Source organism: Schistocerca piceifrons, chromosome 8, assembly GCF_021461385.2.
Source record: "Schistocerca piceifrons isolate TAMUIC-IGC-003096 chromosome 8, iqSchPice1.1, whole genome shotgun sequence".
In the NCBI taxonomy this organism is placed as follows: domain Eukaryota; kingdom Metazoa; phylum Arthropoda; class Insecta; order Orthoptera; family Acrididae; genus Schistocerca; species Schistocerca piceifrons.
In genome coordinates this window covers 255,173,853-255,318,031 of record NC_060145.1, presented here as the reverse complement: position 1 = coordinate 255,318,031, position 144,179 = coordinate 255,173,853, and the positions used below count along the sequence as shown (strand labels likewise).

Here is a 144,179-nt window from a genome sequence, read left to right as displayed (position 1 = left end):
AAAGTTTATATTTTGCTGTTCAGTTACTTCTAATATAAGTACGCAGGGATTCTTCTGCTTGAATGTTGCAGTGCTCGAAGCATCCGAGTAAGAGCAGGGACGTAGACTATCTCCATTGGAGAAGGGAGAGTGCTATCCAAATTGAGAGCAAAATGTATCAATGGTAAACATGGAGCAGCAGTGCCGGTTTACCTGAAGAAGTGCAAATATATCTGCCTTCAAGACAGCCAACAATGAAGAGTGAATAAATAGAAACTGCTGATTTCGAAAATAGTGATACGATCTAACAGTTTTTTTCATACTGCCTTGTAGAATACTGCGTGTATAAAAATGTCAATTCCTATTCATAAAGTATCTTACACAGGAATTATACTCTATAAAAGAAAAGTGTTCTGGCCCTGTGTCTAATTTGCAGCATTGCTTAAGAATTAGTGCTTTGCAGACTTTGAACACTTCGTTATTTTAAAGTGCATGTTAAGTAAAAATGTATTTATTACAATGAACTGTTCCTGTTTCAGCGTGACAAACAGGTTGTTTGTTACATTATAGATACACTATGTAATCAAATGTATCCGGACACCTGGCTGAATATGACTTACAAGTTCGTGGAGCCCTCCTTCGGTAATGCTGGAATTCAGTATGGCGTTGGCCTACCCTTAGCCTTGATGACAGCTACCACCCTCGCAGGCATAAGTTCAATCAGGTGCTGGAAGGTTTCTTGGGGAATGGCAGCCCATTATTCGCCGAGTGATGCACTGAGGAGAGGTATCGAAGTCGGTCGGTGAGACATGGCAGGAAGTCGGCGTTCCAAAACATCCCAAAGGTTTCCTATAGGATTCAGGTCAGGACTCTGTGCAGGCCAGTCCATTACAGAGATGTGGCAGCACAATGCACCTAATATAAAAAGTATGTTTTTGGGTTTGTCCGGATACTTTTGATCACATAGTGTATGTTATTCATACTGTATGCAGTTTGCCCACAAAATGAGTCATTGTCGTTTTCATTTTGTTAAGGCAATACAGGTGTCAAAATTTGATCGTCCAATGCGGATATCTCAACTATTTACTCAAACTGTAACAACCTATTTTTTGCAAGAAATGATATTCTAAAAAGTGTTGAAGATGATTAAATTCATTTGTTTCCACAGTGTGACTGCACAAAGTGTCAAACGATCAGTGCTGTAAGTCAAAGTTAACCATGATTTGCTTTATGAAAATGTAAAACGATTTTTATGATAAAATTTATATACTGGGTGATCAAAAAGTCAGTATAGATTTGAAAACTGAATAAACCACGGAGCTATGTAGATAGAGAGGTAAAAATTGACACACATGCTTGGAATGACACGGGGTTTTATTAGAACCAAAAAATAAAGTTCACAAAATGTCCGACAGATGACGCTGGACAGCAAAACGTCAGTGACTGCGCATGACAATCGTGTATAAAAGGAGCTGTAATGAGAGAGAGAATCAGATGCGCCAGCAGTCGCAGCATGTTGACATTACCTGAAAAGGCGCTTTTAGTGAAGCTGTATTATCAGAATGGGGAATGTGCTAGTTCAGCGTAACGATCCTATCGCCATAGGAAGGGGATTCGAACGGGTAAAGCTCCGTTGACAAATGCAGCTGTAGCGAGAATGATGTTGTATAGATGATAGACCCCGTAGTGGCCGACCGAGCACAAGGCATGCTGCTGAGACAGTTCAGGAAGAAATGGAGATTGTAGGGGGTTCGTCTATGCACGGGGAAGTCAGCGCTGGTGCAGTCACACGTCGCACCGGCATTCCATACACTACTGTTTGGTTGGCACTGAGGCGTACCCTCCGACGCTATCCGTACAAAATTCATCGGCATCATGAACTGTTACCTGGCGATTTAGTGAAGCAGAGGGCATTTGCGGTGCGGGCGTTTCAAAAGATGGCGGAAGATGACGATTGGTTGAGTAACGTGTTGTGGACCGACGAAGCTCATTTCACGCTCCGAGGGTCTGTCAACGCCCACAACTGCAGAATTTGGGCTACCGAAAATTCTAGAACTGTCGTGGAAACTCCATTGCACGACGAGAAAGTCACGGTATGGGTTGGATTTACCACACATACCGTTATCGGATCTTTTTTCTTCGAGGAAATGCGTGATTCTGGTTTTGTAACTGCTACCGTGACGGGTGAGAGGTACGCCGATATGTTACGCAATCGCATCATCCCCAGCCTGGCTGATAAACACCTGCTGGAACGTACGATGTTTATGCAGGATGGCGCTCCACCCCATATTGCTAGACACGTGAAAGATCTCTTGCGTGCGTCGTTTGGTGATGATCGTGTGCTCAGCCGCCACTTTCGTCATGCTTGGCCTCCCAGGACCCCAGACCTCAGTCCGTGCGATTATTGGTTTTGGGGTTACCTGAAGTCGCAAGTGTATCGTGATCGACCGACATCTCTAGGGATGCTGAAAGACAACATCCGACACCGATGCCTCACCATAACTCCGTACATGCTTTACAGTGCTGTTCACAACATTATTCCTCGACTACAGCTACTGTTGAGGAATGTTGGTGGACGTATTAAGCATTTCCTGTAAAGAACATTATCTTTGCCTTGTCTTACTTTGTTATGCTAATTGTTGCTATTCTGATCCGATGAAGCACCATCTGTCGGACATTTCTTGAACTTTTGTATTTTTTTTTGGTTCTAATAAAACCCCACCCCATGTCATTCCAAGCATGTGTGTCAATTTGTACTTCTCTATCTGTATTATTCCGTGATTTATTCAGTTTTCAAATTTATACTGAATTTTTGATCACCCAGTATGCAGTATTTTTTGTTTTGTGTTTTTTCCATTCATTCACTCTGTAACATATTGTAATGTTATGTTCTTGCTTCATTAAAGTAAGCGTTACAGAGAGCCAGATCTAGAGAGAGAGAAAGGAAATTATTGTGGTGCGCAAGTCAAAGAGTTGAATTATACTGTTTATCATGACGACATAGAAATATCGTATGCAATTTTTTGATGTTGTGTGAACACTTGTGGCATGAAATTCAATGACAAGTCAGTATAGTGTTTATAGAGATGGAACATTAAATAGTGTGTGTGTATTGTTAATGACTGCCTCATTTTAGTGACCACTGAAATCATACTCTGTTACTGCCTGGAGAAGGGAGAGGGGGGGGGGGGGAGAAGAACACATTGTACAAATTATGGCTCTTTTTGAATCCGAAGCATTGTTGCTCTCCTACTATCGATACGTTATGTAGTTATGTTATCATTACACTGCAGGCTATTTGTGGAAAACCGCTTTGACTGTATTGCTTACAGACATAATACTTCCTTTCAATGACTTCATACAGACACAAAATTTTTAAGGCTTTCGTGGCCACTTGCTGACAAACTGCCTGTTGGCTTCTGTTTCGGGATCTTCGGCCGACATTCGTCTGATGATTCGTCCACCAGCAATGGGGGGTGAAACCTTGAAGTTGCCAGCTACTCGTGCTGGCGAAACATCAGAAAAATCATCAGCCGAACGTTGGCCGGAGAACCCAAGACAAGAGCTAACAGGCAGTTTGTCACTTCGTACAGAGTTTATATAACCTTCAATCGGTCGTAAGTCGAAACAGACGAAAACTCTCCACAACCATAGATTATGGTAAAGGTCATAGTCGTGACCTTTAGATGCCTGGGAACGATAAAAATAAAGCCTGAGCTCCCATTCAATCGTGGACTAAATCCAGTTTGCAGTTTTCATCGATGTTGTGAGATGAATTTTAGACTGTAGGTAATTCCAGGTTTCTTGTCCCAAAGTTCACTTCTGTCATGCTTCAGTAATAATAGGCAATTTAAATATTGAAAATACAAAACATGTTTTGATATAACAGTATATATTATATAAACAACTCATTAAAAAATCTGTCAGTAACAATTGAGATGGGATACGTTCATGCACTGTTGGCAACCGACATATGGATGGCATTCAAACAAAGTTTAAGTACTGTAAGCCTACAGGACCTGCCATAACACCAATTCTCTCTGATGTATCTTTCCCCACCAGATAAAGGGATGTGAAACCACAAAACGATGCATAAACATTTTCATAATAATAAGTACAAGTTCCCTGAAGGCTAGTGCTATTTAAATTTATATTAGCGTTAATCTGTTTGAATGAATATTAATATAATAACAACCATACTTGAGCCCACAATTATTTCCATTACGCAGCCAGCCATCTTAGAAAAATAAAATAATGTTTTTCTTTATGATTGTTAAAATTACAGAATTTATTTGTAAAGTGTTTCACCTTATGGGAATTTTCGTGCTGATTACAAAAATGGACTTAGAATTTATGAGTCCGTAAGAATTTAATATTATTATGTACATTATGTGGTTAAAAGTATCCAGACAACCCCAAAAACATACGTTTTTCATATTACGTGTGTTGTGCTGCCACCTACTGCCAGGTACTCCATATCAGCTACCTCAGCTGTCATCAGACATCGTGAGAGAACAGAATGGGACGCTCCGTGGAACTCACGGACTTCGAACGTGGTCAAGGTGATTGGATACACTTGTGTCATACGTCAGTACGCGAGATTTCCACACGCCTAAACAACCATAGGTCCACTGTTTCCGATGTGATAGTGAAGTGGAAACGTGAAGGCACATGTAGAGCACAAAAGCGTACAGGCCGCCTCGTCTGCTGACTGACAGAGACCGCCAACAGTTGAAGAGCGTCGCAATGTGTAATAGGCAGACATCTATCCAGACCATCACACAGGAACTCCAAACTACATCAGGATCCACTACAAGTACTATGACAGTTAGGCGGGAGGTGAGAAAACTTGGATTTCATGGTCGAGCGGCTGCTTATAAGCCACACATCACGCCGGTAAATGCGGAACGACGCCTCGCTTGGTGTAAGGAGCGTAAACATTGGACGATTGTAACAGTGGAAAAACGTTGAATGGAGTGACGAAACGCGGCACACAATGTGGTAATCCGATGGCAGCGTGTGAGCATGGCGAATACCCGGTGAACGTCATCTGCCAGCGTGTGTAGTGCCAACAGTAAAATTCGGAGGTGGTGGTGTTTTGGTGTGGTCCTGTTTTTCATGGAGGGGGCTTGCATCCCGTGTTGTTCTGCATGGCACTAATACAGCACAGGCCTACTTGATGTTTTAAGCACCTTCTTACTTCCCACTGCTGAAGAGCAACACGATCCAGCACCTGTTCATAACGCACGGCCTGTGACGGAGTGGCTACACGACAATAACGTCCGTGTAATGGACTGGCCTGCACAGAGTCCTGACCTGAATCCTATAGGAAACCTTTGGGATGTTTTGGAACGCCGACATCATGCCAGGCCTCACCGACCGACATCGATACCTCTCCTCAGTGCAGCACTCCGTGAAGAATAGACTGCCATTCCCGAAGAAACCTTCCAACACCTGACTGAACGTATGCCTGCGAGAGTGGAAGCTGTCATCAAGGCTAAGGGTGGATCAACACCATATTGATCTCCTGCATTACCGATGGAGAGCGCCACGAACTTGTATGTCATTTTCAGCCAGGTGTCCGGATACTTTTGATCAGATCGTGTATATTTTAGTAATAGTAAATCAACTGATAGGTTTGGATCACAGTTGTATGTGTGAAACATAATCTCTTGTACTCCAGTAGCAGTTCAATAAATGCTACTTTTCAAAACAGTATTACGTCACTTAAATTCTAATTTTTCGTAAAAAACTTCTTTTGTTGATACATGATACAGTTTTGGAACTAACTAATGAGACTCTACGAAACCTATTATCCTATTATGGTACTTGGTCCGTATACATCCTTAATTCATGGTAGCTAAATATGAGGTAATGATAAGATTGATTTTAACATTGGACGTATGACTTTCTTATTGGAATCTAAAAGCACAATATCACAAGTTTTGTGTGAACCTTTGGAATCGGCAAGTTATCAGCAACGTAGTGTTCTGAAATCATTAAGTCTTGTGTACATAATGACGAAATTTGGTTGACATTAACTTTTTACATGGCTTAAGGCTTTGTTACTGTTTGTAACGATCGAGTTTGGTTCGACAGTCGAGTGTGGAATTACATCACACACAGTACCGGATAACAATTTGAAAGGGCTCCGTGATTTCGAAACGCGGCGCTTGTGCCGCGATTGTAACTTCTTGGGCCGTCGATTATTTCTCGGCCGGTAGCTGGACAGCAGCCAGTACTCGCCCTCCGTTGGCGGGCATGCAACTTTTACGCCTCCTGTCCAGCGCAGTTCCCGACGCACGAAGTCGACTGCCGGGTTTTCAAAACTTGGCCGAAGCTTCCATCTCGCGACGGCAGTCTGAATTATTGATGTGGAGCGCCGGTGTCGCCACTAGATGGCACCGTCGTTGGTGACAGCGTCAGCCCGTGTGGCGACACACTGCTTAACAGAGAGGGAAATGCTCACGTTTCCTCACTCTTCTCCCTCTCGCGTAGCATACAATCAAGGCATATATTTCTTATATTTTCCAGAAGAAATTGAGAATACTATATCATATTAATTTATTGAGAAGAATACACGAGCTATCCAGCTTAGTACACGAACAAGAACAATCTCAAAATAGATTTGGTACGTAGCTTGGAGGATACTCAGATTAAATATTCATTCTGAGTTTTCATGCGAGAGCTTTTTCAAGAAAAAAAGAAGGAAACATTCTCTTGGTTATTGTAGACCTCCACAACATAGTTCTGTCAGTTCCACACTTCGTGTCATAGCAGATGTAAGAGGAATCGACGACAAAAGATTGCGAGGCAGTGGAGGAACCTTCCATGTAATTCCTGTAGATGACCAAAGGGACTTTACAGATTGCGGTAACGATCGGATTGGAGCAGTGGCGAAGGTAATCGACTTATAGTCAGGACGACTATCAGATCTCTTAACTGGACGTCCCGAATCGACTTTCTGTAATTTCCCTATGTCGTATACACTGTAATAGAATATTACGAAATACTTCGAAGAAAACGGTCTATTGACAAATAAGCAGTAAGCATTCAGGAAGTTTCGTTCTTGTGAGACACAACTGACTCTTTATTCACAAGAAATAATGAGTACTATCGACAGGGCATCTCAAATTGATTTCCTATTTCTGATTTCCATAAGGCTATTACACTGTTGCTCTCAAGCGTATTCTAATCAAACTGCCTTTGGGAGCACAATCTCAGTTGTGCCACTGCATTCGTGATTTCCTGTCAGAGAAGTCACCGTTCGTAGGAGCTGAGAGGTCATGCAGTGGAACAGAAGAGATATCTGGGGCTTCTGTTGGGGTCCCTGTTATTAATTAATATGCACGACCGAGGAGACTATCTGAGCAGCTTTCTTATTGTTACATTGTTTGCAAATTTTAACGTCATTTCTGTCTGCTAATTAGATCTAAACTAACTGCAAAATGATTTAGACAAGATATCTGTATGGCGCGAAAAGTGGCAGTTAAATATGAACAATAAATGTGTTAAGTCCTCCACATGAGCCCTAAAAAAAGTCGTCAAATTTCGGTTACACGATACATCAGACAAATTTAAAGGTTGTAGATCCAACTAAATATCTAGGGAGTACAGTTATGAACAACTGAAATTGGAAAGAACACAAATGTTGTGAGGAAGTCGAACGAAATACTGCATTTTATTGGCAGAACACGTAGAAGATGCAGCAAATCTGTAGAGATTGTAATGTTCCCCTTTAGATAACCGGCTTTTGCGAAAATATGACTGACCGTCTTCGCTTGTGCTTTACAGAAACAAAAATTCCCCAAGGCTATCGTTTCCGAAGATAAATATAACACCTATTAGTGAGGGAGAGGATTATAAAAAATGATCTCGGAGGACAACTTATTCCGGCTATTCTACTTTCAGTTAAATTTAGTTCGGTCATCAAAATTAGTGCAATCATTCACGTATTGTTCCAACGAAAAGGGGTACCACGGGACTTGGGACACAAAACAATGAACCTTACTAATACTTCTAGAATAAATGAAAAAACGGTCGTCATCCCAGTTGGGCTCTGTCAGTTAACTAACTAATTAAAACAGGGAACAACAAGGGTAAGGAATAATTTAAATACGTGCGGCAACATAAGGCTACACACACGTTCGTAGTAACAAAACACGTCACGAAATAATAATGAGAAAGAATTTCAGTTATTAGTACACTCGTTATTAAACTCAGTTAAATTAATCTGGAATAAATAAAACTCACACTGACTAACTGGAGCCTGCCTATTGTTATGCTAAACAGTTATGTAACCTTACACTAGCGTTTACTTACTTTTGCTAACTGCCGCGCGGGATTAGCCGAGCGGTCTGGGGCGCTGTAGCCTTTAAATCGGCCGCGGTCCGTTAGTATACGTCAGACCCGCGTGTCGCCACTATCAGTGATTGCAGACCGAGCGCCGCCACACGGCAGGTGTAATCTAGAGAGATACCCTAGCACTCGCCCCAGTTGTACAGCCGAGTTTGCTAACGATGCTTCACTGTCCACATACGCTCTCGTTTGCCGAGACGACAGTTTAGCGTAGCCTTCAGCTACGTCATTTGCTACGACCTAGCAAGGCGCCATATTCTGTTACTATTCAGAACAGATAATATTGTGAATCATGTACCGTCAAGAGCGACGTTCATCATTAATGGATTAAAGTTAAGTATCAAACGAATTACGTCCGCTTTCTGAACTCTAATTCCTTGTCATGTTCCAGACCTCACGTCAATATAGTTCTTCCCTCCTCACGCCAACCTGCGTGAAGTAAAACGCGTGCATTTCGGCCTTCTCTAGTAACACGGTGTTGGCTCTTCTGCCAACCAAACAATAACTTCCAACCAAATTCCGCGCCGGCCGGAGTGGCCGTGCGTTTCTAGGCGCTACAGTCTGGAACCGGGCGACCGCTACGGTCGCAGGTTCGAATCCTGCCTCGGGCATGGATGTGTGTGATGTCCTTAGGTTAGTTAGGTTTAATTAGTTCTAAGTTCTACGCGACTGATGACCTCAGTAGGTAAGTCGCATAGTGCTCGGAGCCATTTGAAACATTTTTTTTTTTTAACCAAACTTCCGCATGACACATCTGTAAGGCTGTGGTATATACTCTTTGGTTTTATAGATCATCTGTGATTCTTGTCAGTGATATGGAGGTCAATTAGTTGGAGCCGCGCGGGATTAGCCGAGCGGTTCATGCGCTGCAGTCATGGACTGTGCGGCTGGTCCCGGCGGAGGTTCGAGTCCTCCCTAGGGCATGGGTGTGTATGTTTGTCCTTAGGATGATTTAGGTTAAGTAGTGTGTAAGCTCCCCCCATGAACCATGGACCTTGCCGTTGGTGGGGAGGCTTGCGTGCCTCAGCGATACAGATGGCCGTACCGTAGATGCAACCACAACGGAGGGGTATCTGTTGAGAGACCAGACAAACATGTGGTTCCTGAAGAGGGGCAACAGCCTTTTCAGTACTTGCAGGGGCAACAGTCTGGATGATTGACTGATCTGGCCTTGTAACATTAACCAAAACGGCCTTGCTGTGCTGGTACTGCGAACGGCTGAAAGCAAGGGGAAACTACAGCCGTAATTTTTCCCAAGGACATGCAGCTTTATTGTATGATTAAATGATGATGGCGTCCTCTTGGGTAAAATATCCCGGAGGTAAAATAGTCCCCCATTCGGATCTCCGGGCGGGGACTACTCAAGAGGACGTCGTTATCAGGAGAAAGAAAACTGGCATTCTACGGATCGGAGCGTGGAATGTCAGATCCCTTAATCGGGCAGGTAGGTTAGAAAATTTAAAAAGGGAAATGGATAGGTTAAAGTTAGATATAGTGGGAATTAGTGAAGTTCGGTGGCAGGAGGAACAAGACTTTTGGTCAGGTGATTACAGGGTTATAAATACAAAATCAAATAGGGGTAATGCAGGAGTAGGTTTAATAATGAATAAATAAATAGGAGTGCGGGTTAGCTACTACAAACAGCATTGTGGACGCATTATTGTGGCCAAGATAGACACAAAGCCCATGCTTACTACAGTAGTACAAGTTTATATGCCAACTAGCTCTGCAGATGATGAAGGAATTGATGAAATGTATGACGAGATAAAAGAAATTATTCAGGTAGTGAAGGGAGACGAAAATTTAATAGTCATGGGTGACTGGAATTCGTCAGTAGGAAAAGAGAGAGAAGGAAACATAGTAGGTGAATATGGATTGGGGGGAAGAAATGAAAGAGGAAGCCGCTTTGTTGAATTTTGCACAGGGCATAACTTAATCATAGCTAACACTTGGTTCAAGAATCATGAAAGAAGGTTGCATGCCTGGATGAATCCTGGAGATACTAAAAGGTATCATATAGATTATATAATGGTAAGACAGAGATTTAGGAACCAGGTTTTAAATTGTAACACATTTCCAGGGGCAGATGTGGATTCTGACCACAATCTATTGGTTATGAACTGCAGATTGAAACTGAAGAAACTGCAAAAAGGTGGGAATTTAAGGAGATGGAAACTGGATAAACTGAAAGATCCAGAGGTTGTAGAGAGTTTCAGGGAGAGCATAAGGGAACAATTGACAGGAATGGAGGAAAGAAATACAGTAGAAGAAGAATGGGTAGCTCTGAGGGATGAAGTAGTGAAGGCAGCAGACGATCAAGTAGGTAAAAAGGCGAGGGCTAAAAGAAATCCTTGGGTAACAGAAGAAATATTGAATTTAATTGATGAAAGGAGAAAATATAAAAATGCAGTAAATGAAACAGGCAAAAAGGAATGCAAACGTCTCAAAAATGAGATCGACAGGAAGTGCAAAAGGGCTAAGCAGGGATGGCTAGAGGACAAATGTAAGGATGTAGAGGCTTGTCTCACTAGGGGTAAGATAGATACTGCCTACAGGAAAATTAAAGAGACCTTTGGAGAGAAGAGAACCACTTGTATGAATATCAAGAGCTCAGATGGCAACCCAGTTCTAAGCAAAGAAGGGAAAGCAGAAAGGTGGAAGCAGTATATAGAGGGCCTATACAAGGGCGATGTACTTGAGGACAATATTATGGAAATGGAAGAGAATATAGATGAAGATGAAATGGGAGATACGATACTGCGTGAAGAGTTTGACAGAGCACTGAAAGACCTGAGTCGAAACAAGGCCCGGGAGTAGACAACATTCCATTAGAACTACTGACGGCCTTGGGAGAGCCAGTCCTGACAAAACTCTACCATCTGGTGAGGAAGATGTATGAGACCGGCGAAATACCCTTTTGAAGTCTAAGAAGAATATAATAATTCCAATCCCAAAGAAAGCAGGCGTTGAGAGATGTGAAAATTACCGAACTATCAGTTTAATAAGTCACAGCTGCAAAATACTAACGCGAATTCTTTACAGACGAATGGAAATACTGGTAGAAGCGGACCTCGGGGAAGATCAGTTTGGATTCCGTAGAAATGTTGGAACACGTGAGGCAATACTGACCCTACGACTTATCTTAGAAACTAGATTAAGGAAAGGCAAACCTACGTTTCTAGCATTTGTAGACTTAGAGAAAGCTTTTGACAACGTTAACTGGAATACTCTCTTTCAAATTCTGAAGGTGGCAGGGGTAAAATACAGGGAGCGAAAGGCTATTTACAATTTGTACAGAAACCAGATGGCAGTTATAAGAGTCGAGGGGGATGACAGGGAAGCAGTGGTTGGGAAAGGAGTGAGACAGGGTTGTAGCCTCTCCCCGATGTTATTCAATCTGTATATTGAGCAAGTAGTAAAGGAAACAAAACAAAAATTCGGAGTAGGTATTAAAATTCATGGAGAAGAAGTAAAAACTTTGAGGTTCGCCGATGACATTGTGATTCTGTCAGAGACAGCAAAGGAGCAGTTGAACGGAATGGACAGTGTCTTGAAAGGAGGATATAAGATGAACATCAATAAAAGCAAAACGAGGATAATGGAATGTAGTCAAATTAAATCGGGCGATGCTGAGGGGATTAGATTAGGAAATGAGACACTTAAAGTAGTAAAGGAGTTTTGGTTTTTAGGGAGTAAAATAACTGATGATGGTCGAAGTAGAGAGGATATAAAATGTAGACTGGCAATGGCAAGGAAATCGTTTCTGAAGAAGAGAAATTTGTTAACATCGAGTATAGATTTAAGTGTCAGGAAGTCATTTCTGAAAGTATTTGTATGGAGTGTAGCCATGTATGGAAGTGAAACATGAACGATAACCAGTTTGGACAAGAAGAGAATAGAAGCTTTCGAAATGTGGTGCTACAGAAGAATGCTGAAGATAAGGTGGGTAGATCACGTAACTAATGAGAAGGTATTGAATAGGATTGGGGAGAAGAGAAGTTTGTGGCACAACTTGACTAGAAGAAGGGATCGGTTGGTAGGACATGTTTTGAGGCATCAAGGGATCACAAATTTAGCATTGGAGGGCAGCGTGGAGGGTAAAAATCGTAGAGGGAGACCAAGAGATCAATACACTAAGCAGATTCAGAAGGATGTAGGTTGCAGTAGGTACTGGGAGATGAAGAAGCTTGCACAGGATAGAGTAGCATGGAGAGCTGCATCAAACCAGTCTCAGGACTGAAGACCGCAACAACAACAACAACAGTGCGTAAGCTTAGGGACTGATGACCTTAGCAGTTAAGTGCCATAAGATTTCACACACATTTGGACATTTTTTGAATTAGTTGAATGGCGGAAAAGGCGTTGATGGACAAAACAGACTCACACAGTAGATGATAGACACCCTTCAGGTGTAATATGGGGAGGCTATCAGACAGAACCAATCGAGTGTACGTGAAATGAAAAGTGTAGTATGGGCTATATATTTCCACATGCTGTCAACAGATGAAGAGCGCATTCATTAAGTGTGCCATGTTAACGGGTGTAAATATCTACAGGTTTAGAGGGTTAACATCCCTACATTCACAAGGACAGGCTTCCAAATTGTATCTTGAATGTTATCAAGCCCACTTGCACGCTTCTCGCTGATCCTGAACTTCTAAAAAAGTGTGTCCATGCCAAAATCCAGAATACAAATGAGGCTATGCAGTTACTCATATGGAAACAAAACCCTAAAGCCACTTCTTTATCTGCTACAGTTGTCAGAACTGCAACTTTTGATGCAGTTCTTGTATTAAACGATAGGAGCGTAGGAAAGATGGAGTTATTAAAGAGAATTGACTTTAAGACAGGAAATTTCACTCAAGACACCTTGAGAAAAATCGATTTACAGCGTCTCTCTGCAGCTGAAAAGTCACTTGCAGACCTGGTAAGGGTAAGAAAGCAGAAAACAAGAAATCCGAAGAGAAGCCTTGAAGGAAACAGGACCAAAGAGTACAAAGCTTGGGTCTTCTGAAGATATGACATAAGAAAAAAGTCAGGTTGAACTTTAAACTGCAGTTCCTGAAAATTACGTTTTTTAAAGTTTGTATATTTTTTCTCATAATCTGTGAAGGCTAGTATTATGAAATTTTGTATACTTATTTCTATAAACCAGATAAATATTGTCTCAAGAGTAAATTTTGAAATCTGGAATAGGCCGGTAGTTTATTAAATGCAGGAGGTTACAACATGGAGGGGGCGGGCGTTTGTGGAGAGGAGTGGACGGTTTTTTAGGTTAGAGGGTCTCTGGGAAACAAAAACAGGGTTCAGTCTGAAAGGGCTCAGGTCGAACGCAGAAAGAACGTAGATCTAGGAACCAACAGTATAACAGTTGTAAACTATCGTAACTGTGCCGGGAGGTCACCAGAGCTCCAAGCACTAATAGTAAGCGCTGATGCTCAAATCATTATAGGCACTGAAAGCTGGCTAAAGGCAGACATAAGTTCAATCATAATTTTTGCGAAGGACGGAACGGTGTTCAGAAACGATTGGCTAAATACATTTGGCATCGGCGTGTTTGTTACTATTGGAAGTAGTTTATCTTCTAGCGAAATAGAAGTAGACACTTCCTGTGAGGTATTACGGGTAAGGTCATTCTCGGCAGCTGGAAAAAATAACTGCATCCTATTACCGACCTCCCAACTCAGACGATAAATTGCTGAAAGGTCCTTAGAAAACTTGAGTTTAATTTCAAACACGTATCTGACTCACACGGTTATAGTTGGTGGTGACTTCAATTAAGCCTCGATATGTTGGCGAAAATGTTCAAATCCGGAGGTACACATAAAACATCATCCGTAATTTTGTGAAACGCATTCTCTGGATGTTATTTCGAGCAATTAGTTCATGAGCCCACTCGACAAGTAAACGGTTGTGAAAACGCACTTGACCTCTCAAAACATATAATTCTGTGATAATGATGATCAACAAAACGGATAAATGGATTAGTGAACACAGGCTGAATACCGTAACTCAGAAATCGACCAAAAACAAACGAAAAATATAACTATTCAAAAAAGCAGATAATAATTACTTTGTCCCTTCCTGAGAGACAATCTCCACTCCTCTCAAATTAACAATGTAATTGTAAAGTATATGTAGCTTGAATTCAGAGAAATAGTATCGGCAGCACTTGAGAGATTTATACCAATTAAATTAACAAACGACGGAGCTGATCCCCCACGGTATACAAAACAGGCCAGAACACTGTTGTAGAAACAACGAAAAAAGCGTTCCAAATCCCAAAGATTAGCAATCTTTTAAAGAATCTCAAAATATAGCGCAGACTTCAGTGCGATACGCTTATAATAGTTTCCACAACGAAACTTTGTCCCCTAAACTGACAGAAAATCCAAAGAGATTCTGGTCGTATGCACAGTATGCAGCGGCGAGACACAACCAATGTCTTCTCTGCGTGGTAGCAATGGAAATGCTATAGGTAACAATGCTGTTACTAAATTCTTTCGCCTAAGAAGACGAAGTAAATATTCCAAAATTCGGATCAAGAACAGCTGCTAACGTGAGTAACTTGGAACCAGATATCCTCGGAGTAGTGAACAACTTATATCACTTAATAAAAGCAAGTCTTCCGGTCCAGACTGTATACCAGCTAAGTTCCTTTCAGAGTATGCTGATGCAATAGTCCCATATTTAACAATAGTATACAAATGCCCGCTCGACGAAAGATCCGTACCCAAAGAATGGAGCCGGCCGTGGTGGCCGTCCGGTTCTAGGCACTTCAGTCCGGAACCGCGTGACTGCTAGGTTCGCAGGTTCGAATCCTGCCTCGGGCATGGATGTGTGTGATATCCTTAGGTTAGTTAGGTTTAAGTAGTTCTAAGTTCTAGGGGACTGCTGACCTCAGATGTTAAGTCCCATAGTGCTCAGAGCCATTTGAACCAAAGATTGGAAAGTTGAACAGGCCACACCAGTATTCAGCAAAGGAAATAGGAGTACTCTGTAATTTACAGGCCCAGATCATTAACACTGGTATGTAGTAGGAATTTGGAACATATATTGTGTTCGAACATAATGAATTACCACGAAAAGAACAGTTTGTTGACACGTAGTCAACACGGATTCAGAAAACATCGTCCTTATGAAAAGCAACTAGCTCTTTCCTCATGCGAAGTTTTCGGTGATATCGACAAGGGATTTCAGATCGATTCCGTATTTCCAGATTTCCAGAAGGCTATTGTCACCGTACCTCACAAGCGGCTTGCAGTCAAATTGCGTGCTTATGGAATGTCGCAGTTATGCGACTGGATTTGTAATTTCCTGTCACTGAGGTCACAGCTCGTAGTAAGTGACGATAAGTCATCAAGTAAAACAGAAGGGATTTCTGCCGTTCCCCAAGGTAGTGTTATGGGCCCTCTGCTGTTTATTATCTATATAAACGATTTAAGAGACAATCTGAGCAGCCATTTTAGGTTGTTTGGAGTCGTTTATCGTCTAGTAAAGTCATCAGAAGATCAAAACCAATTGCAAAACGATTTAGAAAATGTATCTGTATGGTGCAAAAATAGGCAATTGATCCTGATAATGAAAAGTGTGAGGTTATCTACATGAGTGCTAAAAGGTATCTATTAAACTTCGCTTGCACGATAGGTCAACCAAATCTAAAGGCTGTAAATTCAAGTAAATACCTAGGAATTACAATTAAGAACAACTTAAATCGGAAAATACGTATTGAAAATGTTGTGGGGAAGGCAACCAATACTGGGTTTTATTGGCAGAGCACTTCAAAGACGCAACGTATCTACTAAAAAGACTGCCTACACTACACTTGTAAGTCCTCTTTAGGAGTACTGCTGTGCGGTGTGCGATCCTTACCAGACAGGATTAAAGCAGTACAAAGAGAAAGTTTAAAGAAGGACAGCACGTTTTATATTATCGAGAAGTAGGGGAGAGAGTGTCACGGACATGATATAGGATTTGAGGTGGACATCATTAAAACAAAGGCTTTTCTCGTTGCGGAGGGTTCTTCTCACGAAATTTCAGCAACCAACTTTCTCCACCGAATGCGAAAATATTTTGTTGACGCTGAGCTACACAGGAAAAAACGTTCGTCATAATAAAATAATGGAAGTCAGAGCTCGCACGCTGTTCGAGAGTGGAATAATTGGAAATTACGGTGAAATTGATTCGATGAACCCTCTGCTAAATCTGATTTGTGGAGTAGCCATGTAGACGTAGATGTAGACCCAAAAGGTTTAAGCCACCCTGTAGTTGCTGTGTGGAAGAAAGTCAGGTCATAACAGCATTTACTTCGGTAGCAGGGCGTTGTCTTCCTGCCTCGTTTGTATGTTTGTTGCCAAGTGCATTTGGTGAATACAGCCCTTCCTCAATAGCTATCAGTATTATCTCTGTGTCCCAGCAACAGATGTTTTGCTCATTCTTATCATTTCCGATACATATCAAGTGTTGGACCATCATAACCGAAGGTAATTTCGCTTCTGGCTGCAACTACTGAACATGGACATTTGGACGCTATTTCGTAGTCACTTGACACATTATCTGCCACTACCCTCCACCACGCCCATTTGATTTGACGGCATGAAACATGGCAGAGAGTTGTGCACTTTTTTAAAAAAAAAAAAAAAATCTTGATTCAAATCATTGTAATTTTGCAATTTAACCTACTACCTAAGTAGATTAGTAGGTCATATTTCTAACTGTTAACAATTGGCAATCTGTAGCTTTTACTTTCTAACACTACAGGTTAATACTACAATGCCTTCACCACTATGGGAACTATTCTACTGTTATTTGTTATGCATGTTGTTATGATGATTAAATTGCATTTTCTTCTACTGTTAGACTTGGATACTACTTTTAATATGTTACTATGACTACTCTACCTGCAGCGTTACAGGTGTGCCAGTAGAAACAAACCTAATTTTGCTGGCCTTTCCCACTGAGCTAATCCCAGTGGGAGTGCCCCTGACACTGGGCTGGCTGATGACTTTTTCGCTGCAGTTCTATACTAATCTAATTATCCTATTTCTGATCCTATAACTAAATCTATCTCTATATCTACTGTCATGATCGATGCGTTCTCAAGTCCGGTGACGATGTACTAACCCCCCCCCCCCCCTACTTAGTCCTAAAACATGGCGGATTCCAGCCATGAGGCGCCTGGCCAAGTCCATGTCCTGGCGGAACTGGGAAGGTGTACGGAGTCTAAGTCTGGTGTTGTTTATTCTTTTAATTGTTTCTTAGGTATTCTCTGAGGACTTTACTTGAGATCGCATCTGCTAGTTTATTCAGGACATTAAATGTGTCCTCTTGCCTGATCAGGTGGTGCGTGTCGTTTTGGGTAGTTGTTCCCGACGTTGTTGTGCAACATCGTCGAAGAGGGGGCACTCGTACACGACATGGTCTCGAGTGCCCTGCACTGCTCCACAGTCACACGCTGGTGTAGCCCTCTTCCCAAACCGACACAGATATGTCGGGTAGGGTCCATGTCCGGAAAGGAAGTGCAGCAAGCCTCTAGTTGGTTTGATGTATGTGAGCTTTAAGCGTTCCTCTATGTTTGGAAGCAGCTCATGTGTTCTACGCCCTGTCTCATCGTTATCCCAAATATCCTGCCATAATTCAGTCCCCCTTCTTTAAATGCTTGGTTTATCTCCTACGTATACCCCCATAATTTCTTCTATTTTTGCTCTCCTGTCCTTCTTTATCCAGTACCAGGTGGCCTGTTCCCTTATTTTTATGTCAAGTGGACATAGCCCCATTAGCACTAAAAGTGCCCCTCCCGGAGTTGTTCTGTATGCTCCTACTGAACGTAGGAGCATATTCCGCTGCACTCTTCGTACGGCCATGGCAGGCATGACCCTCGTGAGCCTGTGTGCCCAGACCGTTGACCCGTATCCTACAATAGATGTCAGAATGTTATTATGGCACAAATGATTAGGTCAGGTGGGAGTAGGAATCTTTTATGTCCATTTCCGATTAAATTGTTTAGCACTGTTAGTGATCTCTGTATTACTGTGTCAATATGTGATGCATAGTTCCACCTCTCGTCGACGATTACACCTAGATATCGGGCTTCACAGCGCCTGAGAACCGGCAAGCCGTTAATTCTGACAGTAGGGTTTCTTAGTAGCTGACCTTTGAGTAATAGGTAAGTGGACTTGTTAGGTGCGATAGTCATTTTTGTTTTGTGACACCATGTGGTCAACACAGCTATCGCTCCCTCTACCTTTGTCTCTAAGTCTTCTCGGCTACGGCCGCCGACCAGCAGGAGGAGGTCGTCTGCGTAGGTTATGACCTCTAGCACATCTTCACTGCTCTTTAGATCGTCTAACAGTGGCTCCATATTTATGTCCCAAAAGAGAGGCCCCAGGACGGAACCCTGAGGACACCCTTTGGTTATTTTCTTGTTGACTTTGCCGCTAGGGGCCGATAGCCAAACCTCCCATTCTGCAGAATAGCTCCTGAGACATCCTTACAGCGGCCCTGGGCACTCCTTCTCCCGCAGGCAGGAGAAGAGTGAAGGCCACCACAGGTTGTCAAAGGCGCCAATGATGTCCGCCATGATGCCGACAATGTACTTGTGCGGGGCAGAGTCACAGACATCCGCAGCCAGGCCGATTGCGTCAGACGCCGACCGCCCCGACCGAAAACCGAATTGTCTGTCACTCATCCCGCACAGGACTCGGTGGGACTCGGTGTGCTGCCAGTCTGTCTGCTAGCAACCTCTCACTTTGCTTCACTGCCGTCCCGGTGATGCTTCCGTATGGCATTCGCTCTCTCTGGTGCGATTCCATGTATTAGACTGTGACAGTAGTGTGGCGGTGCAGACGTCTATCGATGTCTTCAGTAATCCTGGGATTCCGAGTATCTTGCAGACAAACGGCATACGAGGAGAATCACAAAGAATATAGGTAAATATAAATATCACAGCTCGGTTGTTTGCTGATATCTCAAGCCTACCGACTTAGAAACCTAAAAACCAGAGACACTATTATGAAAATGTTAGTGCCATTTGAACTCCTTAATCTGTAGAATATTAGTTAATAAACATCGTTTAGGAGCAGTGATATGTGTGTTTAACAGCGTCACCTAAAGGGTTAATGGAGCTGTAGCCATCCAAGCGGACTGACGTGCCCCTGGTCTGTCTCCATGTGGCTGCCACCCCCCCCCCTCCTCCCCCCCCCCCACCCCCATCCCCGCCACCGTCTGCCAGCGGCCACACAATGCGCTGCACATTTAGCGCCGCTGCCCTGCGTAATTTCGCCACTAATTACATTCGAATGAATCTGCAAGAGAAATAAATTTGGGCCGGCCACGTCCGCCGTGTGTTTCAATTAATGAGAACATTGCCGTCTGGCCGCATCTCTCCGTCACACCGTCACAAACCCAGAGTACCATATGTCCGTTGTGGGAGGCGCCGCGTTTAAAACACCAACACACAGTCCTGATCCATGTCTGCGGCTCCCTATCGGAGGATTCCCCTGAGGCCACAAACAACTTAATACACTTGTATGAAACATTCTCGGTATGCGTTCCGCCTCAAATACCAATAGTTTTTGCCGAGCGAGATGGCGCAGAGGTTAGATCAGGGGCCGGCCGAGCGGTTCTAGGCGCTTCCGTCTGGAACCGCGCGACCACTACGGTCGCAGGTTCGAATCCTGCCTCGGGCATGGATGTGTGCGATGTCCTTAGGTTAGTTAGGTTTAAGTAGTTCTAAGTTCTAGGGGACTGATGACCTCAGATGTTAAGCCCCATAGTGCTCAGAGCCATTTTTTTAGATCGGGGTCCGGCCATATAGATGTAGACTCTCCGTGATTTTCCTAAATCAGTCCAGGCAAATGCCAGGACGGTTCCTTTGAAAGGGTGCGGCAGAGTTCCTCCACCATCCTTGAAACACCCCAAGCTTGTGCTCCGTGTGCAGTGACTTCGTTGTCGACGGGACCTTAAACCCTAATTTCCTTCCTTCTTTCGCCTGTTTTGTTACATTTTATATCTTTCATTCGTAACTCGTTAGACCAAAGCGAGTTGTTGCAGGATTTCCTCCCCCCCCCCCCTCTCTCTCTCTCTCCCTTTTTCTGTAGGGCGAAAGGTTGATACACACGAAAGTCTTCTTCTTTCTTGGATTCTTGTAATTTTCTTCAAGCAGTTTCACTATCATTATATGCCTGCTAACAGCTGTCATTCCATCATGTGTATTTCTTTTCCTTTTAATCCCAGCTATTTCTTTCTCAGCCTCTACCAACTGTCGTTTTAACACGTTTTTCTCGTCTCGCTTTTCTTGTCTAGTTGTTCGGTATAGATTTTGCAACTGATTTTAAACTAATTTCCCGATGAGTTAGAGACTTTGAACTTTCAGCATGGCTCAGAACTAACTGAGAATACAATATTGATTCGTTCTCTTGTCCGATTTGTGGCGGAGAGTACATTGTTTACCGCTATTATTTCCCGCTGAGCTAGAGACTTGAAAGTTTAAGCATAAGTCAGTACTGGGCGATAATGCAATATTAAAGCTCTTTCTTGTCTGCTGTGTAGCGGAGGGCATTTGGCTTATCTCTTATTATTTCCCAGTGAGGCAGAGACTTGAAGATTTCAACGTAGGTTAAAACTCAGTGCCAATACAATATTAACCTGCTTTCTTGTCTGTTGTATGACGGAGGGCACTTTGTGTACCATTGCAATTTCCCCCGTTTCCTTTTGCACTTTCGCATGTTTCGTGGTAAGAATGGTTGCTCGTAAGTCCCCACGCAAGCTCGAGTCTCTCTAATTTTTACATTCGAGGTCTTTTCGTGAGATAATCGGAGGAGGAAATAACGTATTAGCTGAATCAGTGGACGATAAACTTAAAGAAAGGTGAAATTTATCACATGTCTCTGTTGTAATCTCTTAAAAATGTTTGAAATTGATCTAAAAATTTAACGTACGCCAGATAAAAAAGCAGAAAATAGTTATTTGAATAAAAACATTTTGCTACGACACGTTTTGAAAACGGACTAAAAGATATAAAATAGCTCCTCCAAGCCCCATATAGATTCCTAACCCCATACACACAGTCTTGAAAATTTGTGCTCGTGAATATTTAACAGTTACGAAAGTACTTGTAGAACTGAAAAAGAAAAACGTGGGGCCCATGCAAAACATAATTAATACATGAATTGTTCGCCTCCTTACTATTATCTACTGCATGCACCTAACGTGTTTCATTTTAAATTCTAGAAGTTCATAGCTATTAAAAATTCATAAGCACAAATTTTCTGGACTATCCGTATGCAGTTAGGAATATGTATGGAGCTAGGGTAAATATTTTTACTCTTTTCAATCCGTTACAAAATGTGTTGCATTAAAAAGTTGTTCATTTAAATAATTATAACAATATGGGTGACTAAAGATCGAAATAGCCCTCTGAATTCGTTTTCTTTTTCTTTTGGTTTCTGGTTCTCGGATCAGCACGTAGTTGTTGTGTTGCACTTATTGTTAAGAAGAGTGGGCCTAAATGTCGTTAGTGAAACGTAATCAGATTTTACACTTATTCACTTTTTGAGTCTGACATTCATTATTTCTAGATTGTGACTCTGTGATGTAGTGACATGGTCTCTTTGTATTCTTCTAGAACTATGGCGGATGATCGCCAGACTCTTTACTTCCTGGGAAGGCGCCGAAAGCGCGTGGATCTTAAAAGAGGTTTTCCATTGTTATTATTCCTTTCCACGTGCGGCCAACAATATCTCTATACTTACTTACATATATTTCTGAAAGAACAGACACTGTTGACGATCCACAGACGTACGAAAAACTTCGAAATTAATTCGCTGATTGCGAATTCATTGATATCAGCTGCGTCAGGTATACATCTTGGTTCGGGTCCCTGTTCGGCACAAATTTTCTTATGTCACTATCAGGTAGCTACATCTAATACAGCTGATGTCAAGGAATTCCCTGTCAGTGAATGAATTTCGAAAACATATTGCTGTATTTCCTTCGCGTCCATTTTGTGGATTAAAATCACCCAGTACGAAAGTCGTTTTGGGTTTTCGCAGTTCTGTTAGCCACCATATTCCTGAATTAGTTTACATTTACAGAGCCCTGCTTTTTATCAGTTCTTGGCACATGCGCATTAATAAAATTATGGGTTTTGATTTCCACTGTGCATTTTAGCGTGTCTGTTACTTAAGGAGTTCAACGTTTGCCTTAAGAATTTTGCTGTTGATAGCAGAGAATGTCCTGAGACCTGGAGCCATGTTCGTCACTTGCTTCTGAGCTTTGCTCTTAATGAGACGATATACACTTAATTCAAAACTTTCGTCACCCGTTAAGAGAGTTTCTTCCAATGCTGTTGCCAGATTTTTATTTTCGTGGATAGCTTATGTGAGTTGTTTCCTCTTGCCTTTTTCGAAAAAAGTTTTGCGCCACCACGGTTCCCAGAACTCCTGAAGATAGACTTTGACTTGGATATTGTATCACAGACACAGTCCCTTTGACTGTTTAGAGATTTCACTAAACCCGCCCAAAGAAGTAAACAACCATGCCTGAGCAGCGCTTATTAGACGGAGGGGGTACTACAGACGATCATTTCCGATCATTCCACCAGGAAGGAGGTACACGGCTCGTGTTGTCTCCAGTTCAAGCATGCCTAGACGGCCAATACCAGGTTCGATCGCGTCCGCATTGTTACTTTGTACCAGGAAGAGCTCTCAACAAGGGAAGTGTCCAGGCGTCTCGGAGTGAACCAAAGCGATGTTGTTCGGATATGGAGGAGATACAGAGAGACAGGAACTGTCGATGACATGCCTCGCACAGGCCACCAGAGGACTACTACTGCAGTGGATGACCGCTACCTACGGATTATGGCTCGGAGGAACCCTGACAGGAACGCCACCAAGTTCAATAATGCTTTTCGTGCAGCCACAGGAGATCGTGTTACAATTCAAACTGTGCGCAATAGGCTGCACGTCCATGGTGAGGTCCATCTGTGCAACCACGACACCAAGCAGCGCGGTACAGATGCCGAATGGACCTCTCAGGATTGGCATCACGTTCTCTTCACCGATGAGTGTCGCATATGCCTTCAGCCAGACAATAGTCGGAGACGTGTTTGGAGGTAACGCGGTCAGGCTGAACACTTTGCTGTTTTGGGGTGTCATTATGTGAGGCCGACGTACGCCACTGGTGGTCATGGAAGTCGCCGTAACCGCTGTATAATATGTGAATGCCATCATCCGACCGATAATGCAACAATATCGGCAGCATGTTGGCGAGGCATTCGTCTTCATGGACGACAATTTGCGCCCCCATCGCGCTCATCTTGTGAATGACTTCCTTCAGGATAACGACATCGCTCGACTAGAGTGGCCAGCATGTTCTCCAGACATGAACCCTATCGAGCATGCCTGAGAGAAATTGAAAAGGGATGTTTATGGACGACGTGACCCACCAACCACTCTGTAGGACCTACGCCGAATCGACGTTGAGGAGTGGAATAATCTGGACCAACAGTGCCTTGATGAATTTGTGGACAGTACGCCACAACGAATACAGGCATGCATCAATGCAAGAGGACGTGCTATTGGGTATTAGAGGGACCGGTGTGTACAGCAATCTGCTGTACATAACGAGAACCAGCTATGCGTATGCGACCTGTATCACGACAACGTTACTCATTAGAAGAATTTCAGAATCGCATTTCTTGACGCTTGCTGGTCTGGAACAACACAGCATGGGGTCAAGGACAAACTTGTTCCCCTATCAGATTTTTAAAACTCACAGTTGGCAACTTTAACTCAATTCTTGAATGCATGCTGCAATAAAATCAGCATCTAACAGAACTATACAACACATCTGCATTAATACAGATATATATTTCAGAACTTCCCAGATCATTACCTATATCATTACTAACAGGACACTAGAAAGCTAACATAAATGCTTTTCATGATGTTTTACAACTTCTAGAAATTGAGGAATGTAATAATTCATACAGAAACAGAAACTTTTCACGCAATAACACCAGTTATCATGACGGACGTAATAGAAGACAGTCACAATCATTTCATGACAACAGAGACAATCGGTATGCGAGTAACAGACAGTATCAACATCATTATCAGCGAAACGAGTATTTTAACAGATCACCACAGAAACATTATCGACAATATTTGAGCGTTTTCCGAACCAACCAGCAACCATACAATATAGAGGTAACATGAACAATACTTCACATCAACTGTCTTGGTCACACTCATACTCTCAGCCTAATAATTATGGCAACCGTTATGTACAGAGAAATCTGAACGCTCATAGTCAGCAGCCATGCCAACAAAATCATTATGATCACAGGCAACAAAACTCAAATTGCAGAGAAAATGACATATGGAAACAGGAGAAATGACAACTCAAGAAGGGACTATTTCAGGACTCAACAGAACTTTTCATTGAATGAGTCAGTCAGTCGCTTCCATCCATGGCAACATATTTCCAATAATTCGGAACCACAACGATCAGTACAAACAGTGGAAGTTTCGTTTCCCAACACACAGAGACTCAGCAGCAGGGGACAACAATGACTAGAGGCCCGGAATCCAGAGGATGATCACGACGAGTCAATACAACCCATTCTGAAGACACTACCGAAAATATTAGCTGTTTAGCAGATAGGGATAGGCTGTTACGTGAAAATTAAGAACCACAGAAACATTTATCGTTCAGTTATCAGTATTCGGATAGGAGGATACACTTTAAACATGGTTCTAAACTCTGGTTCTATCATCACAGTACTCAGTGATTGGTTTACAAACATAATTCCGATGAAGCTTGTCCAACTTTACCCTCACAAAGAAGTAAAGTAAAAGGGCTGCTTCAGCAAAAGAAGCTGATGTCAAAACGAAAACACATTAGGAATTTACAGTACAGTACGTTTTTTTGCAAAATTTTTGACTCTTCCTGTGCTTACAACACAAGCAGTTCTTGGTATGGACTTCATGAAGAGAGATAAAGTCGTTCTTGATTCCAACGATTCATGAATCTTGCTTCGTAACAATGATACGCAGATCAAATTACACTTCGAGCAAAGCTGTTCAATGCAAGAGAAAAATGTCAACAGATCACATATTTTAACTTCAAATAAAAGTATGAACTGGTATGTGTCTCACTACACTGATATAGATGGAGATGACGAATCGAACTTAGATATATCTCAGGCAATACAGGTTAAAGTAGATAGCTGTAGCAGCATCAGACCGAGGTAAGCAACAGCTACAACAGATTGTATAGTGTAATGCTCACGATTTTTACAACGTTCCTGGAACTAATCATCTTTCGAGAGGAAACTCATAATGCATTTTTAGCCAGGCCCTATACTATTCGTTTCATTTACAGAGGAAAGTTTAAACAGCAAATTGAACCTATAGTCCAGGAAGCTATCATTGAGACAGCAGGTAGCTCTTAACTATAGCCCGCTACACACTGTGCCAAATAAAGGTTGCTCTCTGAGACCTTTCTTGATTCAAGACAAATTAACGAAATTATTCTACCACAAAAAGACGAACATCAAACGTTGGATTAATTACTTCAGAAATTTCATGCTGTTACCGTATTTTCTACTCTTGACGTGAAATACAGCTTTTGGCAGATTGAATTACACCCGAATGTCATAAATACACATCCTTTCTTACGCTTTGGAATTTACTATCGATTTTGCACACTACCTCTCGGTTTAAATATTTCATCGGCAGCTTTTGTCAAAGGTTTAAATTCCACTCGCCTGAAAGATTTAAAGAGCAGAATCATACTCTATGTCAATGCCATACTTATTACAGAGAAAACTTAATATCAACAAAACAGCTCTCTGTACTCTTCGCGCGAAACCGTTTCAGATCATGGAATCACTGTCAACTTAAGTAAACCCAAACTTGCTAAATCTTCTATTAAGTTTTTAGGACATATTATTTCAGCTTCTGGAATCCAACCTGATTCAGAAAAACTTCAGGTCATTTTTTATGTTGAATTTCGAACAACGAACAGGAAGTCAAAAATATCTTAGACCTCATAAATTTCTTTCATCGTTTCATTCATTACAAGGCTCTTGACATTCTGTGATTATGTCAGTCGAATGGTAAAAGCACAAAATGGACTTGGGAGAAATGGGCGCAGAGAGAATTTAATACACTGAAACAAGCTTTACTTGGTGCACCTTTACTTCCCCATCCTGACTTTTCTCATGACTTCTGTATAACTACTGATAGTTCCAAGGCAGCTCTCGGTGTGTACACAGTTAAGGAAATTGTAGAAAATAGTGTAATAGTTCAAGAACTATTGTATTTGCTAGTCGCGTTCTATCCCCTTCAGAACGTAATTATTCTATCACTGAACTAGATGCGTTAGTAATTTTTTGGACATTTAGTAAGTTTCCACATTTTTCTTAGGAAAACACGCTAAAGTTTGCACAGATCACCGCGCTTTGCAATTTCTGATGACTGCCAAACTTTCCCATTATCGCTTTTTGAGATGGGTATTGTATCTGATTTGAAGAATTTAGCTTCACTCCTGGAACAGAGAACATTTCAGCTGACGCTTTTACGCGATCTCTTGTAGGAACACTGACCGTTTCATCTACTGATTTTTCTCAATCCAAGTTTAGTTTACTGTCTATACAACAAGTAGCATTTGAAAACTACGTTTCTTCAGCTTTGTTCTATATTGCCAAAGAACAAAACAGGGATCCGATATGTAGAAACATCAGCCAGCAGTGATGTGACCAAAACAACTCTACAACTAGACGCAGTTATCTAGTAAGGAACAATAATTTGTTTAAATGACTGAACTCCGACAGCACTAAGGATTTAATGAACATAAGGATTTGATGAATATGTGGTACGTTCATCTAAGCTATACATACTGTGGACCAAGAAAATGTTTTCACATACTTCAACAGTCTTCTTATTCCTTCACTATGGAAAAACGAATTCGTCATGCTCTGGCTAAATGTAAACTTCGTCAGAACGCTAAAACAACCACTACCTCACATTTTGCTCAACTATTTCCAATCATTCCAGTAAAATTATGTCATTTAGCAACTCTGGATCTATATAGACCTGTTACAACTAGTAAGTAAGGATTTTCTTAAGTTCTTGTCGGTGTAGAGTTTATATACAAATTTTTCTTCGTTCACGTCATTACGTAAAGCGACCGCCAGAACTGTTTCAGCAGCATTTGTCAAGAGTTTCTTAAGAAAAATGGGACATGGTGAAAAGGTATTCTCTGATAGTGGACTACAATTTCGATACAGTCTTTGGATTCGTACACTGAATAATAGAAAAATTAAACCCATCTTTATTTCTCAGTACCACGCATCTTCTAACCCAGCTGAAAGAATTATGAAAGAAATACAAAACACACTGAATGAAGTATACTGACTTTTTACGGAGGTCGTAAATTCTTTATCAAACGGCTGTACTTTACTTTCTCGACATTTAGAGCTCAAAATAAACAACCACCAGTCAGAATTAGAGAAATTGTACCCTTTCCCGAATCACAACATTAAGACACGATAAAATTATTGACACTGCTCTTGCAAACAGCAGCAGAGAAAAGGAAACAACTTCAGAAAATAAAACGCATTGACAAAAATTTCAAGGTAGGTCAAAAATTGTTAGTCCAGTCATGGTGACACAGAGCTAAAAAGTATCGGAAATTCTTTTAGATTGACAATGGCCCATTCCACATTCAACAGATTTCCCACCCCAACACTGTTGAGATGAAACATTACAGACCAGACGATTTTGTGCATTACACCTCGTTTCCAATATTAAGCACTTTATTAAATAATTTTCATACATCTTTTACACTATCCAGTGAACATTTGTTAGCAAAATTTTGATGTGACTACCATGAGGGTTTCCTATGGTAAATTGGGTATTTGTACATATTCAGATGCTTAGTCGCATATTATTTCATCCTATGTATGCATATTTTATTGTCAGCTTGTATGGAGGAAGTGAAAGGTTTTTGTCACATGTTAGATTACACAATATGTTTATGTGTGTGTCTAGGTATTATTCCATGTCATTTTGTCTTGTTAGGTGTAATTTGAAAGAGCTTAAGTGTAGAGCTTGGTTTTTTATAGAATGAAGATGGAGCAAATCTTTTTTTTTTTTTTTTGGTGTGTTACCTCATGTTCTTCTGTTAATGTAATTTGCTCTGCTGTTAAAGATATTCATTCCTGTGTCATTGATCATAAAAAAAAATTTCAACTGTATATGTAACACACATTGTGGAAAATCGACAAAGTAATGAGGAAACAACAAATTTGCATAACATGGTAACATCAATTATAATATAAGGTTGACACTTGAAGGTAACATCACATACGTGATAAACAAATTAAATATTTCATACAGGCAGAGATAGTGTTATACTGAGCAATTTGATGGACACTGGCATTGAGACAGACTCATGTGCTTTAAATTCTATGAGCAGAGAGTCATAAGACGCCTTAGGCATGTGTATGGTATAAGATGGATGATATTGAGATTATTTATGATTTTCTTTTTTTCCTTTTGTAGTGAACGTGATGGCTTTGTGATTGTTGGAAGATATGCTGATTTTATCATTATGAGGATTTATGAGATATGTTGTTAAAGAATTATGTTTTATATGCCAAGTGATTAGAGACTTAGTTAGGGACTATGTGCTGATTTTCTTGTAGTGCAAACTTTGAACTATTATACTTTAGAGATTTTTATCTGATGTATTGAATTACTTATGAACTAAGACAGAATGTTGTGGGGATTATATGCTGTTTGATCTGCCATACTGTGATGTGAGTTGTTATGGTCTTTTCAGTACATTCTGGTTATTGAGATTTGTGGTGGATAACAATTATCTTCATGTTCCCTATTTTAGAATTGTTTTGCTCTTCCTTGTTCTAACTTCTTTTCCAGTCAACAGGTAAATGACCCTTTATTTAACCATGATCAGTGTACATAAGCATAACAGGTCAACCATATTTAGTAGCAATGCGGTGTGTAAGACGTTCTTCTTATTAAAACTTCACAGCTTTTCTTGTATGTGGCACATGTTAAGCGTGTTGTTCTTTGATAATTGTTAGTAGGCACATGCATAGAATAAGCAATTTTGGCCACATTTTGGTCACTTCTTTGGCCATATGTTTCAATACAAATTGTTTCCTTTACCAGTTACAATGGCAATTTTGTGCATAAACCCCTACCCCCCTCCCCCTTTCATCCACTTTCCTTGTTAGTGGCTGCTGCACTCGATAATTCCGTAGAAGGTATTATTCTGATTTATAATTATTGTAGATGTGTTTCATATAAGTAGTCTTACATACATGAACACTGATTTAATGTATCATGAAGTTTATGCATTTCTTTTTTAACTTAATTTTTGACACATATTTGTTCATTAATGCTATAATTTTTCTATTCACAGTTAATATCTAGTAAAGAAGCAATATTTTCTTCATGACTCCTTACTTAGATTTCTTTCTTCCACTGATGTGAATAACTTCATTTGTATTTTACTGTGCAATATTTATAGTATTCTATGATTAGCATTAAGATTTTCAACTTTAGCTCTGTACTGTGGACTGGTCTTGACTGCTTCCACTAAACTTATACTTTTGTGCAAACTTACCTTAACTGTTAGTGTAACACACTTCTTTCACTTTTTACATTATCTTACGTATTTTATCTTTTATAACAATATTTATTTCCTGTATTATATTCTGACTGAATACATTCTTGGGATTCTTCATGCGTCGACATCTGCACTGTGACCTGATTACCCAATAAAAGTACATTTTCACAACAAAGATAGGTTAGCTCTCTTCGGTTGGATTTTTGACAAGTTTACTATCAAGTATCAGATATTTGATGAACTCAAATTACGTTCCTGCCTTGGTCTGGAACTTTGCAGCTTGCAGTACGGTTGCGAGACACAATGGCTTTGAATTGCCATTGGAGAATTTATGGACTGGTACTACATCCTTTAAGTATATTCTTAGCCTATTCACACATGAACTCATCTACACTTCTACATGATTTTAACACTGTACTGTGTACGCTCATGTTGTCACCAATTTTCTTTGAATGTTGATGGCAACACCTTCTACGCAATGCTATACATGTTCGACATTTCAGTGAACTGCTGTCTTCATCCTTGTGAAGAAACAAAATTATCTCAGCTATCTCGAAGACTACATGCAGTGTGAATCCATCAGTCATTTTTTATCTATACAAAATACACTCCTGGAAATGGAAAAAAGAACACATTGACACCGGTGTGTCAGACCCACCATACTTGCTCCGGACACTGCGAGAGGGCTGTACAAGCAATGATCACACGCACGGCACAGCGGACACACCAGGAACCGCGGTGTTGGCCGTCGAATGGCGCTAGCTGCGCAGCATTTGTGCACCGCCGCCGTCAGTGTCAGCCAGTTTGCCGTGGCATACGGAGCTCCATCGCAGTCCTTAACACTGGTAGCATGCCTCGACAGCGTGCACGTGAACCGTATGTGTAGTTGACGGACTTTGAGCGAGGGCGTATAGTGGGCATGCAGGAGGCCGGGTGGATGTACCGCCGAATTGCTCAACACGTGGGGCGTGAGGTCTCCACAGTACATCGATGTTGTCGCCAGTGGTCGGCGGAAGGTGCACGTGCCCGTCGACCTGGGACCGGACCGCAGCGAAGCACGGATGCACGCCAAGACCGTAGGATCCTACGCAGTGCCGTAGGGGACCGCACCGCCACTTCCCAGCAAATTAGGGACACTGTTGCTCCAGGGGTATCGGCGAGGACCATTCGCAACCGTCTCCATGAAGCTGGGCTACGGTCCCGCACAGCGTTAGGCCGTCTTCCGCTCACGCCCCAACATCGTGCAGCCCGCCTCCAGTGGTGTCGCGACAGGCGTGAATGGAGGGACGAATGGAGACGTGTCGTCTTCAGCGATGAGAGTCGCTTCTGCCTTGGTGCCAATGATGGTCGTATGCGTGTTTGGCGCCGTGCAGGTGAGCGCCACAATCAGGACTGCATACGACCGAGGCACACAGGGCGAACACCCGGCATCATGGTGTGGGGAGCGATCTCCTACACTGGCCGTACACCACTGGTGATCGTCGAGGGGACACTGAATAGTGCACGGTACATCCAAACCGTCATCGAACCCATCGTTCTACCATTCCTAGACCGGCAAGGGAACTTGCTGTTCCAACAGGACAACGCACGTCCGCATGTATCCCGTGCCACCCAACGTGCTCTAGAAGGTGTAAGTCAACTACCCTGGCCAGCAAGATCTCCGGATCTGTCCCCCATTGAGCATGTTTGGGACTGGATGAAGCGTCGTCTCACGCGGTCTGCACGTCCAGCACGACCGCTGGTCCAACTGAGGCGCCAGGTGGAATTGGCATGGCAAGCCGTTCCACAGGACTACATCCAGCATCTCTACGATCGTCTCCATGGGAGAATAGCAGCCTGCATTGCTGCGAAAGGTGGATATACACTGTACTAGTGCCGACATTGTGCATGCTCTGTTGCCTGTGTTTATGTGCCTGTGGTTCTGTCAGTGTGATCATGTGATGTATCTGACCCCAGGAATGTGTCAATAAAGTTTCCCCTTCCTGGGACAATGAATTCACGGTGTTCTTATTTCAATTTCCAGGAGTGTACTAACACAGAGCAAGGGGATGATTATGACAAATTGTACAGAACTATTATATCTTTTGAATATTATACTGAATTATCTCTCTTTCTTTCTTTTACCTAGTGCACACCGATGTTTATTACTCTGTTAGTGTGTTTGTGCAGGGCGATTTAATGCATTTGCCGTTACTGTAGAAAAGTTACTTTTTACGCTCATCATGTTGTTATTCCATTGTTTCAACTTATGTACTTCCTCTGTTTTACACTTAGCTAGAGAATTTTGCAGACTAATCTTTGTCAGTCACAAATCTCATTTTGCAAAATTCTGGCTGGAGAGGCCGAGGGATAATGAAAGGTGACTGAATACAATTTTGTAGATAGTTTTTGGATGTCTTAGGACGCACATGTATTTTTGTATCGATTAGTTATGACCACCTAGCCTCATCCGAGACACATGACACTGTGCTATCCAGAGACTAGTTAGGTCACCTTTGCTCTGCGAGGACGCATGGGTGTTAAATGTTGCTTCGAAGAGAAGAGAGCGGGAGTTGTAGTGGCATGTCGTGGCAGTGAGCTTGTACATGAAGGACGCAGAACATGATGCTCTTGGGAATAATTCTATTGATCTGATGGAAAACATTAATATTGTAAAAGAAGTATTATCATTACGCACTGAATGAGATGGATTCCTAACATGGATACTATGGTTTTATGTAATTGTAATTTATACTTAAATATTTTATAATTGCTTGCCGGTCTAGGAATGGTAGAACGATGGGTTCGATGACGGTTTGGATGTACCGTGCACTATTCAGTGTCCCCTCGACGATCACCAGTGGTGTACGGCCAGTGTAGGAGATCGCTCCCCACACATGATGCCGGGTGTTGGCCCTGTGTGCCTCGGTCGTATGCAGTCCTGATTGTGGCGCTCACCTGCACGGCGCCAAACACGCATACGACCATCATTGGCACCAAGGCAGAAGCGACTCTCATCGCTGAAGACGACACGTCTCCATTCGTCCCTCCATTCACGCCTGTCGCGAGACCACTGGAGGCGGGCTGCACGATGTTGGGGCGTGAGCGGAAGACGGCCTAACGGTGTGCGGGACCGTAGCCCAGCTCCATGGAGACGGTTGCGAATGGTCCTCGCCGATACCCCAGGAGCAACAGTGTCCCTAATTTGCTGGGAAGTGGCGGTGCGGTCCCCTACGGCACTGCGTAGGATCCTACGGTCTTGGCGTGCATCCGTGCGTCGCTGCGGTCCGGTCCCAGGTCGACGGGCACGTGCACCTTCCGCCGACCACTGGCGACAACATCGATGTACTGTGGAGACCTCACGCCCCACGTGTTGAGCAATTCGGCGGTACGTCCACCCGGCCTCCTGCATGCCCACTATACGCCCTCGCTCAAAGTCCGTCAACTGCACATACGGTTCACGTGCACGCTGTCGTGGCATGCTACCAGTGTTAAAGACTGCGATGGAGCTCCGTATGCCACGGCAAACTGGCTGACACTGACGGCGGCGGTGCACAAATGCTGCGCAGCTAGCGCCATTCGACGGCCAACACCGCGGTTCCTGGTGTGTCCGCTGTGCCGTGCGTGTGATCATTGCTTGTACAGCCCTCTCGCAGTGTCCGGAGCAAGTATGGTGGGTCTGACACACCGGTGTCAATGTGTTCTTTTTTCCATTTCCAGGAGTGTATCTTCCAAAGCCCTCTTAAATCGTGATTCTAATGAAGAGACAAGCCTTCCCTATCTTTGTTGGGAAAATGGTGTGATATCAAGGAGCACATCGATCGTCGAGTGGTTTTGTGCGTATACCTTGAGTGCTATACTGGACCAGTTTTCCGGGATGGAAGTCAGAGGGTTAGATAAAGCAATCAGCCGAATGCTACACCTTTACATCCAAACCCATGTCCATGATCCGGTGAATGGAGGGTTCATATATATCAAGCTTCCTGCGGAAATAGGTGATAAGAAGGCATGTATTAATATGAAAAATAAAACCGATAAGGCTTGCCTTGTATGGCCAATCCTTGCTAGCCAGAGAAATATTAGACAGAATCCAGAGCGCATAGCTCGATACGGTAGATAACTTGACGTGCGTAAGTGTTAAAGCTTTGATGGTATTGACTCCTTCGTCAAGATCTAGGCCACACATAAATTCGAGGCGCAGAATATCGGAATGTCGGTTCATGTTAATGGCCTGGAGAAACGCAAGTCAGATGAGCGGAACAAGTAGGATAAACACATCAGTCGGCGGACTCCACCATTTCCCAAAATTTGCCGGTTAACCTAACATGCATGTGAACATGCTGCTTTTTTCAGATGAGGAAAATAAGAAGCAAGACAGTTATCAATGCTGCTGGATCAGGGACATGTCCCAACACACTTTCTCCCAAATTGGAAAACACAGTGGTAAACAGCAATATTTGCCTAATGTGTCTGTGGCTTGCGCAGTATTCGTGGCTTGATTATGTGTTGTGCTAGTTCAGCAAGATCACCAATAAACCTGTTACCTATTATCAACGTAACAAGGCGTTTGATCTCAACTTTGCTTTTCCCGGCTAATAATCGTCACTTTGCTAAAGAAATGTCCACCTGATATTTGTGTAGCAATGTTGTCTGTAAAGGAGTGTAAATGGCACTAAATTGCAGATCGTTTATCAAATTTAATACTACTGTTATATGAGGTGGAAGCACTTCTCTATAGCAAAATGAACAGTTTGTCACAGAATACTACACACGCACAAAACTGACATATTTTTCCTGTTAAATATTTCATGAAAGTAGTGCGAAATAATCAGACTTCATACATCAGCAGATAATTTATGTAACGTAACGTGCTATCTGCACTTTATTTAATGATTCAATCTAAGTTGAATTTGCCTTTTCAAAGTAGGTTCTGGGCCACCAAATCACAATTATTATAGTTGTTATTTATAACCAACAACATTTGTGTCCGATAAAAATTTCTATTCAAAACTGCCGCTGCAATATTTTACTAAGATGGCGGCTGACATGAGACAATCACTTATCGCTTCTCACTTCATATCCCATTTTACCACAAACAAATAATATATATTAAATCATTTTGCTTTAGCCTCATTATGCATTAAGATTTGAAAATATTCTCAATGAAAATAGCTTATTACTTTTCTACCATTTACTAATAAACTGCGCTGTAAATCGCCAACGCTAATGGATGCGCTCCTTAGTAGCTGAGCGGTAAAATTAACACTCACATAGGATGAGAATTACAATGGATTAAACTTTGAAATAAATAAAAATCATTCCACATCCAAAGAAACTCTATTTTGCGAATATTAATTAACAACACATTACAGTTTCTTACAGACCTCAGTGTTACATCAATAGCGTCCAGTCAGTACAATGGTTGGAGGAAGAAGCCTCATTGGTCTACAGTTATCACAGATAACCAAAGATGATTTGCACTGTCTATTTTCCATGAACATTGTCTGAGATATTATTGACATATAAAATTAAATTATTACACAAATAATAATTATTATTATTTTTTAGTGTCGATGAAGTCCTTTTGACTGATAACATGATAATGTTCGATCAAATTTCGCACACAATTCTGTCGTGAAAATTATTCTAAGTAAAATATAGTCGTGGATATTAAATTGCCCCTTGGGCTGAGAAAAAAAATAGTTTATATATATATATATATATATATATATATATATATATATATATATATATATATATATATATGTGTGTGTGTGTGTGTGTATATGTATATATATATATTGTATTGAATTATTTATTCTTTATAAGACCACCATATCCACGTTGCTTATTGTTCACTTTCACATGATTAACATATTGTTCTTATTATGCCAATGTCCAGATATAATGTTGACTAACACATGACACAAGTAGTGTTGGCGTTATTGTGTAAATGACCTCAGTAACTGTATAATCTTGGAAAATGCGGCGGAGACTTCCCGTATTAACTTATCCCCCCACCCCCCTCCCCATTTGGGTTCACTGGACTCGGAAAATCGGGAATAAAACCATCCAAGGGGCTTCAAGAAAATACAGTTACCTGCTCTTTTTTGTCAGACTTGACATGAATATAACATATAATATTTGATCACTTGAAGTTATATTTCTGTTTAGTCGCATCTGAGGTCAAGAGAGTCTTTTACGGTGGTTTAACATGAAAATTAAAAGTTCATGCAATTCAAGTAAGAAATGTCATATAGTTAATGATTCCCCGACGACGCCACGTAGCCGACCCCGCGTCGAGCCGCTGGATCGCAGGCAGGTAGATACTGCTGATGGAACGGCCCCGACCACGTGGATGGACCGTCGGCTGCCGTCGGCGGTATCCTGGTGTGGTTCTGCTGCTGTCTGGCGGTATTACTCCAACAGGTCTTGCTTCTCTTTTTCTATGTCCCTCTCGTGCAAGATGGGTACATGAAATGTCGAAACAAGTGTATCAGTAACAAGATAATAATTATATTTATCCTGTGAAAGAAATTTTAGTCTCAAATTCACTTTCATGCACACGAATTCAGTTTGTTTTTTGGATGATGTGCTACATCTTGACCATGTTTATTTGAATGTAATGATTCATAGTCAACTTCAATGAAGTATGCATATTGTAACGTCTAGAGAAACAAAAACAATATATTATGTAGTAGTTAGAGAATTAGATCTATCATATTGTGTCATTGCATAAAATTATGTATTTTTTTTTATTATTTATTTCTGAAAACGTCTGCGTCGGCGAGTAATAAAACCGACACAGAAGATAAATGTTAAACAGAGATTAAAAAAGGAACTAGTATATAATACGTGTTGAATATGAATGTCTTTGTCGTCTTAATTTGGAAGTTGTGCGAGTAAGATCTCCTGTTGTTGTCGTAGAGAACGCCAATGTAGCATTTTTTTGTCGAGACTAAGCAATGTACGCCATTACGTGTGAATTCACAAAGGTCTGTAATCACTGAGATATTTAAAGGTTTTAATAGAGTTGTTTAAATGAAAACTTGTATTATTTATTGTTAAGCTTGCTTGCATATTATCCCATCCTGTTGAGACATTTTTTCAGTTATATAAATATTATCTGTGGTGCTGAGCTGCGTGGAGAACGAAGAGCCGCTGCCGCGGCGTATTTAAACGACTTACAATATAGTCGAGCATACCGCAAGGAAGCGGTAAAATAATAGTAAAATAACATTATTTCTTTTAGCTCCCAGACTGGCAGCGAAGATCAGCAGATTTTATGATGTGTTGCAGATTGACGCGGGCTGCTGATAGGATATAATTTACAGTGCAAATAATTTAATGTACCTTCAGAATCTGATAGGAATCTTGCTGTGCTCTGTTCTGATCTGGCAAACTTTATAGTGACAACGTATTTTTTAATGAGAGTCTCATGTTCTTGGGCTAGTCGTGGTATGAAATAGCATTTTAACGAGAAATAAAATCCACTGCGAACTTGTGTTTTTGAACGATCACACGAACTGTAACATCAGTGTTCATAACAAAGTAATTTCAACTTTTAATCACTATGAAGTAGGGAAGATATATTGATTCTTAGCGTGAGTTGCAGTTACGAAAAATCGTTCCTTAAATTGTAGGCCAGATACAGAACAATAAGACTTCCATATATACATTTTATTCCGCTAAAAGGTAATGATGATAAAGAAAAGCAAAGCACAGCATTGCTAAAAGTATTTCACGTAACTCTTTTCGTAAATGTGTTGTTACAAAGAGAATAAATAAACCAAAGAGCAACAATTTTACAATCCACGAGAGAGTTGTACGTGAAACTGTCGCCCAAAAACGCGGGGCTCGAATTTGCAGTGGCCACAAATATAAAATGTTATGTATTTTTCTTTCAGTGTTGATTGTTATGTATGTGTAGATATATATATGTATTTAGTGATAAATGTATGTATGTATATCATGATCAATGCTATGTATTAATGAATGTGTAAACACTCTTTCATGACAAAACGTACTACTGCAAACGAGTCTGAGAAGACGATCCTGATAGTACTGAGAAGCTGTAACGACTACGTAATCCGGGGGCAGCCGAACCCCGAGATAAGATAAACTAAAGGGGTCAACAGAAGCGTCCGATCTTACCCGTCGGCTTTGACCCGTGACGTAAGCGTGTTGTGGTGTGTGACGTCATTACGGCGCGGAGTTTGATTTGCGATTGTGGCGTGTTTGTAGATGTCTTGTTTTTGTTTGTCGTGCTCTCTGGTGGTGTGTTCATGGTTTTCGTTTGTTTCGTTTGTTTCGTGTGGTGGGGTCAGTTTTCTGTTGCTCAGGTGTTGGATTTGAAGCGGAATTTCTATTAGTGAGTTAATGGTTAATTTAATGCTCATTGCTGTACGTCGGGTGAGTTTGTTATTGAGTGTATTTGGTTGTGGTTTTTTGTTCAGGAATGGATATGAAAGACCGCCTTAACAGTGTTCGGTTGAGGGCGATGATGGGGGAGACGGCTTTAGAGCTGATTAAATTTCTTCAGCTATTTGGCTTAATTGCCGAGGTCGTGAAGTGCGGTGTGTGCCGTGAACCTATGAAATTGGTTAAAGTTCCGGACTCTCGGACCAGGGACGGATACATGTGGTGTTGCCGGAAAGATGGCGTATGGCGTTCTGTAAGGCGTGGTACCTGGTTCGAGAAGTCTAGATTGGCCATGCGTGAGATTGTGCTTATTACGTATTATTTTTGTTATAGTTGCGGGCAGAGTTTTTGCGCGTTTGAGACTGGTGTGAGTGAGAGGACTGTTTTAGACTGGTATTCCTTTTGTCGTGAGGTGTGTTCCGAATTTATTAAGTACAGGGGTAAGTTGGGTGGGCATGGGGTGCTTGTGGAGGTGGATGAGTCGCAGTTTGGTAAAAGGAAGTATGGGAGGGGGAAGTCTGTGGCTGGTCTTTGGGTGTGGGGGGCTGTTGTTCAGGGGGGTGGGGGTACTGAATGTGTTTTTAGGGTTGTGGAGGGGAGGTCGAAGCCTGAATTAGTGGGGTTAATTGAGGAGTATGTAGAGCCGGGGTCCACAGTAGTTTCAGATGCGTTTTCTTCATATAGGGGGTTGGGTGAGAGGGGATTTAATCATTTAGTAGTGAACCACAGTCTAGAGTTTAAGAATTATGATACTGGGGCTTGCACTAACACAATTGAGGGGATGTGGGGAGCGGTCAAGTCAGTTCTTGGGAGAGGGAAGAGGCGCTCTTCCAACCTTCAGTCTCATTTAGATGAGTACTGTTGGCGGAAGAGTGTCCCAGAGGGCTATTGCATTCTTCGGGTTTTTTTAAGGGCTGTGGGTAAAATGTATAGACCGAAAGTGGTTAGTTAGGGTGGGCTGGGTAGGTGGGTGGGTGGTTTATTTTGTTGTATAGTGTTTGTGTGTTGTATTTTGGAGTTGTGGGGGAGGGGGTTGACGTTTGGGTGGGTTGGGTTTTTATTTTAGTTCAGTATTTTTTCGTTGGTGTGTGTGTGTGTGTGTTTTTGTATGTGTGTGTGTGTGTGTGTGTGTGTGTGTGTGTGCGTGCGTGCGTGTGTGCATTTGTGTGTGATTGTGGTGGTCAATCTAGTTTGTGGAGCTGGAACTTTTTTGAGGTAAGTTCCGTTTTTTTTTTTTTGTTATTTATGTATGTTTTGTGTATTGGGTATAGGTTGGAAACATCCGATCTCACGCGTCGGCTTTGACCCGTGACGTAAGGGACCTACACATTGATCTGTAGCGTAGCCCTGAATACGAGGTTAGGTTGGGAGTTTTTTTTTGGAATGCGGCCGCGGCAGCGGCCGCCTATGATTCGAAAATATTGATTTGACACTAATGAACATGTATACGTAATATGAAGCAATTTGATGAACATATTGATCTGTAGCGTAGCCCACTTGAGGTTAGGTTGGGAGTTTTTTTTTTTGGAATGCGGCCGCGGCAGCGGCCGCCTATGATTCGAAAATATTGATTTGACACTAATGAACATGTATACGTAATATGAAGCAATTTGATGAACATATTGATCTGTAGCGTAGCCCACTTGAGGTTAGGTTGGGAGTTTTTTTTTGGAATGCGGCCGCGGCAGCGGCCGCCTATGATTCGAAAATATTGATTTGACACTAATGAAGCCTGTGGGGGGATGGGGGGGGCACTGCAGACTCCCCCCACCGCATAACGACACATGATGATCAAATTTTGAAAAAAAATGAAAAATTTTTTCCGTACCTGCTAAACTGCATAAGTGCCGATGTATGTAGGTGTAAGGGAAGCTTTCGTTTCTTAGTTTTCTATTGGGGGATGTGATCGGTAGGTTCTGTTGAGCTATATAGGTTAAGGGAAGTGTCCGATTATGGATAGGAATGTGTTTTTTGGTATTTGGTCAGTTTTGTGATGTTGATTTATTTCGTTGTTTTGCGTGGTTTTGAATGGCGGTCGGTGGCTACATTTCTGTATATTTAGTTTCTCCGCACCCAAAAACCCCTAATTTCCCACGCTTGTCCCGTTACAGTCATTAGGCTTTTTGTGAAACTTGTGTATTTCAGTGTTTACAATACGTATGCGATGTTTTTATATCCGCCATATTGGAATTGTTTATAGTCGTTTCCGCGGTATTTGTGACGTCATGGGTCAAAGCCGACGGGTAAGATCGGACGCTTCTGTATTTCCAACTAAAGGTAAGACTACAGTGTAGTTGTCCTGTTTGTAGAAGTCGAGCTCCAGTGAAGTGATCTCATTCCGCTAGTGGTGTGCATATTGTGCGTAGTTTGATGTTAGTGTTTGTGACAGGACAAAGTTGATGGTAGATAGTAATTTTTAGTGTGCAGTTAGTGTAGATAAATTAACGTATTTTGTGTGCAAGGGGCAAAACTGTCAGACTTTGTGGTTTAGTAAGCAATTTATGAATATGGTTAAGTTGCATAGGCAACGTCCGAGCAATATGGATACTGAGGAACAACAATTAGTTAGTGCAGGAAATGTGGAACTGGGTACCTCAAGTAGTACTAGTACTCTCTTTGAGGATATAACATGTGAGAATGTGGGGGCAGGGGCACAGGAAGTGGTGCCACCGCCCATTAGTCCTCAAGGGGATGTAGAGAAAGAAGTTGTACCACCACCAGAAAAGCAGGAACCAGAGAGTGGTAATCTGCCTGGTGGGTATTCGCTTCAGGCTATATTAGAGCGCGTGCTGAATTACCAGGCAGAATTTGCGCAACAGCAAGTCGAGCGAGACCGCCAGCAAGCTGAGCGAGATCGTAGGCTAGCAGAAAATTTACTTGCCCAGCAAGCTGAGCGAGATCGCCAGTTAACAGAAAGTTTCCTTGCCCAGCAAGCTGAGCGAGATCGCCGGCAAGCTGAGCGGGACCAGCAACTTGTGCAATCGTTAGAAAACATGAAAAAAGAGTTTGCAGATATGAAACAGAATTATGAGTCGATACCTAAGGCCGTGCAGGAGCTGACTGAACAGGTCAACAACCTGCAAGTAGCAAACACTAGCAGGGTAGACGAAATAGGTGTATTAGCCAATCGAGTAGAAAAGCTAGAAATAGATTCCACGCAGCTTGTAGAGCAGAAGTGGAACGAACAAGCAACTAAAATTGAAACAGAATTCAACTCATGGCTAGAAGTGAAGGAGTGTGAGATTGACAAGAACATTAATTCCAAAGTACAAGCAGCCATAGCAAATAGAGGCTCCGAATCGTTCAGTACCGCAGTGAATAGTCAGGTACAGAACGACGTGCAAACCATCAAACAAATACTCAGTGAGGATATTCCGCAGTGGCAAGTGAATATGAACAAACGGGTATCCGACCTGGAGAAGGGTTTAGCACAAAGCAGAAAACATTTGGAACAGGAACCTCTGTCGCCAACAGCCCATGGTTTTGGCAACGCACAAACTTATACGCGATACAACAATGGGGAATCTGTAGTCGATAATGCGAAGAGCTGTAGCTTTGGTTCGGAGCACACAGCATATGTCCAACGAGCAAAACCATGTAGTTCAAAAATATTAGTGGAAGAAAGTTTAATCAAAAATAGACAATTTCAAACGTTTACTACTGAACGGAAATCAGTACACCCAGTAGTATTCATAAAAAGCTTTAAAAATATCTTGCCCAGTGTGTGGAACGAAACACAGAAAATTCAATACGTAATGTCGTACATTCAAGGTGATGCAGCGTTGTGGGCTACAGAAGTAGCAGACAGCTGCATGACATATGAACAGTTCGAAAGGGCATTTCTATCGAAATATTGGTCGCCTTGTATACAAGAGCGGCTAAGAAAAGAAGTATATAATCCCGAACCGTACTCACCTCGTCTGGGGAATTTGAGACGGTATTTTGAAAAATATATAAACAAAACACGCTACTGGGACGAGCCTATATCACCAAGAGACATAATAAGACTACTAAAATCACATTTACCCATTCATATCAAAGAGAAATTAATACACGTACCAGAAAGCGATATGGAAAACTTCCTGTCTGTTCTAGATTCTATAGACTTGATACAGGAAGACGCAAAATCAGCGTGTGATCACTCGCGGAATAATGGGTCAGGATGTAAACATGACAGAAATAGTAGTGCACAAACCCACAACCATGGAAATGGTGGGGGTGGTAACAAGCGGCAAGAACATCCGCAAAATGGTAGTAATGGTAGAGGCCAGAACGGGTATGGACAAACAACTTATAACAAAAGGTGTCGATTTGACGACCGGTACGAATCTGGAATGTCAGGGACCAACCGCTGGAAAAATGCGCGAGGTCAGTGGCAGAGCAATTATAGTGATAGTAATCGAAATGGGCAGCAAAATCAGCGAAGAAGCCCAGAGCGACAGGGTAATGACCGGTATGACAACAATAGACCACCGCCGCAAAACGCGCCTATTGCGCAGCCGTGGCGGCCGACAAATCAGAGTGTGCATATAGTGGAGGTCGCGGACAATAGCCTTCCAAGTACTTCACAAGTAACTAATTCAACAAACTAGAATCGGCCTCGATATGCTCTCCATCGATGGCCGAGGGATGGAGTGAGAGCAACACGAGTGATAATAATATACCTGGGATACGTATGCTGCGATACAACGATGGTGTCAGTATGGATAAAGATCTACTGAACGAACCACACGAATGTAAGAAAGATAATAACGAAAATGTGCAAGCTATTATCGAAGCGAAAATCAATGATGTTGCAGTGAATATAATCATCGACACAGGTGCCTCAGTAAGTGTAATGAGTATGGAGTTATTTAAGGCACTGGGAGAAGGACATAGCATTCCGACTTTCCCGGTTAATAATTGTAAGGTGTCTGGAGCCATTGGTGCACAGAGCCAATCAGTTAAGTACCAGGTGCAGGTGGAGATTTGTAAGGAGGGCGAAGCCATAGTGAGCTCGTTCCTCGTTGTTAAAGGATTGAAGGTGGCCTGCATTCTGGTAGTAGATTTTCTCCGTGAGAGGGACGCATTGATCGACCTCTCCTTGGGGAAATTAAGCATAGTTAATAGGGGTAGGAGGATTGAGTTATCTATGATGAAATCGAAGGAGGTACTTGTGCCGTGTTGTAATCGAATCAATATCAAGGGTAGGAACCCTTGGGTACTACACCTTGATGATTTGTCACATGCAGCAGACCTCTATTACCCGAATTTAGAGGATCGAAATTTTGAAACAAATGTTGAGGCATTTCAAACCAAAGTGCAGGAATCTGAAGGTTTAAGCGGTAAACAAAAGCAACAGTTGACGCAGCTGCTATCGGAATACACTATGGTATTTACCGACCGACCAGGAATAGTCAAAGGGTACCACTATCACATAGAGGTGATGCCCCACAAAACATACTGTCGCGCAACTTACTCCATCCCTTGGTCAAGGAGGGAATTAGTAGCTAAAGAGATTCGGAAGATGTTAGAGTGGGATATCATTGAGCCCTCCTTCTCTCCATACAGTAGTCCTCTTGTAGCAGTGGCGAAAGCCAATGGAAAAATCAGGCTAGTGTTAGATGCGAGGGACATTAACAAAATTATCATACCTATCCGGACTCGCCCTGAGAATTTAGATGAGCAGATACAAAAATTTCATGGAGCACAGTACTTGACCTCGGTCGATCTGAAAAGTTCATATTGGCAAATTCCCCTTACACCGGAATCCAGGAAGTACACAGCTTTCATATTCGGAGGGCGGAGTTACCAATTCAAGGTACTTCCCTTCGGATTGAATGTGAGTGCTGGAGTGTTTATTACTGCACTAGACACGGTACTGGGTCCAGACTTATTAGAAAAAATCACTGTATATGTTGATGATCTGGTAATCGCTACTGCTACTTGGGACGAACATATGGAATTGTTGCGTAGAGTACTAGAGAGATTTAAGCAAGCAGGTGTGACAGCAAACCTAGAAAAGTCAAAATTTGGACGAAATAAAATTAAATTTTTAGGCCATCTTATTACACCACTTGGTATACGCCCAGACAACAAAAAACTAGAGGCGATCCGAGAATTTCCAAGCCCCCGCACTAAGAGGCAATTGAAAGCGTTCCTTGGGCTCACGTCTTTTTTCAGAAGGTTCGTGCCCAATCAGTTGTTAAATGACGCGTCGCTACTAAATCTGCTACGAAAAAGTGTGCAGTGGGTTTGGACTGACAAATGTCAACAAGCTTTTGAAGCGATTAAAACCGCCCTACTGAATGCAAATATTTTGCAGCACCCAGATCTGTCAAAAGATTTTTGTCTTGCGACGGATTCATGTTCCTATGGCCTGGGAGCGTGCTTATTTCAGTGGGAGGAAGGAAACGACCCGACAACAATAAAGATTATCGGCTTCGCCAGTAGGACTTTAACTAGCTGCGAGAGAGCCTACTCGGCAACCGAACTGGAAGCACTTGCAGTAGTCTGGGCTGTGAAAAAGGTTAATTATTATTTACAAGGGAAGGAGATTAAAGTGTATAGTGACCACCAGGCGTTAAGTTTTTTGATGTCATGCAAACTATTCCATACCAGACTGAGGAGATGGATGCTTGTCTTACAAGAATACCGGATAAAGATTATGTACATAAAAGGCCAAGATAACGTAATAGCGGATGCTCTGTCGCGACTGCCGGTAGGATTACCGGATTTAGCAGAAATGTTAGAGCAATCCGCGGAGTATAAAGTGCTGTTAGTGCGTGACAATACTTACATGAAGGATTTTTTATATATATGTAAAAACATGTGCGGATTACAAAGGGCAGATCCGATGTGGAAAAAAATCATTAATAATATTGAAGAGGGTGTTAACAATAGAGAGGAGCAAGGTTTTAAAATAGTGAACCATATTTTGTATCATAAACTTAATACGAAAGAAGACTGCTGGGCGGTATGTATACCTAACCAGTCGGTAAAAGTTATGATATGGCACACGCACTTGGCATGGGGCCATGTAGGGATTGGAAAGTGTGCAGAGATCATGGCGAGATACTGCTACTTTCCCCGTATGAAACACCAGATTCAGGCAACAGTTAGAACTTGCGTGATATGTCAAAAAGCAAAATATTATAATAGATCCACTAAGTTTGAATTACATCCCATAGTTCCACTCAGGCCGCTTCAAATAGTATCTGTGGATATAGCCGGTCCCTATCCCATGGCCAGAGGAGGTATGAAATATATACTGGCCATGTACGATATTTTTTCCAAATACTTGGCAATTTATTGCATAAAATCAGCTACTGCCAAAACCATGGTCAGGCGGATCAGTCAAGAATACTTGCCTCAAGTGGGAAAACCCGAAGCCATAACGACTGATAATGCTTCTTATTTCACGGGTCGAACTTGGAAAAATTACCTACGGGAACAAAATGTACAGCATATTCTGGTATCCCGGTTCCATCCCGAAGCCAGTCTAGTTGAAAGAGTATTCAGAGAATTGAATAAGTTCCTTAGAATCTACATAGGGAACCGACATACAAAATGGCCAGGGCTAGTACCGAAATTTGTAGAAATACACAATTTAACACCCCATTCAAGTACAGGCTATCCACCGGTAGAGATATTGAATGGATTTAATGAGACACCGAATGAATGGCTCACGCCTTTGCCGAGACTACCAGTCAAGGCAGAAACAAGGGAGGAAAAGATGAAAAAGATATGGAACAGACTAACCAGCTGTGCGGCAAAGAGGAAAAGGAAGTACGACCGAGGTGTAACTAACGAACAGAAATATAATGTAGGAGATCTAGTACTTATTCGTAACCACGCTAAATCCTCAGCCACCTTAAAACAGAATAGTAAGTGGCAATTGCTATATTCAGGGCCTTTTGAAGTAATAAGCGTGCCACACGAATGTAGCTATTTGTTAGCACATCCCCATACGGGGAAGATCAAAGGATTGTATCCACGTAAAGATGTGAAGTTATTTATTCAGTGACATATCACATATAAAGAGTAATAGTTGTAAGAAGATTTTAATTGTGTTTTAGAATATAAGTATGTTAGTATTAAGAAAGAAATTTGTGTGTAATGAAACTTGGAGGAAGTGGATTCAGAAAGTAGGCAATAGCTTACACAGGAAAGATTTTGTTTACAGACAATTAGAGCCATTTAAAAATTATAGGCTCATTAAGCAACGAACAATCTTCTTGTTGATAAAGTGAGGATTAATTTCTTGAATCATTATACAAAGGATTAATTTCTTGAACCATTTTCTATGTGTAGTATGTAAGTGCAATTAATGATGCAATCTAATATAGTAAGGTAATTGTTGTAATTGTATTAGGATAAGGAACCCTGAGAGAGAGAGTCTTGACTAGCCAAACATGGACTCTGTAATATGCAACAATTATGTGATGTTTGCTGCCAGTAGTGATATGAGAACGACACTGGAGCATAAGCTAATCAAAAAACAAGCCCGTTCCGTGGAAAATCCGCTTTGTATATAACAATGCTTCAATTGAAGCCTGTGTACTTGGTACACGCCCTTGAATATTCATTACGCGATACGCGAATTAAGTCAACCAATGTGGAACCTACACTGTAGTCATATAGGAAAAATCATTAAAAATAATGCTAGTGCTAAATGAAGTATTTATTGATCAATATGCCCAAGTCAAGCTGTCATGCACATGGTAAAATCTGTTTGATAGATGGGTGATAACCAGGCAAGCTACACTGATAAGAAAATTAAAAAATTTTACAAAAGGGCTATATACGCCTAGTAACAATATGAAAAGTGTGTTGTGATAAGGTAAAAACAAATAGACGCCATGTAGATGAGAGTGAGTATGCGAAGAACAGTTAAAAGGTATTAAAAAATAAACTGTGTGCATAAACAATGGAGGAAAGGACTGAATATTGTGTGTAGCAGGGACAGAAAATGACTGTTGTATCTGCACCCATATATACGTCGATAAGTCTAGTGTTGAGTGACAGACTGTCCTAGTGCAGTGCTCAACGAACAATAGACAGTGTATAAAAACAGTAGTTATTGATCCGTTCGGAGTCGAGTTAAACGAACATCGCTCGACGGGGACATTTAGTATGTGTGTTACGAAACATTTTCACGTGTTGAAAGACGCTCTGGCAGCGTACCAACTGTGGAGTGAGTGAAAATGTGTAGTACAATGTGCGTGTGACGAACCTTGAATACCAGTGTCACAATGCCACAAGAAACCTGTTATCACGCCAAACCATCCTGTGCATACCAGTGAAGCGACGGCTTACTGAACAATAAACGCTTTTAACAAGTTGCATCTTCTTCCACAGCTAGTAATCTGTGTGCTTAAAGACAGTACACCGTTGTGGAATGCTTGTTTCATGCGCTACAACGGGGAGCCATGCGGAGAAGCCGAGACGAGTGCCGTGCCGCCAGCCAGCCGGTCGCGGTAAACCACTGCCACTCGCCGACATCGGCGAATGGTTCGCCGCGGTTCGCGACTGCTTGGGCGCCACGTCAGCACGACGTCGCTGTTACTGAGAGCCGGTCGTCGAACCCAGCGGCCGTCGGCACGCGGCGTTCCAGACGACGCTACTCGACAATTGCTTCGCGCCGCCAGCTCCGTACAACATTGTTGTCATTCAAATGAACTATCAAATATGTGTTTAATGCACTAACATGAATAGGGTTTAGTGGACACGAAATGACGTGACAAATATTTGTTTTTTTTTTCTTGAGTTATTCAATACGGACTCAAAATATTCATTGGTTCAGTGATATATAGATATAATATGTTTTCGTCATGTTAATGAAGTATACTCGCATGAATGCTAGACATTTTAAACCAATTGTCGCGAGTAAGTGCAAGGACGATTCATGATACTACTGTAAAAATGTGTAATAAGTGACTTTCATTACAATCCAAAACACAAATATTATATGGGTAACAAAGAGACTAAAAGTTTAACATGCTCTCACAAATAGCCTTTGTTATATGTGAACATTGGATAGAATCTGAACTTTTTGTGATCAAACTGGGTATTAAAACAAACCAGACGAGATGACCATGGCTCCGGCGCAGTTTTCCCAGGTTTTCTGATCGCACGTAGCCCGAATGGGGGAGCCAAATAAATGTAATGACCCTGGGACTAGGTTGACGGTCACCTCGCAAAGTGTAAGAACAGTAGAAAAAGTGTAATTAAACCTACAGTGTAAAAGAACTAAGAAGTGTAAGGTGAATGTTCCAACCAAGGTAACAGACAATAACCAAACAGACGTTAGTGGCAGCATATTGCCGAACATTTCCAACGTTAGTCAATTGCTGCCAGGGGGCATTGTAACGTCTAGAGAAACAAAAACAATATATTATGTAGTAGTTAGAGAATTAGATCTATCATATTGTGTCATTGCATAAAATTATGTATTTTTTTTATTATTTATTTCTGAAAACGTCTGCGTCGGCGAGTAATAAAACCGACACAGAAGATAAATGTTAAACAGAGATTAAAAAAGGAACTAGTATATAATACATGTTGAATATGAATGTCTTTGTCGTCTTAATTTGGAAGTTGTGCGAGTAAGATCTCCTGTTGTTGTCGTAGAGAACGCCAATGTAGCATTTTTTTGTCGAGACTAAGCAATGTACGCCATTACGTGTGAATTCACAAAGGTCTGTAATCACTGAGATATTTAAAGGTTTTAATAGAGTTGTTTAAATGAAAACTTGTATTATTTATTGTTAAGCTTGCTTGCATATTATCCCATCCTGTTGAGACATTTTTTCAGTTATATAAATATTATCTGTGGTGCTGAGCTGCGTGGAGAACGAAGAGCCGCTGCCGCGGCGTATTTAAACGACTTACAATATAGTCGAGCATACCGCAAGGAAGCGGTAAAATAATAGTAAAATAATATTATTTCTTTTAGCTCCCAGACTGGCAGCGAAGATCAGCAGATTTTATGATGTGTTGCAGATTGACGCGGGCTGCTGATAGGATATAATTTACAGTGCAAATAATTTAATATACCTTCAGAATCTGATAGGAATCTTGCTGTGCTCTGTTCTGATCTGGCAAACTTTATAGTGACAACGTATTTTTTAATGAGAGTCTCATGTTCTTGGGCTAGTCGTGGTATGAAATAGCATTTTAACGAGAAATAAAATCCACTGCGAACTTGTGTTTTTGAACGATCACACGAACTGTAACATCAGTGTTCATAACAAAGTAATTTCAACTTTTAATCACTATGAAGTAGGGAAGATATATTGATTCTTAGCGTGAGTTGCAGTTACGAAAAATCGTTCCTTAAATTGTAGGCCAGATACAGAACAATAAGACTTCCATATATACATTTTATTCCGCTAAAAGGTAATGATGATAAAGAAAAGCAAAGCACAGCATTGCTAAAAGTATTTCACGTAGCTCTTTTCGTAAATGTGTTGTTACAAAGAGAATAAATAAACCAAAGAGCAACAATTTTACAATCCGCGAGAGAGTTGTACGTGAAAATATATACGACACTGCACCGTTTTTTCATTCTGGTGCCCGTCGTGTGCTTTGTTTATCTCCTGCGGTAAGCACACATTTCCGCGCGGCTGGCTGTACAGTTTGTCTCATAACATTTGGCACGCGAAGATGACTCGTAACACTTTTATGTGAGGTCTGCAGTTTGATTTTAATACTGTTAACAGTTTTCCAACGTCCATGTCGTTGCTGCCAACATTAACACTGTATGAGAGTTCATATGTTCTATAATCACAGTTATAATCAATGTTCATCACTTCTTAAAAGAAAACACAGTTTTTCACGCGTCCAATAGACTTTCATAGTTCTTGTGAAACACGCTGCACTGTCCTGATTGCTGCTAGTGTTTCTCAAACTACACAACAGACAATCCTCTATGTAAATGGTACTTCACAAAATGAATTTTTGTTAATGTGCACATTGTTTCATATTGCAATAACATGATATCACATATCATACACTGTCATATAAAATAAGAGACAAGATGACTGCTATAATATTCTACATTTTTGTGACCATTTGCTTATCATTGAACTATGTAGATACCAGTTCATTTCCATGTTTGATGACATAATTTTATTTGTGTTCATTTGTATTCATTCATTCATATTTTTGTTAGGATTGTTACCAGATCATGGGACAGACGTCGATGTTCGGTTCATCTAACAAGCGGAAAGCTCATAAGAGCAAACGGCAAATATAACCACTTAAAGAAAAATGTCCACAAAACGGTACATCATCGGAAAACGTTCCATGAATAGTGAATGCGGATAGTGACAGCCACGCAACTCACACCTGAGTAACACTCTCTACGTGTGTGCGCTTACATAAGTGAGGTTCATAGAAACATTCTTGATTAATTTACTCTCGTACATGAATAAATATACTATCTAACAATATACATTTTATATTGGGAAATTCTTTATCCTACATAGAAAAGAAAAAAAATATATTTATTGAGATAGGGTCATTTTTCTTTGTCCAGGAGACCAAGTATGAAGCTCTACAATAGGTATTATGGGGATATACTTTCATATCACAAACATAATCTTTGACGATACCTGTTCGATCAATAAATACTTCTGATATTTGGATAACAGTTTTATTAATTGTCCAGCCTGTGAAGAGTCAATGCAAGTTGCTTCTTTCACCTTCTCCTCTATAGTTGCACCGATGTCACTCATGATATTGGGTGCATCATTATTTCGGTTAATATGACACTTCTGTGGGTTATCATATTCTAACACCAACAATTTTTGTTTGGTGACAGATAGATTTAATTCTCTTGTCAACGGAAGGCTCGCACAGAACTCCCGATTGAGCTTCAACGTTATTGGTTGCTACCAGTACTGAAGTACACATGTTTCCCGGGCGAGATCAATTACAGCCTCTCTGTCCCGTAAAAATTCAAGGCCCAGTAACATCGGTATCGATAAGTTTTCCGTTATAGGATCGTGCATATAACGCTATCATTTCCCAAGGAAACTTTAACCTTGTCTGGTTCCTTATAATTTGTGCCTTCTTTCCTAGCGTCCCTATAACTTTGCAATTCGTAACAGGCAAAATCGGCAGTCTTTTTTATTTGCGTTACTTTCTTAAAAAATACACTGATACACTCGCACCTGTGTCGAGGAGGATGATTGCTACACTATTGGTGGTTCCAGTGACACTTGCCTAATATTTTCTTTTTCTTCCCTATGAGGGACGGCAGATTCTTGATAGAATTCGTCCTCTAATTTTATTCCATCCTGATACCTAATCATATTAATTCTGTTCGGAATAGACCTATTGCCCAGATTTTATAGTCTGGTCTCCTGACGAAGGCCTGCATGGACCGAATCTGGTTTGTCGGATTCTTTGTTGCTTGTTTCGTATCCGGTGATACTTCCACAATTCTCATCTTCTCGGTATTAGTAGATGAAGATGGTCTGTTTGGATCCCACGACTGTGAAAACGGACTGTTTGGTACAGGTACAGTCTGTATATAATTTACAGGCTGCCCTTGGTTTGCAAAATTGTAGTGGGGTTGCCAATAACACGGCCCTGGCGGCCGCTGCCATACTGATTGTCATTACGCATATTTTTCGGCCTTTCTTTGTATGGGCTTCCCGATTTGCTATTGCTTCTCTTTTTTTTATTATTTTGATGGTTATTATTTGCATTTTCATTCGGATACTGTCTCTGATTATCATTCGCATGTTGATAATCTCGGCTTCCTTGATGATAATAATTACTGGGATTATCCTGTTTCAGGTGATAATTATCTTTTCCATTGTAATTGTTATTACCATTAAATTTATTTTTATTCTTCTTCGGACTATTTTCGCCCCTAGTACCGTTGTTCCCATTCCAAGAGCTTTTTCCTCTGGAATAGTTGGTATTGGAATTCCCTGTATCTGAACCTTTTCGTACATCTTCCTGGTCCAGGTCTAGTGAGTCTATTACGCACAGAAATTCTGTAAGATTAGTGTCCATAGCATTGAACAGCTTTTTCCTTATGTTAATCCGTAAGCTTGCTTTTAATACTCTCAATAGATAGTGATCAGCGCGTCCCAATACCGAGTCATATTGATGTATTTTTCAAAGTATTTTCGTAGAGATCCCATCTTCGGATTATATACTTCTGCATTGGAAACAATTTTTCTAAGTCCTTCTTGCATCGAAGCTGACCAAAACTGATCAAGAAATGCCCTCTCAAAATCACTGAATGTTTGGCAAGTCTCCGCAACATTTAATGCCCAATGCGATTTCACATCCAAAGTAACTCTAATTTGCAAATATTAATTAACAACACATTACAGTTTCTTACAGACCTCAGTGTTATATCAATCGCTTACAGTCAGTACAATGGTTTGAAGAAGAAGCCTCATTGGTCTACAGTTATCACAGATAACCAAAGATGATTTGTATTGTCTATTTTCCATGAACATTGTCTGAGATATTATTGACACATAAAATTACATTATTACACAAATAATAATTATTTATTATTATTTTTAGTGTCGATGAAGTCCTATTGATTGATAACACGATAATGTTCGATCAGATCTCACAGACAATTCTGCCGTGAAAATTATTCTAAGTAAAATATAGTCGGGGTATTACATGTCTCAATGTAGTTTCCTCAGACAGGTTGTTAACAATTTATCTAGTACATTGCTGTTCCAATGATATGGTAAGTGAAATTCATAAAGTGTAAGAATGATCACGATCAGGAGTGATGCCCGTTTGTGGCGTAAGGCAACTTTGAATGGCTACTCGCTCTTATAACCAGCTGCGAAGGTGACCCTACAGCCCCACGTACTACCTTCACAGAAAAACCCGTACCATATGTGCCAGCATACCAAGTAGCATCATCCTATGATTTGAGTCTTAACAGATACAAATCTTACGTCGGGGACAATCCTACTGTTTGGCTTCTCACTGACAATGAGCTTGAAAAACATTCACGAGAGGTTGATAAGCTTCACACTGACAACATTCGCATGACCAATTCGAAGGAGAATGAAGATTTCTACAATAACGTGGTTGACTGCCATATTTGTGGACAGCCTTTAGACAGAAAAGCGCAAACATCTAGTAGGATCCACCGTCATCTTACGGTGGAGTTTCGTGACGCCGCCCATAACGCATGCAACTGGGAGTATCAATTACCCCGACACATATCCGTCTTTTTTCATAATTTAGCGGGCATAACGCTCACTTTCTTGTTGAGCACTTGGCTAATTTCGGTATGAAGAAGGATTAGGTCAGTTTCCTGCCTGAGAGTGTCACGAAATGCATTTAAGTCTCCAAACGAATGACTCCAAGAATTATGTTTCGCTTTCTCGAATCGCTGCGTTTTGTGCAGGTGCCACTCCAGAATCTTGTTGAAACTCTGTCTCAGTAGGATATGCACACCACCCGAGCTGCAATTCCCGATGAGAAACAGTTTCAACTTGTGACTATGAAGGTTTTTTTTCGTACGAGTAACTGGATAGTATGGCTAAACGCAACGAAACCAGGCTACCCAACGTAACAGCATTCTCCAGCAACCTCACAGGCGATGCCGTATCGGATGTAGAGCATGAGTGTGTTGTAAATTTCTGCCAGGAATTCAACGTCTCCATTTTTTGAGGGTAGGCCTGTGAACAGCTTTACACGGACACAGAAGTGCACTTGTTCACGCCTGCTTTCGATAAAATACGGTGCCTATGGATGACCAAATATTCTCTGGATCCCCCCTTTTACTACGCGGCACTGGATTGTTCTGGGGCACTATACCCAAGAAAATGAAGCGCAGCTTTGAACTACTATTTGATGCTGACAAGCTTCTTTTCTTTGATGGAGGATCAGTGGAGGACTTTCTCAATGTTTCCTATGGAAAGGCAAATAACCCGCGTATGGTTGAGAGGTTCAGTGCATCCCTTGATTCGAGATACATCATGTACTCAGATGTCAATAATCTATAGGGGCATGCCATGCAATAACCACTGGTGATTGGCGAGTTTCGATGGGTGCCTAAATCCGAATAGAAATGATTAGGTGGAAAGGCGAGGGTGCAGTGGTTGATTACGATGTATGAGGTGAATACAGAACTGACATATCTTGTTAGTTTGCATGATGCGCACTCCTTTTTGCCGCTGTGTCTGGAGCAACTAGTTCCATGAGGAGACTCCACCCCAAAGCTGATGACAATGCTCGGGAGTAAGCAGAGATACATTATTCACTATCGTAGTCTCCAGCATTGTCTCAGATCGGGGATGAGGCTGATTAGAAGCATCCAGACTATCTCCTTCAAGCAATCGCCCTGGTTGAAGGATTATATTGATTTGAATGCAACGCTGAAGGCTTTCGCGACGTGCGATTTTGAGAAATAATTTTTTTAAATTAATGAGTAATTCAATTTTCGGCAAAAAATGCAGAATTTGAGGGTACACAGGAATTTTGATTATAACAGTATGGGATGGGCGTTATGTCGAAAGAAAATACATCTCCACACCAAATTTTCATGGCTCACAATATTCAGTACGATCTTTGTTGCTGTGGAAATGGCGAAGATACCACTAGAGTTCACAAAACATCCTTATTTGGTGATGTGCGTACTACACTGCTTTCGTTATGAGTTTGCAGAACGTCATTTCGCTGATCATAAGCTACTTAATATGGATACAGATAGCTTGATCCATATGAAGTAATGAGGTGTCACAGGGAAGAATTCGACATGTCTTCATACAGGGCCAATAATCCATACAGTCGTGATGACTGGGTGTTGTGTGATGTCCTTAGGTTAGTTAGGTTTAAGTAGTTCTAAGTTCTAGGGGACTGATGACCATAGATGTTAAGTCCCATAGTGCTCAGAGCCATTTGAACCATTTTTTGAACCAATCCAAACAGTACCATTCCACAGAACAAGAAGGTTATCGGCTAATGAAAGATGAGGCGAATGGGTCAGTGATTGCGGGATTTATTGTTCTGTGAGTAAAAACGTATGCGTATCGCACATTGGAAGGTGCCAACTAGAGGTGGGTAAGGGTGCGGTTCGTGCAGCATCCAGAGCTCTCTCTATCGCAGACTATTTGCAATGTCTGTACAGCTGTGTTCATGGTGCTCCACTGTAGCTGCAGCATATGATGCAGCAAACTAGTATGCGATCGAGAGGACATGAGGTGTACACCATGCTGCAGTCTGAAGATAACCTTTCACCTCACGACGATAAAAGGGTCATTTGTGATGACAGACAAACTCTCTCATACTCACACTACTCACTTGCTCAGAGAGATGGGCTGGGGGCCCTGACTGAGTGAGAGGGACGGAATTAAACTGGGTATAAATGTTGCAGAATAGTATTACCCTTTTATCATAGTGTAAGTAATTGTGTTTGTTTGTGTGTGTTTGTGTGTGTGTGTGTGTGTGTGTGTGTGTGTGTGTGTGTGTGTGCGAATGTGTATGCTAGTGTGTGTGTGTGTGTGTGTGTGTGTGTGTGTGTGTGTGTGTGTGTGTGTGTGTGTGCATGTGTGTGTTTGTGTATGTGTTGTGTAAATATTTACTTATCCACACAATGTGTATGAGTAATGTGTACTACACACAATGGTTAACATATATCTTGTAAAAAACCTGTGCACTATATTCGTCGATAAGAATAATTGTACTTGTAAAATATCTGCACGCCATGTGCGTCAGCAAAAAAATTATACATCAGAAGTATATATACTCATCTTGCACGTCATGTTGTAGAAAGCTTCTTTTAAGTTTCACCTGCAGCTAGCGTCCTATTCTGATTAGATTTTAACTGTATATGTATATGTACATAGTTCACAGTTCATCAGAATTGTTATTGTATAACAGACGTACCTGCTACTGCAGGGACTGTGAAATTTAGTTGCTGTGTAGAATATAAGCATCTCTCCATGAGATTTTAACGTAGATTTAGATATCTGAAAATTGTGAACATTTGAACTAGTGAACTTTTTTGTTATCGTGTGAAAAAAGTATCTCTCCATGGAATATTACAACCAAATTGTACCTTAAGAACAAAATTGTATCTCAAGAATTAAATTGTGTCTGTGAGAATTGAGTAAAAAGAAAAATTCGGTTCTATATGTCTGTGTTGTTGTTATTTACAAAAACCATATCCCAATTGTATGTATATAAGGGAGGTGCGAGACACAAATAACATTAGTTTTTTACATTGAAGTGAACATCGAAGGCAACAAAATATATAGAATGGTTTCATGCAAATACACCTATCATGCAGCACAAATTGACTTATGGGAGCAGGAGGCATGTGACCATTCTGCTTCCAAAGACATATAGCAAATTATATTATCAGTACTTGAAAAACACAACCGACATAGCATCTGGCAAAGCTGTATGCTATCAAGTGGCCAGCAGGTCGAAATCAAACTATACACAGACTGTGAGGTAAAAATTCACTCATTTTCCATCCAACTTAAAAGTAATTTTACATTTTCATAAGCTGACACTGCACTGTTTTCACACATTTTATTCTTGAGTCGACGAAGAGTAGGGCACCAGTTCAATTCCAGGACTTGAATAGCAGGATACTTGAAGCTTTGACGCATCCATGTGATTTTCTCCTTGCATTTGATGTACATGATGGTATTCACGTGGTCGACCAAACGAAGCAGCGGCACCATACCTATACAGGATACACCAGGATCATCCCAGTGAATTCCGTGGCAGAACTGTGTTAACCTCTTTGCACTCCTTGTTTTCGCACACTTCACATTTTTGAAAGATCTTGGTGTTGCATTGTTTGCTGAGAATGTGTCTATTGTACCAGCTTGTTCCGTGTATGCTATGAATGCAGCAGTTTTAAGCATGAACTGTCTACACTCATTATCATAAAAACCATGAGCGTCTGCAGTGATGTACACATCTTGAGATCCCATTGTGAAATGCTCTTGGTATAGCTCAGCACCTGTTCATTTATACAGCTTGTTGCAGAACACCGGTGAGTGGGTAATATTTAATCACACATGTAGAGCTAGAGCATATGCTGCATTGTGTTCTGGGAAATTTGCTAAGATTCCAGTTCAGCTGCTACATCTATAGGTCCAGATTTAATTATCTCGTTCTGTTTTGAGCAGTCTGTTATGGTGATTGTCACCAGCTCATTGAATTTCCATAGGCTGAGTAGATATCCTTCCTCTTCAGAGTGGGAAGCACAGAACTTTGTATACATATCATGTGCTAGACTGTATACATTTTCATTCCGCTGCAGTTGTAAATCGTCATATGGATAGACTTTGGGATTAGTTAACCTGCAGTTGTCAGATTTGGTGGAACTATTTGCTATGTACCCTCTTCTGTTGCTCTGAAATGCAAGTCTGATCAAACTGGGCATCTCCAATTAAGCAGAGGTTTTAACAGTCCATGTTAGTCTGCTTGCAGTCGGTAGCACTGGGTACTCGAAACCCTCCCATGAGGAGAAAGATAAAGGTAGAAATACATCAGCATTCAGAACTTTTAAAACCTTGACGTGCTGCTCATCCAATATAGTGATGTGTGGTATTTTCCATATTATCACCATATATATATATATATATATATATATATATATATATATATATATATATATATATATGAAGAAACTCCTGGAAGTTCCATCTATACCTACTGTCATTTACTTTCCTTTATGTATCAATAACAAGAGTTTCGTACTATGTTTTATTCCAGCAATCTGTACATGTCTTTATAAAATCATTGAATGAGATGTTGGTTCCTATATGCGTCCAGTAAATGTGTTTTGAATTCAAATTGTCTTGTTTGAAAGCTATAATGAGATTTGCATTATCCTGCACCAACTGTTTCAGGATTCTGGAATACGTTTGACGCAAACAAAATAAGTCAGCACCCATCTGACGACAAAAAGAGAAATATCGTAGAATTTGATCCTGGTTTTCCACAGCAACATTGTCAAACTTGAAAATGGTGTTTGGCTTTACTTTTTTTGGAGGAGAGACTTGACTGCTTTCACTGAATGTAGTGTGTGTTGCACCACTGACACCCTGTAGTATCTTTTGCAGTAACTAGCAGTTGGACTGAAACAGAGTTTTTGAAAACGCACATACATGCTAAAAGTGGACTCCATCCAAGTCTGTTAGCAATGACATAAGAACATTTGTCTTGCCACAGTTGGATGGACCTGCAATTATCACTCATATATTATTGAGTAGAAGTATTCCATTTTTCTTCTTCTTCTGGTATTCTTCCGCAGCATCACACGGCCAGTCACTTACAACAAATTCCTGAAGTTTCACTCACCACGCCATGATACCCACTACATCGGTTTCCGGGGTGAAGTGGGTTTTTATAGAAAATGTCTGTCATCAGCTAACTTTCAGGGTATATGTATACCTGAAAATTTTCATCTATCATTCTACATCTACATCCATACTCCGCAAGCCACCTGATGACGTGTGGTGGATGGTACCTTGAGTACCTCTATCGGTTCTCCCTTCTATTCCAGTCTCGTATTGTTCGTGGAACGAAGGATTGTCGGTATGCTTCTGTGTGGGCTCTAATCTCTCTGATTTATCCTCATGGTCTCTTCGCGAGATATACGTAGGAGGGAGCAATATACCGCTTGACTCCTCGGTGAAGGTATGTTCTCGACACTTCATCAAAACCCCGTACCGAGCTACTGAGCGTCTCTCCTATAGTGTCTTCCACTGGAGTTTATCTATCATCTCTGTGACGCTTTCGCGATTACTAAATGATCCTGTAACGAAGCGCGCTGCTCTCCGTTGGATCTTCTCTATCTCTTCTATCAACCCTATCTGGTACGGATCCCACACTGGTGAGCAGTATTCAAGCAGTGAGCGATAAGTGTACTGTAACCTACTTCCTTTGTTTTCGGATTGCATTTCCTTACGATTCTTCCAATGAATCTCAGTCTGGCATCTGCTTTACCGACAATCAACTTTATACGAACATTCCATTTTAAATCACTCCTAATGCCTACTCCCAGATAATTTATGGAATTAACTGTTTCCAGTTGCTGATCTGCTATATTGTAGATAAGTGATAAAGTATCTTTCTTTCTATGTCTTCGCAGCACATTACACTTGTCTACATTGAGATTCAATTGCCATTCCCTGCACCATGCGTCAATTCGTTGCAGATCCTCTGCATTTCAGTACAATTTTCCATTGTTACAACCTCTCGATATACTACAGCATCATCCGCAAAAAGCCTCAGTGAACTTCTGATGTTATCGAAAAGGTCATTCATGTATATTGTGAATAGCAACGGTCCTACGACACTCCCCTGCGGCACACCTGAAATCACTCTTACTTCGGAAGACTTCTCTCCATTGAGAATGACATGCTGCGTTCTGTTATCTAGGAATTCTTCAATCCAATCACACAATTGGTCTGATATTCCATATCCTCTTACTTTGTTCATTAAACGACTGTGAGGAACTGTATCGAACGCCTTGCGCAAGTCAAGAAACACGGTATCTACCTGGGAACCCGTGTCTATGGCCCTCTGGGTCCTGTGGACGAATAATAAGTCTCCAGAAAAATCATCATACTCGAACATAATACGTGTTCCAAAATTCTACAACTGATCGACGTTAGAGATATAGGTCTATAGTTCTGCAGATTTGTTCGACGTCCCTTCTTGAAAACGGGGATGACCTGTGCCCTTTTCCAATCCTTTCGAACGCTACGCTCTTCTATAGACCTACGGTTCCGCTGCAAGAAGGGGGGCAAGATCCTTCGCGTACTCTGTGTACAATCGAACTGGTATCCCATCAGGTCCAGCGGCCTTTCCTCTTTTGAGCGATTTCAGTTGTTTTTATATCCCTCTGTCATCTATTTCGATATTTACCATTTTGTCATCTGTGCGACAATCTAGAGAAGGAACTACAGTGCAGTCTTCCTCTGTGAAAAAGCTTTGGAAAAAGACATTTAGTATTCAGTCTAACATTAAAGATGCTAGCTGTGGTGGCAAGGTGATTCAGACAGCTATGTGCTGCTGCGCTTTTCTAGACATTGCACTGAAAGTACTGGTAGCAGTAACATTGTTATGAGAGGTATGAACAAAATAAAAAGACAAGTTGTGGTAATGGACGTATTTTTATTTAGCAGTCATATACAAAATGCACTATATCAAAAAATCGATGGGTTCTTTTTTTATCTTCACACCTGCACAGAATTTACCAAATAAAGCTTGCTTCTATGCACAGAATTCAGCGAGTAATTCTCTCAAGTTGATGTGTGCTCCTTTAACTTCTCCTTTTGACACTGTACTGATGCAGTGTTCTAAATTGTCTGCATGCACACTACACATGCAAAGATAGTTCACAATGTCTTTGTATCTGTTGTCTGTAGTTCAACCATGCCTATATGGTCAATACAGCGGTTCGATAGCGTACGCATTGTTAATCTGTGCCAAGAAGGGCTCCCAACAAGGGAAGTGTCCAGGCGTCTCTGAGTGAACCAAAGCGATGTTGTTCTGACACGGAGGAGATATAGAGAGACAGGAACTGTCGATGACATGCCTCGCACAGGCCTCCCAAGGGCTACTACTGCAGTGGATGACAGCTACCTATGGATTGTGGCTCGGAGGAACCCTGACAGCAAAGCCACCATGTTGAATAATGCTGGAGGCAACCCGGTCAGGCTGAACGCCGTAGACACACTGTCCAGCGAGTGCAGCAAGGTGTAGGTTCCCTCCTGTTTTGGTGCGGCATTATGTGGGGCCGACGTGCACAGCTGGTGGTCATGGAAGGCACCGTAATGACTGTACGATACGTGAATGCTATCCTCCGACCGATAGTGCAACCATATCGGCAGCATATTGGCGGGGCATTCGTCTTCAAGCACGACAATCCGCGCCCCCATCGTGCACATCTTGTGAATGACTTCCTTTAGGATGACGACATAGCTCGACTATAGTGGCCAGCATATTCTCCAGTTATGAACCTTATCGAATATGCCTGGAATAGATTGAAAAGGGCTGTTTGTCTGGACCACCACCTCTGAAGGTTTCGCTGTATGGTGGTACAACATGCAATGTGTGGTTTTCATGAGCAATAAAAAGGCAGAAATGATGTTTATGTTGATCTCTATTCCAGTTTTCTCTACAGGTTCCGGAACTCTCGGAACCGAGGTGATGCAAAACTTTTTTTGATGTGTATATTCATTGTATTATGTGTATCATTTGTACCACGCCCAAAAATATTTTAAAATAAGGCACAGTAATCAAAATGTTTCTACAGATGTTCCTGTTTTATTCTAAACAGTTTTAAGACGCAAGGAGTACAAGTATTTTTAATAAATTATAAAAAATAATTCAAGGACATTACAATCTCTAACCGTGCCTATAACTGTAAGCAGACTAACCGACCATCAAGGGAAAATATCAGATGTTTCGGTAGCAAATCACATAATTTATAAATAGGCATTGAACTTCGGCAGTCATTTCCTCGTTTGTTCCAGCAAGCACTTTTACCAGTTCTACTCTCAGCCTTTCAACTGTCTCCACTGGTACATGCTTTCCTCCCTCAAGCTTCAATGCTGCCCGCGCACCACCTCGTGGCCCTCGAAACATCTCGGGCCGATAGTAATCGACGACGGATCGTCTCAAAAGTGAGTGAGTGAGAGAGAGAGAGAGAGAGAGAGAGAGAGAGAGAGTGAGTTTGTGTGTATGTGTGTGTGTGTGTGTGTGTGTGTGTGTGTGTGTGTGTGATCCTCCTGCTGTTGCTGCCTCGGCGCTGATACTAAGCTCCAATAGCCAGTGGCGAGCCAGGGGGGTAATACGTGAGAAATGGGCCGCTGTGAGAACATGGCGTGGCGTGGGGCCCTTGACTGATCGGAGCTGCGAGCCGGGCCATAATCGATTGTAGCCGCTTCCAATTACAGAGGAAAAATGCCCGGCCATCCATCAGTCATGCGAGCCACCGACTGCCAGCCATCGATCGCTGTAAGCGACGGCGACCTCCTCCAACAGCATCCAGCAGCCATCCACATCGCCAATGACGGCTTGCTAGCGCACCACGGTACTCTGTGCTAGCGTCATACCCGCTTAGGACTCATTCCGGCAGCTAAAATGTCTATAGGTCAGCGACCGCCGCAGTGCGAGATGCCACGCTGTGAAAAATTGTCTTCCTCCTCGTGTAACGTCTACTTTCGATATCATGTTCATTTCACCTACACTGACTATGGACTGGCCCTATATTGCGCATGTGAACAGCGTCGTGAAACAAAACTTCGAACTTCATGTATTGTAAAATTTGATATTAAGAAAATGAATCTAATTAAATGCTGACAGAAATTAATGGGGTGCACAGTGAAAACAATATAACTAAAACTCAGTGCCGAAGTAAATTATGGACTTTGCGTTATACGATGTGCAATGTTTGACTTGGAATATCCATAAAAGTAAATTACTACTCTACTCCGAAGAAAAAAACTTTGTGTTCTGCCTTACAGCAGGTCTTGTCATGGTGGAAGCCTCGTCATAGAAGACCACCGCATGAGGGTCTAGGGAAGTGAATCCAGTGGTGCTTTCTCGTTGCCTTCCACTGATGATGATGAAATGGTAATGAGGACAACACAACACCCAGTCTCTGAGCGGAGAAAATCTTCGACCCAGCCAGGAATCGAACCCGGGCCCCTTGGCGTGACAGACCGCCGCGCTGACCAATTTTTTTTTATTAATATTACCAGATTGACTTAGTATTTTCATGAGAATCACACAACCATAGTCAAATCATCATTTAATATCAGCTGCAAGAAGAAAGTCAACAAATTAGTTCAAGCACAAACAATTATGAAATTCTGAACGGGAAGACTAACCCATTATCCCACCCTCCTTGTCATATTTTTATATACATGTAGAAGAGAACAAGTGGCAAACGGGAAGACTTACCCATTATCCCACCTTCCTTGTCACCTTTTTTATGTATATGTGGAAGAGAATAAGTGACAAAACAAGGGTGGGGACTCACCTCAACTGCTCGCTAGTAAGCCTCAAACAAGAATGCCCCAGCGCTGAACAACTGACTGTTAACAAGTCAAGCAGAGATACAATTGCACACAGAGTCGAAGATCTCATTCACTACTCAAGCGGTGCGACGATACATCTTTGTCCCAGTACGGTAAGCGTGAATGATGTACAACTTTAGAAAACATATGAGATCCTTGCAGTACTTTACCATCTTATATGAGCCTCCACAAAGGAAACAGGACTTAACATTCTTATTCTTCGTCTTAGGTTCTGGTTTACGAGAATAATTACGATACCTTAGTTGTCTCATGGGTAGCCACATAAACTTCTAACATGCAATGGTTTTCACAAAGACTATTGTAAAATAACGTGAAGAGATTAGCACAGGGGAAGAAGTCATGGCAGACCGCATCAAATCAGACAGAAGACGTATGACGTCCTCCCCAAACTCTCATCCGAAAAAATAAAAAGTCCGAGAGAAAGAGATGGAAAAAAGAGCCTGACCTGTAGCGACCAATATGTTGTTACAATGGAGTTCACAGTCATTATAAATTTCTTGAAGGATATCTCTTTGCCGCAGAGACTGTCATTGTTACGATTAATCTGCACTTTCATTTTATACACAAATAAAATAAACACGAATTAACAGAAGTTAAACACTTTAAGTATACAAAAAGGGAGATTATCATACAACAAAATATTTAATCATATTTGTACACGTGAGAATTACAGGCATGACTCGAGGTGTTATGAAAACAATAATTACGCAGCACAGTCACTTAAAACGTGTGAACTACGACAACGAGAGATGAACGAAAGGGCATGCGCTATGTACAATCCTCGTTAACTGACAAAGGATGAATATTGCTAATTTGGGGCGCTGATTTCACAGGAAGTACTTATGTGCATTTATCTTAACATAACAATGATTAGAAGCTACAGAAATTAACACTTAGGGCAACTGGTTGTACAGTATACTACAGCCATATCTATGACAAGAGAAACCACAATTTCTCATGTTAAGAACAACAGCAATAAGAAGCATACAGGTAAATGATAAACAATATTAATTAAATGTAATAATTTTTAATACTTATTTTTGGTCTTACATGGTATGCAATAATAGATGCAGAACAAGTTCACACGCAGTCTCGTGTCTTCCTTTTTATCAATGGTAATCAGGATAAAGCTTTGGATGAAAATAAGGCTATCTACTTGATAGTGAACGACATAGAATAACAAAAACTGCCAGCACAGCAAACTGATATCATTTAACCTATTGTGGCTAATCTGTCGTTGCCGAAACGAATATATGAGAGTGACCATACATCACAAAATCTAAGGAAGGAGGATTAATCTTCAACATGTCATCGACGATTAAATAATGCTGTTAACTTCTGAATGAGCCACCTCAGGCGATTTACAGAAATCACAGTAAATCTACACTACCGGCCATTAAAATTGCTACATCAAGACGAAATGCAGATGATAAACGGGTATTCATTGGACAAATATATATTATACTAGTGACATGTGATTACACTTTCACGCAATTTGGGTACATAGACCCTGCGAAATCAGTACCCAGAATAACTACCTCTGGCCGTAATAACGGCCTTCATACGCCTGGGCATTGAGTCAAACAGAGCTTGGATGGCATGTACAGGTACAGCTGCCCATGCAGCTTCAACACGATACCACAGTTCAGCAAGAGTAGTGACTGGCGTATTGTGACGAGGCAGTTGCTCGTCCACCAATGACCAGACGTTTTCTATTGGTGAGAGATCTGGAGAATGTGCTGGCCAGGGCAGGACCTGCAACATGCGGTCGTGCATTATCCTGTAAAAAGGAAGGGTTTCGCAGGGATCGAATGAAGGGTAGAGCCACGGGTCGTAACGCATCTGAAATTTAACGTCAACTGTTCAAAGTACCGTCCATGCGAACAAGAGGTGACCGAGACTTGTAGCCAATGGCACTCCATACGATCACGCCGGGTGATACGCCAGTATGGCGATGACGAATACACGCTTCCAATGTGCGTTCACCGCGATGTCGCCAAACACGGATGCGACCGTCATGATGATGTAAACAGAACCTGGATTCATTCGAAAAAATGTCGTTTTGCCATTCGTGTACCCAGGTTCGTCGTTGAGTACACCATCGAAGGCGCTCCTGCCTGTGATGCAGCGTCAAGGGTAACCGCAGTCATGGTCTCCGGGCTGATAGTCCATCCTGCTGCAAACATCGTCGTACTGTTCGTGCAGATGGTTGTTGTCTTGCAAACGTCCCCATCTGTTGATTCAGTGATCGAGACGTGGCTGCACGATCCGTTGCAGCCATGCGGATAAGATGCCTGTCATCTCGACTGCTCGAGGCTGTTGGGATCCAGCACGGCGTTTCGTATTACCCTCCTGGTTCGCAGGAGAGCTTCTGTAAAGTTTGGAAGGTAGGAGACGAGATACTGGCAGAAGTAAAGCTGTGAGTACCGGACGTGAGTCGTGCTTCGGTAGCTCAGATGGTAGAGCACTTGCCCGCGAAAGGCAAAGATCCCGAGTTCGAGTCTCGGTCGGGCGCACAGTTTTAATCCGCCAGGAAGTATCAAGTGAGTGGTTGGGTAGGTGCGATCGAGTGTCCCCTTGGGGCTCGCCATAAGAAGGGAGTGTCTCTACCACAACCGTCCTATCTCTGATCCGTTACTCTAGATCAGCAGCCAGCCCATCCACGATTCTTTACAGAATTGAATTGTCATGCGTAAGGGAACACCAAACGTATGCTTGCTTTGCAAATAAATTAGTTTCAAGCAAAGTTAATTTTTCACACGTTCCAATGGTTATGACATCACACCTCCTGAGATATTTCTTGTACAATGAAGTGGTTTTGCAGGTACATTCAGTAGTATATGTAGACACTGTCTGAAAATTTTCTTGCGAATAGAGTTAGTAGTAAAGAAGTAATAAACAGAAACGTATAGTTTGATGCTGAAGTTTCACTGTTGCTGTTGTTGTGGTCTTCAGTCCAGAGACTGGTTCGATGCAGCTCTCCATGCTACTCTATCCTGTGCAAGTTTCTTCATCTCCCAGTACCTACTGCAACCTACATCCTTCTGAATCTGTTTAGTGTATTCATCTCTTGGTCTCCCTCTACGATTTTACCCTCCACACTGCCCTCCCATACTAAATTTGCGATCCCTTGATGCCTCAGTATATGTCCTACCAACCGATCCCTTCTTCTAGTCAAGTTGTGCCACAAATTTCTCTTCTCCCCAATTCTATTCAATACCTCCTCATTATTTATGTGATCTACCCATCCAATTTTCAGCATCACTGTATAAACAGCGAAAATGTAGTAATCGATAACATTCTTTCCTTTCATTATTTTGTGGAGACATCAACGAGAAAAAGTTTGAAAGATGTTTTAAATCATGTGTAAAATGTTTTGGAAGTCGCTAAATGCTCTTATTGTCAAAAACTGGATGCATACAGTCTGTGTAGTTTTGCGGGCTCTGAGTTACAGCCTACCGGTGTGACCGAGCGGTTCTACGCACTTTAGTCTGGAATTGCGCGATCGCTATGATCACAGGTTCGAATCCTGCCTCGGGCATGGATGTGTGTGATGTCCTTAGGTTAGTTAGGTTTAAGTAGTTCTAAGTTCTAGGGGACTAATGACCTCTAATGTTAAGTCCCATAGTGTTCAGAGCCATTTGAACGATTTTTTGTGAGTTACAGGATCTCAAGAAATATACATAGAATCTAATATAATACTTCACTTACTGCCTCAAATCTTTAACGTGACATCATACGTCATAATGAGTAAATTATGACAGCATTTTAGATTTTAATGACATTCAGTAATTATATCAAATAATGAAAATTAAATTATTGTTGCCCCTGGAAGCCTTTAGCTACGACCAACAATGGTGACTGCACCGTTTCAGCTGTTTAGTAATACAGGTGTGTAAATGTAAATGTCGTGTGGATAGAGACTCCCGTCAGGTAGACCGTTCGCCTGGTGCACGTCTTTCGAGATGACGCCACTGCGGCGACTTGCGTGTCGATGGGGATGAAATGATGATGATAAGGACAACACAACACCCAGTCCCTAAGCAAAGAAAATCTCCGACCCAGTCAGGAATCGAACCCGGGCAGTTCGGTATGACATCCCGTCGCGGTGGTGACTCAGCTACCAGGGGCCGACATACATGTGTCTGAAAGATGGGAACAGAACCCACTCTCTCTAACGAAGCATTTAACTTTTCTCAACTGTTCTTTCGCCAGTAGCTAGTATCAAGGATTCTGTTCAGACTCTCTCTCTCCCTCCCTCCAAATAAGTTAAGAAAGGCCCAATAGCACTGACCAATCCACATGCCATCCTCAGCCGACAGGCATCATTGAATATGGATGTGTAGGGGCATCCAGTCAGCACACCGCTCTCCTGGGCGTTGTCAGTTTTAGCGGTCGGAGCCTCTACTTCTCAGTAAAGTAGCTCCTCAATTGACCTCACAAGGGCCGAGTACACCCCGCTTACCAACTGCGCTTGGAAGACCCAAACGGTCACCTATCCAAGTGCTAGCCAAACCGACAGCGCTTAACTTCGGTGATCTGACGGGAGCCTACCATAGCGGCATGGCCGTTGGCACCTGGTCAGACGAATGCAGGGTAATATTAGCAGTGGCAGAACATGGTATAAAGTGAGTAAGATTCGTTATGAGTAGGAAGGTAGGGCAGAGAGTGAGTTACCATGAATATTCCACCAATTATTCACTTCAGAATCGAAGCTAAAACAATACCAACAATTATAATTCACGCATGCAAGCCGACATCATCATAAGTAGAAGGTGGCGAAGCCGAGATATCGTGGCTGGGGTGGGTGTGAATCGAAAGACTAATTCAGTACACAAAGGGAGATGGAAAAAAATATTGTTGTGGTGTCACCGTCAGACACCACTCTTTCTAGATGGTAGCCTTTAAATCGACCGCGGTCCGTTAGTATACGTCGGACCCGCGTGTCGCCACAGTCAGTGATTGCAGACCGAGCGCCGCCACACGGCAGGTCTAGTCTAGAGAGACTTCCTAGCACTCACCGCAGTCGTACAGCCGACTTTGCTAGCGATCGTTCACTGTCGACATACGTTCTCATTTGCAGAGATGACAGTTTAGCATAGCCTTCATCTACGTCATTTGCTACGACCTAGCAAGGCGCCATATTCAGTTACTATAATCTGTACAGATAATATTGAGAATCATGTACCGTCAAGAGCGATGTTCGTCATTAATGGATTAAAGTTAAGTACCAAACTAATTATGTCCGCTTTCTGAATTCTAATTCCTTGTCATGTTCCAGACCTCACGTCAGTATAGTTCTTCCATCCTCATGCCCGCCTGCGTGAGCTAAAACGCGTGCATTTCGGCCTTCTCTAGTAACACGGTGTTGGCTCTTCTACCAACCCAACAATTGTCATGTGTGATTGGAACGCTGTTGCAACGGAAAGGACGGAAGGCGAAAACGGAGACGGTAATAGCAATTAGTGGTGAGAAAAGCTCCTTGGCCTCTGCAGTAAATTGCAGGCAGTAATACCAACACTTCCTTGGGGAACGCCGGATATTACTTCTGTTTTACTCAATGACTTTCCGTCTGTTACTACGAACTGTGACCTTTCAGACAGGAAATCACGAATCCAGTCGTACATTTAAATCTCAGGAAATCGTTTCTGAAAGTATTTGTATGGAGTGTAGCCATGTATGGAAGTGAAACATGGACGATAAATAGCTTAGACAAGAAGAGAATAGAAGCTTTTGATATGTGGTGCTACAGAAGAATGCTGAAGATTAGATGGGTAGATCACGTGACTAATGAGGAGATACTGAATTGAACTGGGGAGAAGAGGAGTTTGTGGCACAATTTGACTAGAAGAAGGGATCGGTTGGTAGGACATGTTCTGAGACATCGAGAGATCACCAATTTAGTATTGGAGGGCAGCGTGGAGGGTAAAAATCGTAGAGGGAGACCAAGAGATGAATACACTAAGCACATCCAGAAGGATGTAGGCTGCAATAGGTACTGGGAGATGAAGAAGATTGTACAGGGTAGAGTAGCATGGAGAGCTGCATCAAACCAGTCTCAGGACTGAAGATAACAACAACAACAATACCAAATACGCTGCTACAAAATCTACATCATCTACGTGATTACTCTGCTATTCACGATAAAGTGCGTGACAGAGGGTTCAATGAACCACCTTCATGCTGTCTCTCTACCGTTCCATTCTCGAACGGCTTGCAGGGAAAACGAGCCCTTAAATTTTTCTGTGCGAGCCATGATTTCTCTTATTTTATCGTGGTGATCATTTCTCCCTATGTAAGTGGGTGCCAACAGAATGCTTTCGCAATCGGAGGAGAAAACTGGTGATTGAAAATTCATGAGAAGATCCCGTCGCAACGAAAAACGCCTTTGTTTTAATGATTGCCACTCCAATTCACGTCTGTGAAACTATCTCCCCTATTTCTCGATAATAAAAAACGAGCTGCCCTTCTTTGTACTTTTTCGATGTCATCCGTCAGTCCCACCTGATGCGGATCCCACACCACACAGCAATACTCCAGAATAGGGCGGACAAGCGCGGTGTAAGGAGTCTCTTTAGTAAACCTGTTGCACCTTCTAAGTGTTCTGCCAATGAATCACAGTCTTTGGTTTGCCCTACCCACATTATTATCTATGTTATCGTTCCAATTTAGGTTATTTGTAATTGTAATCCCTAAGTATTTAGTTGAATTTACAGCCTTCAGATTTGTGTGACTAATCGCGTAATCGAAATTTAGCTGATTTTTTTTAGTACTCATGTGAATAACTTCACACTTTTCTTTATTCAGGGTCAATTGCCACTTTTCGCACCATACAGATGTCTTATCTAAATCATTTTGCAAGTCGTTTTGATCATCTGATGAATTTACAAGACGGTAAATGACAGCATCATCTGCAAACAATCTAAGCCGGCTACTCTCAGATTGACTCCTATGTCGTTAATATAAATCAGGGCCTGCAACACTTTCTTGGGGAACGCCGGATATTACTTCTGTTTTACTCAATGACTTTCCGTCTGTTTCTACGAACTGTGACCTTTCTGACAGGAAATCACGAATCCAGTCGTACAACTGAGGCGATACTCCGTAGGCACGCAGTTTGATTAGAAGACGCTTGTGAGGAACGGTGTTGAAAGCCTTCTGGAAATCTAAAAATATGGAATTAATTTAACATCCCCTGTCGATAGCACTTATTACTTCATGAGTATAAAGAACTAGTTGTGTTTCACAAGAACGATATTTTCTGAATCCGTGCTGACTATATGTCAATAAATCGTTTTCTTCGAAATACTTCATAATGTTCGAATACAGTATATGTTCTAAAACCCTACAGCAAATCTACGTTAGTGATATAGGCCTGTAATTCAGCGTATTACTCCTACTTCATGCCGGCTGGAGTGGCCGAGCGGTTCTAGTCGCTACAACCTGCCTCGGGCATGGATGTGTGTGATGTCCTAAGGTTAGTTAGGTTTAAGTAGTTCTAAGTTCTAGGGGACTGATGATCTCAGATGTTAAGTCCCATAGTGCTAAGAGCCATTTGAACCATTTTTGAACTCCTACTTCCCTTTTTGGGAATTGGTGTGACTTGAGCAATTTTCCAGTCTTTAGGTACAGATCTTTCTGTGAGCGAGCGGTCGTATATAACTGCTAAATATGGAGCTATTGTATCATCACACTCTGAGAGGGACCTAACTGGTATACAATCTGGACCGCAGGCCTTGGCTTTATTAGGCGATTTAAGCTGCTTTGTTATACCGGGGATATCTACATCTATGTTTGTCATCTTGGCAATTATTCTTGATTGGAATTCAGGAATATTTACTTCCTCTTCTTTGGTGAAGGAGTTTCGGAAAACCGTGTTTAATAACTCTGCTTTAGTGGCACTGTTATCAGTGACTTCACCGTTGTTATCGCGCAGTGAAGGTATTGTTTGCGTCTTGCCGCTGGTGTGCTTTATGTATGACCAGAATCTCTTTGGGATTTCTGCCAGATTTCGAGACAGAATTTCGTTGTGGAAATTATTAAAAGCATCTCGCATTGAAGTACGCGCTATATTTCGAACTTCCGCAAAACTTTGCCAGTCTTGGGGATTTTGCGATCTTTTAAATTTGGCATGCTTTTTTCGTTGCTTCTGCAGCAGCGATCTGACCCGTTTTGTGTACCATGGGGGATCAGTACCATCACTTATTAATTTATGTGGTATGTCTCTCTCAATTACTGTTGATACTATCTCTCTGAAAACATTCCACAACTTTTCTACACTTTCATGATCAGATCGGAAGGAGTGAAGACTGTCTCTTAAAAAGCCGTTAAGAGCATTTTTATCAGCTTTATTAAATAGATATACTTTCTTTTTGTCCAGGATTATTTGTTGCTAAAAGGTCAAGTTTGCTTTCGCAACCATTTACGCTTTGAGTGGGCTCATGAACTAATTGTTCAAAATTATTTTCTGAGAAAGCATTCAGTACAATTTCGGATGGTGTTTTATGCCTGCCGCCGGCTTTAAATGTATAATTTTTCCAGCATATTTAAGCCACCACCGACTATAGTTGTATGAGCGGGGTACTATCAGAGGAAACGTACTCGGAAAAAGCCAGGAAACTGGGGATGACATCAGGCTGAAACGGAGATTCCGAAAGCACGTATTGAATTGTAAGGCGTACCCAGGGGAAAATAAAAACTTATATCACCATTTAACGATAAGCAGAATAGGCTCAAGTTTAACATTACAGTATAGTTGTCAACTAAAGCCGTGAAGATGACGCTGTCCTTTGAAAAGTACATTGTCGAAGTCAGTACACAACGCCTTTAAGTTCTCCTAATCCATCAAAGACAATATATTTGACTTAATACTATGATCGTCAATTAGTGACTGCGTGCTGTCATTAATGCATTACCTACTCATTATTAACTTTACGTCATTTCAGTAAAAATAAAGAGTGCTCACTTCTATGATCCCGGACGCACTCGATGTAATTGTAACCAACGGATGAAACCGAATTTATGCAAAAACGGATACCCAACACCAGAGCGAAAATGAAATGTGCAGTTCGAACGCGAATTCCTGGCCAAGTAACTGACAGCAGAATATGTCAGGGGAACTGCTGGACTGAGTGCGAAAAGAAGCGCATTACGCAGCCATTACTTCAATCGATCGAGTGCAATGATGGTTGAGTAGCGTTGGGTTGCTTTGACAGCGAATTTCATCCGAAAGAAATGTGGTCGTCGGACGTGGCGGTCGGATCGTGTCCTCTCGCCTGTCGGCCGGACGGCTGCTGCAGACAGATAGAGAGCGGCGCTGCAGAGACATGGTGGGGGTCAGCGATGGACGAGAAGGCTAATCTACTTTTAAACACGCCAGTAATTAAAGTTGAAAGCGACGCTGTCTCCCGGCAGCCCTAATTGAAGCGGACTCGCTCGGCATTAAATGTTGGCGGCCATTAGCGGGCCTCTAATTGGCTGGCACACCACTGCCTGTGACGGCGCTGCTGTCGTCGGGGAACCCCCTCCCGCCCTCGACGTGACGGCAGGGCCACGCATTTCGCTGCAGGCGTTCCGCAGATCTGTCGCCGCTGTGGGAAGCAGGTCTAGCTGCTGCCACAATGACATGTCTGCTTACAGACAATAGCAACAGTAATAGTCCCAGAAATAAACTTTCATTCTGCAACGTTCCACCACATTAAAACTCGTGTCGGATAAAACTCGGACCTAGCCTTCCGTCGTATGTCTCAGCATTTTCAGGGTACGTCTCTGTCGTACATCCAGACGTTTCCAGCTCAGTTAGCCCTCGCATGACGTCAGCTCTGTATGCCAAAGTGATTCTGTCAACTATGTGGTGATAAAATGTAAAATATTTCCACAAAAATAACAATGACTTTTTGTGAGACACATGCACATTATTGATGTATAGCTTTATTGTTGCATGTTATAATTGAGTTGCAAACTTGTAAAAAATTATCAGTGAAAATGTTCCTATCACTTTCCCTCAGGTGATCATGTATATCATGTACCACTCGTTTCGCTTCATCTATTTCCCTTCATTTATTTCGCTTCACTCAGCAGATTCCCTGTTTGCCGTTGCGCATTAATGAGATAACTGGTCTCACAATCTACAGCAGTGCCTACTGTCCACGTTTTGAAAGAATGTACAACTGGAATGAATACCGTCCCTTGAAATTAGACAGCTGCTCACCACCTCTAATATAAGGCCCAGGAATATAAGACGAAATGCAAGCATCGATGAACATTTCAGTCACAAACTATATGGGTTCAGCTTTTGATCCAGAAACTGCTTTTCTGTCTTCTCTTGTATGTTTATTATCGAACTGGAGGCGCATCAGAATATCACGAAATCTTGGAAAGCTCACTGTGACTCGAAAAATGGGTACGGTCGTACTCGTCTGATCGAAATTCGCTCAAAGGTTGACCACGTGTCTATTAATGGCAGACCACAGAAGACCTGTAGTTCTGTAGAGTCAAGTTCACTCCAGCGTTCAAGATATAGGTGGAGAAATCTACTGTCTTCTGCACGATTATTGGTATGCATTACTGTTACACATTGCGTGTGACTGGTGATAAAAGTCTGAGACAGTCTGCCCTTGTCTGTATTTGTAGTCCAAGGTGACATGTAATAAGCGCAGTTCCACTATTATACTGCTGGAAGCGTTAACTATCCACTTCTTGACAAAAGAGCAGGCGCACGAGTTTCCTTAATACCATTATCATCTTCCTATCACATATATATTAGCTTCATTCTCATCCTCAGTACCAAAAACTGATTCATCATCACTATCACTCTTGTGTGTAACTGCTATAACTGCTCGAGCCTGTAACCCCTTTCAAAGCGTATATGTTGACGCATTTTGAATAAAATATAATACCACTCCTTACTCCAACGAAAAGCAATTCCTGACGGTGAATTGTTCCACCGATGCATGTGTACGTATTTTCTACGAATTAGTTACAATGTACACACAAATGTTGACTAAAAGCTGCATTGTTGTCAAGTTCTTATTTCCATAACAAAGTTGAAATATAACATTGAAGATCACATGTTATATGCCTGGGGTATTTTCAAAATTTCAGATTATTCTATTACGAATCGTGGTACTCCATTTGTAAAGAAAGTTCCATGACAGTTTCTTTTTCTTAATAGAAAATACTCGTACCAAGTAATGATCCTAGCTCCTATCGAACTAGTCAAAAATGGTTCTGAGCACTATGGGACTTAAAATCTGAGGTCATCAGTCCCATAGAACTTAGAACTACTTGAACCTAACTAACCTAAGGACATCACACACATCCACGCCCGAGGCAGGATTCGAACTTGCGACCGTAGCGGCCGCGCGGTTCCAGACTGAAGCGCCTAAAACCGCTCGGCCACTACGGCCGGCTCGAACTAGTCCCCTTAGTTATCTATACACGGTTTCAAAGTTTATTGAGGTTTTGGAAGCAAGCAGAGAGATTTTCAGCTGCGATGGTTGTAACCTCATTTGTCACAACCCGTTGGATCCTTCGATATCTTGATAAAGCTTTCCTTTCAGTCGCTTTTTCACTCGCGGAAACAAGAAAAAAAATCGCGAGGCGAGAGTTCAGGCGAATCTGGCGGATCTGGGATGGCAATAACAGAATGTCTGGCCAGACACTAGTTAGCAGGTAAAGTAGTATGGGGTCTTACAATGTCCTGCAGTAAGAACCAGATCTGGGGATGTCACAAATCAGGACGGCCCTTGTCGCAAACATTTCAAGGATTCGATCTGAAGAGTTGGGTTCGCTGTTTGACCGGAAAACAAACTCATTGTGAACTAATCCTTTACTAACAAAGAACGCGATCAACATTGTCTTTGTTGTCGAAGGATGGCATTTGACTTTTTTTGAGGCTGGCGATTCGGGACTCTATCATTCAGCACTTTGACACATCATGTGAGGGTCATACCGGCAGCACCAACTTTCACACCCAGGAATAATCTTTGACAGAAATGTTGGATCACGTGAGGTTCTGTACAGTAGTTAAGTAGAAACTCTTCGTTTTTCCTCTTTCTGTTCGTATGCTGGTGAGTGAGTGACAAGTTTTGCACTAAGTTTCTGTTTCCCTAAATCGTCGCGTAAAATCTGATGACACACATCACTACTGGAATTAAGTTCTTCTGATGTCGCACGCACAGTTACTTGACAGCCTTCTTGCAATAACTGCCTAGCACGCTCTACGTTTGCATCGGTATGTTCTGTAGATGGGAGATCAACTCTAGCATCGTCTTGCACTGAATCTCTACCTCCACGAAACCTTTCGTGCCACTCGAAACCACGACTTCCTAAACATGCCTCGCCTGCATATGCTTGCTTAATCATTATTTATGTTTCACTACGGGTTTTCCCAAGCTTAATACAGAACTTAATTTTCACTCTCTGCACCAATCAGTATCCACCGTATCACCATAACTAATAAACGAAGAACCCAAACAGTGTGTTGCTCAACAGAGCCCTGCCATCTAGTGAGTTAGCTCGGAAACATGGCCAACGTTATTTGATGGATGCACACATACCAGGTGACATGAAAACAACATTTGTGCATTTTTAGTATTGTAAACTCAGAAAGAAAAAAACCATGTCTTGGAATTTTCTTACAAAGGGAATATAACCATTAAAATTTTGCCCAGTTGTAATAATAAGTCCACAAAAAGCATATGAGGAGGAGGAGAACCTTATGTCCACGTTAAAATTGTTTCTCTATAGTTAAAAAACCTTGAGATCAAAACGACGCCAGACACGATGTAAAGGTTAAACAAGGTGTACCCAGAAGTGGACGCACAAATAATTACTTTTAGGGAAGAAGGAGTAAAAAACCTAAAACTCATTCAAGATTATACTGTACAAAATGCTGAAATTTACAGAAATAATAGACAATGCTTAATAAATAGCGGTTATAAATTAGTACCATATTTTAATTTATCTAGTAGCGATGAAGTGTGTTGTATTCGACACATTGATTCAGACAAAATACAAAAGAGAACAAACACTGTAGCTGATAATGAACAGAGTCATTGAAATTTAGTATTATTTAATTTTAGATGCAATATTAAATCTTCAATCCTTGTTAGTAAAAATTTTGCGCCGAATCTCTATTTTAATAAAAGCAAAAAGGTGTAACGTCTACGCTCGGGCGTATGTTAACTCTTTAAAGCCTGTACTATGGTAAGTTGACGGGCTTCACCTTATAAGAAAGGATTTTAGTAAATATGTTGACCGCGTGTACCTGAATGGAGGCAAAATCAGACTTACACCCACTCAGTAACAACAATGATACGTCAAGCAAGTCTAAGTGCAACTACACGTTAGGACGGGCAAGAAACATACACAGCAGATGCTACCAATTGTTAATATTACGGTCGCCAGCCTGATTAGGCATTAAATGAGTTTTTTCCTTGTACAAGTGGATGTACGTACAAGCATAACAACACGTAGTAATACTGCATTATATGGTAAATTTTAGAACCAGAAAAATCTACTGAACTAATATTTTCCCTTTCTGTACTAATTTGGACAAGCTATAAATACACAACATTACACTATAATGATTACTACAAACTGCGTTTTGTCTATTGATCTGACTGAAATCGGGCATAGGTTACCCTAGAAATAGCACTTTTGAAACACACATACAATGTCAATTTTAAGAAGGGTAAAACACTGATAAATTTAGTTTTTATATTGACTTTAACTTTGCTGGTCAAATCAGTTCAGTACACTTCAGAATTTAAATGAATAGAAAAGAAAAGGGGGGTTGGGGGGGACCTGAAACTGTAATTGTCACTGATTTGAAATTCTTTGACTATTGAACTCATTAAGCACTCAAGGTTTCCAATATATGAATTACTACTCTTTTTGTCTTATTTCTTGCTTATTTAACTACCATTATTTTTGTCTCAAATTAATTGTACTTCATTACTAAACCAATTTCAACAGTATCTTCCAACTTTGTCAGACCTATGTTCTTTACTTGTATATTCATTAACAATAAAGTTCCTTAAACATCATTCTATCATAGATAAGTCTGCAGGTAATTCTTATTAACATAAACTTTAAATCTTCATTTCGGGACACTTGGATTGCACAACATGTGGAAAGGACCCTGTCTAGGTTAGTGATGAGGATAATTAAATGATAGGACAATTCTGGTAAAAGTTAAGTTGTTATTGAACAGTCAGGAACAAAATTAACACTGGTCCACACGAATACAGTACTAAATGTTTCAACCTGTTCGTGTCGATGCGGCGGTTGGCGGACGGCGAGATTGCGAGGGGCACAGCACACATACAATCACAGCTATGGCTCTTGATGTATCGGCACTTTGCTTCTTCTTAGCGTCGCAATCCTTTTCCATTTAGTGCCTATGGAATATAGCCATGCTGTATAGTCGTCGGAAACGGCACATCCGAGGCTCAATGAAATCACGTTTTCCAGGAGAGCCTCCTAGATCCAGAGCGTGTTTCTCAGACCGATGCCCAACTCCGACTACTCTGCTGAGCCCGTTATGCCGTGCAGCGCCCGTGTACATTTTCCCGCGCTCGCCTGCCTCCACCTTTTACCGCTCCCGTACAGACAGGGTATTCACCAAAGGTTTTGCATTCCACATATCCTAATACATTGCCTACGTATGGACCAGGCGCACAATTACAATTTTAAACATGTTACAATAGATTCAACATGGGTTACACTTCAATTCTGTTATAGCATTACTTGAAATTTGACATAAATATTAATATTCACATCGAAAGTTGCTTACAGTTTCTTTAACATAATGACACGAAAAGAAAAAGAAATGAAATCAAAACATTGCTTACACTAATTTATCGAAAATCAGAAGAAAAAATTATTATATGTACATTTGTTGTTACACATGCCCCTGTTTCCAGTAAATTTTACTAAGTACAAATTTGATGGGAACACTAATTTTTATATTTATACAGTGGTTCTGAATCTTCATGTGAATGTCCCAAAAAAAATTTATACCACAAGCTTCCTTTCACTCATATTATGTAGGTCTACACTTTTTAACATATCAAGAACATTTACTTATCATTTACTTAAGTGCCTTTGGCACAGTCCACTCTCCTATCACAACATTATTTAAATAGCAAATTACTCATTTTTACTAAATTTCTCAAAGAAATAATTTCAAATTCTGGAACACAACCACTTAACTACAAAAGCAAACACAAATATCTATATACACTATAAGACAATTTGTTGCTGCTTGCATTGAATGGCAGTCCATTTCCTTATTTTCTAAAAAAAAAAACACACACAATAATATTTAGAAAATTACTACACACATTGCTGCCTATTATTCAGATTTGGGCCGTCCTTTTCACCTCATATTGTCACATCTCCTGTATCACACTTACAATTCTCCTTTGACTATTTATCTGCCCTCTTTGGTGTTTGGCAGTCCTTTATATTATGGCTCATACAGTGCCCATTTTCACTTTTGACAGTTCCGTCTTTTATGTGGCTGATAGCATTTATCCTTTCTTTTCAGCCCTTTTTCTCCATACATCTTTACATATACAGTACATTTGGTAATCTGTTCGTGTCGATGCGGCGGTTGGCGGGCGGCGAGATGGCGAGGCGCACAGTACACGTACAATCACAGCTATGGCTCTTGGTGTATCGGCACTTTGCTTCTTCTTAGCGTCGCAATCCTTTTCCATTTAGTGCCTATGGAATATAGCCATGCTGTATAGTCGTCGGAAACGGCACATCCGAGGCTCAATGAAATCACGTTTTCCAGGAGAGCCTCCTCGATCCAGAGCGTGTTTCTCTCTGAACAGCTGTTCTGCTAGGCTGGGCCGTTGCCCTCTGATGCTCCACTCGCCTGTTAACAAGTATCGCTTTGCGCAGCAAAGATGACTCATTCGCGCTCGCACCTGACGCTTGTCTTGCAACAACACGTTGCGTCGTTCCACGCCTGTCTCTAACCTGTCTCATAACTTTACTGTCGGTCCAGTAACATTTCTTAAATCGGGGCCGGTATATACTGTCCGCTTCCGTTTGTCCCGCAACGTTCGCGGAAATCAGTTTCCCGCGTCGTTATTATTCTGCGCGGTGTACCCTCTACCGCGACCTGGATAACTTCCTCTTCCTCTTCCTCTTCCTCTACCTCTACCTCTGTGTATCATATTGACGCGAAACCCATCGCCGTCATTTCTCTCGTCATTATTATGGTTATTCCTGTTACTAAAATTTTGATGATTAGCACGACTTTCGCGCCAATGGTCTTCGTCTTCGACCCTTTCGAGAAACGCTTGGAAGCTGCGATGATTGCTTCCCACGTATCTCTTCGAATCTTCTGGAAGCTTTTTATATAGCTCCCATATGATTTCCGAATCGGATCTTCTCCCTCTTAAATGCGTCAACTTCCGGTACCAATATTCGCAGAAATCTTTCAAAGAATTCCTGCCCCTGTTATCATGAAGCTTGGCCATGATAAACTCGCGCCATAAATGATCCTGTTTTTGTTCAGACCAATATTCTTCCGTAAACTTTTGCTTAAATTCTTCGAACGTCATTCGTTCGATTTTCAAATTAATTCCCCAGCGCTTAGCATCACCTGCTAAGGCGCTAATTACTACGTTTATGTTTTCCTGATCAGACAAGTATTCAGGAAATATCCTCTCGCAATTTTTGATGAAATCTAACGGATGCCATCCGTTATGTTTCTTGGTGGGATGGAAGCGTTCCTCACATTCTAACAGCTTCGTAAGTGGTGTGCCACTACAGACAACACCAGGCCTATCTTTAATTTTACCCTCAAGATCGAAAATTTTGCCTTGAATTTTCGAAGTATTTTGTTCACATTTTTGTACACATCCGGTAACTTTCTCACCTAAATCTCTTTCAGTGTCTGAAACTGCCTTTTTCAATTGTGAGATTCCGTGTTGACATTCGTTTACGATCTCAGTTTTAAGACCGAAAACTTTTTCGTCTACTTTTGTTTCAACCAGAGGCTCTACTTTCTCTTGGATGTTGAGGATTTCAACATCAAATCTACTGTTAATGTTGTCAATTTCCCCCTGCATAGTATCCATATTCTTGTTAATTGTGTCAATTTCAAATTTCATAGTGTTTACTACAGAGCTTAAATTACCCACTTTTTGTTCTACCTGTTCTATTTGTTTACTAATTTTAATTCCTTGTTCTTCGACCTGTGCTTTAAGCTGCCCAACGTGTGTTTTAAGCTGCTCGTTCTGTGTTTTGAGCTGGTTACTTTGTGTTGTAAGCTGCTCGTCAACGTGTGTTTTAAGCTGACTAACCTGATTACTTACTTGTTTCTGAAGCTGATCATTCTGCGTTTTGAGCTGCTCTGCAACGTGTGTTTTAAGCTGATTATTCTGTCCTGCAATTTGTTTGATTAATTGTTCAAATAAATCGTTCATGCTTAAAATTTTCATACTGTTTTGTTCTATGGAATCAGTGTTTGCCGATCCAACCTCAAAAGTTTCTTTCGGTTCCTTCTTTATCTGTGGAGAATCAAACATGTCAGTGGATTCGTTCACATACCCACTATCATCTACAAAGTCACCCTCTACTTCTTGTTGTATCCCTTCCTGCGTTCGACGCACTCTCGACATTTCAATCTGTTCGTTAACATGTTCGTCATATTGTATGTACGCCAATTGTCTACCGCTAACGCCATCTGTTATCTGGCTGCGTACACTCCTGTCATTGCCAGCCGCATTTTCCATTACGCTCGGCACACCTACTGTGTCTACGCTCCTGTCCATACTGAATGCAAATTACACCCCACTCCACCGTACTTGACGTTCACTGCTATTTACTTTACTAAATAATATTGCAGTTCGTGCCACTGAACATCCACTGCTCGGTATTCACATTAATTTGTGACCGATAACAATTGAATGTCCTGTCACCGGGGAGCCACTTGTAACGTCTACGCTCGGGCGTACGTTAACTCTTTAAAGCCTGTACTATGGTAAGTTGACGGGCTTCACCTTATAAGAAAGGATTTTAGTAAATATGTTGACCGCGTGTACCTGAATGGAGGCAAAATCAGACTTACACCCACTCAGTAACAACAATGATACGTCAAGCAAGTCTAAAGTGCAACTACACGTTAGGACGGGCAAGAAACATACACAGCAGATGCTACCAATTGTTAATATTACGGTCGCCAGCCTGATTAGGCATTAAGTGAGTTTTTTCCTTGTACAAGTGGATGTACGTACAAGCATAACAACACGTAGTAACACTGCATTATATGGTAAATTTTAGAACCAGAAAAATCTACTGAACTAATATTTTCCCTTTCTGTACTAATTTGGACAAGCTATAAATACACAACATTACACTATAATGATTACTACAAACTGCGTTTTGTCTATTGATCCGACTGAAATCGGGCATAGGTTACCCTAGAAATAGCACTTTTGAAACACACATACAATGTCAATTTTAAGAAGGGTAAAACACTGATAAATTTAGTTTTTATATTGATTTTAGCTTTGCTGGTCAAATCAGTTCAGTACACTTCAGAATTTAAATGAATAGAAAAGAAAAGGGGGGTTGGGGGGGCCCTGAAACTGTAATTGTCACTGTATTGAAATTCTTTGGCTATTGAACTCATTAAGCACTCAAGGTTTCCAATATATGAATTACTACTCTTTTTGTCTTATTTCTTGCTTATTTAACTAGCATTATTTTTGTCTCAAATTAATTATACGTCATTACTAAACCAATTTCTACATTATCTTCCAACTTTGTCAGACCTATGTTCTTTACTTGTATATTCATTAACAATAAAGTTCCTTAAACATCATTCTAGCATAGATAAGTCTGCAGGTAATTCTTATTAACATAAACTTTAAATCTTCATTTCGGGACACTCGGATTGCACAACATGTGGAAAGGACCCTGTCTAGGTTAGTGATGAGGATAATTAAATGATAGGACAATTCTGGTAAAAGTTAAGTTGTTATTGAACAGTCAGGAACAAAATTAACACTGGTCCACACGAATACAGTACTAAATGTTTCAACCTGTTCGTGTCGATGCGGCGGTTGGCGGACGGCGAGATGGCGAGGGGCACAGCACACATACAATCACAGCTATGGCTCTTGATGTATCGGCACTTTGCTTCTTCTTAGCGTCGCAATCCTTTTCCATTTAGGGCCTATGGAATATAGCCATGCTGTATAGTCGTCGGAAACGGCACATCCGAGGCTCAATGAAATCACGTTTTCCAGGAGAGCCTCCTAGATCCAGAGCGTGTTTCTCAGACCGATGCCCAACTCCGACTACTCTGCTGAGCCCGTTATGCCGTGCAGCGCCCGTGTGCATTTTCCCGCGCTCGCCTGCCTCCACCTTTTACCGCTCCCCTACAGACAGGGTATTCACCAAAGGTTTTGCATTCCACATATCCTAGTACATTGCCTACGTATGGACCACGCGCACAATTACAATTTTAAACATGTTACAATAGATTCAACATGGGTTACACTTCAATTCTGTTATAGCATTGCTTGAAATTTGACATAAATATTAATATTCACATCGAAAGTTGCTTACAGTTTCTTTAACATAATGACACAAAAAGAAAAAGAAATGAAATCAAAACATTGCTTACACTAATTTATCGAAAATCAGAAGAAAAAATTATTATATGTACAGTTGTTGTTACAAAGGGAGTATAGAATTATAGAAGTTTTGGAGCATATCGTCACGGAAAAAAATAATTGCTTTTCAGAAAAGCAAACTAAAAGAGGAATGTAATTTTCGATCAGAAACATTCAAATCCTTAACTGTTTCATAGAACCTAAAACTATTTACAAACTATAAATGTACTTAAAACTTTTTTTTTACTAGTGATGAGTTGAATATTGCACACATGACAGTTTATGCCTCTTTCCACGGTAAAATGCTTCGCCAAGGTAACTGCTCAATCATTTTTCTATCGTTCATTGGTGTGTTTGAGGGAAGTATGGTGACATCAGCGTCTGTATGGAGCAGGTAATTTTTATCTTAAAACGTCATAAAAAATTTATGATGTAGATGGTCGTAAGGAGAAAGGGGAGTGGTTGGTTGAACTCTGACCTGCTCCGCCCTTGTGGGCACCCCGGTACCAAACTTTTTGGACGGAGAAAATGTCTCTAATGTACATTTTACGTAGTTAGCTGACGCTTTCCTATTAAAGACTAACATGTAAAATTGCCTTCATATGTATAAGTTGAAGAAACATCAATATCCAGGAAGTAGCATGAGAGACACCGCTAATGAGCGTTCTCAAGTGTGTGCTGGGAACATTGTAACATGTGGCACAGCGTTTCTGATTCAAGATAAAGGATGTCCATAAACTAACGCAGCCTTACAGGAAAATGAGTAACTTACAAAAATTGTTGGAAGTTGCCTCCAATATGTGATTCGCGTAACTGAATGCGAAGCTGCACGTTCTTAAACTCATATTTTGTTCAGTGATCGCGGCAATGTGTCGTTCAATTTATTTCTGCAGTTCGGCAGCAGTATGAGGGTCAGTTTTGCAGGATGTAAGTTTAAGCCACAAGAATAAGTAATGTGGATATTAATCAAGAGGCTGAGATGATCCCATAACCTACGAAATCATTTGTCCATGAAAGCAGACATCCAAGAAATCCATTAGTCGTTGGTTGTATGAGCTTCAGCCTTATCCCGCTGAAATCAGCAATTGGGTTTCAGATGTGTTTACATACAGCTAGGTGAGAAAAGTCGTGAGGTGCCTCCTACTGCCGTGGCGAATCTCTCGACATGCCATGGACGCACCAACAAGCTGGAAGTTGTTGTTGTTGTTGTTGTTGTTGTTGTGCAGTCCTGAGACTGGTTTGATGCAGCTCTCCATGCTACCCTATCCTGTGCAACCTTATTCATCTCCCAGTACTTACTGCAAGCTACATCCTTCTCAATCTGCTTAGTGTATTCATCTCTTGGTTTCCCTCTACGATTTTTAACCTCCACGCTGCCCTCCAATGCTAAATTTGTGATCCCTTGATGCCTCAGAGCATGTCCTACCAACCGGTCCCTTCTTCTTGTTAAGCTGTGCCACAAACTCGTCTTCTCCCCACTTCTATTCAATACCTCCTCATTAGTTGTGTGATCTACCCATCTAACCTTCAGCAGTCTTATGTAGCACCAAATTTCGAAAGCTTCTATTCTCTTCTTGTCCAAACTTTTTATCGTCCATGTTTCAATTCCATACATGGCTACAATCCATACAAATACTTTCAGAAACGACTTCCTGACACTTAAATCTATACTCGATGTTAACAAACTTCTCTTCTTCAGAAACGCTTTCCTTGCCATTGCCAGTCTACATTTTATATCCTCTCTACTTCGACCATCATCAGTTATTTTACTCCCGAAACAGCAAAACTCCTTTACTACTTTAAGTGTCTCATTTCCTAATCTAATTCCCTCAGCATCACCCGATTTAATTTGACTACATTCCATTATCTTCGTTTTGTTTTTGTTCATGTTCATCTTATATCCTCCTTTCAAGACACTGTCCATTCCGTTCAGCTGCTCTTCCAGATCCTTTGTTGTCTCTGACAGAATTACAATTTCATCGCCGAACCTCAAAGTTTTTATTTCTTCTCCATGAATTTTAATACCTACTCTGAACTCTCCTTTTGTTTCCTTTACTGCTTGCTCAATACACAGATTGAATAACATCGTGGAGAGGCTACAACCCTGTCTCACTCCCTTCCCAACCACTGCTTCCCTTTCATGTCCCTCGACTCTTATAACTGCCATCTGGTTTCTGTACAAATTGTAAATAGCCTTTCGCTCCCTGTATTTTACCCCTGCCACCTTCAGAATTTGGAAGAGAGTATTCCAGTCAACAATGTCAAATGCTTTCTCTAAGTCTACAAATACTAGAAACGTAGGTTTGTCTTTCCTTAATCTATTTTCTGAGATAAGTCGTAGGGTCAGTATCGCCTCACGTGTTCCAACATTTCTACGGAATCCAAACTGATCTTCCCCGAGGTCGGCTTCTGCCAGTTTTCCGTTCGTCTGTAAAGAATTCGCGTTAGTATTTTGCAGCTGTGACTTATTAAACTGCTAGTTCGGTAATTTCCACATCTCTCAACGCCTGCTTTCTTTGGGATTGGAATTATTATATTCTTCTTAGACTTGAAAAGGGTATTTCACCGGTCTCATACATCTTCCTCACCAGATGGTAGAGTTTTGTCAGGACTGGCTCTCCCAAGGCCGTCAGTAGTTCTAATGGAATGTTGTCTACTCCGGGGGCCTTTTTTCGACTCAGGTCTTTCAGTGCTCTGTCAAACTCTTCACGCAGTATCGTATCTCCCATTTCATCTTCATATCTTCATCTATATTCTCTTCCATTTCCATAATATTGTCCTCAAGCACATCGCCGTTGTATAGGCCCTCTACGTACTCCTTTAACCTTTCTGCTTTCCCTTCTTTGCTTAGAACTCGGTTTCCAGCTGAGCTCTTGATATTCATACAAGTGGTTCTCTTTTCTCCAAAGGTCTCTCAAATATTCCTGTAGTTAGTATCTATCTTACCCCTAGTGAGATAAGGCTCTACATCCTTACATTTGTCGTCTAGCCATTCCTGCTTAGCCATTTTGCACTTCCTGTCAATCTCATTTTTGAGACGTTTGTATTCCTTTTTGCCAGCTTCATTTAATGCATTTTTATATTTTCTTCTTTCAAACAGCGAGGTGAGAAAAGTCGTGAGATACCTCCTACTGCCGTGGCGAAGCTCTCGACGTGCCATGGACGCACCAACTCGCTGGAAGTTATATGCTAAAATATTAAGCCATGCTGTCTCTATAGCCGCATCTGTGTAAGTGTTGCCGATGCAGGATTTTGTGCACAAACTGACCTCTCGATTATGCCCGATAAATGTTCGACGGGTTTCATGTCAGGCGATCGGCGTAGCCAAATATTTCTCTCGAATAGTTCAGAATTTTCTTCAGATAAATGAGATCGTTGTTTGGGAACATGAAGTCCATGACTGGCTGAAAATGGTCTCCACGTAGTCGAACATAATTATCTCCAGTCAATGATCGGTTCACTTGGACCAGAGGACCCAGTGCATTCCATGTAAAAACAGCCCACATTATGGAGCAACCACAGCTTACACAGTGCCTTGTTGACAACTTGGCTCCATGGTTATGTGGAGTCTGCGCCACAAACGAACCGTACCATCAGCTCCTACAAACTGAAATCGGGCCTCGGTTTTCGTCTAGGGTCCAACCAACATGGTCACGAGCTCAGGAGTGGTGCTGCAGGCAAGGTCGTACTGTCAGCAGAGGCACTCGCCTTCATCGTCAGCTGCCATTAACGCCAAATTTCATCGCACTATCCTAACGGATACGTTCGTTGTACGTCCCACATTGATATCACGCAGTGTTGCTTGTCTGTTAGCACTGAAAACTCTACGCAAAAACCGCTGCACTCGGTTGTTAAGTGAAGGCCGTCGGTAACTGGGTTGTCCATGGTGAGAGGTAATGCCTGAAATCTGGTATTATCGGCACACTCTTGACGCCGTGGATCTACGAATATTGAATTCCCTAACGATTTCCAAAATGGAATGTCGCATGCGTCTAGCTCCAACTACCATTCCGTATTCACTATCTATTAATTCCCGTCGTCCGGTCATAATCAAGTCGGAAAGCTTTGCAAATTAATCACCTGAGTACAAATGACAGTTGCGCCACTGCACTACGATTTTTATACCTGGGACACACGGTACTACTGCCACCTGTATACAGGGTGTTACAAAATGGTACGGCCAAACTTCCAGGAAACATTCCTCACACACAAAGAAAGAAAATAAGTTATGTGGACATGTGTCCGAAAACGCTTACTTTTCATGTTAGAGCTCATTTTATTACTTCTCTTCAAATCACAGTAATCATGGAATGGAAACACACAGCAACAGAACGTACCAGCGTGACTTCAAACACTTTGTTACAGGAAATGTTCAAAATGACCTCCGTTAGCGAGGATACATGCATCCACCCTCCTCGCATGGAATCCCTGATGCGCTGATGCAGCCTTGGAGAATGGCGTATTGTATCACAGCCGTCCACAATACGAGCACGAGAAGTCTCTACATTTGGTACCGTGGTTGCGTAGACAAGAGCTTTCAAATGCCCTCATAAATGAAAGTCAAGAGGGTTGAGGTCAGGAGAGCGTGGAGGCCATGGAATTGGTCCGCCTCTACCAATCTATCGGTCACCTAATCTGTTGTTGAGAAGCGTACGAACACTTCGACTGAAATGTGCAGGAGCTCCATCGTTCATGAACCACATGTTGTGTCGTACTTGTAAAGGCACATGTTCTAGCAGCACAGGTAGAGTATCCCGTATGAAATCATGATAACGTGCTCCACTGAGCGTAGGTGGAAGAACATGGGGCCCAATCAAGACATCACGAAAAATGCCTGCCCAAACGTACAGTACGTAGTACTGTAGAGCAATGATTCGCATGTCAACACAAGCACCGAAGTCAACATTACCTTCCTTAAATTGGGCCAACTGGCGGTGAATCGAGGAAGTACAGTACATACTGACGAAACTAAAATGAGCTCTAACATGGAAATTAAGCGTTTCCGGACACATGTCCACATAATATCTTTTCTCTATTTGTGTGTGAGGAATGTTTCCTGAAAGTTTGCTCGTACCTTTTTGTAACACCCTGTATGTGCGTATTTGTATCCCATGACGTTTCTCACAGCAGTGCAACACTCTACCGAGGGCCATATCAAAATGGCCTTCACTCATGACAGAGCTGTCAAAGCAGAATCCTCCCCCCCCCCCCTTTCACCCACAAAATAGATTTTGAAAATTTTTTCTGCGCAGCTTTAGCAAATTATAGAATTCTGTAAGCAGGTTTAATAAAAGCTAAGTAAGCGAAAGCGAGTGTCCATTGTGATTTGAGAGGAGAACTACAAAGGCTACATTTTTAGCACTGTGATTAACAAAGAAAATTAAGACTTTGACTGCTTTAGCTAGGCTGTTGCAGCGTTGCCCGTGGGGCACAGCAACTGCGGAGCGCCCGACATATCGCTAGCGAGCAGTCTGCTTCCGGAGTGGCCGCGCGGTTCTAGGCGCTACAGTCTGGAGCCGAGCGACCGCTGCGGTCGCAGGCTCGAATCCTGCCTCGGGCATGGATGTGTGTGATGTCCTTAGGTTGCTTAGGTTTAATTAGTTCTAAGTTCTAGGAGACTGATGACCTCAGAAGTTAAGTCGCATAGTGCTCAGAGCCATTTGAACCATTTTTTTGACTCTCACTTGCCGACATGCCCACTTCCACCATTCTCGCTGCTGTCTCTTTACTACACAGCTGGACACCGCAAACTCGAAGCACCATAGACGCAGAAAATATTCTTCATAATCGGGCATGCGTGATTGCATGCTGTGCCATTAAATTTTTGTCGGAAAAGGTAAACGAGGAAGGAAAAATACAAACAAATGAAACTATATGGTTCCAGAGACCTTTCCAAGCCACGTATATAAGCAAATGCGATGAATGAAAATTTGTAAGCCCAGTATTCAAAGCTGTGTCTCCTGCTCATTAGGCAGTTGGGCCTACTAGTATGCCACCCTGGCACAGTGCCTTTGCGCAACTGCATTGACTATCCTAGCGTGCCTCCCCCGTTAATCCTAATTCCCATCCATGCAACAGCCTACTTGGTATTTGCCCTAAACTCGAACAGCACTGCAGATGCCCTCCAACTATATAGTGCCTCAGCATCGAACGAAATGGGAGAATGGGAATTTGGATTGAGGAGCTAGCGCATTTGCCTAGTGCGACCTGGGTTCAAATCCTGGTCTTGGAACAAATTTTCATTTGTTGCTTCAGTCTGCAGATGTACATCATAGATGTTTAAGACCTGGAAAGATCTCTGGAACAATATACACTACTGGCCATTAAAATTGCTACACCAAGACGAAATTCAGATGATAAACGGGTATTCATTGGACAAATATATTATACTAGAACTGATACGTGATTACATTTTCACGCAATTTGAGTGCATAGATCCTGAGAAATCAGTACCCAGAACAACCACCTCTGGACGTAATAACGGCATGGTTACGCCTGGGTATTGAGTCAAACAGAGCTTGGATGGCGTGTACAGCTACAGCTGCCCATGCAGCTTCAACATGATACCACAGTTCATCAAGAGTAGTGACTGGCGTATTGTGACGAGGCAGTTGTTCGGCCACCATTGACCAGACGTTTTCTATTGGTGAGAGATCTGGAGAATGTGCTGGCCAGGGCAGCAGTCGAACATTTTCTGTATCCAGAAAGGCCCGTACAGGGCCTGCAACATGCGGTCGTGCATTATACTGCTGAAATGTAGGGTTTCGCAGGGATCGAATGAAGGGTAGAGCCACGGGTCGTAACACATCTGAAATGTAACGTCCACTGATCAAATTGCCGTCAACGTGAACAAGAGGTGACCCGAGACGTTTAACCAATGGCACTCCATACGATCACGCCGGGTGATACGCCAGTATGGCGATGACGAATACACGCTTCCAATGTGCTTTCACCGCGATGTCGCCAAACACCGATGCGACCACCATGATACTGTAAACAGAACCTGGATTCATCCGAAAAAATGACGTTTTGCCATTCGTGCAACCAGGTTCGTCGTTGAGTACACCATCACAGGCGCTCCTGTCTGTGATGCAGCGTCAAGGATTACCGCAGCTATGGTCTCCGAGTTGACAGTCCATGCTGCTGCAAACGTCGTCGAACTCTTCGTGCAGATGGTTGTTGTCTTGCAAACGTCCCCATCTGTTGATTCAGGGATCGAGACGTGGCTGCACGATCCGTTACAGCCATGCGGATAAGATGCCTGTCATCTCGATTGCTAGTGATAGGAGGCCGTTGGGATACAGCACGGCGTTTCGTAGTACCCTCCTGAACCCACCGATTCCATATTCTGCTAACAGTCATTTGATCTCGACCAACGCGAGCAGCAATATCGCGATACGATAAACCGCAATTGCGATAGGCTACAATCCGACCTTTATCAAAGTCGGAAACGTGATGGTACACATTTCTCGTCCTTACACGAGGCATCACAACAACGTTTCACCAGGCAACGACGGTCAACTGCTGTTTGTGTATGAGAAACCGGTTGGAAACTTTCCTCATGTCAGCATGTTGTAGGTGTCGCCACCGGCGCCAACCTTGTATGGATGCTCTGAAAAGCTAATCATTTGAATATCACAGCATCTTCTTCCTGTCGGTTAAATTTCGCGTCTGTAGCACGTCATGTTCGTGGTGTAGCAATTTTAATGGCCATTAGTGTAGTTTCATTTGATTAAAGTATCTATGCCTGAGTTTCAGGCACGCTCTTCCGTTTAGTTCGATGCTGAGGTGCTGCTCCAATACAGTTGGGGAGCGTCTGCAATGCTGTTCTAGTTTAGGTGGGAATACAAAGTGGGCTGACGCGTGAGTAGGCATTTCGAATGAGAAGGAAGGCGTGCAGTGGTTAAGGCATCTGCCTAGTGAGCCGATGACCCATATTCGAACCCTGGCCTTGGTATAAATTTTCATTCGTCGCTTCAGTTTGCAGTTTCAGGTTGAGTCGCTGGATGACTTTTCAGGGCGTGACTTCCTATGTAAAACTCGATCATGTGAGTCCCCGTGTAGAAGTCTGTAACAGGAATTTAAAACACCCTATATACATTGAAAAATCAAAACCCAGTGCTTAAGAGGGTTGCAAGAACCGCTGGCTACTTCAGACGCTCAATAAAGAGGTAGGAAAAACATACACTCCTGGAAATTGAAATAAGAACACCGTGAATTCATTGTCCCAGGAAGGGGAAACATTATTGACACATTCCTGGGGTCAGATACATCACATGATCACACTGACAGAACCACAGGCACACAGACACAGGCAACAGAGCATGCACAATGTCGGCACTAGTACAGTGTATATCCACCTTTCGCAGCAATGCAGGCTGCTATTCTCCCATGGAGACGATCGTAGAGATGCTGGATGTAGTCCTGTGGAACGGCTTGCCATGCCATTTCCACCTGGCGCCTCAGCTGGACCAGCGTTCGTGCTGGACGTGCAGACCGCGTGAGACGACGCTTCATCCAGTCCCAAACATGCTCAATGGGGGACAGATCCGGAGATCTTGCTGGCCAGGGTAGTTGACTTACACCTTCTAGAGCACGTTGGGTGGCACGGGATACATGCGGACATGCATTGTCCTGTTGGAACAGCAAGTTCCCTTGCCGGTCTAGGAATGGTAGAACGATGGGTTCGATGACGGTTTGGATGTACCGTGCACTATTCAGTGTCCCCTCGACGATCACCAGTGGTGTACGGCCAGTGTAGGAGATCGCTCCCCACACCATGATGCTGGGTGTTGGCCCTGTGTGCCTCGGTCGTATGCAGTCCTGATTGTGGCGCTCACCTGCACGGCGCCAAACACGCATACGACCATCATTGCCACCAAGGCAGAAGCGACTCTCATCGCTGAGGACGACACGTCTCCATTCGTCCCTCCATTCACGCCTGTCGCGACACCACTGGAGGCGGGCTGCACGATGTTGGGGCGTGAGCGGAAGACGGCCTAACGGTGTGCGGGACCGTAGCTCAGCTTCATGGAGACGGTTGCGAATGGTCCTCGCCGATACCCCAGGAGCAACAGTGTCCCTAATTTGCTGGGAAGTGGCGGTGCGGTCCCCTACGGCACTGCTTAGGATCCTACGGTCTTGGCGTGCATCCGTGCGTCGCTGCGGTCCGGTCCCAGGTCGACGGGCACGTGCACCTTCCGCCGACCACTGGCGACAACATCGATGTACTGTGGAGACCTCACGCCCCACGTGTTGAGCAATTCGGCGGTACGTCCACCCGGCCTCCCGCATGCCCACTATACGCCCTCGCTCAAAGTCCGTCAACTGCACATACGGTTCACGTCCACGCTGTCGCGGCATACTACCAGTGTTAAAGACTGCGATGGAGCTCCGTATGCCACGGCAAACTGGCTGACACTGACGGCGGCGGTGCACAAATGCTGCGCAGCTAGCGCCATTCGACGGCCAACACCGCGGTTCCTGGTGTGTCCGCTGTGCCGTGCGTGTGATCATTGCTTGTACAGCCCTCTCGCAGTGTCCGGAGCAAGTATGGTGGGTCTGACACACCGGTGTCAATGTGTTCTTTTTTCCATTTCCAGGAGTGTATATACAAGTACTTCCAAAGACCTAGCTAATTCGGAGAGGCATTGAAGAAGGAGAAGAAAATTTTATATTATTAAACAATATTGCTGCACAGGTTGTCAGAGGACCCGCATAAAATTTCCAATGATACATGTCCTTTATGTTGCCAGTATCACAGTAAGTGACATTGTCCACTACCCTACCTTTTTACCACTTTTTGTTTCATGAGATTTCCTTCTGGCAGAGCGTTGCCGATCTTGTTTTCTTTGGTTGATTACACAGGCCAAAGCAAAATTATTTTGAAAAACTTTTTTTTTACTTTGATAGCTGATCTTTACACATTTTTATGAGCTGAATTCAAATCTAGCCTCAGTTTTTTTTTGTGTCGTCCATACTTTTAAAGCAGTATGCTTTTTACTATATAGTATAAAAATCCTATGCTATACGGTAAATGGGGAAATTAATGAAATGCTTTGTTACAACATAGGCATGGTTTATATTTACAGTAAGCTACTACTAACCATAGCTTAATCATAGCTAACACGTGGTTCAAGAATCATGAAAAAAGGTTGTATACATGGAAGAACCCTGGAGATACTAGAAAGTTTCAGATAGATTATATAATGGTAAGACAGAGATTTGGGAACCAGGTTTTAAATTGTAAGACATTTCCAGGGGCAGATGTGGACTCTGACCACGATCTATTGGTTATGAACTGTAGATTAAAACTGAAGAAACTGCAAAAATGTAGGAATTTGAGGGGATGGGACCTGGATAAACTGAAAGAACCAGAGGTTGTAGCGAGTTTCAGGGAGAGCGTAAGGGAACAATTGACAGGAATGGGGGAAAGAAATACAGTAGAAGAAGAATGGGTAGCTTTGAGGGATGAAATAGTGAAGGCAGCAGAGGATCAAATAGGTAAAAAGACGAGGGCTAGTAGAAACCCTTGGGTAACAGAAGAAATATTGAATGTAATTGATGAAAGGAGAAAATATAAAAATGCAGTAAATGAAGCTGGCAGAAAGGAATACAAACGTCTCAAAAATGAGATCCACAGGAAGTGCAAAATGGCTAAGCACGGATGGCTAGAGGACAAATGTAGAGGCTTATCTCACTAGGGGTAAGATAGATACTGCCTACTGGAAAATTAAAGAGACCTTTGGAGAAAGGAGAACCACTTGCATGAATATCAAGAACTCAGGTGGAAACGCAGTTCTAAGCAAAGAAGGGAAAGCATAAAGGTGGAAGGAGTATATAGAGGGTCTATACAAGGGCGATGTACTTGAGGACAATATTATGGAAATGGAAGAGGATGTAGATGAAGATGAAATGGGAGATATGATACTGCGTGAAGAGTTTGACAGAGCACTAAAAGACCTGAGTCGAAACAAGGCCCCCGGAGTAGACAACATTCCATTAGAACTACTGACAGCCTTGGGGGAGCCAGTCCTGACAAAACTCTACCATCTGGTAAGCAAGATGTATGAGACAGGCGAAATACCCTCAGACTTGAAGAAGAATATAATAATTCCAATCCCAAAGAAAGAAGGTGTTGAGAGATGTGAAAATTACCGAACTAGCAGTTTAATAAGTCACAGCTGCAAAATACTAACGCGAATTCTTTACAGACGATGGAAAAACTGGTACAAGCTGACCTTGGGGAAGATAAGTTAGGATTTCGTTAAAATGTTGCAACACGTGAGGCAACACTGACCCGATGACTTATCTTAGAAGAAAGATTAAGGAAATTCAGACCTACGTTTCAAGCATTTGTAGACTTAGAGAAAGCTTTTGACAATGTTGACTGGAATACTCTCTTTCAAATTCTGAAGGTGGCAGGGCTAAAATACAGGGAGCCAAAGGCTATTTATAATTTGTATAGAAAGCAGATGGCAGTTATAAGACTCGAGGGACATGAAATGGAAGCAGTGTTTGGGAAGGTAGTGAGACAGGATTGTAGCCTCTCCCCAATGCTATTCAATCTGTATATTGAGCAAGCAGTAAAGGAAACAAAAGAAAAGTTCGGAGTAGGTATTAAAATCCATGGAGAAGAATTAAAAACCTTGAGGTTCGCCTATGACACTGTAATTCTGTCAGAGACAGTAAAGGACCTGGAAGAGCAGCTGAACGGAATGGGCAGTGTCTTGAAAGGAGGATATAAGATGAACATCAACAAAAGCAAAACGAGGATAATGGAATGTAGTCGAATTCAGTCGGGTGATGCTGCGGGAATTAGATTAGGAAATGAGACGCTTAAAGTAGTAAAGGAGTTTTGCTATTTGGGGAGCAAAATAACTGATGATGGTCGAAGTAGAGAGGATATAAAATGTAGACTGGCAATGGCAAGGAAAGTGTTTCTGAAGAAGAGAAGTTTGTTAACATCGAGTATTGATTTAAGTGTCAGGAAGTCGTTTCTGAAAGTATTTGTATGGAGTGTAGCCACGTATGAAAGTGAAACATTGACTATAAATAGTTTAGGCAAGAAGAGAATAGAAGCTTTCGAAATGTGGTGCTACAGAAGAACGCTGAAGATTAGATGGGTAGATCACATAACTAATGAGGAGGTATTGAATAGAATTGGGGAGAAGAGAAGTTTGTGGCACAACTTGACTAGAAGAAGGGATCGGTTGGTAGGACATGTTCTGAGGCATCAAGGGATTTATTTATTTATTTATTTATTTATTCATCCGTGGAACAATAAATATTGTATGGATGCCGTCAGATTACAACACATGAGCACACATTTACATTTACAATTAAACAGGTTTCTCATATTTTGTGTAGTTGTTATAACTAGTCATACACATATTTATAATTACATAATATTTTGGTGATAATGTCATATGTTGCTAATAATCTACATCTATGTTAAATATTCTTTTACAGTATAACAACTTTTACTTACTAAAAAGGATTTAAACTTTTGTCTGAAAGTGAGGGGCTCATTTATTTCTTTAATTTCTTGTGGTAATTTGTTGTACAGTATTATCCCATTGTAAAATATACTTTTTTGCGTCTTTGCCTTGTTCTTTCTATCTAGATGGAGGTGGTGACAAGCTCTTGTTTCATGGTCATGTATTCGGCTGTTTGTGTTGTACATGTTGAGATTTTTCTTAATGAACATTATGTTCTGAAAGATATACTCACAAGAAACAGTTAGAATTCCTAGCTTTCTAAATAATTCTAGACAGTGGGCCCTGTTGTTGCTATTTGTTATTATCCTTATGGCTCTTTTTTGTACTTTGAACACAGTTTGTATGCTACTGGCACTTGTTCCCCAAAACATGATCCCATAGCTGAGGACTGAGTGTAGATATCCGTAATATGTTATTTTAAGACAGGTATTATTGCATACTGGTGCACGGATTCTAAGAGCATAGCATGCTGTGGATAATTTATTTGCCAAAATGTTGACATGGTTTGTCCATTTCAGTTGGCTGTCTACATTCATCCCTAAGAATTTGGTACTTGTTACACATTCTAATTTATTATTATTAACTTTTATTCTAGTGGCATTGTGTTTTTTTGTTCAATTGGAAGTTAATATAGTTAGTTTTCTTTTCATTTAGGGTTACTTTATTTTTTAATGACCAGTTGTGGACATCATTGAGAGCCTCGTTTGCTCTTTCTGATAGTTGTGTTGGATTTTCACCTGTTATTACTATGTTGCTGTCATCAGCAAAAAGTATTTTTTCGCCATGTCTGTCACTTTGTGGGAAGTCGTTAATGTATATAAGAAACAATATTGGGCCTAATACACTTCCCTGTGGGACGCCTATATTCACATTTTCTGGGTCAGACAGGTGTTTTATAAGGGAATTGTTTGAAACTTGTGATATCTCAACTCGTTGAACTCTGTTTTCCAAGTATGATTTGAACCACTTCTTTGTCACACCTCTTATTCCTATTTGCCCTAATTTATGAAGTAAGATTTTGTGGTCAACTGTATCAAAGGCCTTGGACAAGTCTAAAAAGATACCACTCACATTTTCACCTTTGTCCAGTGCTTCTAAAATTACTTTAGTGAACTGTGCTATAGCATATTGTGTGCCTTTTCCGGGCAGAGCCTCGTTTGCTCTTTCTGATAGTTGTGTTGGATTTTCACCTGTTATTACTATGTTGCTGTCATCAGCAAAAAGTATTTTTTCGCCATGTCTGATACTTTGTGGGAAGTCGTTAATGTATATAAGAAACAATATTGGGCCTAATACACTTCCCTGTGGGACGCCTATATTCACATTTTCTAGGTCAGACAGGTGTTTTATAAGGGAAATGTTTGAAACTTGTGATATCTCAACTCGTTGAACTCTATTTTCCAAGTATGATTTGAATCACTTCTTTGTCACACCTCTTATTCCTATTTGCCCTAATTTACGAAGTAAGATTTTGTGGTCAACTGTATCAAAGGCCTTGGACAAGTCTAAAAAGATACCACTTACATTTTCACCTTTGTCCAGTGCTTCTAAAATTACTTTAGTGAACTGTGCTATAGCATATTGTGTGCCTTTTCCGGGCCTAAAACCAAATTGGTCATTGGAAAGAAGATTATATTTATTCAGGTAATTTAGCAGTCTCTTTTTGACTAGTATTTTAGAAATGATAGACAGTATAGAGATCGGCCTGTAGTTCTCTACATTTTCCACATCTCCGTTTCTAAGGATAGGTATAACTTTTGCTTGTTTTAGGTACTCTATAAAGTATCCAGATTCGAAAGATTCATTAATTATGTCTGTTAATGGGTCCTTTATGGAGTCTTTACAATCTTTAATTACGCAGACTGGGATTTCATCAAGTCCTACTGAAGTTTTATTTTTTAGTTGGTGTATTACTAGTGCCACTTCCCTTTCTGTAGTTGGCAAGAGCACCATTGAGTTTGTTGGCTGGTTCTGAGTAGGTAAATCATACGTATCTGGAAATTTCTGCTGTAATTTTTTTGCAATACTACTGAAATATGAGTTTACAAAATCAGCTAATTTTTTAGGGTTACCTACTGGTACATCTTTGTTTTTAATATGTGAATTGAGGTCCTTTTTAGCAGAGTTAGATGTTTCCTGTTTGACGATGTCCCAGGCTGCTTTGCTCTTGTTTTCAGCTTCAAGTAATATTTTGTTGTTTGAAGGTTTTTTTGCGGCTAGCAACACCTTTCTGTAAATTTTCCTTTACTTTTTGTAGGATTGCAGAACTTCTGGGTTAGATTGATTATTTTTTATGGAGTTGAGATATCTAAGAGTTTCTGAGGATTTTTTGATACCTGTAGTCACCCACTGATTTCTCTTTGTAGTTTTAATTTGATAAAGAGTTTTGGGAAACATCTCTTCAAATCTGAGTTTAAAAATTTACATGAACTTGATAAATTTCTGATTTGCGTTGGTTTCTGCATAGACTTCCCTCCAATCTTCATATTCTAGCTGGGATTTAAACTGATGCAGGGCTGATTTGGAAAACATTCTTTTGTATGTACAAAGTTTAGGAGGAGTTTCTACATGAATGTTAGTTTTTAAGATCTGGCAGAGGTGGTCCGCTAGGCCCAGGTTTTGGACAACAATATGACATTTTTTACTATCAATATCTGTAGCTACATGATCTATAGATGAGGAGGATTCTTTCGTTATTCTAGTTGGACAATTAACAAGGGAGGATATTCCATAACAGCTTAGAATATTCACATATATGTTGCTAGCCTTATCAGGCTTCATCATATTAATGTTTAAGTCACCACAGATAATTACATTTGCTTTTGGTCCAGAAATCTTGTCTAAGCTTTGATTCAGTTTTGAGAAGAATATATCAATGTCTCCACTGGGAGAGCAGTACACACAAACTATGACTAATTTTTTTGCTATGCCAGGTCCTATTATTTCAACAGCGGAAAGTTCGAAATGTTTGTCCTCACCTAGATCCAAAAGATCATATCTTACTTTAAATGACATACCTTTTTTTACATAGATACATGAACCTCCACCATTCATTGAGATTCTGCTATAGTAACATGCAAGGTCAAATGAGGCTAATGCAATGTGTTCAATTTGCTTCCCTTTGCACCAGTGTTCAGTGATACACAAAATTTGGCTATCAAATTTTTCCAATTCTACTTCTAGCTGTTGTGCTTTGTTCTTTATGGCTTGAATATTTTGGTGAAACACTGTTAGGCATTTTTTTCACTTATCTTGGTGGCGCTTTTCCCTTTAGACCTGATGCTAAAAAATCCTTTAGATGAGCTGGTGGCATGGTTATTCTTCTGTTGATGACAGTGGAGGTGAGTCTGTTGCCGGTTTGACTTGGAAGTTGGTGTATCTGAAGGTATCTGCCTTATGTTAGTCTTGTAACTGAGGCCGGGTACCAAAAATCCTGCAGAGTTGAAAGTTTCCTGGTTCTTGTGCTTCTTCTGTTTGCTTCTGTTACTGCTGACGATGGTGAAGCTGGTGAAAAGTCTTTCACTGTTGAAGACTGAGGAGCGGCCAATACTGATGAAAGGTCATTGGCTGTTGGCACATCAGGCGTTTCTTTTCTTGTTAATGATGCAGTTGCGTAGTATGTAGCTGCTTCTGCTGAAGCTGCTTTGGAAACTTCTGTCCTAGTTGAATCATTTATCTCAGCTGTTTTTGAAGAAAGTGGAGATTCTAGTGCTGGACCTGTTGTCAGTGATTCAGTTTCATTTTCTTGTTGGAAATTTTCAGTTGCTGTGTTTGGTGGTGGAAGTGGTATGGTCGTGCTATTCTTGTCCTTAACTGCCTTCACTGCATTAAGGATTTCTCGACTAATGAATGATTTTCCGAGTTTATTTCTGTGAAGCCCATGCCTTGTAAAATGACTTCTCTCTGCGGATGGTACGTCCACATATGTGGCATTTGGGAGGCTTCGGCAGATTTTCTCAAATTTCCTACTAGTAACTGTGATTTCTTTGTTGACACAGGATTCTTCTATAAGATCATGTCTTTGTGGGATACTGGCAATGAAGAAGTTAACGTCTGTAATTTTCTGTAATGTACTTCTTAGAGCTCTTGTGGCGAGTTTTCCCTCGTTCCTATAAACATCATTAGCACCTCCTATTATTAGACAGTTGCTTCCCAGCTTCAAAGAATGTTCACAGTCTTTTAAAACTTCGCGCAAAGGGGCACCCTGTTTCGTTATTCCACTAACCTTGAATATAGTTTGCATGTTACACAAAATGTCGGCTAAGCCCTTTCCATGACTGTCCGAAAGTATGAAAATATCTACTTTTTTCTTCTTATCTGTATTGGTAGATATCTTGTTTGCACGATAAGTATGTTCCATGTATTTTCTGGTATTTCCTTTCTTGTTATTACAGGACTTCGTAGGCCTACTGAAATGATTTGTGGTCGCTGCATTTGATGAAAGTACTTCCTTTCTTTGGCTCTTTTCACATGTTTCATATTCATCACTCGTTAAAAATTCAAACTTATTTGCTTGTGGGAGACGAAAGTTGTTTTCGTTACGATTAACACGACAAAACTTTTTAGGCCTAATAAAGTTACCGTTTTGTTCGTTTACAACCGTTTCACTACCCTTTGAATGGTCTATCACTTCTTCCAGCTTCTGTACACTATCTATCACTGATTTAAGCTTCTCTACATATAGTTTAGCTAACATAAGATCATATTTTAATGAAGAAGTCGTGCATTCTTCTTCGCATTCCGTTTGTAAACACACGATATGACGATAGTTACAGTGCACATTTCCCCAGTCACAGGTCATGTTTTTTTCCTCTAAGACATTTAAACATTGACGATGGATCCATTTCTGTGACCACGAACATAATTTAACACCATATTTCACCTTCTTACCTTACACAGGATTTAAAAACTCGTAATTTTCCGCGGATCGGTTTATTAGTACGTCTACACGCGCCGCCATCTTTGCACACGAATGTAATGCTGGAGGGCAGGGTGGAGGGTAAAAATCGTAGAGGGAGACCAAGAGATGAATACACTAAGCAGATTCAGAAGGATGTAGGCTGCAGTAGGAACTGGGAGATGGAGAAGTTTGCACAGGATAGAGTAGCATGGAGAGCTGCATCAAACCAGTCTCAGGACTGAAGACCACAACAACAACAACAACTTAAAACAATGATTTGTGTTAACAGAGGCTTCACTTGTCAGCTGGAAGTGGTTTTTATTTCCTTTTTCTTTGAAGCTTCTTGTGCCGCTTGCTGAACTTCTGGGTGAGGTGACCAATAGTAGTCCCCCATCATGTTGATGTTCCAGCGGCCTTGGTAGCGTTTTTCCATCACTAGTTTTGGATGAGTCAATAAACAGCCTCCAGACTTCCTTTTTGAATTCAATACCAAACTCATTCATCAGACTTGGAATGTCTGAGCAGTACAATATATCACCTTCTTGTTGAAAAAACTTGCAACATTGCTGCTCTCTCTTTATATACTTGTATATGCTGGTTCCTACTTCCAATAAGTTCTTTCTTTAAATCTAAAGACAAGCAATTGAGACCTAGCGAGGTGGCGCAGTGGTTAGCGCACTGGACTCGCATTCGGGAGGACGATGGTTCAATCCCGTCTCCGGCCATCCTGATTTAGGTTTTCCGTGATTTCCCTAAATCGTTTCAGGCGAATGCCGAGATGGTTCCTTTGAAAGGGCACGGTCGATTTCCTTCCCAATCCTTCCCTAACCCGAGCTTGCGCTCCGTCTCTAATGACCTCGTTGTCGACGGGACGTTAAACACTAACCACCACCACCACAAGCAATTGAGCTTTTTCTTTCGTGAAGCCCAGATCCCAAACCAAATCGTTAAACTCAGTCTGAGTAAAAAATTTGGGCTCTAGACTTTCTGTATACAATGGAATTCATCATCATCATGTTCATCTACATCAGATTGTACATCAGAAAATACTTCTGTTTGAATAGAATTTAAATAATCTGGTGGTTCAGGAACCATCAAATCTACACCATGCCCTACTGGACGGGTGGCGAACTGAAGATTAGGGTAGCTTATTACCTTCTTAATTTTCGAATTATGATCAGTAATATCAACACTGCAAAAGTCGCAATCATCAGAATGATTTCTTGGCTCCCTCCATCTCAAAGGAACCCCAATTCTAAAGGCTTTTCCCTCCTTTTTGGACCATTTTCTCAGATCTACAACACACACATGACATACCTTATGCGGCACCCAAGATTTATCTTGAACACCAAGTTTAGATCCAAAGTACGACAGATAAACATTTTTCACAAAGTCTGTAATGTTTCTTTGTTGTTTTTTAATCACAAATTCACCACAAATACAACAAAAACTGTCACCAGAGTTTTTACAACCACGATTAGACATTGTCCTGAGCACATGTACAGGAAACGGGAAAGTGAGGTTAGGTTGACAGTAAATAAAACACCATCTGTTAGCACAAAAATAGAATCGACCTTTTTTGCCAGCAAATGTTTTCAGCAGTGCTACCAACGTCATCTACATTCATTACACCTACTTTTTAAATTATTTTAACTATATAAAATGGCTTAAATTAAATAATTTAACTGCAAAATGTGAAGAAATGGTGGGCGATACAGTTTTTAAAGTATCATATTTGGATTTCCCATCCCAACAACCGTAAGAATAAGGTATTTTCAGCAAAAAAGTTTTTCTATCGTTGGCCTGTGTTATTTTTTTAGTCGACTTTATTTTTCGGTACTCTAGCGAGAAACAAATGGTTTTGAACGTCTATAGTTGTCGAACTGTCAATGACATTACCTGTCAGTGCGATCGTTTGCAGACCCATTACACGCAGCTTACGAAGTTTATGAGGTACACGTTGGTGCGTAGGCTTCAGCCGCTCTCCTACTGCACGTCGGCCGTTCTCACTGGAGCTGTCTTTGCCCCCTCCCCTCCAGTACCGCATGAGAAGCTAGGGGCAGTCTTATTTTATGTGCATTCTATCTGAACTTAATGTCACTGTTTATTAAACAGCAAATTATATCCAACGTCAATTCAGTTTTCACTCGCACTCACGACAGTATAACAAGAATGGTTTCATTCTCTGCAATTCTCCCACGAAATTTATAAGCTATCTTGCGGTGTGTGGCCGAGGATACGTTTGTGTCACTTCTCTCCTTTCGTGTTCCAATCCCCCTTTGAGCAAGATTGGAAGGTAAACAATGCACTTTCACACTTCGTGCTAACTACTTTGCTATGGTTACTGCATGTAGTGACACAATAAAATGTGTCGCATAGGTCCCTCGTTCGATTCACCACATATCCGATCTGTCCGGAACACGCCGAGCGCCAATTACGTCTTCCCTAATACGTCTCCGCCCCCCCCCCCCCCCTCCGCCGCGCAAAGGCCAGTCATGTCACATAGGTTTTTGTTCATCATTTTCAGCAACTGTTTTTGAAGAACGCCGAAAAGAAGAAATAGCACACTAGCTGCGTGAAAAATTGTTTTTTAACGCAACTGGTGTGCAACCTCTTCACCTCAACATCTCGTTATTCCATTCAGCCCCCTCCCCTTCCCCCCTCCCGCTCCCCACCCACCTTTCCCACCCCCGCCACCAGTGCAGTCGGACTTTTGACTAGCGGGTGTGACCGAGCGGCTCTAGGCGCTTCAGTCTGGAACCGCGCGACCGCTACGGTCGCAGGTTCGAATCTTGCGTAGGGCATGAATGTGTGTGATGTCCGTAGGTTATTTAGGTTTAAGTAGATGTTAATTCCCATAGTGCTCAGAGCCATTGGAACCATTTTTTGCAGTCGGACTACTTCTTTTGTGCCACCAGTACTTCCTTCACACATTCAAAGAGAAGGATTGGACGTGATGAAAGCTCAAAAAGTGGTAAGACTCCTTCATACAGTGAAAGTAAAATTATGTTCTACTACAATTTCAAAAGAACAACGTCAAATATTTACCAAAAATTGTAAAAACAAAGAAATAAAAATAAAAATATCGGCACTCGATATTTCCGTTTTGGTACAAATATATCGATATATTTGGGAAATGTCTTATCGCCAGTATTTGTCAATAGTTTCTGGAAAGAATATCGATATGTCGTAATTTTACCAACAGCCCTAGTAGGACGAAGCAATCTTGTTTCTTTGCGTTTTTATTTATTTTTTTGTCTTTTTTCTATGTGCGTGTTATTTGACGTGTCTTTCTTTGTGGGTGTTTCCTGTGCATGTCTTTCTTTCATGTCTTTTTTTGTATGGCTTTCCCTATATCTTCTTTGTGTGTTCTTTATTAGGTGTCTACCTTCGCTTGCATTTTTATACCTTTTCTGCTACTTTTGTGCATGTCCCTTTTTTCGTCTTTTTTTCGAGTTTTACTTTTAATGTTTTTTTGTGTGTCTTCTATGTGCATCTGTTCTGCATAATTTTTTTTGCATGATTTCTTTTTATGTCTTTTTTTCTGTAGCCTTTTTTTAGTGTTTGATTTCTGCATGTTTTGTTTTTTTTGCCATGTCTTTTTTCTGTCTTTCTTTATGAACCACTTTTTGTCTATCTCTTTTTGCATCTTTTTCTGCTTACCTATTTTCATGTTTTTTTCTTTACATGTCTATCATTACACGTCTTTTTTGCACATCTCATATTTGCAAATCGAATTTTATAATCTTTTTTGTATGTCTTTTTTATTTATCTTTCTTGCACATATTTTTTGCAAGTCTTTCTTGCCTACCTCTTTTAGAACATCGTTTCCTTAGAAGGTCTTTTTTCAGCAGCTTTTCTTTAGCACGGTTTTTTTGCATGGTCGCTCTTATCGCTCTTTTCTGTGTATCTAATGATTTTTGATCAGTTGTATATACGTCAATGGATGTGTATGTTTGTTCTTATGTGTCATGAGGTAAGTAAAAACTACTTTTCCATTAACAGTTGAAGGAGGTATAGATATCAAGGTGTAAAACATTCGGAGGTTCGAGGGGGGAAACAGACCAAGTATTCTTTTCTGTGGCAAAGAGGCTTTTCATAAACATATGTGTTCTGAAATTGTGGTGCTATTGCAGCTACTCCCTCCTTGGTGTGTAATATTTGCGGTTATTCTCGTAACTGTAACTGAAATTCAAACATCAACAGATATATGGTCGCTTTCACCACTTACGACAGATATAGTCTAAGTGTGTATTTGGCTGAAAGGTGGGGTGTTCAGAATAATATGTGTCGACAAACTATGACTTTCAAGTGGTTCTTCTCTCCTGCGTGCATATTATTCCGTCATATCTTCCTCAATATAACCGAAAATATGCACATCAATGGTTGTCTATGTTTCAGTCTCTAATGGGGGAGAAGTAGTATGTAATTTGCTTGAATTGGAATGGGAGGGGGGGCTTATCGAACTTTGAAGCATTCTGGGAGAGGCAGAATGAAGAAATTAGAATTGTTTATGCATGTCTGTGTAGCCCGTCCACATGTCAGTCTGTTCGAAAATTTCACTTTGAATGTGGCTCATCCTTCCTGTGTGACTGTATGTGCAGGTGATTGTGGGTGAGATTATTTGCACGTCTGGATGTTTGTGAGAATGGGTGTTTTGTATGTCGGTATTTGTGTGTGCATGCATTTTTTGAGGGTTTGGAGTGTGTGGTTGTATTTGTGTTTGGTTGTGTTTGTGTGTGATTCTGTTTGTGTGCATGGGTGTACAGGTTTGTGTGTGTGTGTGTGTGTGTGTGTGTGTGTGTGTGTGTGTGTGTAGTGTGTGCGTGGATCTGAGCACGCTGATGTAAGTTTTTATGTGCTTGTATTAGTGTGTATTCTTTGTGCCTGTTGTTTTTCTGGGTTGTTTTTGGCAGCCTGCATTCGCATCTTTCTTTGTGTCTTTTGTTGCCTGTCTTTCTTGTTGTGTATCTTTTTTTGGACGTGTGTTTAAGCGTCTCCTTTGGCATGTCTTTCTCTGCAGATTATTTTTTGTGTGTGTCTCTTTTCTGCATGCCTTTGTCCTGCAACTTTTCTTTTGGTGCCTTGTTTTTTGTATGTCTGTGAGTTTTATGTTATTTTGTGTATTTTTTGCATCTACTTTCTTTGGTGTTTTTCCTGTGCGTCCTTTTTTGCATGTCATTATAATTTTTTTGTGTGTCTTCCACTGGGTAACTTATTTTGCTTGCATTTTTGTTTGTTTATTTTTGTGGCTTTTTGTCTCTTTTCTTGCATCTATTTTTGCATGTCTTCCTTTTCAGTGGCGTTCTTTTGTGTCTTATAGGTCTTTTTTGTGTGTTTTTATGTGTCTTTCTTTATGTGTCTTTTTGCATCTTTTTCTGTGTCTCGAATATTGCTTATTTTTTCCATATTTTTCGTGTCTTTCCTTGTATGCCCTTTTTTGCAAGTTTTTGCCTGTGTTTTTTTTTTGTTAGTGGCTTTCTTTTCCATGTCCTTTTATTGCATGTCTTTTTTCTGCATGTCTTTCTCATACAAGTCTTATTGCTGCTTGTCTTTTATTCATGTATTTTGCGTTTGTTTTTGAGTCTTTTTGGGTGTCGATTTTTGAATTCATTTTACATGTTTTTAGCGCCTCTTCTGGTTTCATTTTTGCGTTTGTTTTTTGTGTGTCTATTTTGCATGTGCTCTTTTTGCATCTTTTTTCTTATTTTTTGTGTGTCTTTGGTTTTGCATCTTTTTTTAGTTTTTTGTGTGTTTCTTTGTGTCCTTTTGCATGTCTTTTTTACAGGTATTTTTGTAAGTTTTTTGGACATCCTTTTGTGCAGGTGTCTTTTTGTACATCTTTCCTTGCGTTTTTCACTGCACGTCGTTTTGTACATATCATTCTTTTGTACATCTTTACCATGTCTTTTTAGCACGTCTTTTCTTAGCACTTGTTGTGTTTCTCTACCATTTTGTGTGGTAGTTCTCTCCTTTTCTTTAATGATTGTTGATAAGTTCCTAATTGTAATTGAGCATACGTATATCAGCGAATGTATATGTTTGTTTTCTTGTGTAGTTAGATCTTAAATATATGCTATTCCATCAAGGGGTTAAGGAAGGGAATCTATCAAGACGTAAAACATTAATGGGTAGGAGTATGTGAGCAGACTAGGAACAGTCTCCTGTGGTGAAGCGTCTTTCCATAAACCTAAGTTTTCTGAAATTATGGTGTTAATGTAGCTACTCCTTCGTGCATGTGTAATATTTGATGTCATTCTCGCAATTGTAACTGAAAATTAGGCTCCAATGGCTTTATGTTCATGTGTAATATTTGATGTCATTCTTGCAGTTGTAACTGAAATTTTGGCTCCAATGGTTTTATGTCCATTGTAGTTTCTAAAAGGAGATATGTCCTATTTAGTATATTTACTGAAGGGTGGAGTGTTGAGAAGACTGGGTGTCAACAATTTGTGACTTAACAATGGTTCTTCACTCCTGAATGTTTATTATTTCTTCTTATCTTCCTCATTATAAATAAAAATATGCGCATCAGTGTTTGTGTACACTTTCATCTTTAATGTGGAGGATGAAGTGTGTAATTTGCTAAAAATAGAGGGGGAATAAGAAGGTTTAAAACATTATGGGAGAGGACAAATAAAGAAATGAAGATTGTATATCTGGATCTGTGCAACTGGTTCAGAAACTAGTCTTCTCGAAACTTTTACTTTGAGTATGGCTCCTCCTTCCTGTGTGATTTTGTATTTTTGTGGGTTGATGATAATTTGTGTGGGTGGTTGTGCATTTGGATGATTGTGTGTGCAGGTGTTTGTGCTTGTGTTTCTATGTGTGGGCATTTGTGTGTGGTTGTGTTTTTGTGTGGCTGTGAGCACATGAGCATGTTTACGTGTTAGCATGTGTGTGTGCATGTATGTTTTTGTGTATGTGTTCAATGGTGTAATGTGTGTGTGTGTGTGTGTGTGTGTGTGTGTGTGTGTTTGTAACAATTTCTGTTTGCGTGTGTTAGCTTTTTCAACCATTTATTAGTTTGTGTTATCTGTGTTGTTCCAAGTTGTTATGTGCATCCTTTATTTGCATCTTTTCTGTCTCTTTTTTTTGCATGTATCTCTCTTTTCTGCATGTCTCTTCTTGTATGTCTTTATCTTCATGTTTTTATTTTTGGCTTGTTTTTTATCCTTTTTGCATGACTTTATTTGCATCTATTTTTTGTGTTTTTCAAATGACGTTTCTTGTGTGACCTATTTTGCGGTTTCTTTCCGCATTTTCATTGAATGAACTTTTTGTCCTTTTTGTGTCTTCTTTAGTATCTTTTTTAGCGTCTATTTGGCGTGTTTTTTAGTGTCTTTTCTTAGTGTGTTTATTTAACATGTAATGAGATCTGGGACATATGCTTTTCCATTAATAGGTGAAGGAGAGGGGAGGGGTGGTGGAGGAGGATGTGAGTAGACAAGGAACACTTTGCCATGATGAGGAGCACATTTATAAACCTTGGTATTATGAAAATATTGTGTTAATGCTATTACTCCCTCCTCTACATGTGCTATTTGATATCATTCTCGTAACTGTAACAGAAATTTAAATAGCGTACATCGTCCATGTATGTAATTTACCTGGAAGGTGGGATGTTGAGGAGAACGTGTGTCGACAAATTATGACTTAAGTGTGTTTCTTCACTCTCATATGCGCTTCATATCCTAGTCATTGTAAGTGAAAATGTGCACATAAATGGCTGTGTATATTTTAATGTGTAATTTAGAGGATGAAGATTGTAACTTGCTTGAAATTGAGGAGGCGGGGCAGAGGGGGTCAGTACTGATGCTTCAAACATTGTTGGAGAGGCCAAATGACGAAATGAGGATTGTGTATCGGTATCTGTGAAGCCTGTTCAGAAACCAGTCTGTTCGAAAATTTTAATTTGAATGCACCTCCTCTGACATTTTGGTGTGTGTGTTTGTATTTGTGGGTGTGTTTGTGAGTGGGTGTATATGTGTGTGGGTGCCTTTATATGTGATTGTGTTCATGTGTGGCTGTGTTTTTCTGCAAATGTTTGTGTGCATCTGTGCACATGTGCCGAACTTTTATGTGCATGTGTCTGTGCCTACTGTTAGAGTGTGCTTTATTTTACACCTTTTGTTCTGTTTTTCAAGTTGCTTCATGCATCCTTCATTTGCAGCTTATTTGTGAGTTTATGTGTCTTTCTTTTCGTATCTCCCTTTTTTTGCGACAATTTTTTCTGTGTTTTCCTTCCATGTTTTTTTGTGTACCTCTTTTGTGTGCCTTTTTTTGCATGTATTTTGCGATTGTTTTTGTGTGACATTTTTGTGCCTTTTTTTGCTTTACTCTTTTTGATTGATATTTTCCTGTATGTCTCTTTTTGTATCCATTTTTTGTGTGTTTTTTGCCTGTGTTTCTTCGTTTATCTTTTTTGCATGTATCTTTTTATTGCATGAGTCTTCTTTGGGAATTGTTTGTGCTTGTTCTTTGGCGATTTTTGTAGTCTCTTTAATGCATGTCTTTTTTGCATGTCTCTTTTTTAAGCATGCCTTCCTTTGGGTGTGCATCTTTTTGTGTGCATTTTTCTTGCGTTTCTTTGAGTCTCTTTTTGTATGTTATTTTGCTTGTCTTCTTTTGTGGGTCTTTTGCAGTGCCTTTTTTGGGTGTCTTGTTTTCACTGTCTTTTTCTGTGTCTTCTATTTACATGCCTTTCTTGTGACTTTTTGCACATTCTTTTTGCATGTATTTTTTACACACCTTTTTCTTCCACATCCTTTTCTCCCACGACATTTTTGCACGTATTTTTGCACTTTTTGAAGGTCTTTTTTGCATGGTTTTTTGTACATCTTTTCTCTATGTTTTTGGCACTTTTTTACATGTATTTCTTTTGCACTTATTTTCTGTATGTTTTATGTCTTTTTCGCCCTTTTTGCACATCTTTTTTGCACATCTGTTTCTTTGCGTGTTTTTCTATGTATTTTTTGTGTCTCTGATTTGCACATTTTTTGCATATTTCTTTGTATGTCTTTTTTTCTTGCACTACTCGTGTATTTTTTGCTTGTCTTTTTTTAGCACATCTTCTTACCTTGTGTTTTAGTTAGTACATCTTTTTTTTGCAGGTTGGTGTTGTCTATGACTGTAATGATTGTTGGTAAGTTCATAATTGTAATCAACACACACACACAGACATATATATATATATATATATATATATATATATATATATATATATATATATATATATGAATGAGTAAGTTTATTTTCAAGTCTAGAACGCAAGTCTGAAACATATTCTTTTCCATTATGGGGTGAAGGATAGGAAAATATCAAGATGTAAAACATTGGGAAGTATGAGGGTGTGAGCGGATTTGGAACACTTTGCTGTGGTGAGAAGCTTTTCTTTGGTATTCTGAAATTATGTTTTAATGCAGCCACTCTCTCCTGCATGTGTAATATCTGATGTCATTCTCATAACTGTAAATGAAATTTAGACCCCAACATGTAAAGGTTCATTGTCATCTCTAAAATTAGAGATGGCCTGTGTATGTATTTTGTCTGAAACATGTGGTGCTCAGAAGAATGTGTGTCGACAAATTGTGATTTGGAAGTGTTTCTTCCCTTGCATATTATTACGCCATATCTTCCTCAGGATAAGCGAAATTCTTATCAACGGTTGTGTTTGCCTTCATCTGTAATGTGAGAGATGAAGTATGTAATTTGCTTGAAATGGAAAGGGGGCAGTGTCGAAGATTAAAACCTGTGTGATTGTGTGTTTGTGTGGGTTCTTGTGTGTGTTGGTGCTTGCATGGCCATGTGTTTCATGTGGCTGCATTTGTGTGTGTGGGTGTGTTCATTGTGGGTGCACTGTGGGTGGACGTGTTTCTCTGTCATCCTTTATTTTCATCTTTTTGCTCTCCCGTGATTTTTGTCCTTTTATTGCATCTCTTTTTAGTGCATGTCTTTTCTTCTGTGTCTTTTTGGTGTGCTTTTTTGCATGGCTTTTTGTATATCTTCTTTTACATACTATTTTCTTGGTTTTGTCTGTGTCTTTCGAGTGTGTCTTTTTTGGATGTCTCCTTTTGCATCTCTTTTCTTGCATGCCTTTTTTGTGTGATTTTTCCTGTGTGTCTTTCTTTTGGATAATTTCTTGCTTATTTTTTGTGTGTTATTGCCTTGAGTCTTTTTTGTGTCTTTTTTGCATGTTATTTTTACTTGTCATTTTTTGTGTCTTGCTTTGTGCATCTCTTCTTGCATGTCCTTTTTTCTTTCTTGGATGTCTTTTTTCTGTATTTTTAGTGCATATTTTTTGTGTTTGTTTGTGCATATCTTTCTTCTATGTCCTTTTATGCACATCTTTCTCTAGCACTTCGTTTTTGCATGTTTGTCACACATCTTTTCCTTCCTATTTTACACATCTTTATTTCCACATTATTTTGCACATTTCTCTTGCATATCTTATTTGTATTTCTTTTTCTCCACATCTATTTCTTTGCACTATCTTTGCACCTATTTCTATTAATATATAATTTGTGTGGCCGTTTTTGCATCTTTTTTTTATGTCTCTTTTTACACATCCCACATCAAGAATAACGAGATATAGAACATGTGTTTTTCCATGAAGGGCTGAAGGAGGGGAGATATGAAGCTGTATAATAATGTGAGGTAGGAGGGGATGAGCAGACTAGGAACTCTTCGGTGTGATGAGGAGGATTTTCATAGGTATTCTGAAATTACACTGTTCATGCAACTACTCCCTCCTGCATGTATAATTTTTGACGTCATTTTTGTAATTATAACTGAAATTTAATCACCAACAGGTATATCTTCATATTCATCTCTAAAGTAAAATTGTCCTATGTATGTATTTTGCCTGAAACATGTTCAGAAGAATGTGTGTCAACAAACTGTCTCTTCTAAGTGATTCTTCCCTCCTGAATGCATATTATTTCTTCATATTTTTCTCATCATAACAGAAAATATGCACATCAATGGTTGTTTATGTTTTCATCTCTAATGTGAAGCATGTAATTCGGTTGAAATTGAGGGGACAGTACCGAAACTTAAAACGTGAGAGAGGCAACATGAAAAAATGAGGTTTCTGTATGTGTGTCTGTGGAGCCTGTTCTGAAGCCAGTCTGTTCGAAAATTTTACTTTGAATATGTATCCTCCTTCCTGTATGATTGTGTTTGTTTGTGTGTTGGGGTGATCATGTGTGCAGGGGATTGCCTGTATTGGTGTTTGTGCGTATGAGTGCTGCTGTGTGTGAGTTTTGTGTGTGTGCGTGTTTTTGATGTGTAGTTGTGTTTGTGTGTGGTTTTGTTAGTGTGAACATGTTCGAATGTGTTGGTGTCCATGCATGAATATGTAGATGTAGGGTGTAGGGTGTTTCTGAGTGTGGCTGTTTGTGTGTGAGGATGTATATGTGTCTAGGTGTTAGTGTGTTAGTGTCTGTGTTTGTATGTGTGGGTGTGTTTGTCTCTGGATGTAGCATTGCATGGTTGTGTTCATGTTCATGTGTGTAGTTCATGTATATGTATATATATATATATATATATATATATATATATATATATATATATATGTGTGTGTGTGTGTGTGTGTGTGTGTGTGTGTGTGTGTGTGTGTGTGTGTGTGTGTGTGTGTGCACATGTGACTATGCAGGTGTGCATAAAGTTTTTCATGTATGTATTAGTGTGGATTGTTCGTGTGTGTTGATTTTTTAGATTTTTTCAGGAATTTTTTCTAATTTGCTTCATGCATCCTTTATTTGCATCTCTTTTTGCATGTCCTTCTCTTTGTGTCTGCCTCTTTCATGCATTTCTGTTGCGTATCATTTTTGCTTCTTTTTTGCTCATTTTTTGTAGTGTCTTATTTTGTGGATCTTTTTTGGTGTTTTTTTGTATGTCTTTTTTTCAGTGTCTACTTTTTGCAAGTCTTTCTTTTGTGTGCCATATTTGCATGTCTTTGTACACATTTTTTTACACATCTCTTGTTGCACATCTCTTACAATGCTTTTTTATTCATATTTTTGCCCTTTTCTAATGATTTTTGCATGTTTTTCCACATTGTTTCTTCTATGTATTTTTTGCACACATCTTTTTTACATATCTTATCCTTGCACTTTTTAATGCCTTTATTCTCCTATTTTGCACGACTTTTTTGCATACCTTTTCTCTTGCACCTTTTTTGACACACAATTTTTTGTATCTCTAGTTTGTATGTATTTTTTGCGGTTTTTTTGTACATATTTTTTACACATCCTTTTCTCCACATCTTTTTGCATACCTTTTTTAGCATGTCCTCTCCTTATCACATATTTTTTGCACATATTTTGCTTAATACATCTTTTTTGGATTCTTCTTCTTTTATATGTTTGCAATGATTGCTGGTAAGTTCATTATTGTGATTGTGAGCAGAATAGCAACTATTTGCTGTAGTGAGGAGCCTTTTCATAGGTATTCTGAAATTATGGTGTTGATATAGCTATCCCTCCTGCATGTGTAATACTTGATGTGATTCTCGTAACTGTAACTGAAATTTAGCCACCAGTAAGTAAAGTTTCATTTTCATCTCTAAAATGATATATGGCCTGTGTGTGTATTGTGCCTGCTATGTGGGGTATTCAGAAGAATGTTTGTCGATAAACTGTAGTTTGAAAGTGGTTCTTCCCTCCTGTATGCGCATTACGAGGGCCGTTCAGAAAGTGACCTCCGGTTGATTTAAAAAAATACACCAAGTTAAATAAAAATATTTTAATATATACATCTTACAACTACATCTTTGCACTACTTTTCTACATAGTCTCCATAGCGATTGAGGCACTTATCGTATCTCTTCACAAGCTTTGAAATTCCTTCTGCATAAAAATCAACCGCTTGTGCCTGGAGCCAGCCTGTGACCGCATCTTTGAGCTCTTCGTCGTCATCAAACCGCTGTGACCCGAGCCATTTCTTCAAATGCATGAAGAGGTGATAATCACTTGGCGCCAGGTCTGGGCTGTAAGGTGGATGGTTGATAACGTCCCACTTGAAGGACTCAAGAAGGGCCGTTGTTCTGCGAGCAGAGTGAGGACGGGCGTTATCGTGCAAAAAAACAATACCGGAAGTCAGCATACCACGGCGTTTGTTCTGTATAGCCCGTCGTAACTTTTTTATTGTTTCACAGTACACGTCTTGATTAATGGTCGTACCACGTTCCATGAATTCAACCAACAACACCCCTTTGGCATCCCAAAACACCGTTGCCATCAGTTTTCTGGCAGAAAAATCTTGCGAGGGTTTTCTTGGTTTGGTAGGCGAATTTGAATGTGCCCACATCTTTGATTGTTCTTTTGTCTCAGGGTTCACGTACTTAATCCAGGTTTCGTCACCGGTCACGATTCTGTTTAACAATGGTTCTCCTTCGTCCTCATAACGTGACAGAAAGTCTAATGCAGAGGCCATTCTTTGAGTTTTGTGGTGGTCGGTAAGAATTTTGGGCACCCATCGTGCACAGAACTTACGGTAACCCAATCTTGCTGTCACTATCTCGTACAAGAGAGTCTTAGAAATCTGTGGAAAACCAGTAGACAACTCCGACATTGAGAAACGTCGATTTTCACGAACTTTTGCATCAACTGTCTGAACGAGTTCGTCAGTCACCAATGATGGTCTACCACTACTCTCTTCATCATGAACGTTTTCTCGTCCACTTTTAAATAAACGTACCCATTCACGGACAACTCCTTCACTCATAACTCTTGGTCCGTACACTGCACAAAGCTCACGATGAATAGCTGCTGCAGAATATCCTTTGGCTGTAATAAACCTTATGACAGCACGCACTTCACATTTGGCGGGGTTTTCTATTGCAGCACACATTTCAAACTGCCACAAAAACTAAACTAGCGCAGGTACGACGTTCACTCGACCACGGCTTGATGCCGACTGACCTGTTGAGTGCGTGAACGCACAGATGGCGTCGCTACTCCCCCCACAACCCGCACTGTGACCAATCGGAGGTTACTTTCTGAACCGCCCTCGTATTTCTTCATGTCTTCCTCATTGTAACTGACAATGTACACATCAATGGATGTGTATGTTTTCATCTCTAATATGGGAGGGGAAGAATATAATTTGAATGACATGGTGGGGATGCAGTATCGAAGTTTATAACATTGTGGGAGAGGCAGAACGAAGAATTGAGTATTGTGTCCTCTGTTTGTGGAGCCTTTCAGAAGACAAGCTACTTGAAAATTTTACTTTGAATATGGCTCCTCTAATCTGTGTGACTGTGGGTTTGTGCAGGTGATTGTGCATGTGTGTGTGTGTGTGTGTGTGTGTGTGTGTGTGTGTGTGAGTGAGTTTAATGGCTGGGTTTGTGTGTGCTTCTGTGTAAGCCGTTTCATTCATTTATTACTGTGCATAGTTTGTGTGTGTAGATTCTTCCGTGTTTTGTTCGTCTCTTTGTTTTTGACGTTATTATGGGCATCCTTTATTTTAATATTCCTTTGTGTCTTTTATGTGTCTTTTTGTGTACCTTTTTTTCTATGTCTCTTGCATCTTTTTGCCTGTATTCTTTTTTGCATGTCTTTTTTGTGTATTTCTTTAAGTCTTTTTTGGTGATTATTTGCATCTCTCTTTTTGTGTGTCTTTTTTATGTGTCATTTTTTGTGCATCATTCTTTGCATTGCAGGTTTTTGGTTGTATTTTTGCTGCTTTTTTGTATGTCTTACTTTAGTGTCTTTTCTTTACGTGTCTTTTTTTGCATGTCTTCGTTCCTATGTCCTTTTTTGCATGTCTTTTTGTCTTTTTGCCACATCTTATTTGCCCATTTTTTCCATGCCTTTCTTTTGCACGTTTTTCTTGCATGTCTTTTATGCACGTTTTTTGTGCATATTTTCTGCATGCCTTTCCTGTATGTCTTTCTTGTGTTTTTTTGAACGTATTTTACACTTCCTCTTTTCCACACCTATTTTTTCATATCTATATTGCACAATGTTTTGCACACATTTTTGCAGATCTTGTTTACCACATCCATTTTTAGCACCTCTCATTTGTAGTATGTCTTTTAACAGCATGTCCCTTTAGCATGGCTTTTTTAGCACAACTTTTATAACACATCCTTTTTAGCATGTCTTTTTAGCTCATCTTTTTATCACTCATCTTTTTTGAGAATGTCTTATTTTAGTACATCTGTTTTTACGATGCCTTTTGTTTCAAGAAGTCTTTCCTTTAGTACATCTGTTTTAGTACATTTTTTTGTAGGATGTCTTTTACTATGTGGTTGTTCATTTCTATGTTTATAATGACTGTCAGTAAATTCTTGATTGTAATTGAGCAAAAATATATCAATTAATTTATATCTTTGTTTTCATGTGTAACGAGATTTGGGATGTATGCTTTTCCATTCAGAGGTTAAAAATGGGAAGATATTAAGATGTAAAACATTGAAGGAAGGGTGAGTGAGCAGACTAGGAACGCTTTCTTATGGTGAGGAAGCGTTCAGGAGAATGTTTGTCAACGAAATGAGACTTGATAGTGCTTCTTTCTTCATGTATGCGTATTATTTCTTCATGTATTCATTATTATAACTGAAAAATATACATACTAATAGTTGTGTATGTTTCCATCTCTAATGTGGGAGATAAAGCACGTCATTTGCTTGAAATGGAGGAAGCAATATCGAAGTTTAAAACATTGTGGGAGAGGCATAATGAAGAAATGACGATTGTGTATCTGTATCTGTGATGCCTATTCAGAAGTGTCTCTTCTAAAATTTTACTTAGGATGTGGCTTAACCTTCTTTTGTGATTTTGTGTGTGTGTGTGTGTGTGTGTGTGTGTGTGTGTGTGTGTGTGTGTGTGTGTGGGTGGGTGGGTGGGTGGGTGATAGTGTGTGCAGTGATTGTGTGTGTTGGTGCTTATGTGTGTGGGTGTTTGTGTGATGGTTGTGATTTGTGTACATCTGTGTGTGTGTGTGTGTGTGTGTGTGTGTGTGTGTGTGTGTGTGTGTGTATGTGTGTGTGCGTGCGTGTCTATGCATATCACGTGCACATGCACGATGTGTGTGTGTAAGTTTTTTGTGCATACATTAGTCTGTATTGTTCGTCCATATATTTTTTTCGTGGTTTGTTAGCTGATTTTTCCAAGTTCTGTGCATCCATTATTTGTGTCGTTTTTTGTATCCTTTTTGGGGTGTCTTTTTGGTATGTCTGTTTTGCATGTCATTTTTGCATGCCTCTTTTTGTGTGAATTTATTTCCGTTTTTTGCGTGTGTTTTTTACTTGTGTGTCTTTTTTTACTGTCTCTTTTTTGCGTGCCGTTTATGCATGGGGTTTTTCGTGTCTTTTTTAGCTTGTCTTCTTTTATGGGTCTTTTCTATGTGTCTCTTGTTTTTTGCACTCTTTTTCCCTTCTTTGTTTGTAAGGAACGTTGATAAATTCGTAATTGTAACTGAGCATATATGTCTTCACGAATTTATGTTTGTTTTCATGTGTAATGAGACGTAAAACATATGTTTTTCCAGATGAACCATAAGCACTGTGAGGTGTGCTGATGAGATTTGATAATAAAGATAACAGATTCACATCCGTCTCCTTCCAAACTTTTTCATATTTTGTTTTCTGAAAGATTCTGGATTTTGTTATTCATTTAATAGATGTATTACCTCAAAAGTCGATGCTATTTATTATAAATAATGCACTTTCTGCTACGCCTGTTGCAAATACCAACGACTGGAATGTTTCTCCGGTGACCAGAAATTTCAAAATTACTGCCAGTCTGTCTATAAGTAAATACAAGTTATACAAGTGCTGAAAATTTTGATGTTATGAAACTTTCAGTAACATATATATACAGGGTGGACATTAATAAAGCCGACAAAGTCTATGGACAGATGCCTGACTGGAAATAGAGGAAAAAATGTCCTATGAACAAATGTTCAGAAATGCGTGGTGTGTTTGCAAAGACAAGAAATCGTTGCGGAACACAGTAAAGGGCAGCATCGCACTCACATCACAACATATGTTCAAAGTGGCCTCCGTGGGTCGCAGTGCAAGTGTTCGCATGACGCATCTTGGACTGCCGTGCACTTTCGTACTTTGGCTTACACCATGTCGGCAGGTCATTTGCCTGGAGCTTGTACTAGGGTTCATCTCAGTATCCAATAGAATACAGTCTTCCAGATCTGTGTACGCACAGACTGGTGCTTCCTTGCACGTTCATCTGTGTGAAAGGATCCATGATCACACAAACATCCAAAAAGTGCTTGAAATGTTGTGTGATGTGGCTGGTGTCCATAAGGCTACTTGTTTTGATGTGGACATGTTGCCTCTCGGCCGTTTGAGTCTGCTTGGCCGCACATTAACACCATCTCGGCTTGTTGCTGACGTGAATGCCAGACCATTCTGCTGCTTACAGTAAGCTGCAACAGTCACACAATTTGCAACAAACAAGGAACACAAAGCACGTGGTCAGAGGACATTTTATGCGTCAGCGCCATCTGCCATAGTAACGATGCGATTCCGGACGAATCTTCATTATTCCTGCATTTCCAGTCAGAAATCCGTCCTTGCAGTTTGATGGTTTTATTACTGTTCAGCCTGTAAATATGTACGAATCTGGATTTATTCACTGCCTCATATTTGTATCTTGCCGGTAAATACACTACTGGCCATTAAAATTGCTACACCAAGACGAAATTCGGATGATAAATGGGATTTCATTTGACAAATATATTATACTAGAACTGACATGTGATTACATTTTCACGCAATTTCGGTGCATAGGTCCTGGGAAATCACTACCCAGAACAACCACCTCTGGTCATAATAGCGGCCTTAATACGCCTGAGCATTGAGTCAAACAGAGCTTGGATGGCGTGTACAGGTACATCAGCCCATGCAGCTTCAACGCGATATCACAGTTCATCAAGAGTAGTGACTGCTGTATTGTGACGAGCCAGTTGCTCTGTCACCATTGACCAGACGTTTTCAATTGGAGAGAGATCTGGAGAATGTGCTGGCCAGGGCAGCAGTGGAAGATTTTCTGTATCCAGAAAGGCCCGTACAGGACCTGCAACATGCGGCCGTGCATTAACCTACTGAAATATAGGGTTTCGCGGGGATAGAATGAAGGGTAGAGCCACGGGTCGTAACACAACTGAAATGTGACGTCCACTGTTCAAAGTGCCGTCAATGCGAACAAGAGGTGACCGAGACGTTTAACCAGTGGCACCCCGTACCATCACGCCGGGCGATAGACAGTATGGTGATGACGAATACACGCCTCCAATGTGCGTTCACCGCGATGTCGCCAAACACGGATGCGACCATCATGATGCTGTCAACAGAACCTGCATCCATCCGAAAAATGACGTTTTGCCATTCGTGCATCCAGGTTCGTCGTTGACTACACCATCGCAGGCGCTCCTGTCTGTGATGCAGCGTCAAGGGTAACCGCAGCCATGGTCTCCGAGCTGATAGTCCATGCTGCTGCAAAAGTCGTCGAACTGTTCATGCAGATGGTTGTTGTCTTGCAAACGTCCCCATCTGTTGACTCAGGGATCGAGACACGGCTGCACGATCCATTACAAAAATGGCTCTGAGCACTATGGGACTCAACTACTCAGGTCATCAGTCCCCTAGAACTTAGAACTACTTAAACCTAACTAACCTAAAGACATCACACACATCCATGCCCTAGGCAGGATTCGAACCTGCGACCGTAGCGGTCACGCGGTTCCAAACTGAAGCGCTTAGAACCGCACGGCCACACCGGCCGGCAGATCCGTTACAGGCATCACTGGTAGTGGTACGAGGCCGTTGGGGTCCAGCACGGCGTTCCGTATAACCCTCCTGAACCCACCGATTCCATATTCTGCTAACAGTCATTGGATCTCGACCAACGCGAGCACCAATGTCGCGATACGATAAACCGCAATCGCGATAGGCTACAATCCGATCTTAATCAAAGTCGGAAACGTTATGGTACGCATTTCTCCTCCTTACACGAGGCATCACAACAATGTTTCACCAGGCAACGCCGGTCAACTGCTGTTTGCGTATGAGAAATCGGTTGGAAACTTTCCTCATGTCAGCACGTTGTAAGTGTCGTCACCGGCGCCAACCTTGTGTGAATGCTCTGAAAAGCTAATCAATTGCATATCACAGAATCTTCTTCCTGTCGGTTAAATTTCGCTTCTGTAGCACGTCATCTTTATGGTGTAGCAATTTTAATGGCCAGTAGTGTATACTCTTCAGTGATAGTGAGCAGCTTCAAAGAAATCTATTCTTCCACTGGAACGAAATTACAAAACGAATTTCAGTCTTGAAATCTATGTGCTGAAGTACGTTATTTCGGAGTGTTCGTGAATAATGCACAAACTATTTAAAACCGAAAACTGAATTAAAATTCATTCAGTTAATGAATAACTTACACTAGTATTTATCTCAGATGGTTGTGTTCCTCTACCAGCAGTTTGCTGTTCAAGCCGTCGACGAGTCCAGAATCTTCTTCGCCACTTTGTCCGTTCGTCTTCGACAATCGGTAACAGAGTCAACGTAGCTTTTTTACGATCGTCCATTTTCGACAAACTATGTGGCTTTTGAGCCAAAGAAAGCCGACAACGCTGGCGATGAGACCGCAAATCGCGTTAACGAACTCACCCCGTGTGGTGTCGGCGCTCTCTCTCGTGAGGTCGGATTTACTGTCCACGGCAACGTTAGCTGCCTCGCTTGTCAAAAAGCAGATGGGCAGATTTTATGCTACCTCAGCCGTTGATTATTAATTTCATTATCGATGTTCTCTGACGTCAGTCATCTTTGGTTTGTGATAGCGCTACTGTTTACAGTGTGTGTGTGTGTGTGTGTGTGTGTGTGTGTGTGTGTGTGTGTTATCTTTCCCAAGTTTCTCTGAAAATCGGTGATTTATATTCCCCTGCACAACGCTTACTTGCTGCTGTTCTGCCCTGAAAATCTTAGGGTGTGTTCCTCTCGAAATATTGGCGGTTGTCTACAATGTCAAAAAATGGTTCAAATGGCTCTGAGCATTATGGACTTAACATCTGAGGTCATCAGTCCCCTAGAACTTAGAACTACTTAAACCTAACTAACCTAAGGACATCACACACGTCCATGCCCGAGGCAGGATTCGAACCTGCGACCGTAGCGGTCGCGCGGTTCCAGACTGAAGCGCCTAGAATCGCTCGGCCACACCGGCCGGCGTCTACAATGTCATTAGGCTGTATTCCCATAAGTTATTTCAGCATAAACAGAGCTGTCCACATCAAGTATGTTTTTTGAAAATGGGCAAATCTCGAAACTGCTAAATCAATAAATAACAAGCAGCTTCGCTGCAAACAATTAAAAATTACTTTTTTCGATTACAACGATGTGTGTTTGGACTCGTTTCTCTGAGGGGATGCAGAAACCTGTGTGACGCTACACTGACGTCACGTTTTACCTGGCTCAAGTTGGGTCTGCCATCCATAAAGAAACCACAACCTGTGTTTAGGATACACTGCGCTGCACTTTTATACCTCGGATGTTAGTCTGACCACTCTTATACCTCAGATCGTTAGCGTGACGCATGTGTTCCGCCCTTATTTGTGTGTCCAAAAGTTTTCACTGTACAGTGTGAATGATTAATGTGTAGAATACTATACAGTCAAACCTAATTCAGTGTCAGTTACAACTTTGAAACACGTCATCGTCTGCCGCGCTTGTGACTGCCAAATCGTCCCCATTCAAAAACTTTCTTTGCCCACCAATGATCTGGCATTTTCAACAAAATACCCACACCATTTTTTAATGATTTTCTTTCAATTACATCAATCACTGTTTCATTTGCTCTCATTCTAGATCTGACTGCAATAGCTTTTTATCGATTTTGGATATTCTAGCGCCCTTTAGTAAAGAGTCAGTTTCCACAGCTATTAGCCTTCTTTTGAGGTTAGCGTTTCTAATTCATATTTCTGATAGGACAGATTCAACCATTATCCTACCCACTCTTTTGTTATTGCTCTTAGAAATTATCTTGTCCACCTAGAAGCTTTCATCCGCCCTGCTAGTGCTGTGTTTTTTCCTTTCTGTATTTTACTTCTGTATTAACCTTTCCACTTTTGTCAGTATATGCCCCTACATACAGTATTTCAGTTTTTCTACCTGTCTCATTACTGTCCCAGCAGCGATGTTTATTTCAAATCTAGTATCACTGTTTACTACCAGATATTCGTTTTTTTAGACTCATACCTAGTGTCTATTTGTCATATTGCTGAAGTAAACATTGTATCATGAATTCATGTTCGCTTTCATCTTGTTCTCGAATGGCTTGATTACCAGAAAAACTTAACGGATTCACCTGGATATCAGTAACATAGATTCCAATACCTTCACAGATGTTGTTCCATCTTCGGAGAGCCATTTCTATGTATACATTGAACAAGATGGTTTACAGAATGCAACCCTGTCTCAGTGCTTTTGTGCATTAACAGGTTCTGATAATTTTGATCCTCTTGTAATCTGTACATAACAGTCTTTGTACACTTCAGTAATAACCTCTAGAATCCGTGTCATAAGCTTTAGTTAAATGTACAAAGACAACGTGTAACCCCTCAACTGTTATAAAATGTATTCATTAGCTGTTGTAAAACAAAAGAGGATATCTGTACAGGATATGGTCTGTCTTAATCTAATATCTCCCTTATACGCAAGGAGGAGGATGGCCTGAATAAAGAAGCTTGGCGGAAGATAACAAAAATACTGCAAAATATTATTATTGATATTTGTGTTAATTAAACCTGTAATAATAATAATAATAATAATAACAATAATAATAGCTACAACTTACCGACCTAACCACATCAGCAGTGTCTCCATAACGAGAATTAGACAAATGAGTTATGCCGGTGGGCATGACCAATTTTTGCACTGTTTGCATCGAGTGTTAAGGAGTTCTATAGAATATGTTGTTCAGCAGATTTTTCGTTGTTTGTAGCGGTTTATTCTTCTGTGAACTGTAATTAGGACTGGTACAATTCATTCCTAGGCCACTAATTCCTGGTATAATGTTGTTGCTTGATTATAATTCTACTCGCTTTATATCTCCCTACTATTACATTTCTGTAAGAGTTCATTCGATGCGCTACACCACGTCATGTACCTAACAATTCATTTAAATGGTGCTCATTAAATGAACAATTAACTATACTGTCAGTTGCTGCTATCAACTCAATCAGCTGTGGCTTTCTTCATTAGATAAATCCCAAGAGAGCCCATACATCGCAGCGGATTTTCCACAAGGTCATGTATGATCATTTATAGGTGCAAAGCTAGCAAAGAAACATATTTAACTGAATCAATGAGTCAGTGCCTTCTAACTGTTTACTTTTGAGGTACGGTTTTTCATTAAGATTATTTCTAACAAAATCAAATACGGTTCTGTTTCTGCAGAAACATGAAAATATGACATCATAATCAGCTTCATTTATATCTCTGTTGGATAATGTAGAATTACAAGACAGGTTACTATGTTTCACCTCTGAAGTAGTAGCTTTGGTGGTTAATCGCTAAACGACGTGGCCGTTATGCGCCTTTCTGCGTGATATTTTAGGCATAACTGGAACTGTGAAATATAGGCACCTCTGTGGAAAAACAGGGCTCTGCGTTGCAAAGTTAGTATTATAGAAGAACACGAACGTAAATACCGCAATATTCATGCCATATTATGTTGCTAATTTTCAGCACGCCTGCGGAATTTTGAGTTTTCCTATGGGAACAGTCCTTTCAAGTTAAGTTTCCTGGACTATACGAAACAACTTTTATTGCGATAAATCGTGCGAAAATAACTTCAGCCATGTAGCTCTAATTAAAACTGCGATACGCACATTTATAAAAAACATTACGTAAAAAATACGTAATGACTTAACAAATCGCTACAGCTCAAGTGGAGATGTTAATACGCAGTACGAACAAATAAAATCGTAAAATATATCTGAGCATGTGTCGCAAAATAAACTTCCGTGGACGCTGCGTTTCACAGTTGTGAACTGCAAACAGTTTATAATTAAACGCAAGCTAGCCTTTCTAACAAGAAAGAACAAAACTAACGCCACAAATACGGGGGCACCAAAAAAGTACTGCTGCCACAACTACGAAGTGTCTGCTCTGGTTATCCGACAGTGAAAGTCCTGAAGTACTCACATTGCGTAGTTTTCCGCCACGGTGGTGCAGCAGGAGAACCGATGCAGGCGCGGGGTAAGCTGCCAGCTTTGTGGTTTCCGTGGAAACTGCGTGGGAAGGACAACAATCGCCAGCGCTCGTACGATAGCAAAGGTTGCCTCCTCTTTTCATCTCTGTAAATTAAAAGTTGGTACATATCCCCGCCTCCCGCCTCCCCCCCCCCCTTCCCCCCTCCCATCCCATCACTCACACACATAAATACACTAAATAACGAATCGTAAACGGTGGAATACGTCTTTTCCCAGTGGGTACAGTAACATTACCTCGGTTAAAGTGTTTAATACCTACAAACCGTCTCTAGTCACTACATGTTTTTGTATTTCATATTCAGCCCTTTTGCACTTTAGCTGCCTGCTCCAGGGCTGCAATGAAATTTTTAGCCGCACTTGCGTGTAATCTGTTTTTATGTTGCTTCGGCCATTCAGTAACCGAGTAATAGCTGCCTTCAGTGGGAGCACTAATACTTTCCGAATGCGACGTTTCACACAATGACTGCTAAGATGTTTAAGAACAATTGAGGGAGATTTTCAGTTGCACAGAGTACAGATACACAACGTCGTAAAAAAAGCATAAAATTCAAACAATTGAACCGTTAAAGTCTTGAATGTACTCCCTCGAAATGGAATTTTATGTCCGGAAACCGCAGAATATCGACTTATGCAATAAACATGTAGCAACTGGCTTTGGTTACTTCAGACACGGTACATTCACAACCTAAAAAATAAACAGTTTGGTATTAAATACTTAAGCTTTACTATAATTATATTGGACCAGTCGACAACTAAGCGTGGATGATATAAATCGTATGGACTATTGCAGTAATGACGTGAATTAGGTTTAGACACTTCAAAACAATGAGAGAGTGAAGTGGTTACTCCAACACTCAAAGATTTCCCATGGACTTAGAAACAAGGTGATGGAAAGCATACAAAGCAACTGAAATGCGTGTAAATACAGATGTTTAGGTACTGGAATTCCAAGGAAAACATGTGGAACCACCACCACCATCAGCCATGAACCTCTTAACGTCAGGAGAGACCTTACCATACTGTTACAACTTCTGCTCTGATCACATAATCTCCAGGAAAGATTCTACACCAAAATCTTAAATTCTGAAGTAATTCACCACTTTCCCTGATGAGTAGTGAAAACTTCAGTTCACCCGAAGATGGGTTTCAGTTCAGAGCTTTTAAATGGCCTATCAAACAAACACATGTGGCCTCTTCCTGTTACCATTTACTTCCTGCAGGTAAAATAGAGCCATGCCAATATATACGAACTGCAATAGCAAATCTCTGGAATATTTTATGTCTGATATTGCCTCATACAAAACAATCTACAATTTAAGAGACCCTATCCTTCAGTTTCCTATGTTTAGCAGATCGATGAATGAGGTTATCAGTTTCGTAGTCTTTTCGCACAAATTACAACATTAAAAATATATGGCCACACGAAAACTCTGGGACACTGTAGCTACGTCCGCACCCATGGTGGATGAGTCATCTGAACAGAAATCACTCCTACACTTATATACAGCCGCGCGGGATTAGCAGAGCGGCCTAAGGCGCTGCAGTCACGGACTCTAAGGCTGGTCTCGGCGGAGGTTCGAGTCCTCCCTCGGGCATGGGTGTGTGTGTTTGTCCTTAGGATAATTTAGGTTAAGTACTGTGTAAGCTTAGGGACTGATGACCTTAGCAGTTAAGTCCCATAAGATTTCACACACATTTGAACATTTGAACTTATATACAAGAAGAGTAAAATGAAACTAGCTTAGAAAATATTTATAAGACTGACACGGAACTGACCCTTGTTAATTAAAAGGAGAATCGTCCATAGCTGAAAATGATGGAAACTGTGATAACGGTGCGTTAGCATATGCGGAGCTGTTTGCGGAAGAGTTAAAAGCTGGAAAAGATTTGGCAGAACCTCCAGCAATATCTGCAATGCAAAACTTAGTGGCAAAATGGCGCGAAAAGGGCTCTTAGCGAATGAAATCCTATCAGGAAAGTGATCGAACACCAAAAAACATTATTCGAATGAAGGGAAACCGCCGGCCGTTGTGGCCGAGCGGTTCTAAGCACTTCAATCCAGAACCGCGCTCCTGCTACGGTCGCAGGTTCGAATCCTGCCTCGGGCATGGATGTGTGTGATGTCCTTGGGTTAGTTAAGTTTAAATAGTTCTAAGTCTAGGGGACTGATGACCTCAGATGTTAAGTCCCATAGTGCTCAGAGCGATTTGAACCATTTGAAGGAAAATCTGGAATAAAGTCCGACAAAATCTTAACGCTGTTTACCTGTGCTAGTGGGAATAAAGAGAGGGTTGTGTCGAAACACTATCAAAAAGGACCCGCATCTGCATCATTACAAAATATGTACTGTAGTGTACGAGTTACAGCGTCCAGATAGACTTGTGCGTGCTGATTCTGCCAGTGGTTTCTGAGTGAAGTGGAATCGGGACTTTTGTGCTATTATGCAGCTGAACTTTGAAGAGACCTTGTGAGAATTATTAAATGATTGTGTAGCAAAGTGACTGGGTGCTGCGTCCACGGTCAGGTGCGGGAGAGCTGGCGCAGCGAGAAGAATGCTACAGCCTTGAGGCATGTAATGTGTACTGTTTTGGTAGTAACTGTATCTAAATTTTCTTTAATTTCTGAGTAGTATGGATGTGTTGCTGCGCTGCGCAAAGAATTCACAATAAATATTAGCTAGGGTAGAGGATCTTTCCACAGCGAATTCAACGCAAAATATAACTGCAATTCAGGCACAGTCTGGCGCCTAACTCATTTTGAGTTGTCTTAACTGTTACTCCGCACCGGAGGTGCCAACATCCATATCGCTTATTTGTGAGACGGTGCAGTGGTCAAACATTGATCCTAATGGTATCCTACAGCATGAATACATGTTCAAATGATGTATTTACTATCTTTTGCTTTCTGACAGCCTTAAGTTTCAACATCATTCGGCTCCACCGGAGTGAACTGAAAATTTGTGAGCTGATGTAGAAGGACTGTGGGCACAAACTCAGGGAAAAACACTTAAGCTAAAACCATTTATTCAAAATAAATTACCAACAAATAACACTCTGAATAGTTCAAAGTCGTGTGATTAGTGCCTCCCGTCGGGTAGACAGTTCGCAGGCAGCAAGTCTTTCGATTTGACGCCACTTCGGCGACTTGCACCTCGATGGGGATGAAATGATGATGATGATGACAACACAACACCCAGTCCCTGAGTGGATAAAATCTCCGACCCAGCCGGGAATAGAATCCGGGTCCCTTAGGGTTGACATTCTGTCGCGCTGACCACTCAGCTACCGGGGGCGGACTCTGAATAGTTTACAAAAATTGACACGCAACGAACGGGATAATCTGCAAACAAATAGACCTCCGGCCTTGCTGATCTGTGCCTTTACAGGACATATCTACACATGTCGCGAAGAGGTAACATCTAAAAGACACATACACTATGTGATCAAAAGTATCCGAACACCTGGCTGAAAATGACATACAAGTTCGCGGCGCCCTCCATCGGTAATGCTGGAATTCAGTAAGGTGTTGGCCCATCCTTAGTCTTGATGAGAGCTTCCACTCCCGCAAGCATACGTTCAATCAGGTGCTGGAAGGTTTCTTGGGGAACGGCGACCCATTCTTCACGGAGTGCTGCACTGAGGAGTCGTATCGATGTCGGTCGGTGAGGCCTGGTACGAAGTCGACGTTCCAAAACATCCCAAAGGTGTTCCGTAGGATTCAGGTCAGGACTCTGTGCAGTCCAGTCCTTTGCAGGGATGTTAATGTCGTGAAACCACTCCGCCAAATGCCGTGCATTATTAACAGATGCTTGAACGTGTTGAAAGGTGCAGTCACCATCCCCGGATTGCTCTTCAACAGTGCGAAGCAAGAAGGTTCTTAAAACATCAATGTAGGCCTGTGCTCTGACAGTGTCACGCAAAACAACAAGGGGTGCAAGCCCTCTCCATAAAAAACACGATCACACCATAACACCACCGCCTCCGAATTTTACTGTTAGCAGATGGCGGAAGACGTTCACTGGGCATTCGGCACACCCACACCGTGCCATCGGATCGCCCAATTGTGTACCATGATTCGTCACTCCACGCAACGCTTTTCCACTGTTCAATCGTCCAATGTTCGTGATATGTGGCTTATGAGCAGCCGCTCGACCATGAAACCCAAGTTTTCTCACCTCCCGCCTAACTGTCATAGTACTTTCAGTGGATCCTGACGCAGTGTGGAATTCCTGTGTGATGGTCTGGATAGATGTCTGTCTATTACACATTATGACCCTTTTCAACTGTCTGCGGTTTCTGTCAGTCAGCAGACGAGGTCGGTCTGTACGCTTTCGTGCTGTACGTGTCCCTTCACGTTTCCACTTCACTATCACATCGGAAACAGTGGACTTAGGGATGTTTAGAAGTGTGCAAATCTCACGTACAGATTTATGACCCAAGTGACACCCTTCACCTGACCAAGTTCGAAGTCCGTGAGTTCCGCGGAGCGCCCCATTCTGCTCTCTCGCTATGTCTATTGACTACTGAGGTCACTGATATGGAGTACCTGGCAGTAGGTGACAGCATAATGCATCTAATATGAGCAACGTATGTTCTTGTGGTGTCCAGATGCTTTTTATTACATAGTGTATATTAAAAAAATTACAAAAGGTACACTGACAAATAATCATTCAACATAATTAAAAGGAAACCTACTTGACGCTTACGTAACCAGTCTTGGGGTGAAAGTCAAATTGAATTAGGTGAGCTTATAAACCTCTAGTAAAACTCAGTATTCACTAGAAGGACTACAAATAAAAATTTTAACAGAAAGTACACTTTCCCTCAAAGAATAATTTTAACGCTTGTAACTTAATGTAAACTCAGTTCCGGCTCAGTATAACCAGCTAATAGAAACCCACAATGCCTTACAAGCCCGCTGTAACCCTTCGTAAACCGCTTCAAGCACCAGAAACATTTAAATTCAATAGGAACTACAGAGGTTTAAGTAGCTCTGAACAAAGTGGGCCAACGCAATAGAAACGGTTAAAAGCCATTGTGTCAACCAACATATAATAAATTCTACAATGTTTAGCCTATATTCCTAAAACAACAAATTCTTAAAGCAACAAAGGCTTAGGCTCAGTTAAAATTTAGGAAACCAGACACGTACCCAGACCACAAATGAGCCTCTCGTCCTAATACTAATGAAAAACTATTTGCAAGCAAACGAGACTCTCAGCATGCGCTGAAGTGTTGCTTTGTTCTCCATCGGCAAACAAACCTGGGCAATCACCCACAGCAGGCGACTAATTGGGCAGTGGCTGACAACTCCGTCTGGTGCTTCTGATCGCCGATGTGTAGTACCTCTATTAACAGTCCGTATCCGGCTACCATTCACTATAGCTACCATGGTTACTCCACTGTAAGGTACGCTACGTCGGCCAAGGAACGACACCACGCATCCAGTTGTCAGAGAGCCACCTCACAAATCCCACAGGGTCTTCCCTCAACTCACAACAACAACAACAACAACAACAAGAGAGTTGTCAGATCACCACCACACAACTCCCACAGGGTCTTCCCTCAAATCACAACAACAACAACAACAACAAGAGAGTTGTCAGAGCGCCACCACAAACTCCCAAAGGGTCTTCCCTCAACTCACAACAACAACAACAGCAACAACAGAGTTGTCAGAGCACCACTGCACAACTCCCACAGTGTCTTCCCTCAACGCACAACAACAACAACAAGAGAGTTGTCAGAGCGCCACCGCATAACTCCCGGGGGGTCTTCCTTCAACTCACAACAACAAGAGAGTTGTCAGAGCACCACCGCACAACTCACACATTGTCTTCCCTCAACTCACCACAACAACAAGAGAGTTGCCAGAGTGCAGACACTACTCACACAGCGTCACGAAAGAGCCTTGAGCCCATCTAGCCGCGGCTCGGGTGCTCCTTTATTTGGCAGAGGCCCGCCAACATCGCCTCCTAGCGAGGCGGTAGAACAGGGCGGCCTCGAACGCGGCCCGAGATTTGTGACGATGCAAAGTTGACTTGCTCAGTTTGGATTCGATCATTGCCTAGAAGTTCATAGCATTATTTGATAGATCTTTCGCCAGGATCTGGCTGAAAGTTGTTCTTGGCATCACATACTGTTCGTCTTATGGTTGAAGGAGTTGCTATTAAACTTTCTCTATCATTGTACCTACAATCACATTTTCAGCGACAGTGAGGTAGTCTATATATTTGAACATTTTCCGAATGGTCCCATTAAACCAAGGCGGGTCTTTGCCGTCTTTTATTACCTTTCTTAGAACACTCTTTAAGTGGTCTTCGGTTTAAAAAAATGGTTCAAATGGCTCTGAGCACTATGGGACTTAACTTCTGAGGTCATCAGTCCCCTAGAACTTAGAACTACTTAAACCTAACTAACCTAAAGACATCACACTCATCCATGCTCAAGGCAGGATTGGTACCTGCGACCGTAGCGGTCGCGTGGTTTCAGACTGTAGCGCCTAGAACCGCTCGACCACTCCGGCCGGCAGTGGTCTTGGGGTTGTAAAGTCTTTCAGCTTATGGCATTGCGTTTTTGTACACTTAAGAACAACTGCGTACTGTACGTAACGGTCTCACTTCAGTCTTCCTAACGACACTGTCCACATCCAGTAAAGGAGCTAGACAAAAATATGAAAACACCAAAAACACAGCACTTTACCATGCCTAATAAGGTGTATGAAAATAGTTGACATTCAGAACAGCTTCCAATTGGCACCGAATGATTAAAAACAGGTCCTGTATGGTTTCCAATGGAACCTTGATTGGGGGCTGTAGATAATTTCATGGACATTTCTTTATTATTTATATGGTTTTCATGAGTAATAGTACGACATAGTCCAAGTGGCACGGTTACAGTTATATTCTGAGGAAGTGGAATGTGTTGATTTATTGATTAATTATCTGCGATGTGGAAAGAGATTGAAGAGAAAGAGATTTTTGAGAACAACATTTTGTTATGACTATTTTGATGATATATAGATGAGGATTTAATTTAAGGTAACTGATTTCAGATTTTGCACTTCATTGCGGCAGCTTGTAGTTACGCATTCTTGGTTCAGACATCCAGAGACTTGAGTGTGGGAAAAGATAAAGAGCCATGCATTATTTTCAATTTGAATTTCGGGGTAGCTGTTGAATATTTAATGTCATTTTTAAGAGATGCAATTTTGGAAAGATCTCTGATGTTAAAGACTACTTACGGTGGTCCACTCAAAATCTGTAATTTTTGTGTATTAATGTTTGTAAAGCAAAGAAAGAGATAATTTTTCGATATAAAACTTTTCTTATCAGACAACTAAATCCGTTTGATGGTATAATTTGTCCCAAGCCATTTTCCGCATCCAAAGTCCATGTCAAAATATGAATTATCATTTTCACTTATTCAGAATTATTACGAACCGAGTACGCTTTGATTTCTTTTTTTTTTAAAAAAAGAAAGAAAAAGGAAAAGGAGAGCGCATTTCACAAGGTGCATCTCAGTAGTTAGTCGTAGCTCAGCAAATGCGAAGCGCTTTCAAAACAAGAGCAGTGTCACTGTGCTTTCATTGTGCAACAGGTAAGCCCAAATTAAATAATAAAAAAAAGAAACACTGAGTTTTTCCAGCGCCCATTTATCAGTTTGAAAATTTAATAATCAGAGTGTTGAATTCAGGCAGTATTCTTGCCCCTACGAATGTTTAAACAGACAGGGAACCAGATAAAAACTTTCAAATTACTTTCTTGCAGTCACATTTTGCAACACATTCTCGCAGCCGAATTCCAAACAGTTTACAATTCCTGTGTTGAAAGTTTACGTCACACTGGCAGTAAGAAATTCATTTAATGGATGATAACAATCATATTATTTTTATTAAAATAACTTTGAATTTTATGCGATTCCTTCTTCAACATAGGGAGAACCTCAGGTAACGATGATGCAGACGTATAGCGATCACATGCTCTTATCTCCAAAGCAGATTACAAAAGCTCGATAATATTGAGATCAGGTGACTGCGGTGGCCAAGTTAGATACGAAAATTTATCCTCGTCCGGCCTCATAAAAGCAGTCCTGGACAATGCGAGCTGTATGAACAGGTTCCCTATCTTATTGGAACATTGTAGCATGGGATTTATCTGATCAGACAAAATGCTCACATAATCCTTGGCGGCAATACGGCCTTGCAGAGCACCCATGGGGCCCGTGGAATACCACGATATGGCTGCCCAAATCATCATCCAATCCGCACCACGTCTGCTCTGAGGGCGTAAACTACACCGGAAGTTGAAAACAGTGTAAAACAAGATTCACCCGATCAAATTACTTCCTTTAATTCCTCCACAGTCCAGGTTTTATGACTTTGAAAGAACATTTTCCTGTTACAGCCATTTGCACCACTGATGAATTTTTTGGAGAATCCAGCTCGCCCTGCAGTTCCCTGCCTAAGGAGCTCCATTCATGTTATTTTCGTGTTGGCAGGGTTCGCAAGCGCGACTTTCTGTTCTGGGGTGACTTCTGCAGCTGTCGCCCTCCTACACTACTGGCCATTAAAATTGCTACAGCACGAAGATGACGTGCTACAGACGCAAAATTTAACCGACAGGAAGAAGATGCTGTGATATGCAAATGATTAGCTTTTCAGAGCATTCACACAAGGCTGGCGCCAGAGACGACACCTACAAAGTGCTGACACGACGAAAGTTTCCAACCGATTTCTCATACGCAAACAGCAGTTGACCGGCGTTGCCTGGTGAAACATTGTTGTGATGCCTCGTATAAGCAGGAGAAATGCGTACCATCACGTTTCCGACTTTGATAAAGGTCGGATTGTAGCCCATCGCGATTGCGGTTTATCGTATCGCGACATTGGTGCTCGCGTTGGTCGAGATCCAATGACTGTTAGCAGAATATGGAATCGGTGGGTTCAGGAGGGTAATACGGAACGCCGTGCTGGATCCCAAAGGCCTCGTATCACTAGCAGTCGAGATGACAGGCATGGCTGTAACGGATCGTGCAGCCACGTCTCGATCCCTGAGTCAACAGATGGGACCGTTTGCAAGACAGCAACCATCTGCACGAACAGTTCGAAGGCGTTTGCAGCAGCATGGACTATCAGCTCGGAGACCATGGCTGCGGTTACCCTTGAAGCTGCATCACAGACAGGAGCGCCTGCGATGGTGTACTCTACGACGAACCTGGGTGCACGAATTGCAAAACATCATTTTTTCGGATGAATCCAGGTTCTGTTTACAGCATCATGATGGTCGCATCCGTTTTGGCGACATCGCGGTGAACGCACATTGGAAGCGTGTATTCGTCATCGCCATATTGGCGTATCACCCGGCGTGACGGTATCGGCTGCCATTGGTTACACGTCTCGGTCACCGCTTGTTCGCACTGACGGCTCTCTGAACAGTGGACGTTACATTTCAAATGTGTTACTACCCGTGGCTCTACCCTTCATTCGATCCCTGCGAAACCCTACATTTCAGCAGGATAATGCACGACCGCATGTTGTAGGTCCTGTACGGGCCTTTCTGGATACAGAAAATGTTCGACTGCTGCCCTGGCCAGCACATTCTCCAGACCTCTCACCAATTGAAAACGTCTGGTCAATGGTGGCCGAGCAACTGGTTCGTCACAATACGCCAGTCACTACTCTTGATGAATTGTGGTATCGTGGTGAAGCTGCATGGGCAGCTGTACCTGTACACGCCATCCAAGCTCTGTCTGACTCAATGTCCAGGCGTATCATGGCCGCTATTACGGCCAGAGATGGTTGTTCTGGGTACTGATTTCTCAGGATCTATGCACCCAAATTGCGTGAAAGTGTAATCACATGTAATTTATAGTATAATCTATTTGTCCAATTAATATTCGCTTATCATTCACATTTCTTCTCGGTGTAGCGGTTTTATTTGCCAGTAGTGTACTTTTCTTCACAATCCTCTTAACTGGCCGCCTGTCACGATCATTTAACTCACACTTCCGTACTTTCGTCCACTTTGTGACTTAGCGAATGACGCTTTACCGTTTTCCCTGTGTGCGGTATAAATTGTCGGTACGGTGCGTCTTGAAACACCAAAGACGTCGTCTACCTTGGTTAACGGAAGCACCCACCACATAAGCAACAATAATCTGCCCATGTTCGAAGTCACTTGGTTTCGACATAATGCACTCACAGTTGCACACAACCCTGTTCGGACCACGACTGAAACATACAACGCATTGAGGACATTGCACAGGTGCCGTTCATGGTCAAATGCAACAGCGCAATCAGGAATGGGAAGCATATGCATTTATGATCAGGCATGCATTTCTCGCAGTGTTTGTCCAATCTCTGTATCTGGTAATTTGATACTTTCAGATTCTCGGTGCCGCACCTTACTTTCCACAAGCCAACTGTCAGATACGCACATGGTGGTTGTTCACGCCATGTTCGTATTCGACGTAAATTTCCTGCTATATAATTAAACACAAACAGCTTGGCAGCTCCGTTTTGTGCTCATCCCGGGAGCTAGAAGGCTCGTTCACACTTCCTCCCTTCTTGGTGTTCGTCTCATTATGCTCTCGTATTTTTTGCCAGTTTTAATTTAATCCTGTCCAGTTCATTCTCTCTGTCTTCTCCTCTGTCATTCCTTAGATGAGATTAGTGACCTGAGGCGAAAGTCGAGGTAGATGGTTAATCGTGTTTTTCATCCTAGAAATGACTATCTTGAGTAGGTTTCTTGTCTCTCCTGCTCCTCTCAGCATTTCTTCGCTAGTGACTGTCAGTTCACGGTATCTTCAACGTTCCCTTCAACACCCCTGTTCGAAAACCTGAAGTACTTTCTTTTCCACTTTCATCAACATTCAAGTTATTGCCCCATACAAGCATATTAGTTGGGTAGTTTCAGAACCAAATCGTAACATATGGTATAAAGTTTTTTCTCTTTTTTATGTGGTAAAAGGTCACTCAAGAGATGCTAATTTTGATGGGTACCACTTCGACTCCTGGAGTAATTTTTTGTCAGGTAATTTTATTCAGGAGTTTGAAATGCTCCAAAGAATACAAAAAATTATTAATTGTTCTTCAATAAAATAAGCTTTGAAGATTTTATGTGTTTACAATTTTACATTTATAACAACATACCAGTTTTGTACATCAGAAGATTAATATTATGTCTGACATGAATAACTTTGTCGACAAAGATAAAATAATATATTAAAATACTGACTTCAAAGTGTGTTGATTAACGTCACATTTTTTTGTACGTTATGTTATGGTGTCAGTCGAAATTTTGATCAAGTGTGTCACACGTCAGTTTTTAATGAATGCTTACATCCTGTTAGCTGCTTAAACTTTATTACTCTTTCGTACTGTAAGCTTATTTCGGCATTGTTACCATTTCCTAGTCCAACGTTATGTTGTTCATAACGTATGTACATACTGCGATAGTCTCTGGTCGCTATTTTCTTGCGGTCATATCATGAACAAGTTTGCATTTTCCATAATAATTTGTAGTTGGTGCTGTGACATCGGTTACAGACCAATTCAATACGATTTTATGGGAAATCTGAATCTGCAACAAAAAAATTAAAGGCGTAATTTAAAATTTTAAAGTTGTCCAGCCATACTCCACTCCTAATAAAGGGAGAGGAAAAAAATTTTTCGGGTCATTCTCTTCCTCATTGTCAGTCAAACACATTCTATGACTCACTTTCTTTGATCTGATGCATACTTTTCGAGATATTTCAATATCTTCAGTAAAACTGATGACGCCATTTCCTGTGTAATCAAATAAAATACATGACGTCACAAACATTTGTACTAAAGAGTGCCAAAGTGGCATCCAACAGAATATGAACTCTTCCATGTCTAACTGTTTGTGTTGTCCTCATAATTTCCTCAAAAAATGGTTCAACTGGCTCTGAGCACTATGGGACTTAACATCTATGGTCATCAGTCCCCTAGAACTTAGAACTACTTAAACCTAACTAACCTAAGGACATCACACATCACCCAGTCATCACAAAGCAGAGAAAATCCCTGACCCCGCCGGGAATCGAACCCGGGAACCCGGGCGCAGGAAGCGAGAACGCTACCGCACGACCACGAGCTGCGGACCATCATTTCCTCATCATTCGTGACAGTGACTAGATTGCACTATGGAAACAATTGGTCTGTGAAAAAAATTGAGACTTTGTACAGGCGCTAATGACCGTGCAGATGAACGCCCCGCAAACCAAACATCATCATCATCATCATCATCATCCTCGTCGTTGTCGACGGGACGTGAAACACTTATTTCCTCCTCCTCGTCCTCCTCCTCCTCCTTCTCCTTCGCTATGTCTCTATGATATAATTTGGTGAACTACATACCAAAGTACTACGCCGTCAAATAGTTCAAAGGGCTCTGAGCACTATGGGACTTAACAGCTGTGGTTATCAGTCCCCTAGAACTTAGAACTACTTAAACCTAACTAACCTAAGGACATCACACACATCCATATCCGAGACAGGATTCGAACCTGCGACCGTAACGGTCGCGCTGTTCGAGACTGAAGCACGTAGAACCGCTCAGCCACAGCGACCGGCTACTACACTGTCCCTTAGCATGACAATTGTCTCCTTACGATGACTACAGAAGAAATCGTCGAAAGACTTAGCATCCAAACAAATATGATTCGACAAAATAACGGAGAAGCTGTATAAAAGTACGCTCTCTCATGTTTAAATCCACTCTGATAGCATTTCGTCTGCATCACGTACGCCCATATTACAGCCACATAATGTACAATGATTTATTCCACTGTCGTTTCTTTTACTTCTCCGCATAGAAATGACTTAATTACTTAATTGCTGCGCTGTTAGCGACGTACTGCAATCCTTCTTTTGACCGGCGGACTCTTGCTAACAGAAGGCCTTCAGCTGAAAATTTAATTTCCTAAAATAGACGAACTCGTATCTGACAACTATTTCGTGCAATATTCTGTTTAGTTTGGCAGTCGTTACCAGAGCCTCTGAGGACGTGTGGCCCTTGTGAAACCTAGCGGACAAAATACCATATCTGCGAGTCCTTATAGGCCTGCACAGTTTTAACTCACGTGTTTGATGCTGCCCAACAGAGAATACAACCAAGATGTTCAAGCGTGGTGCCTGCTCTTATATGTTCTTTGATGCATAACGTGATCCAACTTGCTCTGTACGTCCACGAGACCCAGAAATCTATAGATGTAGGTGCCCAGGTAGACTACTTGACTACCAGAAGGCATTCGACACAGTTCCGCACTGCGACTGATGTCCAAAATACGAGTTTACCGAACGTCAGACCAACTGTGTGACTATATTGTAGAGTTTCTAGCAAACAGTACGTAGCGCGTCATTTTGTACAGAGAGAAGCAAGTTAATAGTAACTTGAGGCATGCGCAAGAGGAGCATTGCTGGACCAATACTTCACACAATACACATAAATGACCTACCAGATAACATCGGAAGTTCCATGAGAGCTCTCACGGATGATGCTGTTGCATATGGAGAAGCCGCGATGGTACAAAATATAGCAAACTGCGGGAATACCTGCAGAGGATCCACGCTCTGTGCAGGGAGTACCAATTGTGCTGGTGTAAGCTGTCGCCAGCACATCGATCGGCAAAGATGAAGCGAAGATCGATTACTAGGCGTTGGCTCGAGCGCGCCTACCATGAGAGAGGCCACAGATACATCGACTAGCAACATGCCGCCAACGCCCTCTCGACATAAAATATTTAAGACGCCGCCGCTGACTGGAGAGCTTCACTCAATCGCTCAGCCTCGATTCACTGACTCACTCATTCTGGTTTGGCGCCTGTCATTTTCTCGTAGAATGGGCTGAGTTCATCACAGGCTACGACAGTACATAGTGACCAGACTAGTGCCTATAGCGGGACTAGCAGCGAAATTAAATTTTGTAATAACAAGATTTGTCTGCAAGAGGACTATTACTGCTGAACTTGTACCACAACACACGGACTCTACTCAAGTTAAGTTACAACTTTGTGTTCATGAAAATGAAGAAACGTATTAATCCCCAGTGCATTTGTGTTGTAAAAAGAGAATACCGGCCACCCATAACAATATCCTCTCCCTTGCTTCCTTGTGGTTCAAGACACTACAGTAGCGACGAGGATGGGATCCGCAGTGGCGAACTAGGATAATTCAGTGACGATCGAAGATAACTTGGCCGAAGATTTTGCTCGCTTCTCTTGTGTTGTCGCTTGCAGGGGTGATCGTGTTCAAGTGTTTCTATTTGCTAATTTGTTGTTGCGTTCTTCCACATATTCCAGTGAGGGAGCCGCAGAAGTAATCTATTTTCTCTTTTCAGAAGCTTTGCTTACTTTTTGAGGTAAAGTATTTGTGTGAACCATGAATTTCCCGCCGGCTCCACCCCGTGCCCCCGCGCCACAGCCGCAGACGGTCAATGTGATGGATCTAACGTAAGCTTTTCAGCTTCAGAACCAACAAATTGCTACTTTACTGACGACGGTACAACTACTAGCTGCTCAAGCTGCGTCGACAGCACAACCACAACCGACCAACCAACCAGCCCAAAAAGTACCGCCCATCAGTATACCAACGTTCCGGCAATTTAACGAAATATAAGAGGAATGGATTGAATACCTGACTCAGTTCCATATACATTCTCAAGTTCACCGTGTTCAAAGTACTGTAGACTTACAACACTTCCTTTCGGTTGCAGGGTCAAGTTAATACAAAAACTATCCCCAACCACGTCTCCCGACGAACTCATTTATGACCAAGTAATCGCTGCATTAATTCAACACTATGACCAGCTAGGCCAAGTAACTACAGCTAGATATCAGTTCTTTCGCGTGCAGAAAAAGACGGAACAGACGTAACGCCAGTGGTACACATAACTAACGGGTATGTCTACGAAGTGTAAATTTAAGTGTAGTTGTGGCAACTTTTACAGTGATTTAATGATACGGAATGCAACAACATTCAATGTCCCAGATAGTAGAATATGGGAACAGATCTTAAAGTACTTTGATCCATCTATTCCCCAAGTATTGCATACCTTCAAGCAATATGATTCGGATGCCATAGCCGCCGATAAGTTTGACCAGGCCCCAATTTTTCGACCGCCCCAGTTAGCCACATCAACGAGGGCGTACACAGCAACTCGGACAGTCACGTAGACAGGTAAAGAGGCCTGTGAATTTAGTGAAGTCTTGCCCTACATGTTTTGCTCAACATAAAAGACAGGATTTCCCATCATGTAACGCAACGTGTTACACGTGTGGAAAAAAAGGCCATGCCCATGCAGTTTGTTTGCAACGGCACAAAAACACCAATTTTGCCCGCTCCCAGAAAAAGCAAGCTGGTGCACATGCAGTGAATGCTGTGTTTCCAAATCCAACAACAGGTTATGAAAAAAGTAAGATTAAGGCTGTGCTTCCTTCTCGCCCTAGTGATGTGCAACGATGTTCTAAAAAACTATTTGTGTCATTACGAATTGCTGGCCGTCGTACGAACTTTCAGTTAGACACAGCTGCCTCAGTAACTTTGCTTAAACGTGCCACATACAAACAGTTAGGCTTACCACGCATTTCTAAATCTAGAAAGCACCTCACTGCTTACAATGGACAGAAAATCCCAGTGCTTGGACAGTGTAGTTTAACTGCCACTTACAAATCTCACACTGGGACAGTGAATTTTACGGTGCTGAAATCAAGAGACGGTGAGAACATACTTGGTTTAGATACCTTTGATTTGTTTGGAAATAGCATCAAAGACAATGTTCTTTCAGTGGCTTCTTTTAATCCAAATGACAGTGTAGCTAGCCAAGGAATTTCCTGGACTATTTTCAGAAGGAATGGGAAAAGCTAATAATTATGCAGCGTATGTTACATTGAAATATAATGCATAGCCTAAGTTTTTCCTGGCGCGCCCTTTCCCAAGTGCTTTAAGATACAAAGTAACCAGTAAATTGAAAGAATTGCAAGAAAACGGTGTAATTGCTCCCATTCAATCTAGTCACCGGGCAAGTCTTCTCGTTTTGTTGCCTAAGCCTTCTGGTTGCATTCGCATTTGTGTTGACTTCAAGTCTACAGTCAACCCACAGACAGTAGTTGACACTTACCCGTCACCCCGCCCTGAGGAACTCAAGGACAGGTTTGGGGAACGACGTTACTTTTCTAAGATAGATTTGCGTGATGCCTACTTGCAAATTCCATTGGGTGAAGAATCATAGAAACTGTCTGTTGTAAATACACACTTACGACTGTTCAAGTATTTGCGTTTGTCCTTCGACAGTGCTTCTGCACCCGCCATTTTTCAACGTTGCTTGGAACAGCTGACTGCAAAAGTGCCATTTTGTTCAAACTACCTTGTCGATATCGTCGTCTCAGATCGTACACCAGAGGAACACATTGTCAATTTGCGTACTCTTTTTCGAGTGTTGTCAGAAGCAGGACCCAAGTGTTGTCTTGAAAAGTATGACGTTTTTCAAACTGAACTACAGTATTTAGTTCATGTGATAAAAAGTCAACGTGTGCACCCCCTCCAATCTCATTTGCTTGCAATCCGTGATCTGTCTGTTCCTCGTTATGTCTCTCAACTGCAGTCAGTACTAGGCAAGATGACATACTACATTCGATTCATGCCGAATGCCGCTCAGATCGCGGCTCCATTGCATAGCTTGCGTAGCAAAAATTTACCTTTTGTGTGGACTAAAGACTGTCGAGACGCATTTCAGAAACTCAGAAATCCCTTGCTTAGCGACATATGTTTAGTGCATTTAGACCCAGCCAAGTCAATAGTTTTGCAAGTCGACGCTTCTCTCTAGGAAATCGGCGCTGTGCTTTCGCACAGAATTGGTGCACAAGACATACCTATTGCTTTCAACTCAAAATTGTTAACTGAAACACAGTGCAGTTATTCACAAATTGATAAAGAGGCTCTCTCTATTGTGTATGATGTGACCAAATTCCATCACTATCTGTTTAGTCGCAAGTTCTATTCAATGACAGATCGCAAGACTTTCCACTCATTGTTTCATCCATCAAAGCCGGTCCTTACACGCACTGCTCAAAAATTGCAACGTTGGGCTTTGTTGCTTTCGCAGTATCAGTATGAAATTGTGTACAGACCTATGGCAAAGCATGGCAATGCAGACGCCTTCCGATTGGCCCAGTCTCTGATTTTGTTGCTTCTGCCGCTTCTTGTTGCCAAATTGATGCGCAGTGCTCTGAATCTTTTGCCTTGCATTACAGAAAAATTTCACTGGGCACGGAAGCAGAACCAGATCTCAAGATTTTGTGGCTTTACGTTCACACGTCTTGGCCTCGTTCATTGAACAGTATCCAGATCTCAGTTGTGCACCGATATTCTGCGCGTTGGCATAACCTTTCATTTCAACAGGGTGTGATTGTAGTTTAAAATGACAGTGGACAATCGCGTGTGCTTAATACCAAGGTGTTGCAAAAAGATGTGTTGTGATTGCTCCACCAAGGACACTGGGGAATTGTTCGCACAAAACAATTAGAGCGCCGGCACTGTACTTGGCAGGGCGTTGACGCCCACAGTGAACGGATGACGTCACAGTGTCGCGCATGCGCGGACAACCAATGAGCTCCACCACAGACATCCTCAGCTCGGCCTAAGACTCAATCGTCGTGGCAACGAGTGAACATAGATTTTGCAGGACCACTTTGGGACACTCTTTGGCTCATAGTGGTAGACTCTTTTAGCAAGTTCCCATTTGTGGTGTCTACGACTTCTACCACATCAAGTAGGGCCATTCAAGCGTTGTCCTCCATATTTTCCGTAGAAGTTTTTCCAGAAGCACTTGTGTCGGACAACGGACCACAGTTCATTTCATGTGATTTTTTACAGGTTTGTGAACGAAATGGCATTCGCCATCTAACAAGTGCTCCGTTTCACCCCCAGTCCAACGGAGAAGCAGAACGCGCCGTACACACTTTTAAACAACATAAGGCCAAGCTTCACATCACCCACACACGGGAACAGGGGCTGCAACTCTTTCTTGCCTCCTATCGCTCCCACCCACAAGACGGACCATCACCGGCGGAACTTCTGCATGGCTGCCGCCATCGGACGCTGCTACACTTGCTACACCCACCACAGCATCTGGCGCCGCCAGTGGTCCGGAAGTATCGCGCCACGATCTTGTTCTTTTCAGGGCTTGTGGAAACTGTGGGCGCTGGGAAAGAGGCGCGATCCAGGAACGCATTTGCCCTGTTCGTACTTGATTGCAGGTCCCGATGGTTTGCAGTGCCGCCACCAGAACCAAATTCGTGTGTGTCATTTGGTTCGTGATTCTGCTGCTTCTCTTCCCGCAGATTCACGGCCTCACGGGACCGCGCGGCCTTCGCATCCGCCCGCTGGTGCCACCAGGGCACCCTAGGAGGAGTAGATGGACGGTGCACTCTCGACCCCGCCAACTCGCACGTCGACCCGATGGATGTGGACCCGCCATCGCCATCGCCGTCGTAGTATCGCCCCAGGACACACCCTCAGGCCCTGGCAGCAGTTTTGCGGAGGATGTTCCTATTTCCTCCCAAGCCAGATGGCGGGGTACAGTCGGGAGTACGCCACCCTCCACAAAAAAATGGTTCAAATGGCTCTGAGTACTATGGGACTTAACTTCTGAGGTCATCAGTTGCCTAGAACTTAGAACTACTTAAACCTAACTGACCTAAGGACAGCACATACATCCATGCCCGAGGCAGGATTCGAACCTGGGACCATAGCGGTCGCGCGGTTCCAGACTGTAGCGCCTGTAACCGCTCGGCCACTTCGGCCGGCCGCCCTCCACAGTCACGGCTGTTGATTCATCTCTACATCTAGCGTCCTGCCTCCTTCCTCGTGGTCATTCGTATCTTCCCTACACGACAACGGTGCGGCATTTCGTGGGGGGGGGGGGGGGGGGGGAGGAATGTGCTAACGTAAGCTGCCGCCAGCACACCGGTCGCCAAAAAAGATGAAGTGAAAATGGTTTAGTAGGCACTGGATCATGTGCGCCTATCAGAAGAAAGGCCAGAGACACTCTGACTAGCAACAAGCCGCCAACGCCCTCTCGACAGCATGTATTTAGGCCACCACTGCTGACTGGAGGGCCTCACTCAATCGCTCGACCTCGACTCACTGACACTCATTCTAGTTTGGCGTCTGTCACTTACCAGCAGAACGGGATAAGTTCATCACAGGCTATGACGGTACATAGCGACCAGATTAGTACCTTTAGTGGGACTAGGACTGAGATTAAAGTTTGTAATAGCCAGATTACCAATATTATCTGCAACAGGACTAATAGTGATGAGCTTGTACCACAACACATGGACTCTATTCAAGTTAAGTAACAACTTCCTGTTCGTGTAAATAAAGAACTGTATTAATCCCTGAGCGTATTTGTATTGCAGAAACAGGATACCGGCCAACCATAACAACACCCTCACCCATGATTTCGTGCAGTACGAGACTCTACACCAATTAACCCTGAACATAAATTAATATGATGTAGACAGGAAGACCCTTTATTGCATGATTACACAGTTCTGGAATCTTCAGTGGAAGCAACTACTTGATCTAAATATCTAGGAGTACGCGCACGGAGCGATTTAAAGTGGAACGATCACATAAAATTAACGGCGAGTAAGGCAGATGAGAGACTGATGTTCATTGGAAGAATGCTCAGGAAATGAAATCCATCAACAAAGTAAGTAGCTTACAAAATACTCGTTCAACCATTACTTCAATATTGGTCGTCAGTATGGGGTCGATGCCAGGTGGAGTGATAGAGGACGTAGAGATGATCAAAAGAAGAGCAGTGCGTTTCATGACACTCTCATGCAGTAAGAACGAAAGCGTCACACTGGTGGTCAACTCCAGTGACAGGCGCTGCAAGAAAGGCATTCTGTATCACGTTGTGGTTTATGATTAAGGTTCTGAGAGCGTGCATTTCTAGGAGAATTAACAAATGCACGGTCCAGCCATATTAATGTGACCACTGCCTGTGTCCGTCATCGGTCTGCAATAAACACTCACAGTGGGTGGTGGCAACACTAGAATTGGAGTGGTGTACAAGGGTGAGTCAAATGAAAACCTTAAATATATTTTTAAATATTATTTATTGTGCAGAAGTGGTACAAAGCTGTATCACTTTTCAATATAACCTCCCCCACGCTCAATGCAAGTCCTCCAGCGCTTACAAAGTGCATAAATTCCTTTAGAAAAATATTCTTTTGGTAGTCCGCGCAACCACTCATGCATCGCGTGGCGTACCTTTTCATCAGAACGGAATTCCCTTCCTCCCATTGCATCTTGGAGTGGTACAAACATATGGAAATCACTTGGGGCAAGGTGAGTGAGTATGGTGGATGAGGAAGACACTCAAAATGCAGATCTGTCG

The 144,179-nt window shown here is 41.5% G+C and overlaps 1 protein-coding gene and 1 non-coding gene across 2 annotated transcripts; both read left to right on the top strand.

Annotated features, from left to right (window-relative positions):
• Window positions 1-40,940: 40,940 nt before the first annotated feature.
• Window positions 40,941-129,672, top strand: LOC124712251 (transcription activator MSS11-like). The gene is made up of 2 exons (XM_047242546.1): window positions 40,941-41,726; window positions 129,157-129,672. Exons 1-2 carry the CDS (start codon window positions 40,941-40,943, stop codon window positions 129,670-129,672), a joined length of 1,302 nt encoding a protein of 433 aa, XP_047098502.1.
• Window positions 101,160-101,232, top strand: Trnaa-cgc. Its single transcript has one exon. It is a non-coding gene; the product is annotated as a tRNA-Ala (tRNA).
• Window positions 129,673-144,179: the final 14,507 nt, after the last annotated feature.

Bases quoted from the DNA above. Each gene is read 5' to 3' on its own strand.
- LOC124712251 (XM_047242546.1), top strand. From the start codon at position 40,941: ATGGATACTGAGGAACAACAATTAGTTAGTGCAGGAAATGTGGAACTG. The intron at 41,727-129,156 runs GTACAGAACGAC...CTCCACTGTAAG, and splicing joins GTACCGCAGTGAATAGTCAG to GTACGCTACGTCGGCCAAGG.